Genomic DNA, 144179 nt, shown 5'->3' with positions numbered 1-144179 from the left:
ACAGGAGGGGAACAGGACAAGTGTCCCACAGGAGGGGAACAGGACAAGTGTCCCACAGGAGGGGAACAGGACAAGTGTCCCACAGGAGGGGAACAGGACAAGTGTCCCACAGGAGGGGAACAGGACAAGTGTCCCACAGGAGGGGAACAGGACAAGTGTCCCACAGGAGGGGAACAGGACAAGTGTCCCACAGGAGGGGAACAGGACAAGTGTCCCACAGGAGGGGAACAGGACAAGTGTCCCACAGGAGGGGAACAGGACAAGTGTCCCACAGGAGGGGAACAGGACAAGTGTCCCACAGGAGGGGAACAGGACAAGTGTCCCACAGGAGGGGGACAGGACAAGTGTCCCACAGGAGGGGAACAGGACAAGTGTGCCACAGGAGGGGAACAGGACAAGTGTCCCACAGGAGGGGAACAGGACAAGTGTCCCACAGGAGGGGAACAGGACAAGTGTCCCACAGGAGGGGAACAGGACAAGTGTCCCACAGGAGGGGAACAGGACAAGTGTCCCACAGGAGGGGAACAGGACAAGTGTCCCACAGGAGGGGAACAGGACAAGTGTCCCACAGGAGGGGAACAGGACAAGTGTCCCACAGGAGGGGAACAGGACAAGTGTCCCACAGGAGGGGAACAGGACAAGTGTCCCACGGGAGGGGAACAGGACAATTGAAAAATGAAATGGTCTGAGAGGCTGTGTGGCACAAGGTTCCTCAAGCTTACAAACATTGGTAAAACAAGCTTATATTTTGGGTTCTGATTGGATTTGACAGTTGAACGAAGCTCATTTTTATGGTATATTCTTCAAGAAGGAAAAGGTATATAAATATATATAAATTCATAAGGTCAAAAATGGATGAAGCAACTGCAGATCTCCCCTTTTAAGAACTGAGTCTGGCACCTTTACTTTTGGTTTGGTTGTGAATATAAAGGAGATAAATGAATGGGTTGAGGTTCAGGATATGATATCTCACTGATTCATTTCACTGACAGCTCATGGAAATACATTACAAAAATATTAAATTGTCAAATAAAAGGAAACCAAACAGCTTAATATAACAACAGTGAGTATTATCACTTCGAAAGAACGGGCAGTAAAGTAAGCCAGATGAGAGAGAGATGGGTAAATGAGGAGATGGATGGGAAGAGAGGAGAGTGTGTGTCAGAAGGCTGGGCACAGAGAGAGAGATGGGTAGATGAGTAGATGGATGGGAGGAGAACGTGTCAGAAGGCTGGGCACAGAGAGAGAGAGATGGGTAGATGAGTAGGTGGATGGGAGGAGAACGTGTCAGAAGGCTGGGCACAGAGAGAGAGAGATGGGTAGATGAGTAGATGGATGGGAGGAGAACGTGTCAGAAGGCTGGACACAGAGAGAGAGAGATGGGTAGATGAGTAGATGGATGGGAGGAGAACGTGTCAGAAGGCTGGGCACAGAGAGAGAGATGGGTAGATGAGTAGATGGATGGGAGGAGAGCGTGTCAGAAGGCTGGGCACAGAGAGAGAGATGGGTAGATGAGTAGATGGATGGGAGGAGAGCGTGTCAGAAGGCTGGACACAGAGAGAGAGATGGGTAGATGAGTAGATGGATGGGAGGAGAGCGTGTCAGAAGGCTGGGTACAGAGAGAGAGAGATGGGTAGATGAGTAGGTGGATGGGAGGAGAGCGTGTCAGAAGGATGGGCACAGAGAGAGAGAGATGGGTAGATGAGTAGATGGATGGGAGGAGAGCGTGTCAGAAGGCTGGACACAGAGAGAGAGATGGGTAGATGAGTAGATGGATGGGAGGAGAACGTGTCAGAAGGCTGGGTACAGAGAGAGAGATGTGTAGATGAGTAGATGGATGGGAGGAGAGCGTGTCAGAAGGCTGGGCACAGAGAGAGAGAGATGGGTAGATGAGTAGATGGATGGGAGGAGAGCGTGTCAGAAGGCTGGGTACAGAGAGAGAGATGGGTAGATGAGTAGATGGATGGGAGGAGAGCGTGTCAGAAGGCTGGACACAGAGAGAGAGATGTGTAGATGAGTAGATGGATGGGAGGAGAGCGTGTCAGAAGGCTGGGTACAGAGAGAGAGATGGGTAGATGAGTAGATGGATGGGAGGAGAACGTGTCAGAAGGCTGGGTACAGAGAGAGAGAGATGGGTAGATGAGTAGATGGATGGGAGGAGAGCGTGTCAGAAGGCTGGGTACAGAGAGAGAGAGATGGGTAGATGAGTAGATGGATGGGAGAAGAGCGTGTCAGAAGGCTGGGTACAGAGAGAGAGAGATGGGTAGATGAGTAGATGGATGGGAGGAGAACGTGTCAGAAGGCTGGTAACAGAGAGAGAGATGGGTAGATGAGTAGATGGATGGGAGGAGAGCGTGTCAGAAGGCTGGACACAGAGAGAGAGATGGGTAGATGAGTAGGTGGATGGGAGGAGAACGTGTCAGAAGGCTGGACACAGAGAGAGAGATGGGTAGATGAGTAGATGGATGGGAGGAGAACGTGTCAGAAGGCTGGACACAGAGAGAGAGATGGGTAGATGAGTAGATGGATGGGAGGAGAGCGTGTCAGAAGGCTGGGTACAGAGAGAGAGAGATGGGTAGATGAGTAGGTGGATGGGAGGAGAACGTGTCAGAAGGCTGGACACAGAGAGAGAGATGGGTAGATGAGTAGATGGATGGGAGGAGAACGTGTCAGAAGGCTGGACACAGAGAGAGAGATGGGTAGATGAGTAGATGGATGGGAGGAGAACGTGTCAGAAGGCTGGACACAGAGAGAGAGATGGGTAGATGAGTAGATGGATGGGAGGAGAGCGTGTCAGAAGGCTGGACACAGAGAGAGAGATGGGTAGATGAGTAGATGGATGGGAGGAGAACGTGTCAGAAGGCTGGGTACAGAGAGAGAGATGTGTAGATGAGTAGATGGATGGGAGGAGAGCGTGTCAGAAGGCTGGGCACAGAGAGAGAGAGATGGGTAGATGAGTAGATGGATGGGAGGAGAGCGTGTCAGAAGGCTGGACACAGAGAGAGAGATGGGTAGATGAGTAGATGGATGGGAGGAGAACGTGTCAGAAGGCTGGGTACAGAGAGAGAGAGATGGGTAGATGAGTAGATGGATGGGAGGAGAGCGTGTCAGAAGGCTGGGCACAGAGAGAGAGATGGGTAGATGAGTAGATGGATGGGAGGAGAGCGTGTCAGAAGGCTGGGTACAGAGAGAGAGATGGGTAGATGAGTAGATGGATGGGAGGAGAGCGTGTCAGAAGGCTGGACACAGAGAGAGAGATGGGTAGATGAGTAGATGGATGGGAGGAGAGCGTGTCAGAAGGCTGGGTACAGAGAGAGAGAGATGGGTAGATGAGTAGATGGATGGGAGGAGAGCGTGTCAGAAGGCTGGACACAGAGAGAGAGATGGGTAGATGAGTAGATGGATGGGAGGAGAGCGTGTCAGAAGGCTGGGCACAGAGAGAGAGATGGGTAGATGAGTAGATGGATGGGAGGAGAGCGTGTCAGAAGGCTGGGTACAGAGAGAGAGAGATGGGTAGATGAGTAGATGGATGGGAGGAGAGCGTGTCAGAAGGCTGGGTACACAGAGAGAGAGATGGGTAGATGAGTAGATGGATGGGAGGAGAACGTGTCAGAAGGCTGGACACAGAGAGAGAGATGGGTAGATGAGTAGATGGATGGGAGGAGAGCGTGTCAGAAGGCTGGGTACAGAGAGAGAGAGATGGGTAGATGAGTAGATGGATGGGAGGAGAGCGTGTCAGAAGGCTGGGCACAGAGAGAGAGATGGGTAGATGAGTAGGTGGATGGGAGGAGAACGTGTCAGAAGGCTGGGTACACAGAGAGAGAGATGGGTAGATGAGTAGATGGATGGGAGGAGAACGTGTCAGAAGGCTGGACACAGAGAGAGAGATGGGTAGATGAGTAGATGGATGGGAGGAGAGCGTGTCAGAAGGCTGGGTACAGAGAGAGAGAGATGGGTAGATGAGTAGATGGATGGGAGGAGAGCGTGTCAGAAGGCTGGGCACAGAGAGAGAGATGGGTAGATGAGTAGGTGGATGGGAGGAGAACGTGTCAGAAGGCTGGGTACACAGAGAGAGAGATGGGTAGATGAGTAGGTGGATGGGAGGAGAACGTGTCAGAAGGCTGGGTACACAGAGAGAGAGATGGGTAGATGAGTAGGTGGATGGGAGGAGAGCGTGTCAGAAGGCTGGGCACAGAGAGAGAGATGGGTAGATGAGTAGATGGATGGGAGGAGAACGTGTCAGAAGGCTGGACACAGAGAGAGAGATGGGTAGATGAGTAGATGGATGGGAGGAGAACGTGTCAGAAGGCTGGGTACAGAGAGAGAGAGATGGGTAGATGAGTAGATGGATGGGAGGAGAACGTGTCAGAAGGCTGGACACAGAGAGAGAGAGATGGGTAGATGAGTAGATGGATGGGAGGAGAGCGTGTCAGAAGGCTGGACACAGAGAGAGAGATGGGTAGATGAGTAGATGGATGGGAGGAGAACGTGTCAGAAGGCTGGGCACAGAGAGAGAGATGGGTAGATGAGTAGATGGATGGGAGGAGAGCGTGTCAGAAGGCTGGACACAGAGAGAGAGAGATGGGTAGATGAGTAGATGGATGGGAGGAGAGCGTGTCAGAAGGCTGGGCACAGAGAGAGAGAGATGTGTAGATGAGTAGATGGATGGGAGAAGAACGTGTCAGAAGGCTGGGTACAGAGAGAGAGAGAGATGGGTAGATGAGTAGATGGATGGGAGGAGAGCGTGTCAGAAGGCTGGGCACAGAGAGAGTGATGGGTAGATGAGTAGATGGATGGGAGGAGAACGTGTCAGAAGGCTGGGCACAGAGAGAGAGAGATGGGTAGATGAGTAGATGGATGGGAGGAGAGCGTGTCAGAAGGCTGGGCACAGAGAGAGAGATGGGTAGATGAGGAGATGGATGGGAGGAGAGCGTGTCAGAAGGCTGGACACAGAGAGAGAGAGATGGGTAGATGAGTAGATGGATGGGAGGAGAACGTGTCAGAAGGCTGGGTACAGAGAGAGAGAGATGGGTAGATGAGTAGGTGGATGGGAGGAGAGCGTGTCAGAAGGCTGGGCACAGAGAGAGAGATGGGTAGATGAGTAGATGGATGGGAGGAGAACGTGTCAGAAGGCTGGGTACAGAGAGAGAGATGGGTAGATGAGTAGATGGATGGGAGGAGAGCGTGTCAGAAGGCTGGGCACAGAGAGAGAGATGGGTAGATGAGTAGATGGATGGGAGGAGAGCGTGTCAGAAGGCTGGACACAGAGAGAGAGATGGGTAGATGAGTAGATGGATGGGAGGAGAACGTGTCAGAAGGCTGGACACAGAGAGAGAGATGGGTAGATGAGTAGATGGATGGGAGGAGAGCGTGTCAGAAGGCTGGGTACAGAGAGAGAGAGATGGGTAGATGAGTAGATGGATGGGAGGAGAGCGTGTCAGAAGGCTGGACACAGAGAGAGAGATGGGTAGATGAGTAGATGGATGGGAGGAGAGCGTGTCAGAAGGCTGGGTACAGAGAGAGAGAGATGGGTAGATGAGTAGATGGATGGGAGGAGAGCGTGTCAGAAGGCTGGGTACAGAGAGAGAGAGATGGGTAGATGAGTAGATGGATGGGAGGAGAGCGTGTCAGAAGGCTGGACACAGAGAGAGAGATGGGTAGATGAGTAGATGGATGGGAGGAGAGCGTGTCAGAAGGCTGGGCACAGAGAGAGAGATGGGTAGATGAGTAGATGGATGGGAGGAGAGCGTGTCAGAAGGCTGGGTACAGAGAGAGAGAGATGGGTAGATGAGTAGATGGATGGGAGGAGAGCGTGTCAGAAGGCTGGGTACAGAGAGAGAGAGATGGGTAGATGAGTAGATGGATGGGAGGAGAGCGTGTCAGAAGGCTGGACACAGAGAGAGAGAGATGGGTAGATGAGTAGATGGATGGGAGGAGAACGTGTCAGAAGGCTGGACACAGAGAGAGAGATGGGTAGATGAGTAGATGGATGGGAGGAGAGCGTGTCAGAAGGCTGGACACAGAGAGAGAGAGATGGGTAGATGAGTAGGTGGATGGGAGGAGAACGTGTCAGAAGGCTGGACACAGAGAGAGAGAGATGGGTAGATGAGTAGATGGATGGGAGGAGAGCGTGTCAGAAGGCTGGGTACAGAGAGAGAGAGATGGGTAGATGAGTAGATGGATGGGAGGAGAGCGTGTCAGAAGGCTGGGTACAGAGAGAGAGAGATGGGTAGATGAGTAGATGGATGGGAGGAGAGCGTGTCAGAAGGCTGGACACAGAGAGAGAGATGGGTAGATGAGTAGGTGGATGGGAGGAGAGCGTGTCAGAAGGCTGGGTACAGAGAGAGAGATGGGTAGATGAGTAGGTGGATGGGAGGAGAACGTGTCAGAAGGCTGGGTACAGAGAGAGAGAGATGGGTAGATGAGTAGATGGATGGGAGGAGAGCGTGTCAGAAGGCTGGACACAGAGAGAGAGATGGGTAGATGAGTAGGTGGATGGGAGGAGAACGTGTCAGAAGGCTGGGTACAGAGAGAGAGAGATGGGTAGATGAGTAGATGGATGGGAGGAGAGCGTGTCAGAAGGCTGGACACAGAGAGAGAGATGGGTAGATGAGTAGATGGATGGGAGGAGAGCGTGTCAGAAGGCTGGGTACAGAGAGAGAGATGGGTAGATGAGTAGATGGATGGGAGGAGAACGTGTCAGAAGGCTGGACACAGAGAGAGAGAGATGGGTAGATGAGTAGGTGGATGGGAGGAGAACGTGTCAGAAGGCTGGGTACAGAGAGAGAGAGATGGGTAGATGAGTAGATGGATGGGAGGAGAGCGTGTCAGAAGGCTGGGTACAGAGAGAGAGAGATGGGTAGATGAGTAGATGGATGGGAGGAGAACGTGTCAGAAGGCTGGACACAGAGAGAGAGATGGGTAGATGAGTAGGTGGATGGGAGGAGAACGTGTCAGAAGGCTGGGTACAGAGAGAGAGAGATGGGTAGATGAGTAGATGGATGGGAGGAGAGCGTGTCAGAAGGCTGGACACAGAGAGAGAGAGATGGGTAGATGAGTAGATGGATGGGAGAAGAACGTGTCAGAAGGCTGGGCACAGAGAGAGAGATGGGTAGATGAGTAGATGGATGGGAGGAGAGCGTGTCAGAAGGCTGGACACAGAGAGAGAGAGATGGGTAGATGAGTAGATGGATGGGAGGAGAACGTGTCAGAAGGCTGGACACAGAGAGAGAGATGGGTAGATGAGTAGATGGATGGGAGGAGAACGTGTCAGAAGGCTGGGTACAGAGAGAGAGAGATGGGTAGATGAGTAGATGGATGGGAGGAGAACGTGTCAGAAGGCTGGGTACAGAGAGAGAGATGTGTAGATGAGTAGATGGATGGGAGGAGAGCGTGTCAGAAGGCTGGACACAGAGAGAGAGAGATGGGTAGATGAGTAGATGGATGGGAGGAGAACGTGTCAGAAGGCTGGACACAGAGAGAGAGAGATGGGTAGATGAGTAGATGGATGGGAGGAGAACGTGTCAGAAGGCTGGGTACAGAGAGAGAGAGATGGGTAGATGAGTAGATGGATGGGAGGAGAACGTGTCAGAAGGCTGGGTACAGAGAGAGAGATGTGTAGATGAGTAGATGGATGGGAGGAGAGCGTGTCAGAAGGCTGGACACAGAGAGAGAGATGGGTAGATGAGTAGATGGATGGGAGGAGAGCGTGTCAGAAGGCTGGACACAGAGAGAGAGAGATGGGTAGATGAGTAGATGGATGGGAGAAGAACGTGTCAGAAGGCTGGGTACAGAGAGAGAGAGATGGGTAGATGAGTAGATGGATGGGAGGAGAGCGTGTCAGAAGGCTGGGCACAGAGAGAGAGATGGGTAGATGAGTAGATGGATGGGAGGAGAGCGTGTCAGAAGGCTGGGCACAGAGAGAGAGAGATGGGTAGATGAGTAGATGGATGGGAGGAGAACGTGTCAGAAGGCTGGACACAGAGAGAGAGATGGGTAGATGAGTAGATGGATGGGAGAAGAACGTGTCAGAAGGCTGGGTACAGAGAGAGAGAGATGGGTAGATGAGTAGATGGATGGGAGGAGAGCGTGTCAGAAGGCTGGACACAGAGAGAGAGAGATGGGTAGATGAGTAGATGGATGGGAGGAGAACGTGTCAGAAGGCTGGACACAGAGAGAGAGATGGGTAGATGAGTAGATGGATGGGAGGAGAACGTGTCAGAAGGCTGGGCACAGAGAGAGAGATGGGTAGATGAGTAGATGGATGGGAGGAGAGCGTGTCAGAAGGCTGGACACAGAGAGAGAGATGGGTAGATGAGTAGATGGATGGGAGGAGAGCGTGTCAGAAGGCTGGGTACAGAGAGAGAGAGATGGGTAGATGAGTAGGTGGATGGGAGGAGAGCGTGTCAGAAGGCTGGGCACAGAGAGAGAGATGGGTAGATGAGTAGATGGATGGGAGAAGAGCGTGTCAGAAGGCTGGGCACAGAGAGAGAGATGGGTAGATGAGTAGATGGATGGGAGAAGAGCGTGTCAGAAGGCTGGGCACAGAGAGAGAGAGATGGGTAGATGAGTAGATGGATGGGAGAAGAGCGTGTCAGAAGGCTGGGCACAGAGAGAGAGAGATGGGTAGATGAGTAGATGGATGGGAGGAGAGCGTGTCAGAAGGCTGGGCACAGAGAGAGAGATGGGTAGATGAGTAGATGGATGGGAGGAGAACTTGTCAGAAGGCTGGACACAGAGAGAGAGATGGGTAGATGAGTAGATGGATGGGAGGAGAACGTGTCAGAAGGCTGGGCACAGAGAGAGAGAAAGAGAGAAATGACCTCTGGCTAGAAACGTATTGTTGCTCACCATTATTATTGTTGTTCATATCACGCCCAGTTGCTATTTATAACACCTGGATGCCCCAGTTACACTACTACTCAGAAGCAGCTCTCTAATAATATATTTCTTTCTTTCCCTCTTGTTCTCCATGCCTTTCGGCTCGGGTGATTCTCAGCTACTGAACTGTGGTGGTGTGGGTGTGTGGGGTTTTATGGGCGTGTGCCTGTCAAGGGGGTGGCTCTGCTGTAGAAATGGGTGTGCCAATGTGTGCCATGGGGAACCGGAATGGTGATGGCATACTTTGTTGAGGGGACCTTTTAAGTGGAGCACAGAACATGAAGGGTTGGGACATGTCTTTGGAGTGGGAAGTTGCTCTGTATTTAGACTTTGTCCTCAAACTCTGAAAAAGTGTCCAGGGCAGCAGCTGTACTCAGCATTACAGGAGCTGTGTACTGTAGGAGTCAGTGCCAATCCAGTGGCAGATGATCTGGACAGTGGACAGATTTACAGCAGTACAGTAAGGTACAGGCCATGGGACCGTCCAGGGTGGTGTGTTACAGTATGCCCTACAGGCCATGGGACCGTCCAGGGTGGTGATGGTATAGTATGTCCTACAGGCCATGGGACCGTCCAGGGTGGTGATGGTATAGTATGCCCTACAGGCCATTGGACTGTCCAGGGTGGTGATGGTATAGTATGTCCTACAGGCCATGGGACCGTCCAGGGTGGTGATGGTATAGTATGCCCTACAGGCCATGGGACCGTCCAGGGTGGTGATGGTATAGTATGTCCTACAGGCCATGGGACCGTCCAAGGTGGTGATGGTATAGTATGCCCTACAGGCCATGGGACCGTCCAAGGTGGTGATGGTATAGTATGCCCTACAGGCCATGGGACCGTCCAGGGTGGTGATGGTATAGTATGCCCTACAGGCCATGGGACCGTCCAGGGTGGTGTGTTACAGTATGCCCTACAGGCCATGGGACCGTCCAGGGTGGTGATGGTATAGTATGTCCTACAGGCCATGGGACCGTCCAGGGTGGTGTGTTACAGTATGCCCTACAGGCCATGGGACCGTCCAGGGTGGTGATGGTATAGTATGTCCTACAGGCCATGGGACCGTCCAAGGTGGTGATGGTATAGTATGCCCTACAGGCCATGGGACCGTCCAGGGTGGTGTGTTACAGTATGCCCTACAGGCCATGGGACCGTCCAGGGTGGTGATGGTATAGTATGCACTACAGGCCATGGGACCGTCCAAGGTGGTGATGGTATAGTATGCCCTACAGGCCATGGGACCGTCCAGGGTGGTGTGTTACAGTATGCCCTACAGGCCATGGGACCGTCCAGGGTGGTGATGGTATAGTATGCCCTACAGGCCATGGGACCGTCCAGGGTGGCGATGGTATAGTATGTCCTACAGGCCATTGGACCGTCCAAGGTGGTGATGGTATAGTATGTCCTACAGGCCATGGGACCGTCCAGGGTGGTGATGGTATAGTATGCCCTACAGGCCATGGGACCGTGCAGGGTGGTGATGGTATAGTATGTCCTACAGGCCATGGGACCGTCCAAGGTGGTGATGGTATAGTATGCCCTACAGGCCATGGGACCGTCCAGGGTGGTGATGGTATAGTATGTCCTACAGGCCATGGGACCGTCCAGGGTGGTGATGGTATAGTATGCCCTACAGGCCATGGGACTGTCCAGGGTGGTGATGGTATAGTATGCCCTACAGGCCATGGGACCATCCAGGGTGGTGTGTTATAGTATGCCCTACAGGCCATGGGACCGTCCAGGGTGTTGATGGTACAGAACAACCTACAGCTGAAGATGAATAACATTATTTTATTCTCCAAATGGACAGACGGTCCAACGGACTTCCATGTTATCCTCACCCCTCTGACCTTGGCTGCCTGTACCCTATGAACAGTTAATTCATGTCTTGTGTTTGTGTTTGTCCAGGACTGGATTTCCACGTGGACCTTCACAGGATTGGGGCGAAGGAGGGCCTGAAAGGCCGGAAGCTACATAAAGCCATGGAGAGCTACGCCTGGAACATCACCGTCCTCAAGGTATGAGTACAGTACATCCATCCATCCATCCTAAAACACAGGAAACTCTTTGACAAGATACTGTACTATTAAAGACTAATGGATAGTGTACTGTATCATGTACATCCAGACACTTTGTCAAGATAACAACTAGCAATGTATGGCTAGTGCATCATGCCTTAGAAATACTGCTTCGGTCTGCATAAGTTCACAAGGTTATTGATTTGAAACAACTTCCAGTAATTTATAGAAGTGATGTTGCTGCTCTACTCTCCCAAGAGATTACATCTTAAGACAGCAATTTGGCTAATGGGCACCTCCCTTCTTTGTAATCCTTAAATCTCTTAATTAAATGGTGCAGCTCCAGCCTACAGCTGTATCAGTGGGCTCAGCAGTAACTAACATGATAACACATCCCACATGAAAGAATACCTTAGTGTACTATTTACATTTTAGGGGTGTGAGGGGTCTTAGCAGAGTAGGAGGGTTATTTAAGATACTGTTTGAAGAAGGAGGGTTTCAGATGTTTTCGGAAGTTGGGCAGGGACTCTGCTGCTTCAGGGGGAAGCTGGTTCCACCATTGCAGTGCCAGGACAGAGAAGAGCTTGGACTGGGCTGAGCGGGAGCTGCCCTCCTAGGGGTGGGAGGGACAAGAGACCAGAAGTGGCAGAATGAAGTACTCCGGTTGGGGTGTAGAGTTTGGGCATAGACTGAAGGTAGGTTGTGGCAGTTCCTCTTGCTGTTCTGTAGTTAAGCACCATGGTCTTGTAGCGGAAGTGAGCTTCAACTGGAAGCCAGTGGAGTGTCAGAGAAGCGGGGTGACATGAGAGAACTTGGGAAGTTTTGAAAACCAGGTGGGCTGCAGTGTTCTGGTTAAGTTGCAGGGGTTTGATGGCACAAGCGGGGAGCCCAACAAACAGTGAGTTGCAGTAAACCAGAAGGCAGAGGACAAGTGCCTGGATTAGGACCTGCGCCGCTTCCTGTGTGAGGTAGGGTCATACTCTACGGATGTTGTAGAGCATGAACCTGCAGGAGCGGGTCACTGCTTTGATGTTTGCAGAGAACAACAGGTTGTTGTCCAGTGTCACTCCAAGGTTCTTTGCACTCTGGGAGTGTGACACTGTGGAGTTGTCAACCGTGATGGAGAGGTCTTTGAGCGGGCAGGCCTTCCCCAGGAGGAAGAGTCGAAGTTGAGCTTGAGGTGGTGGGCCGACATCCAAGTTGAGATATCTGCCAAGCACGCAGAGATGCGTGTCGCCACCTGGGTGTCAGAAGGGGGGATGGAGAAAGGGGGTTGAGTGTCATCCGCATAGCAATGATAGGAGAGACCTTGTGAGGATATGACGGAGCTGAGCGATTTGGGGAATAGAGAGAAGAGGAGAGTGCCTAGAACCGAGCCCTGGGGGACAGCAGTAGTGAGAATACGTTGGGCAGACACAGATCCTCTCCATGTCACCTGGTAGGAGCGGCCTGCTAGGTAGGATTCAATCCAAAAGTGGGCATTGCCTGAGACGTCCAGCCCTGAGACGGTGGAGAGGAGGATCTGATGGTTCACAGTGTCGAAGGCAACGGATAGATCGAGGAGGATGAGAACAGAAGAGAGAGAGTCAGCTTTGGAAGAGCGAAAATCCTCCGTGACACAGAAGAGCAGTCTAGGTTGAGTGACCCATCTTGAAGCCTTGACTGGTTAGGGTCAAGAAGGTCGTTCTGAGAGAGATAACGAGAAAGTTGATCAGAGACAACACGCTCAAGTGTTTTGGAAAGAAAAGAAAGAAGGGATACAGGTCTGTAGGTTTTGATGCCAGATGAGTAGTGTGTTGGTTTCTTGAGGAGGGTAGCGACTTGGGCCATTTTGAAGTCAGAGGGGACGCAGCCAGTGGTCAGGGATGAGTTGATGAGGATGGAACACAGCCAGGGGTCAGGGATGAGTTGATGAGGATGGAACACAGCCAGGGGTCAGGGATGAGTTGATGAGGATGGAACACAGCCAGTGGTGAGGGATGAGTTGATGAGGATGGAACACAGCCAGTGGTCAGGGATGAGTTGATGAGGATGGAACACAGTGCCCTTGACGTGCCCTTAGGTGGGCCATTGGTGTCACACTCTCCCCCTTCTCTCTCCCCTCTTCATCTCACTCTCCTTTCCCCTCTATGTCCCCTCTCTCTCCTCTATATTCCCTCTCTCTCCTCTCTCCCTTCTCTGCCCTCTCTCCCGTCTCCTCGTCTGTAAACACAGGCCCACAATCATATAAAGCCGGGGCCCAACGCCCTCGTTTCACAGCCTCAATGAATCATTACCCGTGGTAATAGCAACACTGATAAAGCACGAAGCCTCGCCACCATCTCGCCAAGACACAAATAAGGACATAGAGGGAATGTGGGATGTGTGTTTTCGATCTCATCTGGATGTAATTCTTCAGGATTGAGTGAAGTGTTGAGCCTGGTTCGGGGCTCTGCCGGGCTGGCAGCCAGAGAGAGAGGGATGATGTGACCAGGGATACATTTGATTCCCCAGGACCTGTTTATCAGAGAGACGTCTGGGCTGCATCAAACAGGACCAGAAACAAAGGAAAAAATGGGAAAGGATAGAAGACAGGATGGAAATAGATATAATATATCAAATATAATATAGCTCAAAGGTAGAGCCATGAGACAATGTTAACAGTAGCTCGAGATGCACCTTCAAAAACGTGTGTTGCTCAGCCTATTTTGTTTGGACTCATTGTTCGTTGGCAGCCGGTGTGGCTGGCAGTCTTATCTAAGTTAAGCTTTAATTCACTCTATAGAACTGAAGGACTTAAGCACTTAAGAAGCCTCACGTGGACACACAAAACCTAAGACCTTACCCCCTCCATCCATCCACCCCTCGTCCTTCTCCCTCCTTCCTCCTTCCTCGTGTCTGTACGGGGAGTTGTGGGTACAGGCTGCATGTCCGTATCTACATAGCACAGCAGACACGGGCACATTATCAGCCAAAATACCTCTCTTTATGGTGGTGAACATTTGGTATGAGGCAGGTGTGGGCTGTGTGTGCCAGCCAGGCTTGGCAGCCCAAGTCCAGGCAGTCACCTCTCCATTCAGCCCAACTCACTGGTTCCACAGCCCACAGACTCCATGAGGGTACCCAGCCTGCCAGCTGTGGTAGGGGCTAGAGAGTAAGAGAATCAGAGAGAGAGAGTAAGAGAGTGAGTGTGTGAGAGAGAGAGAGAGAGAGAGAGAGAGAGGATAAAAGAAGGTGCTAAGAGAAAATCGTGGATTCCTTTTATAGAAACTTAAGAAGCTCCAAAGACTCTATGGGATTGTAGAGACCCGCCCAGCAACACCAGCTAGTCTGATTCTCTAGATACAGTATTGTTCTTGAAGCATAGTAACTTAGAAGTCAGTGATTAAAGGACTGTCCATGTTGAAGCTCCTCCTGTCACCAGTCTGTCTCTATGCCCAGTGCTCTCTCCACAGCTAATCTATAGTCTCACTGAGTCCTCTGACCCATATATTCCGATCTGGAGGCAAATTGGAGGTTGAGATAAACCTTCTCATAAAAATAAATAATCATAGAAACAGGTGAATGGACTGTGTTAAGGACGAGGAAGGAACAACTGTGACTGGTTAGGAGTTGTACAGATGGAGATGTGTGATTGGTGGTTCTGTGGAGCCTCAGCCGTGGCGAACACCCAATGGAACGCTGTGCTGCAGGCCAGGCCAGCTGCGGGGGTGAGTGGACCCGTAACCATGGTTGAGCTCAACCCATGGTGATTAGGTTCCGGTACCACCAGCCAAGACCCTGACTGGCACAGCAGCACCAGCTTTGTGACTCCCACGGGAACATTACATAATTTCTCAAACATCTGATTTATTCATGTTGTTGGAGTGGATTGTGTTCTGAGGCCCTTCAATGTAGAAGACTTGTCGCTAAGCATTACCCTCATGTGAGAGGGGAACATGAGGCATTTTGTCCAGAGTTGTACCCTCAACCCTCCTATGCTACACGCCACTCTAACCTGTCTGCCCAGTGGCAATGGGGTAGTACAGCCCGACAGACAAACAGACAGGCAGGCAGACACCCCTAGTACAGGCAGGACATATTCCTTGGTCCCCGCCTCAAACAGCATCGTCCCACAGGGACGTCGCTCAGGCTCCCTTAGCCAGCTAACTGATGACGACGCCAGGGTGGTGATGAGACTCAAGAGAGCTTCAGAGACAACCAGAGTCAGAGAATAAGGGACGGTTGCTGTTGAGGTGGGATGTGAAGGGATGTGGTGGGTGGGATGTAGAGAGAAGACAAGGAAGAGAAGAGGGGAGTGTTAAGTGAGGGACACAAGTTCCGTAAGGGGGCTGGTTTTGTTTTGTTGTTGAGGATGCAGCCTCTACGTCTTTCCAGTCTGAGTGTCTACGGAGATGAATCCAGGCCCACAACACTACAGAATAGAGCCAGCAGGGCTGCAGTAGCCCATTCTCTCACTCAGAAACCAAGGCAGCCACAGAAACTGCCGTGATTGACTTTACTACACCATAAAGCGGGATGTCAGATAAAGCGGGATGCCTGCCATGACCACTTCCTCCCCATCTGGCACGGTTTAATCTCTGGGGTGTTCCTAAATAAAGAGGACGATAATGATGGTGTGGGATCACTTATCAACAGATTACTTTTGAAGGGGCTCTGAGGAACCGCAGAGAATTCCACCAACCACACTGCAGCATGGATGTAGGCTGCCATCTGCTGGCTAAAATAATGTAGTGCATTGCATTGTATTTGTCACATGCTTTGTTAACAACAGGTGTAAACGAACAGTGAAAAACTTACTTTTTCAACAATGCAGAGTTAAAGATAAAAAACAAAAATAGTGACACAGGGAATAACGCATAACAATGACGAGTTAAAATAACATGGTTATATACATGAAGTACCAATACTGAGTCGATGTGCAGGGGTACGAGATAATTGAAGTAGCTATATACATATAGGTAGGGTTAAAGAGACTAGGCAACAGGATAGATAATAGAAGCAGCAGTGTGTATCCATTTGATTAGCTATTTAGCAGTCTTATGGCTTGGGGGTAGAAGCTACTTAGGGTCTTGTTGGTTCCAGACTTGGTGCACTGATACCGCTTGCCGTGCGGTAGCAGAGGGAACTATCTATGGCTTGCGTGTGCTGGAGTCTGAAAAATGTTTGGGTCTTCCTCTGACAACGTCTGATATAGAGGGCATTACTGAAACACATGAGTGAATTCTCTCTGAGAATTCTTTTCTCTATCTTTCCTGTCTCTCTCTCTCTCTCTCTCTCTCTCTCTCGCTCTCTCTCAGGGTCAGGCGGACCTCCTGAAGCACGCTAAGAGTGAGGCTTTGGACACCCTGCGCCAGATCCACTGTGCCACCCAGTCCTGTGGCCTGAGCAAGAACGGAGCTACCTCACCTCAGCTCCAACACCATCCACTGCAAGCACAGGCCCCGTACCAGGCCCAGCCCCACCATCCACCCCAACCTCACCATCTCCAACCTCAGGCCCAGACCCAACCCCAGGCCCAGCCTCTGTCCCAACACCTGGCTGAACCCCAGGCCGAGGCCCAACCACAGCTCCAGGCCCAGCTCCATACTCAACCCCATCCCCTGTCTCAGCGTCCGCTCCTGCCTCCCCTCCCACCCCAGCCCCCACAGTATAGGGCAGCAGGCTCTCACGATGCCATCTCTGAGAACGAGACGGCCAGCGATGGTTCCTGCTGACCCGTTGCCTGTAGCCGCAGCGGAGTCCAGCAAAAGAGAGACAGGGAGAGGAGAATAGAAAGAGAGAGGGGGCTTGAGAAGCAGAGAGGAGAAGAGCAAAGAACATGGATGGTTCCTTTAACACCCCCGAAGATGGACAGAGAGGAGAGAATGAAGGAGAGGGAGAAGGAGAGGGTTAGAGATGGTGAGAAGGAAATAGCAGAAGAGAAACAGCAAATAGAGCGACGAGAGGGAGGGACGGGGAAGAAAATTCACCGTAAAAGACAAGAGACACAAGTTTGAAAATGTATTGTTTTAGAGACAAAGAAGAAATGTCTCTGTCAGCTCTCTCCCCTGTCCTATTTCTCTCTCTTGGATTCGAAAGAGCGAATAGCACCCATATTAGCGAGTTCAGTCAGTCTCTCAGTCAGTCAATTCGTTGAGTCAGTCAGTCTGTCAGGAGAGTCTCGCTGTCTTTCTCTGGGCAGTGCCCTGCGGGTACAGGCACCTTACATTGGCATTTCATACCGCACAAGTTCGCCTTTGGATTCCCCTAGGATACCCATAGCATGTCCAGGACCCTTTCTTTCTCTCCTCCTCTATCTTCTCCCTTATGTTTACTCCATATACCTGTAGATCTGCCCTTCCATGCGTCATCCCGAGCTTCAACCCTTTGCCCTTCTTGCCGAGGAGGAGGCTGCCGTTTAAATGCACAACATAGTACAGCTCACACGGACTCTGTAGGGATCCGAGCTAGAGGACCATTACTGCACAAACGAACGGCGCTGTCTGTGAGAGAGACGTTAAAGGACTGCAGCTCTGCAGCCTCTCTGTCTGTCACTACCTACCTGGCCTCTACAATGATGCACTGGCTCCCCCTGCTGGAGACTCCAACCTCCGCAGGACCCCATACACATGCACAGTGCCCTTAATTAAGATTTGTATTTTTGTTAACTGTCAATCACAACATGCCTGGACGCTTAGTAGGGGGTCTCCCTAGCGCCTCTCAAGGGGCTGTGTGCGTAACGTCCCGTATGTTGCTGTCGTCGTCCCATGGATGGAGGGAGCGTGGCCGTGCTCTGCGAGGTAGCTACTAGCTAGAGCTCATCAACCAGTTTTAACTGGAACAGTCTGTTGACCCCGTCTGCGCTGCGGAGACTAAAGGTCAAAGATCACAAGAGAAACATGGACCTGGAGCAGATTCCTGCTGTCAATCAAACACACACCTAACCTAAAAGAGAAACTATGACTCTATATAGATGTATACTGTATGTATGTACAAGTAATGAAGAGACACTTTACATTTATCTCTGATAATTCTCCCTGAAACAAAACATCCCGTTGATATTGTTATAATTGATGTTAGTTATATTCATATTACAATTATTTTCTATACAGTATATTGCTTCTACATATACAGTGACTTGATACCTGTTGCTCTGTGCTGCAGATCAAGACAGGTGGTGTGGAATGTTGGGTGTAGGGGTTAGAGGTCAGGGTGGGTTTGGGTTGGGGGTCATCATTCCAAAAATTGGATCAAACAATAACCTGACTTGTGTTTCACTGCAAAGTGGTGTGGTTCTGTATGAGCTCCTTAAAATGGCCCATTAAAACTGGCTTCATTGTTCATCCTGCCTCCTATTCTTCAATTCTTCCACTTTGTCAGTGTCTTCATGCTGGCAGCCTACCTGACATGAATATGTAGGATTCCTTCTGCAGGAAAAGAATGGGGAATATAATTGCATGAAGACATTCTGAGGCAACTCCAGAAGGTGGCGCCAAATAGCAGGGAACATGTTATGAGTGACAGTGTCTATGAGGGAATTCATGACGGATTCAGCCTTTTTGCCAAAGTCAGGTACGATAGGTTCAGGTCAAATAGGGGATGCTTATATCTGTCCTGTTTTACACCGTGTATTCAGAAAGTATTCAAACCCCTTGACTTTTTTCACATTTTCCTGCGTTACAGCCTGAATTTAAAATGGATTACATTGAGATTTTGTGTCCTTGGCCTACACACAATACCCTATAATGTCAAAGTGGAATTATGTTTCTATACATTTCTACAAATGTATTCTAAAAGAAAAGCTGAAATAAGTATTCGATCCCTTTGCCTAAATTAGTTCAGGACTCACTCTGTGTGCCATAATAGTGTTTAACATTCTTTTTTTATGACTACCTCATCGCTGTACTCAGTTGCCGGTGAGGAAGGAAACAGTTCAGGGATTTCACCTACAGGCCAATGGTGACGTTAAAACAGTTACAGAGTTTAATGGCTGTGGTAGGAGAAAACTGATGATGGATCGACATTGTAGTTACTCCACAATGCTAAGCTAATTGACAGAGGGAAAATAAGGAAGCCTGCAGTGCATCATCATACACAGGCAAAGTGCTCGGAGAAGGTGCAATTTGCAGTTCAAGATGAAGCAAACGTATAACTCTGGCTTACATTTACATTACATTTAAGTCATTTAGCAGACGCTCTTATCCAGAGCGACTTACAAATTGGTGAATTCACCTTCTGACATCCAGTGGAACAGCCACTTTACAATAGTGCATCTAAATCATTAAGGGGGGGTGGTGAGAAGGATTACTTATCCTATCCTAGGTATTCCTTGAAGAGGTGGGGTTTCAGGTGTCTCCGGAAGGTGGTGATTGACTCCGCTGTCCTGGCGTCGTGAGGGAGTTTGTTCCACCATTGGGGGCCAGAGCAGCGAACAGTTTTGACTGGGCTGAGCGGGAACTGTACTTCCTCAATGGTAGGGAGGCGAGCAGGCCAGAGGTGGATGAACGCAGTGCCCTTGCTTGGGTGTAGGGCCTGATCAGAGCCTGGAGGTACTGCGGTGCCGTTCCCCTCACAGCTCCGTAGGCAAGCACCATGGTCTTGTAGCGGATGCGAGCTTCAACTGGAAGCCAGTGGAGAGAGCGGAGGAGCGGGGTGACGTGAGAGAACTTGGGAAGGTTGAACACCAGACGGGCTGCGGCGTTCTGGATGAGTTGTAGGGGTTTAATGGCACAGGCAGGGAGCCCAGCCAACAGCGAGTTGCAGTAATCCAGACGGGAGATGACAAGTGCCTGGATTAGGACCTGCGCCGCTTCCTGTGTGAGGCAGGGTCGTACTCTGCGGATGTTGTAGAGCATGAACCTACAGGAACGGGCCACCGCCATGATGTTGGTTGAGAACGACAGGGTGTTGTCCAGGATCACGCCAAGGTTCTTAGCGCTCTGGGAGGAGGACACAATGGAGTTGTCAACCGTGATGGCGAGATCATGGAACGGGCAGTCCTTCCCCGGGAGGAAGAGCAGCTCCGTCTTGCCGAGGTTCAGCTTGAGGTGGTGATCCGTCATCCACACTGATATGTCTGCCAGACATGCAGAGATGCGATTCGCCACCTGGTCATCAGAAGGGGGAAAGGAGAAGATTAATTGTGTGTCGTCTGCATAGCAATGATAGGAGAGACCATGTGAGGTTATGACAGAGCCAAGTGACTTGGTGTATAGCGAGAATAGGAGAGGGCCTAGAACAGAGCCCTGGGAGACACCAGTGGTGAGAGCGCGTGGCGAGGAGACAGATTCTCGCCACGCCACCTGGTAGGAGCGACCTGTCAGGTAGGACGCAATCCAAGCGTGGGCCGCGCCGGAGATGCCCAACTCGGAGAGGGTGGAGAGGAGAATCTGATGGTTCACAGTATCGAAGGCAGCCGATAGGTCTAGAAGGATGAGAGCAGAGGAGAGAGAGTTAGCTTTAGCAGTGCGGAGCGCCTCCGTGATGCAGAGAAGAGCAGTCTCAGTTGAATGACTAGTCTTGAAACCTGACTGATTTGGATCAAGAAGGTCATTCTGAGAGAGATAGCGGGAGAGCTGGCCAAGGACGGCACGTTCAAGAGTTTTGGAGAGAAAATAAAGAAGGGATACTGGTCTGTAGTTGTTGACATCGGAGGGATCGAGTGTAGGTTTTTTCAGAAGGGGTGCAACTCTCGCTCTCTTGAAGACGGAAGGGACGTAGCCAGCGGTCAGGGATGAGTTGATGAGCGAGGTGAGGTAAGGGAGAAGGTCCCCGGAAATGGTCTGGAGAAGAGAGGAGGGGATAGGGTCGAGCGGGCAGGTTGTTGGGCGGCCGGCCGTCACAAGAAGCGAGATTTCATCTGGAGAGAGAGGGGAGAAAGAGGTCAGAGCACAGGGTAGGGCAGTGTGAGCAGAACCAGCGGTGTCGTTTGACTTAGCAAACGAGGATCGGATGTCGTCGACCTTCTTTTCAAAATGGTTGACGAAGTCATCTGCAGAGAGGGAGGAGGGGGGGGGGAGGGGGAGGAGGATTCAGGAGGGAGGAGAAGGTGGCAAAGAGCTTCCTAGGGTTAGAGGCAGATGCTTGGAATTTAGAGTGGTAGAAAGTGGCTTTAGCAGCAGAGACAGAGGAGGAAAATGTAGAGAGGAGGGAGTGAAAGGATGCCAGGTCCGCAGGGAGGCGAGTTTTCTCTGTGAGAGGTGAGCCGTCCTCAGGAAAGGAGCTTATCAAGGCATCAAGCTCATTGATGAACTCTCCGAGGGAACCTGGAGGGCGATAAATGATAAGGATGTTAAGCTTGAAAGGGCTGGTAACTGTGACAGCATGGAATTCAAAGGAGGCGATAGATAGATGGGTAAGGGGAGAGAGAGAGAATGACCACTTGGGAGAGATGAGGATCCCGGTGCCACCACCCCGCTGACCAGAAGCTCTCGGGGTGTGCGAGAACACGTGGGCGGACGAAGAGAGAGCAGTAGGAGTAGCAGTGTTATCTGTGGTGATCCATGTTTCCGTCAGTGCCAGGAAGTCGAGGGACTGGAGGGAGGCATAGGCTGAGATGAACTCTGCCTTGTTGGCCGCAGATCGGCAGTTCCAGAGGCTACCGGAGACCAGGAACTCCACGTGGGTCGTGCGCGCTGGGACCACCAGATTAGGGTGGCCGCGGCCACGCGGTGTGGAGCGTTTGTATGGTCTGTGCAGAGAGGAGAGAACAGGGATAGATAGACACATAGTTAACAGGGTACAGAAGAGGCTACGCTAATGCAAAGGAGATTGGAATGACAAGTGGACTACACGTCTCGAATGTTCAGAAAGTTAAGCTTACGTAGCAAGAATCTTATTGACTAAAATGATTGAAATGATACAGTACTGCTGGAGTAGGCTAGCTGGTAGTGGCTGCGATGTTGACACTACACTAATCAAGTCGTTCCGTCGAGTGTAATAGTTTCTACAGTGCTGCTATTCGGGGGCTAGCTGGCTAGCTAGCAGGTTAATTGCGTTGCGTTACTTTAAAAGAACGACAATAGCTGGCTAGCTAACCTAGAAAATCGCTCTAGGCTACACAATTGTCTTAGATACAAAGACGGCTATGTAGCTAGCTAGCTACGATCAAACAAAACAAACCGTTGTACTGTAATAGTTACTACAGTGCTGCTATTCGGGGGCTAGCTGGCTAGCTACGTTAAAGAACGACAATAGCTGGCCAGCTAACCTAGAAAATCGCTCTAGGCTACACAATTGTCTTAGATACAAAGACGGCTATGTAGCTAGCTAGCTACGATCAAACAAAACAAACCGTTGTACTGTAATAGTTACTACAGTGCTGCTATTCGGGGCTAGCTGGCTAGCTACGTTAGAAGAACGACAATAGCTGGCCAGCTAACCTAGAAAATCGCTCTAGACTACACAATTGTCTTAGATACAAAGACGGCTATGTAGCTGGCTAGCTACGATCAAACAAATCAAACCGTTGTACTGTAATGAAGTGAAATGAAAAATGTGATACTACCTGTGGAGCGACGCGGAATGTTGACCGGGTAGTTGGAGTTCAATTCGGTAGAGGTTGGCTAGCTGTTGGCTAGCTAGCTAGCAGCATTTCCTACGTTAAGGACAACAAATAGCTGGCTAGCTAACCTCGGTAAATTAAGATAATCACTCTAAGTCTACACACTCTAAACTGCACAATTATCTTGGATACGAAGACAGCGAAGACAACTATGTAGCTAGCTGACACTACGCTAATCGAGTCGTTCAGTTGAGTGTAATAGTTTCTACAGTGCTAGTGGACAGTGGATGTTAGCTAGCTGCTTAGCTAGCTGCTGGGCAGATACGTTAGGACGACGAAATACGATAATTATGCAATTGTCGTTGATACAAAGACGGCTATGTAGCTGGCTAAGAAGAAATTGCTAAGATTAGACAAATCAAACCGTTGTACTATAACGAAATGTAATGAAAAGTTATACTACCTGCGGACCGAAGTGTAGATGCGACCGTGTAGAAGCTTCCCACAAAATTCAAAGCTGGGCTGTTCAACATGTAAAAGGGCAGGTTGCCTGAGTCTAGAAACGACTGGAGTGATTCAACTAGCAAAAGAGTGGGTGGATTGGACATTAACATCCTCTGCCTCAGAATAACATCCTCTGCCTCAAAATAAACGGCCATAAAAAAGGGTTTTTGAACATGCCTGAACCAAGGGACATTTGGTGGCAGCAAGTCTCGTAGACAATTCTAAAGAAGACTCCCAGGTTATAGTTAACACTCAAAATAAATAAAAATAAACACTACAGCCAGAATACAGTGGGGCAAAAAAGTATTTAGTCAGCCACTAATTGTGCAAGTTCTTCCACTTAAAAAGATGAGAGACACCTGTAATTTTCATCATAGGTACACTTCAACTATGACAGACAAAATGAGGAAAGAAAATCCAGAAAATCACATTGTAGGATTTTTAATTAATTGATTTGCAAATTATGGTGGAAAATAAGTATTTGGTCAAATAACAAAAGTTTATCTCAATACTTTATTAAATACCCTTTGTTGGCAATGACAGAGGTCAAACGTTTTCTGTAAGTCTTCACAAGGTTTTCACACACTGTTGCTGGTATTTTGGCCCATTCCTCCATGCAGATCTCCTCTCGAGCAGTGATGTTTTGGGGCTGTTGCTAGGCAACACGGACTTTCAACTCCCTCCAAAGATTTTCTATGGGGTTGAGATCTGGAGACTCAACCCCGAAGCCACTCCTTCGTTGCCCGGGCGGTGTGTTTGGGATCATTGTCATGCTGAAAGACCCAGCCACATTTCATCTTCAATGCCCTTGCTGATGGAAGGAGGTTTTCACTCAAAATCTCACGATACATGGCCCCATTCATTCTTTCCTTTACACGGATCAGTCGTCCTGGTCCCTTTGCAGAAAAACATCCCCAAAGCATGATGTTTCCAGCACCATGCTTCACAGTAGGTACGGGGTTCTTTGGATGCAACTCAGCATTCTTTGCCCTCCAAACACGACGAGTTGAGTTTTTACCAAAAAGTTCTATTTTGGTTTCATCTGACCATATGACATTCTCCCAATCTTCTTCTGGGTCATCCAAATGCTCTCTAGCAAACTTCAGACGGGCCTGGACATGTTGTCACGCCCTGGTCTTAGTATTTTGTGTTTTCTTTATTATTTTGGTCAGGCCAGGGTGTGACATGGGTTTATTATGTGGTGTGTTTTGTCTTGGGTTTTTTGTAGGTATTGGGATTGTGAATTAGTAGGGTTATCTAGAAAAGTCAATGGTTGCCTGAAGTGGTTCTCAATCAGAGGCAGGTGTTTATCGTTGTCTCTGATTGGGAACCATATTTAGGCAGCCATATTCTTTGAGTGTTTCGTGGGTGATTGTTCCTGTTCCTGTGTTAGTTTGCACCAGTTTAGGCTGTTTCGGTTTTCACGTTACGTTTATTGTTTTTGTATTTATTCGTGTTTCCTTTGTTTTATTAAACATGAATCTAAATATCCACGCCGCATTTTGGTCCGACTCTCCTTCACATAAAGAAAGCCGTTACAGAATCACCCACCACAACAGGACCAAGCGGCGTGACAACAAGCAGCAGCAGCAGCAGCAGCAGTGGGAGAGGCTGCATTATTTGGAGGACTGGACATGGGAGGATGAGTTGGACGGTAAAGGACCCTGGGTACAGCCTGGAGAATATCGCCTCCCCAAAGAAGAGCTGAAGGCGGAGAGGCGCTGGTATGAGGAGGCAGCACTGCGGCGTGGATGGAACCCCGAGAGTCAGCCCCAAAAATGTATTGGGGGGAGGCTCACAGGAAGTATGGCGAAGCCAGGTAGGAGACCTGCGTCAACTTCCTGTGGTTACCGGGGGGCTAGAGAGACCGGGCAGGCACCGTGTTATGCTGTGAAGCGCACGGTGTCCCCAGTGCGGGTGCATAGCCCGGTGCGATACATTCCAGCTCTGCGTATCGGCCAGGCTAGAGTGGGCATCGAGCCAAGTGCCATGAAGCCGGCTCTACGCATCTGGTTTCCAGTGCGTCTCCTTGGGCCGGCTTACATGGCACCAGCCTTGCGCATGGTGTCCCCGGTTCGCCTGCATAGCCCAGTGCTGGCTATTCCACCTCGCAGCACTGGCAGGGCGACCTGGAGCATGCAACCAGGTAGGGTTGGGCAGGCTCGGTGCTCAAGAGCTCCAGTGCGCCTGCACGGTCCGGTCTATCCAGTACCACCTCCACGCATCAGCCCTCCGGTGGCAGCTCCCCGCACCAGGCTTCCTGTGTGTGTCCTCGGCCCAGTGCCAGCACCACGCACCAGGCCTTCAGTGCACTTCGCCTGTCCAACGCTGCCAGAGCCTTCCTCCTCTCCAGCGCTGCCGGAGTCTTCCGCCTGTTTAGCGCTGCCAGAGCCTTCCTCCTCTACAGCGCTGCTGGTGTCTCCTGCCTGTTCAGCGCAGCCAGAGCCGCCAGTCTGCATGGAGCCGCCAGTCTGCATGGAGCAGCCAGAGCCGCCAGTCAGCCAGGATCTTCCAGATCCGCCAGTCAGCCAGGATCTGCCGGAAGCGCCAGTCAGCCAGGATCTGCCGATACCGCCAGTCAGCCAGGATCTGCCGGAACCGCCAGTCAGCCAGGATCTGCCAGAGCCTCCTCTCAGTACCGAGCTGCCCCTCAGTACCGAGCTGCCCCTCAGTACCGAGCTGCCCCTCAGTACCGAGCTGCCCCTCAGTCCAGTGGGGTCCTTGGTGAGGGTTACTAGGCCAAGGTCGGCGGCGAGGGTCGCCAATCAAAGGACGCGATGCAGGTGGACTAAGACTTTGTTGGAGTGGGGTCCACGTCCCGCGGGGAAGGGGGGGGGGGGGTTCTGTCACACCCTGGTCTTAGTATTTTGTGTTTTGTCTAGAAAAGTCTATGGTTGCCTGAAGTGGTTCTCATTCAGAGGCAGGTGTTCATTGTGAAGAAGGCGCAGCAGTGCCTCTTCAACCTCAGGAGGCTGAAGAAATTTGGCTTGTCACCAAAAGCACTCACAAACTTCTACAGATGCACAATCGAGAGCATCCTGGCGGGCTGTATCACCGCCTGGTACGGCAACTGCTCCGCCCACAACCGTAAGGCTCTCCAGAGGGTTGTGAGGTCTGTACAACGCATCACCCGAGGCAAACTACCTGCCCTCCAGGACACCTACACCACCCGATGTTACAGGAAGGCCATAAAGATCATCAAGGATAACAACCACCCGAGCCACTGCCTGTTCACCCCGCAACCATCCAGAGGGCGAGGTCAGTACAGGTGCATCAAAGCTGGGACCGAGAGACTGAAAACAGCTTCTATCTCAAGGCCATCAGACTGTTAAACAGCAACCACTAACATTGAGTGGCTGCTGCCAACACACTGACTCAACTCCAGCCACTTTAATAATGGGAATTGATGGGAAATTATGTAAAATATATCACTAGCCACTTTAAACAATTCTACTTAATATAATGTTTACATACCCTACATTATTCATCTCATATGTATACGTATATACTGTACTCTATATCACCTACTGCATCTTTATGTAATACTTGTATCACTAGCCACTTTAACTATGCCACTTTGTTTACATACTCATCTCATATGTATATACTGTACTCGATACCATCTACTGTATCTTGCCTATGCTGCTCTGTACCATCACTCATTCATATATCTTTATGTACATATTATTTATCCCCTTACACTTGTGTGTATAAGACAGTAGTTTTGGAATTGTTAGTTAGATTACTTGTTGGTTATTACTGCATTGTCGGAACTAGAAGCACAAGCATTTCGCTACACTCGCATTAACATCTGCTAACCATGTGTATGTGACAAATAAAATTTGATTTGATCGTTGTCTCTGATTGGGAACCATATTTAGGCAGCCATATTCTTTGAGTGTTTCGTGGGTGATTGTTCTTGTGTTAGTTTGCACCAGTTTAGGCTGTTTCGGTTTTCACGTTACGTTTATTGTTTTTGTATTGATTCGTGTTTCCTTTGTTTTATTAAACAAGAATCTAAATAGCCACGCCGCATTTTGGTCCGACTCTCCTTCGCCTAAAGAAAACCGTTACACATGTACTGGCTTAAGCAGAGGGACACGTCTGGCACTGCAGGATTTGAGTCCCTGGCGGTGTAGTGTGTTACTGACGGTAGTTTGGTCCCAGCTCTCTGCAGGTCATTCACTAGGTCCCCCCGTGTGGTTCTGGGATTTTTGCTCACCGTTCTTGTGATCATTTTGACCCCACGGGGTGAGATCTTGCGTGGAGCCCCAGATCGATGGAGATAATCTGTGGTCTTGTATGTCTTCTATTTCCTAATAATTGCTCCCACAGTTGATTTCTTCAAACCAAGCTGCTTACCTATTGCAGATTCAGTCTTCCCAGCCTGGTGCAGGTCTACAATTTTGTTTCTGGTGTCCTTTGACAGCTCTTTGGTCTTGGCCATAGTGGAGTTTGGAGTGTGACTGTTTGAGGTTGTGGACAGGTGTCTTTTATACTGATAACAAGTTCAAACAGGTGCCATTAATACAGGTAATGAGTGGAGGACAGAGGAGCCTCTCAAAGAAGAAGTTACAGGTCTGTGAGAGCCAGAAATCCTGATTGTTTGTAGGTGACCAAATACTTATTTTCCACCATAATTTGCAAATAAATTCATTAAAAATCCTACAATGTGATTTTCTGGATTTGTTTTTCTCATTTTGACTGTCATAGTTGAAGTGTACCTATGATGACAATTACAGGCGTCTCTCATCTTTTTAAGTGGGAGAACTTGCACAATTGGTGGCTGACTAAATACTTTTTTGCCCCACTGTATGTGTCATAAGATCACATTGGCAAGAGGCCTATATATTCTCATACACTATATATACAAAAGCATGTGGACACCCCTTCAAATTGTGTTAGTGTTAACATTTTCTGTACTCGGTTGCAACACTCACTACCGAGTTCCAAATTGCCTCTGGAAGCAACGTCTGAACGAGCAGCCGCACACAAGCCTAAGATCACCATGCGCAATGCCCAGCGTCGGCTGGAGTAGTGTAAAGCTTGCCGCCATTGGACTCTGGAGCAGTGGAAACGCGTTCTCTGGAGATATGAATCAAGCTTCACAATCTGACAGTCCCACGGACAAATCTGGGATTGGCAGATGCCAGGAGAACGCTACTTGCCCCAATGCATAGTGCCAACTGTAAAGTTTGGTGGAGGAGGAATAATGGTCTGGGGCTCTTTTCCATGATTTTCAGCGTGACAATACCCCCGTTTACAAATAGAGGTCCATACAGAAATGATTTTGGGATGAATTGGAAGCCAACTGCGAGTCAGGCCTAATCGCACAACATCAGTGCCCGACCTCACAAATGCTCTTGTGGCTGAATGGAAGCAAGTCCCAGCAGCAATGTTGCAACATCTAGTGGAAAGCCTTCCCAGATGAGAGGCTGTTATAGTAGCAAAGGGGGGACCAACTCCATATTAATGCCCATGATTTTGAAATGAGATGTTCGACGAGCAGGTGTCCACATACTTTTGGTCATATAGTGCTGTGTGTTATCACATAGGCTGGAAGCCTATATATTCTTCTATGTGTGATCTGCTGTAGTCTACATTGATTTAATTTACTTGAAGTTATTTTCCAATATTGTGATATTTTTTCTACTGCTACATTGAAAATGATTTGAAATTCGGGTCTTGTAAGCCCCACAGCGGTGAATGTATGCATACGCTTATGTCCGGTGTTCTGCAGTGACGTTTAAAAATGTTGCTGTACATTGATGTCTAGAAAATTAGGCTACATAAAACGTGGACTTGTGCAAACCTCGCTGCTACACTCAAGTATGTGGGTGGGTCTACAGCGACGTGAATTGATCAGCACCTTGGAGAGTGCTGTCCGTTTCACCACCATAGATAGTAGGCTACTTGGCTGTTTACTCTGTCTGCTGTGCTGCTATGCTGCGTTTGACACTTTTTCTCTCTCAACGTGTTCCGGTAACTCAGAGCCCCCTGGATAACACCCCCTCACGCTCACTATGTGTTCCGGGACCTCCCGATTTACAAATTAAGCACTGCCCAACGCTCTAACCACTAGGCTACCTGCCGCCCTATAGGGAAAGGGAAAGGGGAACAAGGTGCCTCTACCACCAATGACCAATAGCTAGGGGGATAAAACAACAAACACACTGTTCTAGGTGTGTCAGTATTCCCGGAGCGACACATGTCATATTTACTACAATAGAGAGAATGATCATTAGCCCTCATTAGGACTGTTAGGTGACCCTCTAATTACAGACCATTCAGTCAGTCACTTTCTAAAGGTTATCAGGGATGGTTCTTTGTGTTCCCTCATACTTGTGATGAGACCATGTCTATTGCTGCAGCTAATTAACCATGTCTCCGTCACCACTAATCATAGCGCTATGTCCTAACGAAGCTCACCGCCACCCTGACATAATAGCATTCCACTACTTTATTCAAAACCCGGGAAATATCCTAGAGATGGTCTGTGGCAGGATCAGAGTCATTAATAAGGACTTCTGATAGACCCATCGAATGAGCAAACGAGTCAAACAGAAAATGAGCACTGATGGACGTTCTTTGTGTTGATGTCCCCGTCGACTGGACTAAAGATATCTTAGTGACGTCCATGGAGGGTGTAAATGAGACGACATAGGGCCTTACAAAAGGAGAGCGGCTTCAGAGAGAGGTGAGAGTAGAAGTGGACCCCACAGCCTTTGGCCAAAACATGTGTTTCAACAGAAAGCATCTTACGACAGCATCAGGGATGGACACAGCATGCTCAACCACCAAGGTAGGATCATCGATGTAACACAGCTTTTCTTACAGATGTTTTTACTGTGAAATCATTTAAGCTGCTATTATGGGCCTCAGACAAAGGTCATGTAAGGGGGTGTTCAGAAAAGTACATCAGGGATTGTTTTTGGATGCATTTAAATATGAATGGTAATGCTCGCTAATGCTCCCCAATTTGCATGGAGTGTTTTTAGAATAGAGATGGAACACCACTATTTGCACTTAGCGTGTCAGTCGCTGCCATGACATTTTCGGGGGTTTTAGTTCCTTTCAGTCTATTGAATAGGGTTTTTTGGTAATGGGTTTAAGGGTATTAAGCAATTACATTGTCTTTCAAAAATAGCAAGACCTTGTCTGAAGAAAATGTTCTAAAACTGATGGTTGTTGGCAGACATGGCTGAAAGCTTTCTGAGATTGTATCTCAATTAATATTCCTGAGTACGTTTTAGCTTTCATTTTTTCATATTAACCATAAAATGATATTAACATAGGCCTATGCATGTCTCTCTCTATCTCACTCTCTCCTTTGTTTGTTTGAGTTTGTAAGAAAGGCATTTCACTGTACTTTGCATGTGACATAAAAAAAATGTGAATCTCTCTCTCTCTCTTTCTGTCTCTCTCACTCTCTCTCTCTTTCTGTCTCTCTCTCTCTCTCTCTCTCTCTCTCTCTCTCTCATGAAGTTCTAACACTGAAATATTGTCTCTACTTTTACTGACAAAAGCTCAAGGTTCTCATCTTGTTGCTACTCGTCTCTCATCTGGCCTGTGACGCTCAGGAGGTTGCCAACTGTTGCAGACAGAAATCCCACTCCTGCCGTCTTTACGTCCTGCTCTGTCGCTCAGGTAATGGGACGGGGACAAGGGGACCCCTCACTGATGACGCAGCCGCTGGAATCCTCACACTCGGTAAACGGAAAGAAACTGATGAACGGCGCTTCCAGAGCCGGTTGAGTCAGCTACTCCATGGGTCACGGAACCAAGCGGCGGGAATCTTAACGATGGGGAAGAGGACCGAAGACACAGCAGAACCGCTCATGCGCTTGTTTCCCATTTTAGAGACGGCCCCCACTACCACGGCCCAGTTGGTTTTACAACTACCGTTCAAGTGACTCATCTGGAAAACATCGATGTTGATGCATCATTTTTGAGGGAATGCGTCAAACATGTAAATATGAAACCATGGGTTTTGGGTAAAATGTTCCTTTAAGATTGAATTTGTTTGTGGAGTAGGTGTGTTAGTAATGTTGTAAATATTGTATATGATCTCATTGGTGTAATAAATGTGATAATGTTCACGTAGCACAGTTGAACTTGCTTCCCTGGTGTCTCTGTATTTTAGGTGATGGGAAAGTAAATATGAAGAAAGTGACTGTCATGAGGGTTGAGTCATCTAGTTGTGTCATCACATCACTGGCATCACAGTCAGACAACCCCAATAGCCCCAAACCAGCCCCAATCATCAACCCCTCAATCAGCCATGAGCACATGTGTGTTTGTTCGAGTGTATGTTCCAGAAATGAACTTTTCCCAGAAATACCTTGGTTTCTGTGAAAGCTGGAGGTCTGCTGTATTTTCCATCTTTCTTTCATTCTAACCTGCCCTCCCTCTCCAAACTGACTCCATGATTCTTCCTCTTTCACAGCTTTTCTCATGGGGGCAGCATAGAGCTGCTTCAAGGCTCAAGTCTTTGTGGATCTCTGTGTTACTCAGAGGGCACATATTGTAGTCTGTTGTATAGCCAAACATCGAGGTCAAGACCCACTGTATTTCTCCATCGTTGCATTACATTCTCTTGACGCATTTTTTGTCCCTCTCTTCTCACCTTGTAGCTTCTTTCTAAATGTGTGTACTTTCTATATCGTTAATAACTGAAAAACAGCATTGTAACCATTGTAATGGAAGTAAAGTCTCAGGCTATTCTGCAGTCTTGTTTGTGTGTTCTTCGTGCGTACAGTACTTCCATCCACTCACCTGGTCACAAACACACCAACAATTCACCATGCCATATCGACAGAAATACACCAACAAGCGCTCACCGTGCTATGTTTTCTCTCGGTTATGTGTCAGACCACCTGGTAGCTGTAGAGAAGGTGCTAATTAGAGCAGATGCTTAAGAGAGAGAGGGAGTCTGTCTGGGATACATTTCTATATTCATCTACTCATGCAGTACCAAGCTACCCAGCAAGCACATTTGGTTCCTGTAACGGCGTTCTTCGTTTGTCGAAAGAGAGTCAGACCGAAATGCAGCGTGTTGGTTACTCATGTTTTTAATAGAACGAATGACGATACACAAAATAACAAAAACAACAAACGGAACGTGAAAAACCTATACAGCCTGTCTGGTGAACACTAACACAGAGACAGGAACAATCACCCACGAAATACAAAGTGAAACCCTGGCTACCTAAATACGGTTCCCAATCAGAGACAATGAGAATCACCTGACTCTGATTGAGAACCGCCTCAGGCAGCCAAGCCTATACAACACCCCTACTCAGCCGCAATCCCAAATACTACAAAAACCCCACTATGAAATACAACAACATAAACCCATGTCACACCCTGGCCTGACCAACTAATGAACGAAAACACAAAATACTAAGACCAAGGCTTGACAGTTCCTTCTATGTTGTGGGAATGTACATTTTAGGTTTCCCATTGGTTCTGAGAACATTTTACTATGGTTCCCTGAAAGTTTTCCTGGGAGGTTTCATTAACAATCTGATAATGAAATGTAAAGGTTTTTTTGTTGTAGTTTCCTCAAATTTCACTGACTGTTTCAATAAGACTTTTAATAACACTGCTAGCTTAGGTTAATTGTTTTGAAATCCAAGCACAGATAGGACATACGGAAATTAATTTGCTGAGCATTAATCATGAAAACACATTTCTTTTTTATTGTGGCACAGCATCAGCGGGATTTGAACCTTTGAGCTTCTATCTAAGGAATTAGTCCACTGGGCCACCAGGATGGAGCTTGCATGCCATGTTTTTTAATTCATACAAAGCTGTTCATTTTAGTCTATTCAAACAGACTCCATTTCAAAGAAAACAAGCGCTCATTAACATCAGGTGTGGCCAATTAGTGGACGCGGCCAACACACCTGAACACACTTAACAAGATACAGGATAGAGAGACCCCTTGTTGACCCTGAGAACAGAATGTATTTGTTTTAAAAATAATTCTTAACACATTCTTTGAACGTTACTAATGTTTTCTTGTGGTTTTTATTCAAAGTCTTCTTAATGTTCAGAGAACATGACTTTAAATTGAACCATGAGAAAACCTACAGAAAACGTTATGCTGAAGTACTGAAATTCCCACAGAATACCATTGTTTCTTAATATACTTGGAACAATTTGAGAACATTACTTTAAATAGAACCATGAGGAAACCTGTAGGAAATGTTATGCTGAAGTACTGAAATTCCCACAGAAGAACGTTGTTTCTCAATGTTCTCTGAACTATTTGAGAACATTCCCAATGCCAAACCAGTTGGAGAACGTTTCTAAAACATTACCAAAAGTTCAATTAAATATAGCCAGGTTTGAACTTTTAGGAAATGTTCTGTTAAAGAAATGAAATACCAAGAAAATAGATTTTGTCAAGCTCCTTAAATGTGCTGAGAGTGTTCCAAGGCTAAGCATCTATCCTGAACCATTCCCAGAACGTTGTGGGAAGGTTGTATGCAAAATAACCAGAGGACAACCATGCTCTCACCAAGCTCGAAGAAACATGGTTCTCAGAACATTATGTGCTCGCTGGGTAAGACGCTTATAAGACCTTAGAGGCTTTTGATGATGTACAGTATGTGTTTATGTATATACATGTGAATCTCGTTCCTTATATATTCTAAAGCTGTGTGTGTGTGTGTGCGTGTGTGCCTACATGCGTGCATGTACAATTTGCCTCCCTGTGCATGTCAACAGGTTTACATGGGTATTCTCATCCCTATTTCCTAGTAAGGATACAGGATCAGAAGTGGATGATGGCAGTGGTGTGCACAGCAGAAAAAGAGGGAGGGGAGGGGCAGAGCGAAAGAGAAAACCAGATGAGATTCACTGGTCTACTGACTGCCAGTGTTTCTGTTAGAGGGGGTGCAACAAGAGAGAGTGTCTATTAGTGTGTGAAGGAGAGAGATGACGAGAGGACAGAGTAAAATAAGGTATAGAGCGTGCGCAAGAAGGAGAATGAACAGAGTAATTGATTGTTAATAAACAGTGACAAGTGGAGAGAAGCAGGGGGCTCTCGCTTTCGGTGTAAGAGAGAGAGACAAAAGAGAAAGTGGAAAGGGAGGTAGAGAAAGAGAGAGTAGAGGGTGGGAGAGAGAGAGAGACACAGAAACAGAAACAGGGAGAGGGATGAGAGAGCGATAGAGAATGACAAAGACTGTGTGATAAAGAGAGAGAGAGAGAGAGAGTACAGACTCAGATAACGGAAGTGGCGTGCGCATCCTGCTCTCCTGCTGGGACTAGATGAGACTTCAGACTGATCTGTGAGGAGAGAAGAACAGAGAGATACACTACCTAACTTGATGACTCGAAGCTGACAGTGAGTTACAACACCTTAGCTTGATCCGCGGTGAGAAGAATAACTACCCACACTACAGAGAAGGAAGGAGCTAAAGAGAAAGATTAGCAGCCTTACTTGGGATAAAGAGGAAAGGTGGAAGAAGGAAGACTATAAACCTGAGACTGAGGTAAATGCCACTGATACCCAGCTGACCTGTAGCTGAGTGCTGAGGCAGGATCAAGGAGAAGCATCTGTTGAAGTGCAGACTGCAGAGTCACGTTGGTCTGACTCGCCCTCCTCTCAGCTCTGTCTGTTCGGGGATGGAGTGACTTGGTGTGCCCAGCTCTGTCTTCATCGTTGGACAACATGCCTGTGATGAAGGGCCTCCTGGCCCCCCAGAACACCTTCCTGGACACCATCGCCAACCACTTTGATGGCACCCGTAAGTATACCCTTTACTCAAGCCTTTCTGCCTTTGTGCCACCCTCCGTACCCACCTAATTGGGATGCCTGCAGTGTTACAATGTGTTTGATTGATTGTAATTTACTGGTGAGGTAATTTACAAGTTGTGAACAAGTTGTGTTTAATACATTGTGACTTTTCATTGTAAGATTTCAACTTTGATTTCGTGTCAGCGGGTCAATGAAAATATGACCACCTTTAACTTTTAGCTTTGATTTTGGGCAGGATTCAATTCATATCGCCAAAGTATTGAGGAAGATCAGCGTTATAGCTCGATTTAAAGGCAATGTCCCTGCGTTCGTGGAGACTGCAAATGCTGCGTATGTGGGCTCAATTGGCAGCTACCTTTACATTTTATTAACTCAGAACTACAGCGATACAGATTTTAATATATTTATGTCTATCTCATTCAAACCGCATGGTGTCAAGCATTAGAACCATCGAAAAGCAAAACCTTTTTTGGGGGGGGGGGGGGGGGGCTGCTGTGGGATTAACACAAATTCTCGAAGATGTTGGGGGGTGGGTTATGATCTGGCATATGGAATTGTTTTAAGATAGTCCTGCCATGGATCATTTAGCTATTTGATGTAACATTTTAGGACCCTTTAGGTATCCCAAAAATATATTTTAAAAGTATTTTATAAAATATTGAATTTGGCCTTCATTACCAAATACCACAGAAACACATTGAATAACACATCCATCAATGGCAAAAAAGACAGTAAAAAAAATGAAATCCTAAGGAATAAGGTTTTGAAGTGTCTGTCCTAAATCTAGGAGAAATAAGAAAGCTCCGTCATGGTTGAGCTTGAGGTCGTGGGCCAGGCACAATATCTACCAGGCACGCAGAGATGTGTGTCTCCACCTGGGTGTCAGAAGGGGCTGAAGAAGAAAAGGAGTTCAATGTCACCTGCATAGCAATGATAGTAGAGACCATGTGAGGATATGACGGAGCCCAGTGACTTGGTGTGTATGCAGGGTCGGGTAGATTACTTTCTAAATGTAATCCTTTACAGTTACTAGTTACCTGTCCAAAATTGTAATCAGTAACGTAACTTTTGGATTACCCAAACTCAGTAACGGAATCGGATTACATTCAGTTACTTTTAGATTACTTTTCCCTTAAGAGGCATTAGAAGACAAAAATGTATGTTACCAATTGAATGACATCCATTGCAGGATAAAGCAATGTTTACATAGCTGGCCATGTTTGGCTGTTAAATTTGACTTTTCGGGTTGTTTGTGTGGGCTTATTATAACCCATCGCTTTCTACTGCATATAATATTGTAAGAACCGAAGCTGGAGATGAGAAGCAAGTACAGGGAGTGAAGATTTAATGAACAGACAAGTGACAGAACAGGAACATCGTCAGAACAGGGGGAACAAAAAGACATGACGACAATAAAGCTGAAGCCGGGAACAACCTTGGAACAGACAAACATAGGGGAGGTAATGAAAACAGGTGATTGAGTCCAGGTGAGTCCAATGAATTACTGAAGAGTGTGACGAGGGAAAAAGGTGTGCGTAATGATGGTGGCAGGAGTGCGTAGTGCTGGGCAGCCTGGCGCCCTCTAGTGGGAGGGGGAGTGGGAGCAGGCGTGACATAATAATATGATTCAATTATGTCTTTCCATTACTATATATCATTTATATGTCCAAAAATGGATGTAGCAACTACAGATTGCCCTGTTAAGTCTATCAAAAGTGTACGAGTTTGAGCATGTGTCCATTAGGCCTATGGATTTTGTTTTTTTATCAGCATGAATTAGATTGAGCAATAAAAGACCCAATTTTATTCCATAGCCTGGGATCCACACTATGCAGCTGTTGTAAAAGAGCATTTTTCCCTGGCTGTCCACTGGTTTCAAAAACAAAAATTGATAGGCATCTTAAATTCAACCATTATTGGGTTCAAATACACATTTGGATTTCTGAATAGCCATCGACGACACCCACAAGCCGTAAGGCACAAATAGCTAAATGAGAGAGCAGCAGTGTGATTCACATCAATGCGCTACATAGGTACCAATAATAAGTGATATCCGTATCACCATAGACTACACCACTGCTCTCATCCTGACCTCTAAGCGTTTATGCAAGTTGCATAATCTTTGGATGATAGAACCATTGGAAGATATAGCTTGGACTGTAGCCTACCATTGGAAGATATAGCTTGGACTGTAGCCTACAAAAGCCTATTTCTGATATTTTTCCACGATCCATCAAGCACATTTGGTGTGTCATCATAGTGGACTCTGACTTGTGGTCAGAGGCGCTCAGGTGGAACAAACTTAAAGTTGCGCCTTTTTACAATGCTGATATGAATGTCATTAAGAAAACATTAAGAAAGTGTCACATTTTTCCCGACAAACATCCTTTCAGATTTTAAAAGTAATCATCTAGTTTTTCAAAGGTATGTGTAGTCTGATTACAATATTTTTGCTGGTAACGTAACGGATTACAGTTACCGTTTTTTGTAATCCCTTACATCCCCAACCCTGTGTATATGTAGCCTGGCGAAAGTAAACCCTCCACAGGACACAAACTAATTTTGGGTTGTTTATTCTGTCAAAGCTTACATTTCAAATAGGATAATGTAGGAGGGAAATCATCACAAGTTGAAGTCACCGTAAAGTAAAGTTCTGTTTAAATCACGATCAAGTGAAATAAATCTGTTAGTAAAGTGCATAAAAACAATGAGTACAATAAGTACAACGTGAAATGCATAAACGGCAGTGGTTCTGCTTTCTATAGAAACACAAGAAAATACCACAATGTTCAGTGAGAATGGACCTCTAACATTTCAGATACCTGGGTACAAGATGACCATAAACAAAATGACATTGTGCATGAAAAACAAAAATATATTTAGTCATAAAACAATAGGAATACTTACAAACACACTGTCCACGTGATGCCCTAACCCCTCATGGAAGAGTAGATCCTCATCTCACCCAGAATGGACTGGGGGAAATATCATATCAAGATTTAAATTATGATTCAAAAATCAAACAAAATACAACACCCTGAAGCTTTACATGAAATAGAATGTCATTCTGATATTTACTCACGCTTCAAATAATGTTATCAACTCCACCACGTGGTTTTGAGAGCACTGGTATTCAGCTGCCAAGAAGCTAACATCCTCAAGTCAATCTGAAAGTATCAACAAGCTAGCATGACCATCTTGCATAAATATTACAAAACAAACTCTTATACACTGCAGATGATGCAGAATATGATATATTCCGGTACAAGAGTAAGATAAAATGCAGTATTTACCCATCTAAAGTATCGTTGGACCCACGATGGATTTCAACAGCTCTCCGATGTAATTGCTTGCTCTCACTCTTACACACTGTCCATGCACAATCTTAAACAGTGCCTTGCGAAAGTATTCGGCCCCCTTGAACGGACCTCTGAGGCTATCACAGTGCAGGTGCATTTATACGGAGACTTGATTACACGCAGGTGGATTGTATTTATCATCATTAGTCATTTAGGTCAACATTGGATCACTCAGAGATCCTCACTGAACTTCTGGAGAGAGTTTGCTGCACTGAAAGTAAAGGGGCTGAATAATTTTGCACGCCCAATTTTTCAGTTTTTGATTTGTTAAAAAAAGTTTGAAATATCCAATAAATGTTGTTCCACTTCATGATTGTGTCCCACTTGTTGTTGATTCTTCACAAAATAATACAGTTTTATATCTTTATGTTTGAAGCCTGAAATGTGGCAAAAGGTCGCAAAGTTCAAGGGGGCCGAATACTTTCGCAAGGCACTGTAACCTCTCTCACACATTATTTAAGGATCTCTTAAAGGGACTGTGCCATCTCGTGGATATAAATTAATACAGCTACATGTTTTTACCACCTGGCTACATATAGAGAGAAGAGGTGAGGGCCTAGAACCAAGCCCTGGGGGACACCAGTAGTGAGAGTAAGTGGTGTGGACATAGATCCTCTATGGCATCCTACCCTACCAGGTAGGATGCCATCCAAGAATGTGCAGACCCTGAGACACCCAGCCCTGAGAGGGTGGAGAGGATGATCTGATGGTTCATGGTGTCGAAGGCAGCAGATAGATCGAGGAGGATGAGAACAGAGGAGAGAGAGTCAGCTTTGGAAGAGCGAAAAGCCTCCGTGACACAGGGGAGAGCAGTCTCAGTTGAGTGACCCGTCTTGAAGCCTTGACTGGCTTGACACTAATTGCTAATTGCCTAGCAGAGGTGAAGAGCACACCTCCCGGTACTAATTGCTGATTGCATAGGAGAGGAGAAACCACTCCCCCTCCAATACAGCCACTGATTACCAAAACAATAACAGTCACAAATTGCCCTGCCCTTTATTCCTGGTTGATGTGTCAACAATCAGCTGCAAGTCATTTTTTAAAGTTTAACCTTTGTTTAACTAGGCAAGTCAGTTAAGAACAAATTCTTATTTACAATGACAGCCTAGGAACACTGGGTTAACTACCTTGTTCAGGGGCAGAACAACAGATTTTTACCTTGGCAGCTCGGGAATTCAATATAGCAAACTTTTGGTTACTGGCCCAACGCTCTAACCACTAGGCTACCTGCCGCTCCAGGTATCCTAGTGGCTGCTGAGCAGTCAGCAGTTCATACACTAAGTAGGCTAAGTAGGCTACTGGAAAGACAGACAGCACTTAAAGTAAATGCTAGCAAAAATACAGAACTAAACAACACTAGATGAAGACAAAATTATACTTATTACTACTATCGATATTAGGAGTCAACTAGCTATAGATTGAAGCTACACCACTGCATGGCAAAGCAAATAATGAACCACTGAAAACACTACCAAGATTTGAGTTTAGTTCAACTACCACTTAGTCCAACTATCACTCCACTACTACTACAAAATGTAATTAAATTACTAGTAGAACTATATGTAGTTCACCACTCCCCAACACTGTGTGTAAGTGGTACTGGAGAGGGGCAGCCAGTCAACAGTGTGTGTATGTGGTACTGGAGAGGGGCAGCCAGTCAACACTGTGTGTACGTGGTACTGGAGAGGGGCAGCCAGTCAACACTGTGTGTACGTGGTACTGGAGAGGGGCAGCCAGTCAACAGTGTGTGTATGTGGTACTGGAGAGGGGCAGCCAGTCAACACTGTGTGTACGTGGTACTGGAGAGGGGCAGCCAGTCAACACTGTGTGTACGTGGTACTGGAGAGGGGCTGCGAGTCAACACTGTGTGTAAGTGGTACTGGAGAGGGGCAGCCAGTCAACACTGTGTGTAAGTGGTACTGGAAAGGGGCAGCCAGTCAACACTGTGTGTACGTGGTACTGGAGAGGGGCAGCCAGTCAACAGTGTGTGTACGTGGTACTGGAGAGGGGCAGCCAGTCAACACTGTGTGTACGTGGTACTGGAGAGGGGCAGCCAGTCAACACTGTGTGTACGTGGTACTGGAGAGGGGCTGCGAGTCAACACTGTGTGTAAGTGGTACTGGAGAGGGGCAGCCAGTCAACACTGTGTGTAAGTGGTACTGGAAAGGGGCAGCCAGTCAACACTGTGTGTACGTGGTACTGGAGAGGGGCAGCCAGTCAACACTGAGTGTAAGTGGTACTGGAGGGGGGCAGCCAGTCAACACTGTGTGTAAGTGGTACTGGAGAGGGGGTGCCAGTCAACACTGTGTGTACGTGGTACTGGAGAGGAGCAGCCAGTCAACACTGTGTGTACGTGGTACTGGAGAGGGGCAGCCAGTCAACACTGAGTGTAAGTGGTACTGGAGAGGGGCAGCCAGTCAACACTGTGTGTAAGTGGTACTGGAGAGGGGCAGCGAGTCAACACTGTGTGTAAGTGGTACTGGAAGGGGCAGCCAGTCAATGCTGTGTGTAAGTGGTACTGGAGAGGGGCAGCCAGTCAACACTCTGTGTATGTGGTACTGGAGAGGGGCAGCCAGTCAACACTGTGTGTACATGGTACTGGAGAGGGGCAGCCAGTCAACACTGTGTGTACGTGGTACTGGAGAGGGGCAGCCAGTCAACACTGTGTGTACGTGGTACTGGAGAGAGGCAGCCAGTCAATACTGTGTGTACGTGGTACTGGAGAGGGGCAGCCAGTCAACACTGTGTGTACGTGGTACTGGAGAGGGGCAGCCAGTCAACACTGTGTGTACGTGGTACTGGAGAGGGGCAGCGAGTCAACACTGTGTGTAAGTGGTACTGGAGAGAGGCAGCCAGTCAAAACTGTGTGTACGTGGTACTGGAGAGGGGCAGCCAGTCAATACTGTGTGTACGTGGTACTGGAGAGGGGCAGCCAGTCAACACTGTGTGTACGTGGTACTGGAGAGGGGCAACCAGTCAACACTGTGTGTACGTGGTACTGGAGAGGGGCAGCCAGTCAACACTGTGTGTATGTGGTACTGGAGAGGGGCAGCCAGTCAACACTGTGTGTATGTGGTACTGGAGAGGGGCAGCCAGTCAACACTGTGTGTACGTGGTACTGGAGAGGGGCAGCCAGTCAACACTGTGTGTACGTGGAACTGGAGAGGGGCAGCCAGTCAACACTGAGTGTAAGTGGTACTGGAGAGGGGCAGCCAGTCAAGACAGTAATTCAGGCTGTGACAGTGATGGAGAGAGTGGTGAGAGCTCAGCAGAGGAGGAGTGGGTGTGCTGTTGTTTTGGATTGAAGTGCCACTTGTTGGGCTGTTGTGTGTTTGCTGTCTCTGTTGCTCCTCATTAAAGTGATACTTCGGGATTTTGGCAATGAAGCGAGCCAATGTTAACTTGTGTCAGTGCAAAACCAGACACTTTCAGTCATTGCGCTAATGCTAGTTAGCAACTCTCTTCAAACTGCACGCAGAGGCATACAAATCTGGGGAAGTAGATAAAGGTCTTCATTTCCTCCTGAAGTATCCCTTTACAGTACCTGTATCCCTATTTCCCCTTTCTTTTAGCTCACAACCTAAAAGCTCTTTTATTATTAGTCATATGTGTTCACAGTTCATGCATTCTGTTTGTCCATCTATTAAGCACCTCTGCATTTGACCATAGGATATATACTGAGTGTACAAAACATTAGGAACACATGCTCTTTCCATGACATAGACTGACCAGGTGAATCCAGGTGAAAGCTAGGATGCCTTATTTATGTCACTTGTTAATTAAATCCACTTCAATCAGTGTAGATGAAGGGGAGGAGACGAAAGAACGATTTTTAAGCCTTGAGACAATTGAGACAGTGATTGTGTACAGTGGCAAGAACAAGTATGTGGAATTATCTGGATTTCTGCATAAATTGGTCATACATTAGATCTGATCTTATTCTAAGTCACAATAACAGACAAACACAGTTTGCTTAAACTAATAACACACAAATGATTATCATTTAAACACTTACAGTGTAGGTTGGAATATGTATGTGAACCCCAAAAGCTAATTGGAGTCAGGAGTCAGCTAACATGGAGTTCAATAATTGAGACGAGATTGGAGATGTTGGTTAGAGCTGCCCTGCACTATAAAAACACTTACAAAATTGTGAGTTTGCTATTCACAAGAAGCATTTTCCTATTTCCTGATGTGAACCATGCCTCAAACAAAAGAGATCTCAGAAGACCCAAGATTAAGAAATGTTGACTTGCATAAAGCTGGAAAGGGTTACAAAAATATCCCTAAAAGCCTTGATGTTCATCAGTCCATGGTAAGACAAATTGTCTATAAATGGAGAAAGTTCAGCACTGTTGCTACTCTCCCTTGGAGTGGCCGTCCTACAAAGATGACTGCAAGAGCACAGCGCAGAATAATCAATGAGGTTAAGAAGAATCTTAGAGTGTTAGCTAAAGACTGGAACATGCTAACATCTCTGTTGATGAGTCTATGATACGTTAAACACTAAATAAGATTGGTGTTCATGGTAGAACACCAAGGAAGAAGCCACTGATGTCAAAAAAAACATTGCTGCAAGTCTGAAGTTCGCAAAAGAGCATCTGGATGTTCCAATGCAACTGGCAAAAATATTCTGTGGACAGATGAAACTAAAGTTGAGTTGTTTGGAAGGAACACAACACTATGTGTGGAGAAAAAAAGGCACAGCACACCAACATCAAAACCTCGTCCCAACTATAAAGTATGGTGGAGGAGCATCATGGTTTGGGACTGCTTTGCTGTCTCAGGGCCTTGGACAGCTTGCTATCATCAACAGAAAAATGAATTCCCAAGTTTATCAAGACATTTTGCAGGAGAATGTAAGGCTATCTGTCCGACAATTGAACCTCAACAGAAGTTGGGCGATGCAACAGGACAACGACCCAAAACACAAAAGTAAATCAACAACAGAATGGCTTCAACAGAAGAAAATATGCCTTCTGGAGTGGCTCAGTTAGAGTCATGACCTCTACCCGATTGAGATGCTGTGGCATGACCTCAAAAGAGCGGTTCACACCAGACATCCCAAGAATGTTGCTGATCTGAAACAGTTTTGTAAAGAAGAATGGTCCAAAATTCCTCTTGACCGTTGTGCAGGTCTGATCAGCAACTACAGAAAACTTTGGTTGAGGTTATTGCTGCCAAAGGAGGGTCAACCAGTTATTAAATCCGAGGGTTCACATACTTTTTCCACCCTACACTGTGAATGTTTATACTGTGTGTTGAGTAAAGACATGACAACCTATAATTGTTTGTGTTATTAGTTTAAGCAAACTGTGTTTGTCTATTGTTGTGACTTTGATGAAGATCAGATCGAATTTTATGACCAATTTATGCAGCAATCCAGGTAATTGCAAAAGGGTTCAGATACTTTTCTTGCCGTTGTATGTGTGCCATTCAGAGGTTGAATGGACATGACAAAAGTTCCTTTGAACGGGGTATGGTTGTAGGTGCCAGGCGCACTGTTTTTAGTGTGTCAACAGTTTCCTGTGTGTATCAAAAATGGTCCACCACTCAAAGGACATCCAACCAACTTGACACAACTGTAGGAATCGTTGTAGTCAACATGGGCCAGCGTCGCTGCGGAATGCTTTCGACACCTTGTAGAGTCCATGCCCCGACCAACTGATGCTGTTCTGACGGAAAAAGCGGGGGCAACTCAATATTAGGAAGGTGTTCCTAACGGTTTGTATAATAAGTATATGTCACCAATGGACTACTGTCCAAGCTACATGATGCACTTTCCCATGGTCAGATCGGGTCACGATCTTCTCAGTGGGTTACAAGAAGTGGGACATGACATCATGCTAGCGTGTGGCCGCCGATCTGTGTCCTGGCTGAGTTAATGAATTCAGTGTGTCGACAAACACACTCACACTCTCTCTATTACACACACTGACACTCACACACACACACACACCAACCTGGACTCAGGAGTAGATGTAACATAGTAAATGTAAACCCAGGACACTCCAATTAGGATGATATGATATGTTATGTTTCATATGGTATGTATTCATTTGTGGATGCTCATCATCCCATTTCATATGATATGTTATGATTTACAATTTGTGTGATATGCAATGCATTGCAATTCGTACAATATGCTACAGATTTGTAAAATGTATGATATGTCATGAATTCCAATCTGTTGTGGCTAACGTTAGCTAGGTGGCTCGGTGGCTATGGCTAACGTTAGCAAGGTGACTAAGGTTAGCTAGGCTAGGGGTTAGGGTAAGGGGTTAAGGTTAGGGTTGGGCCTCCCAAGTGGCACAGTGGTCTAAGGGGGTGTAACTACAGACCTGGGTTCGATCCCAGGCTGTGTCGCAGCCAGCTGAGACTGGAAGTCCCATGAGGCGGTGCACAATTGGCCCAGCATCGTTCGTGTTAGGGAAGGGTTTGGCTGGCCGTGATGTCCTTGTACCATCACGCTCTAGCGGCGGGCTGGGCGCATGCACGCTGCACGCTGACTTCGGTAGCCAGTTATACGTTGTTTCCGCCGACACATGTGGCTGAGTTACGGGTTAAGCGAGCAGTGTATCAAGAAGCAATGCAGCTTGGCTGGATCGTGTTTCGGAGGACGCATGGCTCTCGAACTTCGCCTCTCCCGAGTCCATACGGGAGTAGCAGCGATGGGACAAGACTTAGACTACCAATTGTGGAGAAAAATGGGTAAAAAGCACAATAAACTAATAAATTAAGGTTATGGGAAGGGTTAGCTAACATGCTAAGTAGTTGCTAATTAGCTAAAATGCTAATGTTGTCCATAATGACATTCGAACATGTTACCTTTGGGTTGTTAGACTTTCGCGTTATACGCCTGCCTACCCATCCACCCCGACCAACCACCCTACTTTCGTTTTTCCCTTAATAAGTAGACTGCTGTCTCATGTAACCATACCAAATGTAATATATCATACTAATACGTCTAGTCTATGAGACCAGGCTGCACACACACACACCCACACAAATACAGAGTCAGAATAATGTTTTTCACAAGTTTGGTGGTTACAGGCCCTCCGTGTCATGGTGTGGGTGGAGGAGCTGGCCAAAAGCTTTAATGGACAAGACTGAACCGGTCTGGGGGAAGTGGGAGGTGCAGGGAGCCGTGATCCAAAGGGAAGAGATGTAGTCAGAGCTTGAAATGTCTGTAGGGAGCTGATAAAATAGTCCAAAACTTTGATATTCTTCTCTCCGAGTTTTGGGAAGCTTCCTTATTTTTTATTGAACCTTTATTTAACTATGCATATCAGTTAAGTATAAATTATTATTTACAATGATGGCCTACCTTGGCCAAACCCTAACCCTGACCACACTGGGCCAATTGTGCGCCTTAGACTGCTGCGCCACTCGGGAACCCACACAGTGTATAATAGATAATTGACTTTGACCTATGACACCAATATTCTAATATCATGCGCGACAACTAGTGGGTGGATTTGCAACATGAAATGAACAGTGGGGCAAAAAAGTATTTAGTCAGCCACCAATTGTGCAAGTTCTCCCACTTAAAAAGATGAGAGAGGCCTGTAATTTTCATCATAGGTACACTTCAACTATGACAGACAAAATGAGAAAAAAAAATCCAGAAAATCACATTGTAGGATTTTTTATGAATTTATTTGCAAATTATGGTGGAAAATAAGAATTTAGTCACCTACAAACAAGCAAGATTTCTGGCTCTCACAGACCTGTAACTTCTTCTTTAAGAGGCTCCTCTGTCCTCCACTCGTTACCTGTATTAATGGCACCTGTTTGAACTTGTTATCAGTATAAAAGACACCTGTCCACAACCTCAAACAGTCACACTCCAAACTCCGCTATGGCCAAGACCAAAGAGCTGTCAAAGGACACCAGAAACAAAATTGTAGACCTGCACCAGGCTGGGAAGACTGAATCTGCAATAAGTAAGCAGCTTGGTTTGAAGAAATCAACTGTGGGAGCAATTATTAGGAAATGGAAGACAAAATTATCACAAGAACCGTGAGCAAAAATCCCAGAACCACACGGGGGGACCTAGTGAATGACCTGCAGAGAGCTGGAACCAAAGTAACAAAGCCTACCATCAGTAGCACACTATGCCGCCAGGGACTCAAATCCTGCAGTGCCAGACGTGTCCCCTTGCTTATGCCAGTACATGTCCAGGCCCATCTGAAGTTTGCTAGAGAGCATTTGGATGATCCAGAAGAAGATTGGGAGAATGTCATATGGTCAGATGAAACCAAAATATAACTTTTTGGTAAAAACTCAACTCGTCGTGTTTGGCGGACAAAGAATGCTGAGTTGCATCCAAAGAACACCATACCTACTGTGAAGCATGGGGGTGGAAACATCATGCTTTGGGGCTGTTTTTCTGCAAAGGAACCAGGACGACTGAACCGTGTAAAGGAAAGAATGAATGGGGCCATGTAGCGTGAGATTTTGAGTGAGAACCTCCTTCCATCAACAAGGGCATTGAAGATGAAATGTGGCTGGGTCTTTCAGCATGACAATGATCCCAAACACACCGCCCGGGCAACGAAGGAGTGGCTTTGTAAGAAGCATTTCAAGGTCCTGGAGTGGCCTAGCCAGTCTCCAGATCTCAACCCCATAGAAAATATTTGGAGGGAGTTGAAAGTCCGTGTTGCCCAGCAACAGCCCCAAAACATCACTGCTCGAGAGGAGATCTGCATGGAGGAATGGGCCAAAATACCAGCAACGGTGTGTGAAAATCTTGTGAAGACTTACAGAAAACGTTTGACCTCTGTCATTGCTCTGTCAAAGGGTATATAACAAAGTATTGAGATAAACTTTTGTTATTGACCAAATATTTATTTTCCACCATAATTTGCAAATCAATTCTGCAATGTTCCCTCATTTTGTCTGTCATAGTTGAAGTTTACCTATGATGAAAATTACAGGCCTCTCTCATCTTTTGAAGTGGGAGAACTTGCACATTTGGTGGCTGACTAAATACGTTTTTTTTGCCCCACTGTATGTATGACTGCCTCCCTCAACTAAATGACCCTCTCCTTTGTGTAACGTGAATAGACCAAACGATTACAGAATGAATGAAAGTTATAGCCAAGTGATCCCAACACGTGAGCAGGAACATAAATGACAGTTAATTATGCATGGATTAAGCGCCAATCAAACAGCATCTGGGTATCGATATCAGTCATCCACTCTCTGTAAATGTAGGCTGATAAGTAACTCCATCAATCCCATCCCGATGTCTGGTGGACTATAACACGCTGTCATAAAGGAAAGTTCCCTCTATAACGATCCATTATATCATTTCTCATTTCACTCCTAATACATTATTTAGTCGTTGCCAGAATGCAAACAAACTACTATTATACAGTAGGAACGTACAGTACACATTGTACAGTTATTCCCATTTATATGTACATTTCAGGTTCTACTCTGTGGATTATGGTACCGAGCGGAGTTATCGATTGCAGCGTTTACACAGCAATAGTTGTATTTGTGTGCACAGCAGAAGGCTAAAGCTTTCATTGTTGTCTTGTTGTTGCGCCACAGAATGATTCAGTCTAATTATCTGTGTGGGCTGGGAGCTACACACAGCTTTCCCCTCCTCATTGAGGCATACAATTATTTAATAGCATTTCCCCTCCATTTCAATTCACAAATTGTGATTATTGTTGTTGTGATTGACGCAAAGGGCCTGGCTTTTTGCTTGTGCAATGTAAGTAGATTGGATTGGGTTTTGCTCTTCGTAACCTGATGTCAATTACCGAAGCTCGTGCATGAACAACGAGACAACAATGAAAGCTTTAGCCTTCTGCTGTGCACACAAGCATAAATATAATATAACTATAACCAAATCAAATCAAATTTTATTTGTCACATACACATGGTTAGCAGATGTTAATGCGAGTGTAGCGAAATGCTTGTGCTTCTCGTTCCGACAATGCAGTAATAACCAACAAGTATTCTAACTAACAATTCCTAAACTACTGTCTTATACACAGTGTAAGGGGATAAAGAATATGTACATAAGGATATATGAATGAGTGATGGTACAGAGCAGCATAGGCAAGATACAGTAGATGGTATCGAGTACAGTATATACATATGAGATGAGTATGTAAACAAAGTGGCATAGTTTAAAGTGGCTAGTGATACATGTATTACATAAGGATGCAGTTGATGATATAGAGTACAGTATATACGTATGCATATGAGAAGAATAATGTAGGGTAAGTAACATTATATAAGGTAGCAGGAGTTGAGTCAGTGTCAGTGTGTTGGCAGCAGCCACTCAATGTTAGTGGTGGCTGTTTAACAGTCTGATGGCCTTGAGATAGAAGCTGTTTTTCAGTCTCTCGGTCTCAGCTTTGATGCACCTGTACTGACTATACGCTGACTATACGCTGTACTAACTATACGCTGCAATCGATAACTCGATAACTCCGCTCTGACATCTCGTTAACATAATCCACAGAGTACAACCTGAAATGTACATATAAAAGTAATAGAAATGTAATAGAACTGGCCAGTTATTCACTACAATGGAGAAGTCCCTTTTGTCGTGTGGACGGTCATTTCAGAAATGATTCTGGGAGAAAATGAGAGAGGCAAAGAGAAATAGAAGCTCTTAGAGAGAGAGCTCTTAGAGAGAGAGAGAGAGAGAGAGAGACTGGTAGACTGGATGCATTTTATCAGAATAATAGAGTCATGTTGGAGAAAGAGCTTACCATCTGTTTGCTTTGGTTTAGAAAAACAACCTTGTTTCACTTGTCTGTATCAGTCTAAGCCAAGTAACAATGATGATCATGAAGCTACTGTAAAAAAAACAACTCTATTGGTCCAAATGCTGCTCCAGTTGTTTAATAATCAGTATGTTTTCCCGTAGGATTAACTTATTGCGAATCTATTTGTGTTCTTCCTGTATAAAAAAGGGACCGTATCCTGGTTACCTCCTCCCTGTGGAAATAACAGCTTTGCCATATGCTTTTTATTAAAACAATTACAAATTGCTATGGCAACACAATCCTGGGCACATAAAGCCTCATGTAGCTTCTGTACTAATTATCTCTACATCAGTCACTTAAGAGACTGACATTTCAGGAGTTTTTGCGGCAGCAGGTAGCCTAGTGATTAGAGCGTTGGGCCAGTAACCAATAGGTTGTTGGATTAAATCCCCGAGCTGACAAGCTAAAAATGCGTTGTTCTTCCCCTGAACAAGGCAATTAACTCACTGTTCCTTTCATTGTAAATAATCATTTGTTCTGAACTGACTTGCCTTGTGAAGTGTCTTGAAAAATGATGTCTTTCTCGAGAGGAAATTCTGTATACGGTAACAGTATACAACCTACCTCAATCTAAAGGTATCCTCCATCTATACACCTTTCAACAACAGCCGTGCATTGCTCAGTATGCGAGTGTAGGCTGGGGGTCGGACTGTGGCTCGCCTCAAATGACAGAGTTCACTTAACAAGAGATCTGGAGCACTTAGGTCCTCTTCACCACTCCGTGTGAACTAATGATCAATTCGACTTGTGTACTAAGTGTGTATGTAATACTTATCTGCCACAACATCTGCAGTATTGTCAATGCAAATGTCTATTTTGTCCTTGTGTCTCATGGAGGACTTATTCAGATAAGCTAATGATAATGGGCTGCTTATGTAAAGACTTCCAAGCTGTGACCTCGGTGTTTACGCACTGCGCATCTAATAATAAACGGAGATCATTAGTGCATTGATTGACAGGGTACGATCAGACCATCATCACATGTACAGCAAGAATAGGAAAGTCTGACCATGAAATTCTGTCTTCTCCAACTCAAACCACCCCTGTGTGGAAGAGCAGTGGATGAATAGATCAATTATGGAATTGAATTCAGTCAGTGGAATCACTTCCTATGAAACTCAATACATCAGTGACCCAATGGACTTGATAGTTGGGGACAGGTGACAACGGACAGGCATTGGATGGTGGGAGACATCTGTGATCGGCAATTGTCTCTGCACAATGAGGGGCTGTGCTACAATACGGTCTACTTGGCCCTTTAGAAAGGGTGGAACAGAGGGGCAGGAGAAGGTCCGTTTAACAGCTGCCTGCAAAACATTTATTTTATGGAGATGAGTTGTTCAACTCACCATGGCAGAATATATCATTCATACATGTTCACAGCTGTACCAAATACACAACGGTCTTCTCTCTCTGAACAGAGTAAGCCGGTAAATAGCAGATAAATAGAAGTACATTTAAATCAAGCAAATCAAATTTGAACAAAAAACTGAGTATGTTAAATAATCCCACAGCACCCTCCGTCCTCCCATAAAAATAAAGAGGTCTATAAAGAGCTATAACACCCGTGCCTTTTGTGAACTAACACTCGCGCTTGACTTTTTTTTGCTGATAGTGTCTGTGATGAAGACGAACACACTCATTCGCTCTGGATAAGAGTGTCTGCTAAATGACTCAAACGCAAATAGAACAACACAACACAAGTGATTCATAGCTGAAACGTGACTTGGGCATATCGCACCTGTATTCTTACTGCTGAAAGTACATGTGCCTGCACAGTTCAACAGATGGGAGCAGCTCTGAGAAGTGGTTGGTATTTCAGTAGAGTCTGAAAGAATCAAAAGGCAGCTACTGAATCAGAAGCTCCAGCCTGTCCTGTGATTGGTTGGCGCTCTCTTTGGTTACATGGGCAGGAGGATGTGAGGATACTACACATGATGCCCATTTCCTATCCCCATTAGTGTCCCCAGGCGCCTGCTGGGGGGCCCCCTGGGCTGTGGGCCCACATAGAGTGAACTGGGTCCCCTCTTCTCTCCTATCACATCCACCAGACTTCACAGGCCTAAACTTCAAAGCCTGCTCTGATGTCCCTGCAAGCTGCTGTGGGTGGGTTCTATGTGCTAGTTAGTTAGTTAGTTAGTTAGTTAGTTAGTTAGTTAGTTAGTTAGTTAGTTAGTTAGTTAGTTAGTTCGACTGAGACCGATACAGACAGAGCTCTTTTTCAGACAGCTAAAGGATGAAATAGACCCTGAGAAGAGAAAATGAGTGGGAGGAGAGAGAGATTCAGAGAGAAACCTGAAATCGACTGAATCCCTGACGCTATGTTCCACCTTCATAGATGGCTGTATTCAACACAAGCTTGATTGTTAATTACATAGCCTAATTCAGAATCCAGGGGCAAGGACATTCATCCATTTAATGTCTGAATCACACAGTGTACTCGAGGGACAGAAATAATTGCTTGACCACTTATACAGCAATCATTACGCAGACAGAGTTAGGGTACAGTACATCATGTCTCTAATTTTCTCTCCTTGCTTTCCACAGACAGCAACTTCCTTCTTGGGAATGCCCAGGGTCGCCAGGGCTACCCCATCGTGTACTGCTCGGACGGCTTCTGCGAGCTGACGGGGTTTGTGCGCACTGAGGTGATGCAGAAAACGTGCACGTGTCGCTTCCTGCACGGGGCGGAGACCAGTGAGAGGGTGAGGCAGCAGGTGGACAAGGCCCTGGAGGGACAGCAGGAGTACCAGGGGGAGGTGTGCTTCTATATGAAGAACGGTGAGCATTCAGTCAACACATGGTGTTCCTCAATACAACATCATCCAACCAGATCTGTCTTTTTTTAATGTATTTTTAGAACTATGGACAGAGGATGCAACATACACCAAGTTCACGTCTGCACAATATGAAGAGGGAGTCGAGTAAAATACAGTCCTCAACTCCACGTGTCATTATAATTGAACTCAGTGGTGTTCAAAGTAATTTAAATTAAGAGTGCAGATTATTTAAGGGGACAATATACAAGCATTTTGAGAAAGATCATTTAAAAAACACAATTTTATTGAGTCAATGTATTTTGGTTCATTTTCCTTTTGATAAGAGATTGAAGATAATTGAAGGTTATTTGTTGATTTGTTAATGTTGTAGGTTGTGTCATTAGATTTGGGTTGGGATGGGATTGGGTCATGAGAAATTATTGGGAAAAGAATGGGTTCTCCAGACGTTTTGGCGGGACAAAATTGGGTCCCCCGCTGAAAACATTTGAATACCACGAAATCTAACTTCTTCTGTAATGTTGCTTCCGCAGGAAAACCATTCTGGTGCCTACTTGACATTGTGCCAATTAAGAATGAGAAGGGCGAAGTGGTTCTATTCCTTTTCTCCTTCAAGGACGTCACTGAGTCGTATGGAAAAAGCCACCAGCACAGCAACAGGAGAGGGGGGAAGGCCACAGGTATCCTACTAACTCTGCAACACCGTGGCTTACACCTTTATTGAACCGTTTATACTTTTAGACTATGATAATTTCTACGATGATTGAAGGAAGGTAAAAGGAAAGCTTTAAAAAGTGTAAAGACCCATTCTCATTATTGTCCTTATGTCATCAGGCATCTCAGAGGACGCACATCAGAGCAGAAAACGCAGCAGTTCCCACTTTTCCCAAGCCAGGGAGAGAGGAAGGACTGTCCTGTACCACCTCACCAACCAGTTCTCCAAGAGGGGCAAGGGGAAACTGCCCAATGTGAGTTCCCTGGGATCTCACTGTACTGTACAGTAGAGTGTATTGACTCATTGACCAAAAAAAGGAAGTGTTTCTTGAGAGGAAAGGCATCATTTCCTTATATTACCAACTACTTTCGGAAACATGAGGTCATTTGTTTTCATACCACATGTAAAATCACATTCTTACCGCATTCAAATGAAAACGTATTTGAGCAGACGTGTTAGGGAGCATATAAGAGCAAGGTGACATTTACCTATTCATTTGAGGAAGGTTGAGCTTGGCCCAGATAGAGGAATTGATCAGGCTGCCTTTGAAGCTCCGGTCTGCTGTGTGTGGTCTTTGTAGTGCTGGTATATATAGAGCAACAGAGAGACACAGTGTGGCCTTTTGCAGATTGGGACATGGGAAAGCTGGGGTATCATCTCACTAATTAAAGGAAAGTACTGGAAGAGTGGTCACAGTATGACACAGCAGTGGACAGATAGAACCGAGGATGTTCAACCCTTTCCCTCTTCCTCTCTTAAACACTTCTTATATGAGGTAGTTGTTATTTAAAGATACGTCAATTGTACCGTTAAATGCTGAGAGATTTAAAACTTTAAAATATCAATGAAATGTATGACATTTCACTCTTTCCAAATACTACCTTTTCGATACTGGATGGGGATCAGTTTTTTAAGATTTTGTAAAAAATGAGGTTACCATTGACAACAGCATGGGCTATGTGGCATGGTTTGAAAAAGTTTCTAACATGCGCTTTTGCTGTGACAGTTCTGTACACATTCAGTTGTTGTTGTGCATCTAAATCCTCCATGTGCAATTCCCAAGTAATTATCTCCCATAATGTACCCAGCTATTATCCCACCAAGGGTTCCCACTTGGAGGTTCTGCTGACCTATTCAGCAGTCATGTTGAAGAAGGACAGAGGGAGTTTACTTTCAGATCGCATTACCTTAAGGGATCTCCATAGTACCTCATCCGTATCTCCCTCATACTGAGTCATTTCTGGAGGATAAAGTCAGTGGTTCTGCATATGTGTCGAACAGAACATGTTGATAATTGTCTCTACTCGTCTCTCATGTATTGTCAAATGAGCTTCCATTTGATCCCCAGGCCTGTTAGAGTACCTGCTACTGTTTCTGCAGTTACTACTTCTGTGAGCCTATGGCCACGAATTGCATGATGGTTATTTCTGTCTTGAAAAGATGCCATTGAACCCTTAAGATGTTTCTTGATTTTTGTTTATTTGGGTAATTGCTTGACATTTTACTTCACTGTTAGGCGCTAGTAACACAATCATTTTGCTGCCCCCAGCTTGACCATCTACTAAACTGTGTACGCTACCGATAAACTTTGATTTGACGTCCTTTATTCCTAAAAGGAACATTTACTTCTCCTCTCTTGTGCCACAGAGGAGTTTGGATTGGGGCCAAGGGAGTGCAGACACTGATTTTGATGTAGCTAGGGCAATTAGGTGTCATTGCATTCTTGAGATGTTCTCATAAGTACAAGTGCCACTGTGGTGTCTTGGGCTTTGTCTGTGACCTGGGACCTATGACCTGTGACCCTTGGCCCCTGTCTCCCTGCAGAGTGTATTCCAGAAGCCCTCTCTCCCAGAGTACAAGGTGGCAGCGGTGCAGAAGTCCCGCTTCATCCTGCTCCACTACAGCGTATCCAAGGCCCTGTGGGATTGGCTGATCCTCCTGGCTACCTTCTACGTGGCGGTCACCGTGCCCTTCAATGTCTGCTTCGTCAGTCACCAGGACGACACCGACTGGGACTCCCGTAGCACCATTGCCAGTGACATCGCAGTGGAAATGCTCTTCATTCTAGGTAACATACTGTTGTGTAACAGTACTTAGAGTGGCAACATAGTACTCCAATGGTAAATGTCAGATCACTCCGTTGGCTAAATGAATTGGCACCAGTATCTCGCTCCTCTGGTATATAGTTGATCAATAACAGTTCTTTCCTGCTGTGGCAGTGTGTGTTTCCTTGGAAATCGGTCACACTTGACTGTACTCGCTCACCCACCTGCATTACCAACTCATCATGGTGTCTGTGTCACCCCTGGTTACAGCTCCCATTTTGAGCCACAGTTAGAGACTTCCTGTCTCCGATGGATGTGTGATCCTAAAACAGCTGTGATGGGGCTCAGGCTTTTTTAAGTTGAGGAAATGGTAATTATGTGCAGTGACATTCATGTACAAAATTATCATCACCTCGTGTGTTATTCTAAACCGCTGGTGTCATGCCATAATTAGCATTTACAGCTCACCTGGAAAATGCTGGAACGTAGTAGCCTATCCACTCCCCTTACACACTTGTTGTGTAATTGAGTAAAGGACAAAATATTATTTTGCTCATGTCCTGCTGGGTTTGCTTTCTGTTCCTCCCCAGATATCATCCTGAACTTTAGGACCACCTTCGTGAGTCAGTCGGGTCAGGTGGTGTACGATGCCCGCTCAATCTACCTCCATTACTGTGGCACCTGGTTCTTTATAGACCTCATTGCTGCTCTGCCCTTTGACCTCCTCTACGCCTTCAACATCACAGTGGTGAGTTTGTATGGGTGTCATCGACTGTGCATGTATGGGTGTCATGGGCATTTGACTTTGCGTGTGTATGCAGTTCCTTATCCTATCTTGAACAGACAGTGCTTGTTTGATAGCCCTTCCCAGAATAATTGTTTTCCCTCTTAAACTATGTTGTTGGTCCTCTTTATTTCCCCTGAGCATTGAATTGTAACAGATTAGGTCTTGCCACCTCCATGCTTTATTGACTGCTCCTTCCTTCTCTCCAGTGTCCCTCCCCCTATCCAGTAGCTGCACTCCCTATTGCTCTCTCTCTCTCTGTCTCACTGTTAAAATCTCAGCCAATAGCCTTCTCACTTCATCTTACCTGGGCTTCTGAGATGTGATACTGTTCAACTGCCCCTTTTTCCACCAATCATTTGTTTCTCAAGCTTTCCAAGAGAAGTGCTGTTCTTTACGAATGAATGCATCTTTAGCCTCCTGGGGAAATGGGATATCGGTGTGGTAGGAAGAATGTTTGCTCACTGCATCTCAGCTAGACCGTGTCCCTGGAGATATCATTTCAGTACAGAGGATAGATTGTCGATACTGTATATAATGTCTGACGACTTTAACCGGACTATGACTCAAACCTCTAACGTCTTTTGGCCTTTACACTTGTCACAATGCAAATGGTCATCTCTACATGAATCGTTGCGTGTAAACATGTCCGTTACCTCCTGTCCAGACCTCGCTGGTCCACCTCCTGAAGACGGTGCGTTTGCTGCGGCTGCTGCGGTTGCTCCAGAAGCTGGACCGTTACTCCCAGTACAGTGCTGTGGTCCTGACCCTGCTCATGTCTGTGTTCGCCCTGCTGGCCCACTGGATGGCCTGCGTCTGGTACGTCATCGGCCGCAAGGAGACAGAGAGCAGCGACCCTGTCACCTGGGATATAGGTGAGCGCCTGCTTGTGAGTGTTTGCGTGTGAATGTTTGTATATTGTGTGTGGCTGTTGCACCACTCTCACACAGTAGACACATCAACAGAACGTTTCCTTTTGTCGAGCACCTCGGCTTGCTATAGGAAGTGTAGGTCACAGAGTAATGGACAGAGACTGTTTGGCTGGTCCCCCTTACAGTGACTATCTAATTTAACTCCCAGCAAGAATGACTCACACTCTGTAATATCACCTCTGGATGGAGAGTCAAGCAGACACAAAGGAAAAAACAACCCTTTCACGGGACTTCTATCAGATCCCTGTAATGCATTTTCCTTTTTCCCCTCCCTCCCTCCCTCCCTCCCTCCCTCCCTCCCTCCCTCCCTCCCTCCCTCCCTCCCTCCCTCCCTCCCTCCCTCCCTCCCTCCCTCCCTCCCTCCCTCCCTCCCTCCCTCCCTCCCTCCCTCCCTCCCTCTCTCTCTCTCTTCCTTTTCCCCCTTTCTCTTTCTCCCTCCCTCTCACCCTCTCTCTTCCTTTTCCCCCCTCTCTCTTTCTCCCTCCCTCTCCCACTCTCTGTCCACCATGTCATACTGTACTCTCCCAGGCTGGCTGCAGGAGCTTGGGAAGCGGTTGGAGACCCCATACATCAACAGTACGATGGGCGGCCCCTCCATGCCCAGTGCTTATATCGCCTCCCTCTACTTCACCCTGAGCAGCCTCACCAGTGTGGGCTTTGGCAATGTGTGTGCCAACACAGATGCTGAGAAGATCTTCTCCATCTGTATCATGCTCATGGGGGGTAAGTTCATCTGCACCATGCTCATGGGGGATAAGTCCATCTGCACCATGCTCATGGGGGGTAAGTTCATCTGCACCATGCTCATGGGGGATAAGTCCATCTGCACCATGCTCATGGGGATAAGTTCATCTGCATCATGCTCATGGGGATAAGTTCATCTGTATCATGCTCATGGGGGATAAGTTCATCTGCATCATGCTCATGGGGATAAGTTCATCTGCATCATGCTCATGGGGATAAGTCCATCTGCACCATGCTCATGGGGATAAGTTCATCTGCATCATGCTCATGGGGATAAGTCCATCTGCACCATGCTCATGGGGATAAGTTCATCTGTATCATGCTCATGGGGGATAAGTTCATCTGCATCATGCTCATGGGGATAAGTTCATCTGCATCATGCTCATGGGGATAAGTTCATCTGCACCATGCTCATGGGGGATAAGTTCATCTGCATCATGCTCATGGGGATAAGTCCATCTGCATCATGCTCATGGGGATAAGTCCATCTGCACCATGCTCATGGGGATAAGTTCATCTGTATCATGCTCATGGGGGATAAGTCCATCTGCACCATGCTCATGGGGATAAGTTCATCTGTATCATGCTCATGGGGATAAGTCCATCTGCATCATGCTCATGGGGATAAGTTCATCTGCACCATGCTCATGGGGGATAAGTTCATCTGCATCATGCTCATGGGGGATAAGTCCATCTGCACCATGCTCATGGGGATAAGTTCATCTGCATCATGCTCATGGGGATAAGTTCATCTGTATCATGCTCATGGGGGATAAGTTCATCTGCATCATGCTCATGGGGATAAGTTCATCTGCATCATGCTCATGGGGGATAAGTTCATCTGCATCATGCTCATGGGGGATAAGTTCATCTGCATCATGCTCATGGGGGATAAGTTCATCTGCATCATGCTCATGGGGATAAGTTCATCTGCACCATGCTCATGGGGATAAGTTCATCTGCACCATGCTCATGGGGATAAGTTCATCTGCATCATGCTCATGGGGATAAGTTCATCTGCACCATGCTCATGGGGATAAGTTCATCTGCACCATGCTCATGGGGATAAGTTCATCTGCATCATGCTCATGGGGGATAAATCCATCTGCACCATGCTCATGGGGGATATGTCCATCTGCATCATGCTCATGGGGGGTAAGTTCATTGGAAGCGAGGCAGTGTTATTAGACATCTTGAGACACAAGCTGTCTTATTACTACTTCTTGAAAACACTTATTAAGATGTCTTCTCAAATCTCTTAAAAAAATTCTTAAGGCATGGCGATGGCTGGGTATGACTCTCTTCTGCATATGTGTGTGCTTTGAGCTCAAAAGAGTAATCTTGTAATACTCCTTGACCCCCATGTTTCCTGTTCCTCGTCCGACCTTCAGCCCTGATGCATGCAGTGGTCTTCGGTAACGTGACGGCCATCATCCAGCGCATGTACTCTCGGCGCTCGCTCTACCACACGCGTATGAAGGACATCAAGGACTTTATCCGTGTGCACCGTCTGCCCCAGCTGCTGAAACAGAGGATGTTGGAGTACTTCCAGACCACCTGGTCTGTCAACAACGGCATCAACGCCAACGAGGTGGGTCACATGACACATATGTATTTAACAATGGTGGTAACAAACTCCGGCCAATGATTACAACAATCCAATGCTTTCAAATCCCTGATGGGGAGTGGGCAAGTGCACACTTTAGGATAACGATGGACCATTGGGATGCAGCCATTAGGGTAGACAAACATACTGTACTGACAGACTGGTCTTTATATATTTTCAGATGTAAATAAAAAGCCCTTCAGAAAGAGTACACCTTATGTTGGGAGTAGTTTTCAAAAGAAATCTTTTCGAAAGAAACCTTTTGTATCACTGCCAAGGTCTTTCGATCAGATGGTGTTGACAGTGTGGGTGTGTATTGTCACAGTCAGACATGAATGGCCTCGTGGTCTAGTCGTGTCTCCGTGTGGGATGGCGGATTCTAAATCAGACATGTCGTTTTACATCTAGGTCATCCCCACCTTTATTTCCCAATCTTCTCTGTCTCTGCCCAATGAGGTTAGATTGGTTCTTTTAGAAAGTCTTCTTTTGTTCACAGTGATGGGCTTAGATCTAGTATTGGCTAAAAGTGCTCCCTATTGTAGGAACGACCTACAAAATTCCTTTCACCTTGATTCGGCTGTTTGGGATTGCAGTTGTTTCGATTGATTCTAGAGTATTATTTGTTGATATTGTGGTGTTGAGGTGTGGTTATTTTTTATTTTATTTGCAATGCACATTTTTCTTCCTGTTTGTGAGAAGGTGTTTGTACTTAGGTGCACCATTGTGATTGAGGCCATGGTCTCATTTGGGCTACCCTGAATAAATACAAGTTCATAAAACATTTTATACTCCGGCGATAGGATTAAACATGTTGGTACTCATTTACACCCTCTCGACATCAGCTTCATAATTTATTCTCCGCTGAAGGCTCGACAACAGACGCTACGAAGGATCCTGAGAACTTATTAAATTTATTACACCTCTTAGCTGGTGCTACTGCCAGGCTAGCGTTAGTGAAACAGACCTACAGTGCACATTATACGTAGAGATTTGAGTCATCTAAGAAGGCTTCCATGAAAACAACTACTGTACATTGAAGTGTGTAGCCACTCGCCAAAATGTTGCTAGAGTCCAACACAAAATACAAGATATTGTATACTCACTGAGAATTGTGTGTGTTTCAACAATACATAGAATACATGTTTGTGAATAACTGTTGATTGGCTGTCCACACAGTGTTCATAGGCTTGAACATGGTTTATACTGTCTCGCATCTCATATGACAAGAGCATTCCTTTAGCCTTGACACCACTGTCCCTCTCTGGTACCTCTAATCCGATACAATCTGATCTGTAATCTGATACTAAACCATTGCATTGTGGGTGCTGAAGTCCTCCTTCTCTCCTCCTGTCAGCTGCTGCATGACTTCCCAGACGAACTGCGTGCGGACATCGCCATGCACCTGAACAAGGACATCCTGCAGCTGCCAGTGTTTGAGCGGGCCAGTAGGGGGTGTCTGCGCTCCCTCTCCTTGCACATCAAGACCTCGTTCTGTGCCCCGGGAGAGTACCTCATCCGCCAGGGGGACGCGCTGCAGGCCAACTACTTTGTCTGCTCTGGGTCTCTAGAGGTGCTGAAGGACGAAATGGTCCTTGCTATCCTGGGTACGTCTTAGACAACTCACTTCCCTGTTCTGGAGTACACTTTCTTTTTATAATTTCCTTTTTCTGTCTCTCATGTCGGCGTTCCGTCTCTGTTATCAACTCTTTGGCCGCGTCTGAAGTGGAATCTTAATCCCGTTATAGTGGAATACTTTTGACCAGTAAAGCAGTGCACTATACGGGGAATAGGGAGCTAGTTTTCTTTATCCCTCAATTGTTATCCCAGTAATATGGATGTTGTCATTATAGTGTATGAGAGAAGCATCAAGTCAACTCAGACTATTAATTGGGTAATCTGTCTCTAGGCAAAGGTGATCTGATTGGGGCAGACCTGACAGCGCAAGACAAGGTGATCAAGACCAATGCGGACGTGAAGGCTCTGACCTACTGTGACCTGCAGCACATCAGTGTCCGTGCCCTGAGGGAGGTCCTGGGCCTCTACCCAGAGTATGGCAGTCGCTTCAGCTCTGATATCCACCACAACCTCACCTACAACCTAAGAGAGGGCAGCGAGGCAGAGGTGAGAACCACACATGCTCACTCAATCACTCACTCACTCAAACTTTACTCTGTGTGGCCTGTGTAAACTGTAATGGAATTGTGACTCATTCTGACTCACTGTCCAGGGACTGACAAGGTTCTCACGGTCCCCTCGGATCTCTCAGGTAAATGTGTGCCTTTTTATTACTGTACTACAGATGGGGATTACTATGACCTATTAGTCTGCTACTGACAGATAACTCAGGGATGCTCCTACAGCCACAGCCAACATAATATTGTCAATTCAGAGCTCAGAACAATTCAGAGCTCAGAACATTTGTAGTCATAGCCAGAATATTTTAAGCTAAATGTCCAAGTAAAATATTTACACATTGAAATGTGAATAGGCTTTGTGACTCATCATTCCATTTTTCAAAGTGTTTGAATATTTGGTCTGGGACAGAGACATTTAAATGATTGAAGTTGATATGAGGGTTCTGGGCACTGACCTGTTGCCCTTCCTTCTTAGGTGAAAATATAACTTGATAAAAGGCTGAATGCAATGTTCTGATCCAGCCCATTCCCAGATAGAACTTCACTCTGAAATAAGCATGATTGCAACTCTCACAGCCCCATTTTTCCACCTTTGTTGAGAGTTTAACAAAGGGCTGTCATTAGTCTCTCGGTATCTCTGTGAGGCGGATTTTGTACTCTTGTTTTTTTGTATTTGAGTGGGTGTTGGACTTGGCATATGCCTTTGTGTGTGTGAGCTTGTGTGTGCACATGCATGTGTGTTCCTATGACATGCGAGTGTCCACGTGTTAATGTTTCTACGTTGTGCGTGGGAGTTAACTGATTCTCTCAAAATTAATTTACCAGAATGTGAAACTTTTCTGGTAGCAATAAACATAAAAAAAATAATAATAACCTGACAGACAAAATGTCACTCTGAGGAATAACAATTATACACCACGATGAGGTCATAACAGCTAAATAATCTGACTCCTACAGAAAATGGCAAGAAGGCAGTTCACCTCAGTGCACCGCATTTCCTATGTTTGCCACTAAGAGAAAGGAACAGCACTGACTCACAGCAGAACAGCTATTAGAAGGAAATTACACACCATCTCTTGTTACCGAAGTAGGTGAGGATGGAGCGGGAGTGGTCCGGAGGGGGGTGGACCCTGACAATTTAGCATTTTCTAAACACCTGAAACAAATGTTCCTTCAAACTAGAGCCATAATCATTATACCTAATTCTATTCTACACAAATCTCAATATACTGCACTAACATGCCTAGGATATCACATCCTAGTATTTTTCTATATCTAAGCGTACCTCTTGGTGGTTATTTTTTTAAAGAAATGAAATATGCTTCTCTGCATCTCTGCTAAAATCTGGGTAAACGACTAAGATTATTCAGTACATTTAGTAATTGCTTGGTTTTCTAAAGTCTAGCAAACTTTGACAGCATGAAATGGCTTGGTAGCTAGTTATGAGGTTGGGAGATTGGGAAAGTATCTAGCTGGCTAGCTAAAGCCAACTTCATAGAAAATGCTATGGCTCTAGAATGCAGGAGAAAGCTGTTTCAGGTGTTTAAAAATATAACCATTCTCCAACAAGCTCCCCTCCGGACAACCCCCCCAGCCATCCTCATGTACTCTGTGCCCCTCAGATTTTTAGGGTGCATGACGCCCCTGCTACCCATTACCAGCAGCTAAAATCAAATTAAACTCTGTGTGTTTCACTCCACACTCTCTCTCCTCCTCCACTAGCAATAGGCTACTGGAAGACATGCATGATTGTTTGTGAGAACTACAGAGAACCTGTTACTCATGCCTCTCCTCTCCCACCCTCTGCCCCTCAGGAGCGAGCTGATAAGGCCCACAAGCTTCCCTTCATTGCGGAGGCAGAAGATGTGAAGTCTGGTGAGGACATGAGCCACTGTCCCACTGGTGCATCCCACCAAGGGCGGCTGCTACTGATGCATGGCCTGAGCAGCCCTGTCTGCCACCCTGGCTTCAGCAGCCTGCTGGGGGAGGAGCTTCGACGTGTCAATACACTCCGTCTCTGCCGCTCCCCAGCCCAGGGCTGCAGAGGCCGTAGCCCCTCCCCTCAGCTGCTGTCCAATGAGGAGGTTACTCTAGCCCCGGTGCCCACCATGGTCACAGATCACAGCTCATCCCATAGGCCAGCCAAGCTGCTCATACCCTCCCTACATTGTGTCAGCCCTCTGGACCTCAGCCCCAGGTGAGTAATGAGACATAACTGTCAATCAAAATGACTAGCGTTTGTATTTCATTAGCCCAGTACCTAAGCCTAAGGTTTGTAGGATTATAAGACTATAACCATTAACCAAAAAGTAAATCACATTTTCCAATCGATTTACCTGGTAATAACAGCAAAGACAGATTACAGTTACATTTATTTAACTGAAAATCAGTTCATATTTAATCATAACCCACTTAAGTGTGAACCTCTCTTTCCTATCTCCTCTAGGGTTGTGGATGGAATTGAGGATAATGGGCAGTCTTTTCACTTCAATGTGGATCAAGGCGAGGCAAAGACCAATAGCAAAGGTAATGTGCTCAGGTTAAACAATGGTTTAACTACAAAAAAACATGTTTTTCTATCAGTGGTTTTCTAACAGTAAATAGAAACGTGTTTTAGGCAAGGATACTGAATTGATTGGTCAGAAAATAGCTTTTTTAGAATGATCCGAAGCAGTACATGTAGGCTACTCATACAAATGAAATTGTATGAGCAAAGTACTTTATGTTGGCGTGGGGTGTGAAAGCACTGATCTCATCCATCCTTGTCCATCCCATCCCCCCCCCCATAGACCCATTCCAGGTTAGCGCCAACTTACTTCTGGAAACAGAGGAGGTGAGACAGAACATCAGCCAGCTAAACAAAGAGGTAGGAACATACAATCACATTGACGGAGTAAACGGACACATAAACCAACATAATGATGTATCAATGAGCTGATAAATGAATGATATGCTCCATCTAGGTAGAGAGACCTCAAGAGACACAAACTTTTTGGTTCTCCCAGTTCATTTTCCGTACTCCACTTTCGCTGTACCCTAAAGAGTGTCTAAAAACAGGTCATCCCTGACACACTTTCAGCATTAAATACACCACTCAGGCTATGTAGGCAAGAGAACATTGAAATACATTTTTCCTCAAATAAAATGTAGGATTGTTAAATTGGAGATGCTCCAGATTTGAAAGCTCACGTAACAACGACTGATAATTTATGGCTGTGCTTGTTTTTGGTTTCCACCATTTCTGACCTAGAAAGAGACAATAGAATGCTTATGCTTATGTCTCCTACCTTGGAATAATTACTATTCAACCAAGCAACAGATTGTAGCTTTCATTATTTTGCGTGCCATCTATTTTCCAGATGAATACCCTTAACCAGGAGGTGTCCAACCTGACCAAGGAGCTCCATGAGATGATGCATTTCCTGCAGGCCCATGTGACCATGTTACATTACCCCTCTGCCATCTCCACCTATCCTTATGGCCTGCAGATGGCCCCTAACCCAAACCCCAGCAGCAACATGATTGCTGCCAATGACTGGCAGACACGGGTGCCTTTCAGTATGCCTGCTGGACCTCACCCATCTCACCTCCAACATGATCCCCTCAGCCACCCTGCCAGGAACATGTGGGCCTACGGTGGGGTGCCCCCCCAGGGCAGAGGTCAGAAGGTAGAGGTTGAACACCATCACCAGACGTCCAATCCTAGGTCATCCTGTTTACATCCGTGCTGCTCAGACAGAGGCATAACCACTGGTCAGGGACTTGAAGCCCAGTACAGGCATTTCCCGACCTCCAGAACTACACCCAACTCTCCTTACATGGGCCACTCCCAATGCCGGACTGGGCCATCTCTTCTGAACCTCAACTCTGCCTTCCCAGTACTCCCAGGTGCGGGTCCTGGTCAGGTTGAGTACAAAGCCTCCATCCCCACCATCAGTACCTTTCGTCCCCTATGTTCCCCAGGCAGCCTCAGCCAGTCCCACCCCTCCCTGAGTGTCCAGGTCAACTCTGACCGCAGCCATTCACCGTCCATCTCCCCAACGCCTATCCACGTCTCACTGACCCCTACCGGCCAACCACAGCTCCACACCGCCTTCAGCTCTCAGTCTGGGGTCTACACGTCTGTCAGCCCAACATATAATCAGACGCACAACCAGACCACCCAGGGTCAGGGCTCTCTCAACAGAGCTAGGAAGAATGACCGGGTGGGCTCCAGCCCTGTCCACACACTGGACTCATCCCTACATCTGGCACGGCAGCCAGCAGGGCAAGGGCAAGACTGTGGAGGGCCTAAGACTGAATACCCACAGGGCAGGGAGAGACCAGAGAGGATGCAGACTGATGCTGAGCGGGCAGAGTCCCAGACCCAGGGGACCAACATCAGCACACAGCAGGCCCTGGAAGTCGAGCCTCTCTGGGGCTTGGAGGTGACACATTAGCAGCTGTCTGGAGCCCCACAGAGACCAGATAAATAAACGGGTCATTACTGCTGCAAAGTAACGCTGAGCCCATCAACTCAACTCTCCCTTTTTGATTGCACCTCTTATACTACTCGAGTTTACATCAGAGAAATGAATGATTGCTTGACAGTCTGAAAAGTTCTCTACACAGCAATCACGCTACATAATATCGACACTGATTGTACTTGATGTACTGTTTATTTAATTTGACTGTAAATACAGCATTGATATGGACCAGAGATTATGAAGACAAGCTGACTCAGCTTACAAATATATTCAGCTTTGTGTTTATTATGTATTTCTTGTGAACTGAAAGTTAGATATTACTAACCGGAGGGTATCTCTAGACATATCACATTGAGACCTGGCAGCCATGGAAACAGCAAACCCCACCCCTTTCCTTCATTATATTGTGTTTACATGGAAAGTATCATCACCTCATGAGCATTTTGACATGTGGTTTTAGGTGATTGTCTGTGAACACACTGTGGAGCTCATTCTACAAGCTGTCTGGACATTACAGCATACGACCAATGTTTGTGCTCATTATTTTAAGAAATTGTCTCTTGGCTAGCCTGCCAGAGGATTGCTGGCCAAAGAGGACCTATGGTTATTTGTGTGTTTCCCTCTTCTGCAATATGGCTATTCATAGCTCTGCATCTCTTTTTGCTCTAGTGTCTGGATCATTTTCTGACTTTTTCTATGCTGTATATTTGACTGTTTCTTTGGTAACAGAGACTGAAATAAGACGTGCAATGAGTTGAACAACGTGTGCTGTCTGAAAGAGTTGTAGTATATCATTTTGTTTGTTTGTAACTGATATTAGTTGTAAAATAAAACTATTTAAGATGCAAACAGAATATTAACATATATATATATATATTTTTTTTTTTTAAACAGGGACTCTGAGAAATACAATTACATCTGAAGTGAAAAATGAAATAACTTGAAAGGTTAAACTGAGCAGGTCACAGTCGTGGTACACAATTACATAAATATTGTTATTCAATCACTCAACATCCAACAATATCTCTTTAGATAGACCAATGCCTTTAGATAAACCTGCCCTAAAATACGGGGGCTTCTGCATTTGATGCCCACAACATGCCCAAACACACGTTTGGGCCAATGAGTTTACTTTTATGAACAAAATGTAGATCTGAACTGATATCAGGTGATGGCAAATATCATGGTCTTTAGCGCCACCAGATGGTTATACATTTAAAGCAAACTTCTGTAAATATTTTATTAAATACATTTGAAAAATTATGGGACCGAATCTGAGTAGTTGATTGCCAGGGGTGTTTCTTTTGACCAAAAAGATCAGCTCTGAAAAAGATCTGATGTTAAAATATCTGATGTGATTGGTTAAAATACAAATTAGTGTACAAAATATCAGAACTGGGCTGCTTGTGTAAACGCCAGTTGGATGTTTTTTTAAATATATCTTTAAACAAATCTCGGATATGGTTTTTATATTGCGCTGGGGAATGCTACTGCTTGCCACTCCTAAATTAGTCTCGTAAACCCGATCATAAGCCAAATCAGTAGCATTGATACATTGTGGGAGCCAACAAGTCTGTCTACGGAGACGACTCCTAAATAATCAGCCCTGACCAAATTTGTGTTCATTGATTTAGTAGACTACAGTTCCCAGGTTCCCAACGACACAATCAGATGGAAGCCACACCTTCAGGAAGTGGGAGGATCCCGGAAAAAATGCTCTAAGCAGAAGTGAAGGCCGGGGCCTATATGTTGAGCAGTCGTAGTGAGCTGTGATAGAGAGAAAAGTCGTCAAAGTCGAAATTGTGGAAAGTGAGAGTATACGAAGAAAAGGGAACGCATGTTTGACCTTTGCCTTTAACGGTAAGCTGTAAACTATACTATTTTGGTTCATATTTCCACTGTCAAATTTTGCTCAAGCAACCAGCCAGTAAACTAACGTTAGCTAGCTACCTAGCCAGAGATACGTCGCGAGCTAACGACTGTTAGATTGATATGTTAAATGGGACTGATTACTTGTCCAGATAGCTAATGAGGTAACTAGTTAGCAAACAATAAAAAGCTTTGATCATAATTTGACCAAATAGTTATTAATCTTTAGCTGTTTAGTTTACCCCGTCTTTTCTTTGTGATGTCATCATAAACTTAGCCAAGTTAGCGTTCGCTAGCTTTCGTCAGTGTCGTCCTATTTTGTTTTTACTGGCAGTAACGTTAATTTACAGCAGACATATTTTTGTCGTTGTCTGCTCAGCTAACTAACTACTCAACTTCAGCTCTTATTGACATTATATAAAAATAAATAAAAAATGTTGGCTTTAAAAAGCTAGCTAGTTACTGCAACTTGGTGGGCTAGCTAGCTAAATTACAGAAATGTCGTGTTAGATTTGTATTTGTATTTCATACCGAGTTAGCCTTTAACTGACAGCTAACTACCTATATAGCGATTAGATTTTCCTTTTGGTCCAATCAATTTGATAAACCTTTCATATGTTGATTTCAAGCTTTCAACAGAGTATCTTAGCTCATTGCCATTGGTGTCAGCGGTGATGATCGATATTATGAGGAAGTTTGAAACCCACCAACTTAATAGCTATTTATGGTTTCTGCCTGGTAATGAAAACGAATTACATTCCATCTTGCAGAAACTCACATGTCACCAGGTATTTTACGTTAATTGTTATCTTGCCACTGATTATAATCGTTTACTTGGCTAGGTCTCAAAGCATATTTTGCATAATTGGAGTTCAAAGTCCATGGCTGTCTCTAATTATGCTCATCATTTTGAATGCCATCAATGTTGAGTTACAGTTTTGGTCTGTACTTGGTGTGTCAATGGTGGTACAGGTAGGTCAGTTGTCTGATGTAGCCCTCATTGTGAGTCTCTGTCATGTTACTTTTGTATGAATGCATGCCTCCTTTTCTCTGGTGGAATGTGGTGTCCTTCATACCTTACTGTGTCTCATCAGTCCTGTACCCTTGTTCACTCCTTCACCTTTACTGCAGGGGGGTGGGCACGGGAGTCCCCCAGAACTCAGTTTGGCTTTCTACTTATTCCTGAAAGTTGTCCTAGTAGAATGTACAAGGTGCAACTATGGAATTGGGTAGTGCGTTGTCCGGTTTCCTCGTAATGTCAGTCATTGCATATCTTAGTGCAGAGTTTCCCAAACCCTGGGTGCACGTTTTTGCCTTTGCACTATACAGCTGATTTCAAATAACCAACTTGTCTTGAGATGTACCTTTTGTTACGTAAGTCATTTGTTAAATGGGGTGAGAAGGAGACTGAAGTGCCACATTATTGTAAGCTCTAGTGTAATTGAGTTTCTATCAGGCGTGAGACACTAAGACTTTGGGCAAGCAGAGTCACTCTGCATCATTCAAGACCGTTTCTTTGTGAAAAGCTGTTAAAGTTCACATTTTAAACATTGTTATGTAAATGCATGCTGAAAAGTGGACTGGGCTTGTCTTTTGTGTAAACACCAGGGTAAATCCTCATTGGTGTGTTATGGCTTAATAACAGGACTAGAGAATGGATTTTTAATAACTTGCCTAAGCTGCTGCCATGTTATGGTGTAGACCTTGTCCTTAGAGTGTTGACACATTTTGACACATGCAAACATTATATAAAAGGCAATATTACTAGGTGGCATAAAATGGTTTTGAATTGGTGTTGTATGGCTAGTTAAGAAAGTTTCTCTGATATTTCCAAATATTCCTGACAGAATGGCGAGTAAAATAACACATCTGCGTGAGACCCAACCCTTTTCAATGTTTAATCCGAAGTAAGCCTAATTGGTATGCGTTGGTGTAGTCAGAAAGGTTGTAATGCATTGGAGTCAATGAATGAAGGAATGATTGAATCGGGTGTGTAGGAGGAGAAGCATGCCCATTCACAACAGGTCATTCAGATTACTCCTCAAAAGACTGAAGATATCCTGGAGGTGAGACTTTTTTTTTCTATTACCCGAGCTGAAGAGTTCTATGTGCAGAGTGGGTCAGTTTGCTACCAGACTTGTTTGAGACTTACAAGATCAATGTATGCCCCCTATTGATAAAACCACAACCATTTAGGCCTAAACAAATGGGAAATTGTTTGAGTCATTAATCATTAAGTGTGTGCTTCCTTGCAGCCAGATGAGACACCCAGTAACCCCACCCTGACCCTTTATCTCTGCAGCTGAGCCCCTGTCTGGGGTTCTTATCTCTCTCACTAGCCCCATGCTCAAACTGAATGGGGGTTTGGGGTTTAGTCTAGTAGGCTTATGCAAAAACAGATGCTTTTTATCTCACTTAGGGTTGCAAAGCTACCGGTAATTTAAAACCGTCACCTGAATCTTTGGTCATTTTTGGTCATAGATTACCTGGTAAGTTTGGTAATTTATACTTTAATTATACATATTAGTATTCATAAAAAAAATATATTTAAAAAAATCTGTGTCCATATTGTCCACGGGATTCTAGTAGTTGGACCATATGGTTCAATAGACACTTTTTTTGAGGAATTTTCTCATCTTAATCAACAATGGCTTTATTTTCAATTAACTCAAACGGTTGTCTTTTTCCACAACTTGTTGGCTATATTCCCCTTTAACGTGGTAGCCCAAAAGTATCGGAGTGGAGTAGAATTGTATTGCACAGGCTTTTGCTTGGCTGTCATGTTTCACACACAGAGGGAGCCAGAAAGGGAAGGAAATGATTTCCCCCTTGCCTGCCCCCATTTGCTAGTGATGTGTATCCTGTTTGCATTCCCAGAGATTTAGACTGTGTTTAGACAGGCAGCCCAATTCTGATATTTTTTTCACCCATTGGTCTTTTGACCAATCACATCAGATCTTTTCACATCAGATCATTTTTAGAGCTGATCTGATTGGTCAAAATACCAATGAGTGGAAAAAAAATAAAGGAATTTGGACTGCCTGTCTATACTCAGCCTTAGTCACCATTCCTTTCCTCTTCCAATTGACCCATCCCTTAGTCATTAGGCTATAGATTCTCTTGCATACATATTGAAATTGTCCGCTGTGCTACTCGATTGGGGTGTCTCGCTTTCTCTTCTGTCGCTGGGTTTATCCTCCCTGACGGTTTCCCATGCAGGCCCAACCCTTTTATACTTAAGATGAAAGCCAAGCTAATACCGGGATGCAGACTGGTATGGCTGCTGCTCGCTCCACCCTCCCTCCCTGTTACATCTAATTCCTCTGGTCCCTCCGCCCTTGGAGTTCAGAGAACCTGTTGTCATGTCACCACTTATTCCTAGGTAACTGGTTAAATTAATTCTGCCTGTTGCACCACTAATTCCATGGCATTGATGACGAATGCACATTGACACGGTCACACGCTGACACATCTGTAGATAATGGCTGTGCCAGGAAATGGGCTAGCTGATGTTTCAACTGGAGTCTAGGAGTGGGAGTCTGTTTGCTTTAGAGGTCGACCGATTATGATTTTTCAACACCGATTTATTGGAGGACCAAAAAAGCCGATACCGATTAATAGGCCACTTTTTTTTACACGTTTTATTTATTTGTAATAATGACAAGTACAACAATACTGAATAAACACTTATTTGAACTTAATATAATACATCAATAAAAATTAATTTAACCTCAAATAAATAATGAAACATGTTCAATTTGGTTTAAATATTGCAAAAACAATGTGTTTGAGGTAAAAGTGCAATATGTGCCATGTAAAAAAGCTAACGTTTGAGTTCCTTTTTAAGAACATAGGAAAGTTGGTGGTTCCTTTTAACATGAGACTTCAATATTCCAAGGTAAGAGGTATTAGGTTGTAGTTAATATAGTATTTATAGGACTATTTCTCTCTACCATTTGTATTTCAGATACCTTTGACTATTGGATATTCTTATAGGCACTATAGTATTGCCAGTGTAACAGTATAGCTTCTGTCCCACTCCTCGCCCCTACCTTGGCTCAAACCAGGAACACATCGACAACAGCCACATTCGAAGCAGCGTTACCCATCGCTCCACGAAAGCCGCGGCCCTTGCAGAGCAAGGGGAATAACTATTCCGAGTCTCAGAGCGAGTGACGTTTGAAACACTTAGCGCACACCCAGCTAACTAGCTAGCCATTTCACATCGGTTACACCAGCCATTAGGCTGATAGGCTTGAAGTCATAAACAGCGCTGTGCTTGCGAGGAGCTGCTGGCAAAACGCACAAAAGTGCTGTTTGACTGAATGCTTACGAGCCTGCTGCTGCCTACCATCGCTCAGTCAGACTGCTCTATCAAATCATAGACTTAATTATGACATAATAACACAGAAATACGAGCCTTTGTTCATTAATATGGTCGAATCCGGAAACTATCATTTCAAACACAACTTTTATTTCAGTGAAATACAGAACTGTTCGGTATTTTGTCTAAAGGGTGGCATCCCTAAGTCTAAATATTCTTGTTACATTGCACAACCTTCAATGTTATGTCATAATTACGTAAAATTCTGGCAAATTAGTTCGCAATGAGCCAGGTTGCCCAAACTGTTGCATATACCCTGACTCTGCGTGCAGTGAACGTGACACAATTTCACCTGGATAATATTGCCTGTTAACCTGGATTTCTTTTAGCTAAATATGCAAAAATATATACTTCTGTGTATTGATTTTAAGAAAGGCATTGGTGTTTATGTTTAGGTACAGTCGTCCAACGATTGTGCTTTTTTTTTCTTCGCAAATGCACTTTTGTTAAATCATCCCCCAGCATTGCATCGATTATATGCAAAGCAGGACATGCTAGATAAACGAGTAATATCATCAACCATGTGTAGTTAACTAGTGATTATTTTTTTATAAGATAAGTTTAATGCTAGCCAGCAACTTACCTTGGCTTCTACTGCATTTGCGTAACAGGCAGTCTCCTTGTGGAGTGCAATGAGAGGCAGGTGGTTATAGCATTGGACTAGTCAACTAAGGCAAGATTGGATCCCCCGAGCTGACAAGGTGAAAATCTGTCGATCTGCCCCTGAGCAAGGCAGTTAACCCACCGTTCCTAGGCCGTCATTGAAAATAAGAATGTGTTCTTAACTGACTTGCCTAGTTAAATAAAGGTATAAAAATACATTTAACGAATCGGCGCCCAAAAATACCAATTTCCGATTGTTATGAAAACTTGAAATCGGCCCTAATTAATCGGCCATTCCGATTTAATCCGTCAACCTCTAGTTTGAATTGTCCTTTGGGAACACAGCTCATAGGCCTATGGTGGTGTGTATTGTTAGCAGTGCTTAGAATAGGTCGCCTAGTGGTTAGAGCGTTGGACGAGTAACCGAAAGGTTGCAAGTTCAAATCCCCGAGCTGACAAGGTAAAAATAAATTTGTCGCTCTGCCCCTGAACAAGGTAGTTAACCCACTGTTCCTAGGCCGTCATTGAAAATAAGAATGTGTTATTAACTGACTTGCCTAGTTAAATAAAGGTCAAATAAATAAATATTCTAATCGGTTGTTTCATTCTACCCAGTCCAGTAGCATCCATTACTCTTTCTGATCATCACCCATTTCACCCCTTGCTGATTACCATGGACAGCACTGGCCTAGGAGTTTTACGTAGCCTGATTCCAGATCTGTTTGTGTTTTTGCCTAATCCAATGTCATTGACAAGCCTTTCAGCAATGTTTGGTATGACAATTCCATAACGAGTTGACAAGAGAGCAGAAACTAACCGGCTCCCTGGCTAAGTTGTACCTGACAGCAGAGCACAGTGGGGCTGTGACTGCAGCATACCTTTAGGCTGGTTGTGGTCAATAATGGGGTTGGCTGTGAGGGCTCTGAGGTTTAGAGTAGGTCCGGGACGATACCAGGATATGTTTTCAATGTCAAAAATGAAAACATGAAGCAGATCTAACTCTTTGGTCCTTCAAAAACCTGCTGCATTTAAAATATTGTGTGCTATAGCTTGTAAAATAAATGTGACTCTCGATGACAACATAAAATGTTTGTTTCCAACATTATGGCTATTGTCCTCAAGTTAAATCCACTTTGTTTTGATACGTTGCCATGATACTAACGAGTATTACAATAGTGGTAGGGTCCCGGCCCTAGTTAAGAGTAGTGTGGGGAATAGCAGATGGGGTTCATGGCTAAATATGAGAGTGGGTACTTCAAATGTTAGCCAACTTAAGGCCAGTTGGGTAGACAGTCATCGTGTGTGTGGTGTGTGTGTGTGTGTAAAATGTTTGGGATGTCAAGTATAAGAGGAAACCCACAAGGTGATGGTAAATAGAAACTGAAGTTACTGAGAATTTCCCCCTCTCCCACACACTCTTTTCCAGACTTACTAACATTCTGACAAAACGGACCATGTTGAATAACATGAATGTGTACATTTTGTTATTCAATCATTTAATCCAAAGTGCTTGCGTTCGTAAAAGTGTGTCTGCGTAGCCAGGCGCGAATAGAACTTGGTTCTATTTTAGACTCTTGGCGCACCTCAAGTCCCGCCTCTCCCATCTACCTCCCATCTAAAGTTGATTGCCAACCGCCATGTGAAAGATCCAGCAAAACAAAAGGGCCATGTGTATTTCAGGTAAAATAACAACCCACCGTTTATCTTCCAGGACCAATTACCCAGCAGCAGCAAGCTTGCTAGTTAATGTCCATGTTTCATGTGTGTTTTTACCTGACCCCCAAATTAAAATGGTTGGTTTTGGTATTTGAACCTGCATGAAACGCGTCTGGTGGGGATAGACAAAACCAACGTGCACACGCGGCGTCGGTTTGTCCATCATGAACGTGGCTTCTTCATTTGCTATATCTGTGCATGCGCTGTCTTGTATAGCGTTAAAATCTACCCCATGCATCCGAGTGAGAGACTGTTGCATCATGAGGGCAATGCATGCAATATCTGTATGTAGTTAATTGTGTGTGTTGCTACCAGTTCTCAGTTGCTGTGTTTTACTAAGTGCTTGGATATCAAGCTAGCAGCAAAGCCCACGGGAGGCTGTATGAATATTTCACTGCCTCTCCCTACCTTTCTCTCTCCATCCCTCTCGCCTACTCTCTCTTTGACCCAGCCTCTCTCCCCTTCATCTCTCTGACCCACTTCAGTGTGTGGAGGTCTCCAGAGCCCATTAAAGATGCCAGCAGAGAGCTGCTTAGTAGCAGGATGCTGCTCTGAGTGACTCTCAGAACAGGAGTGTGTGAGTGTTGGGCCAGCCACTGCAGCCCTCTAGCAATCAGTCAATCATATTACCAAGGATAATTTGTATTTTTTTATTTAACTTGGCAAGTCAGTTAATGACGCTCTACCCTGGCCAAACCCGGACAACGCTGGGCCAATTGTGTGCCGTCCTGTTCACTATACTGTTCAATAACCATATCCTAAACTCTTAGGCCTAAATCCACTGTTTTGGTTTGATGGTGGATTGAACACGGGCTTTTGATGCTGCTCAGATTTTCAGTTATTTGTCCTCTGTGATTATTATATTGAGTGTTAACATCTGTGTTACTGACACTAATATACAATATGGCCTCATATATGACTAGCCTAGGTTAAATGTTCTTTCACTCTTATCCTGTTTGTTTCTGAAGCCCTTATCTCAGGCTGGGATTCACCCCAGCCTCCCTCCCCTCTTCTCCCAGTCCTTGGCTATGGAGCCTTGTCCTGGGGCAGTGAGGCATGCTGACCTCTTCATTTCCATAGTGTGTGTAGTAGACTATCAGGGTTGGAGAGCAGTCACACCTGTTGTTTTGCCTTAGAATGGTAGACATACTGGTAAGGGTAAACGTGTTGTGTAAAAAGTGCCTTAAAACGTTTGACAGAAGTGACCTGTTTAGGCTAGCTTTTGTATTTATTTTTTTGATAACTGACTTGCCTAGTTAAATAAAAGGTTAAGAACAAATTCTTATTTACAATGACGGCCTACTCCGGGCTAAACCCGGACGACACTGGACCAATTGTGCGCCACCTTATGGGACTACTAATAGCGGCCGGATGTGATGCAGCCTGGATTAGAACAAGGAACTGCAGTGATGCGTCTTTTGCACTGAGATGCAGTTCCTTAGACCGCTGCGCCACTTGGGAGCTTAATTAGAAGAAATACCAGGATGTTTCTACGTTCTTCTCAGAAACACAAGGACATTGGGCTCAGTTCCACAGTCTTGGTCTATGTTGGCTTTGTTACAACTTCCTCTCGTTTGCACCTCGGCTTCATCATATTAGCATGTACATGTTGACCCAGTGAACACGCAGCTGTTTCTCTCCACACTCACTGTGGTGTGTCTAGGAATCCCTCGGATGGTGTGTATGTGGCAGTAGTCTAGGCCTTTGGTGTGCTCCCTTGCTGTACTGTCCGCTCTGTGCTGGGCTGACCCTCTCAGGCCAGTGTGTGGTACCAACACAGTGTGATCTTCTGTCACATGCAGAAGATTAGGGCCTTGCCTGGCCTGGGAAAGACTGAGCGCCAACAGCAACCCTACTCTGGCTGGCCTACCCCTCTCTCGCTCCTTAACCAGGACCCTATAAAATCCATGCTGTGGACAGAATCCCGGAATCCAGAATTCAACAATATTCAAAAAAATGTATAGGAACTTATTAGAAAATGTATTAATTTGCCCAAGTCAATCATAAGACATGAACTAAATGCATCGGTGATTTTTGTATTTTCCTACAACTTTCTGAAACTGTGTGTGTGTGTGCGTGCATATGTCTCCACTTTGTATGGCTGTGTAGCGAAGATGCTATTTTTATTTTATTTTTTTATTTTACCTTTATTTAACCAGGCAGGAATGATTATATGATTATTTTATCAATCCAGTGTATACAAAACAAATGGCCAATCACATGAGCACTACAGAAACATTGCTAACCAAACAAGTCTCTTGCTGGTGCACACTTGCATTTAAAAAATGTCGGTCATTAAGCATTGATGTGCAATTTTAAAACGTCCAATTTTTGTTACATTTTTTTAATAGTAATAAAAAGAGACTGCAAAACGGAAACCTAATTTAAAAAAAACATTTATATATATTTTTTAAATTAAAAAGGAAGAAAATGAGAATTGTGGGGTAAAAAATCAACTGAATATGCCATTGGACCCTCATTGATTTAGGTTTGTTTGAGTCACTCAGATGGTGTAAGAACACGGCATAAGCGATGGCAAAATGTGTAGAACTGTAGAAAATCTGCTTTAAAATTGCAATTTATTATCACCCCCATGACTGTAGACTTCCAGAAAACTGTACAACCCCCCCCCCAGATATTACTCTCCCCCTCTAGTCAAGTGTGTTCTTTCAATATGCACTCACTGTTGAAAGACACGCCTATAGTATAAACCTATACACTGTAGTGTCATGTAGACTTATTTTGTGAAGTTATTGTGATGTTTCACACTTAATTTTGGATTTTAGCATTGTAGGCTAACCTAGGCTGGTTGTCCTAACAGTTAATGGTTTAGTGTAACAGGCCAACTGTCTGTCTGCTACTCTGTCCTTCTGCAATGTTCACTTCCTGCTTTGATATTCATTCCGTGTCCTGTCCCTTTCAGCAAGCAGAAGCTGACTGACCGTGTAAAGTAGCACTATGGAAGATGTTTTTAAGTTGTTCTTACTGTTGTCATATTCCACAGTCAATGTAAAGAACAACACTTGGACTCTGAGTACACTGGCCCAACCATAAGATGACAATCTGCACATCATCCTGTGACTAACGTGGACCTATCGACGTTAAGATGGATGTGTGCAGGCCCAAGTTGGATTGTACACAGAAACAGGAGTCCTTGGGGCAAGCAGCTCACAGACTATCAGTTCCTGTTCTGTATTTTCACTGTGGTCCTCAGCTCTGTGGTCTCTGAGAACACACACACACACACACAGGTTGGATGTGAACACAGTTGAACTCCGCTTTAGGCTAATGTGTCTAGATAGAGGTCTGGGGGTTGGACGCGTCCCCCCCCCCTCCCCTGATTTGGCGTTCAAGCGTCAAGATTGTGAATGTTCATGGTTAATTGTGGTCGTACTCACCATGACCCAATCTGCGTATCTAAATGTTGCTTTAGACAGGACCACAGGACATTTCCTTCACTGCTGTGTTTGACTGTTGAGTCTAAAGTAAATATAATTGAGAGAATAGGACAGGGCTTTTCTCCCTGTCCAGACCACAATATGGGTTTCCAGTAGGCCAATCAGAAAAGAACCTTCATTTAAACATTTGGACTGTTTTCTTGTCAAACCATGACGTTCAGAAGCACTGAGATGTTCCTCGACCAATAGTGTTTATCAGAACATTATTGATTTACAACACTGAACTGGAGAAATTAGTCTGCTAGACATTCGAGGCATTTCTGGGATTTAATGAGTAAGTGATGCACATAGGGTCCATTTTTTAAAGGTTTGTTTGAACCTGAATAATAAGCTCAGTCAAAGGTTAAGATACAAAGGACTCACAACACTGGAACATGAAAGTAGATTGGTTTATACCAGACACTTGCGGGAGTAGCGAACTTGGAAAGATTTATTTTTCAAAATAAATGAAAACGTATTTAACCTTTTTATTTAACTAGGCAAGTCAAATGATTACTTACAATGACTGCCTACCCCGGCCAAACCCTAACGACGCTTGGCCAATTGTGCACCGACCTATAGGACTCCCAATTATGGCCGGTTGTGATACAGCCTGGAATTTGAAAATGTCTTGAATCAATAAATATTCAAGCCTTTTGTTATGGCAAACCTAAATATGTTCTGGAGTAAACATTTGTTTAACAAGTCACAAGTTGCATGGATTCACTCTGGGTGCAATAATAGTGTTTAACATGTTTTTTGAATGACTACCTCATCTCTGTACCCCCCACACACAATTAACTGTAAGGTCCCTTTCCAATGCTTTGCAAAGAAGATTGGTAAAAAAAAGAAGAAAGTAATTGACTATCCCTTTGAGCATGGTGAAGTTATTAATTCCACTTTGAATGGTGTATCAATACACCCAGTCACTCGTAAAATACAGGCGACCTTTGTGGCAAAGCATTTTCACTTTTTATTCTGAATACAAAATGTTATGTTTGGGGCAAATCCAATACAAGACAGTACCACACTCCATATTTTCAAGCATAGTGGAGGCTACATCATGTTATGGGTATGCTTGTAATTGTCCAGTCCTTTCAGGATAAAAAATAAACAAAATGGAGCTAAGCACAGGTAAAATCCAAGACAAATACCTGGTTGTCTGCTGACCCGAGGAGATAAATTCATCTTTCAGCAGGACAATAACCTAAAACACAAGTCCAACTCTACACTGGAGTTGCTTACCAAGAAGACAGTGAATGTTAGTTTTGACTTAAGTCTACTTGAAAATGTATGGCAAGACACTTTAAAAATGGCTGTCTTGCAATGATCAACAACCAATTTGACAGAGCTTGAAGAATTTTGAAAAAGAATAATGGGCAAATGTTGCACAACCAGGTGTGGAAAACTCAGCGAGTAAGAGTCACTGCTTTAATCACTGCCAAAGGTGCTTCTACAAAGTATTGACTCAGGGGTGTGAATACTTATGTAAATGAGATTTCATTTAATTTTCAATAAATTAGCAACATTTCTAAGCATGTTTTCACTTTGTCATTATGGGGTATTGTGTGTAGATGGATGAAAACAAACTATTCAGGCTGTAATACAACAAAAAAGGGGTATAAATACTTTCTGAAGGCACTCTAGTTTACTAAAGGTTTCCTGTCACACTGGCTGCCTACTAGTGATATTATTACTCAGTCGGTTCTTTCTTCCAGCTCCCACAGGTGAAGTCCCCTCTTCCTCCGGCCCCCTCACTGCCTGGCCTAGACTCGCCTGACCCAGCTTAGCCCACCCTCACCTGGCCCTGTCTCGGCTCCAGTCCCTGATCAGCTTCAGAGCCCCAGTCCTCCGCCCAAGGCAGCCTCATCCTCCACCAAGAGCCTCTTACCCCGGTGAAGCTCTCTGCTCGGCAGCATGGCAGGTCGAGGAGGACCAGCACGGACCAACGGCGCGGCGGCCAGCAACAAGATCTGCCAGTTCAAGCTGGTGCTGCTGGGAGAGTCAGCGGTGGGCAAGTCCAGCTTGGTGCTGCGCTTCGTCAAGGGCCAGTTCCACGAGTACCAGGAGAGCACCATCGGAGGTGAGTAGGCACGCCGTTGGCATTGTCATTCTTCTTACTGTGTCTTAGTCATGCTGAGTGTTGTGTTGAGTCAGTATCATGTTATAAAGATCAAATAGAATGTGTAGTGGACTGAAGGAAGACCACTTTGAATGCCTTGGTAACCGGGGCTATGTTCCTGCTAGCTAGCAGCCCTTACCCTGGCTGTTGTCAAGGCCAGGTCAGGAGTATACCTTGAGCTACAGAACCAGATCTTTCTTGGCAGCTGATCACCTGACTCTTGCATGAGCAGCCAAGCCTCTGACTGACACTTTTAAATATGCCACAAGGAGTGGAAGGTCCTTACTCCCGGCCACAGAAAGCCTTATAGAGAATGTTCAAACCAAAACTGAAAATAGGTAAGTGTGAGAGAGGTACTTGTCATCTGCCTAATAAGGTATGTATTGGCTTGCTAGTCGGAGTGGAGCAGCGAGAAGGGGGTCTCTCCCTGTGGGCTCTTGAAACAGGAAGGAAGTCGGTCAACAATGGGATTTCCTGTCCTGGAACTGCTCTAATATCTACCCATCTGGAAGCCAATACTTGATGGCTCAAGTTTCTGGTTTAAACATTCAAAGAATTCCACTGCAAAAGTTAGATAATGACTAATGAGTAACTATTTATTTTCAGCTTCACCTTGAGTTTCAAACCTACACACGGGCGTTGGGAATTTCCATGATGTTTTAGTGGTTTACTAGCTAGATTGCTTTCTTCATGATTTATGCATTACCCTTCCTGTAAATAAATAAATTAGAGTCGCATCATGAAGCCACAGCAGGGTGAGACTGGAGAGGCAGGATGCTTTGTGCTTACACTAGCCAAAGCCTTAGGACGAGTCAGCATTTTAAAAACATTTTAAAACCTGTTGTCAGCTGTCTGGTCAAAGGTCACCGAGCTTTTAGTATGGAGCAGGCTTCCTCTGAGTGCTGCTGTACATTTCCCTCAGCCATGTGACACAACGGGCTGAATTAGCATTCTCTTTGTGTTCCATGGATTAGCCAATAGATAGCCACATGTTTTGTTCTCCGTCACTTTAAAAAAAATTTTTTTTTACTCTCACTACATTTCTCGCAGTAACCTTTTACCCGGTGCTTAGTGCCCTGCGATTCGATCTTGTTTATTTACATAATTGTCCCTTCCTCCTCTCTCTAATGTTGGAAGGCTCCCAATTCTCCTCAGCGCTGGCTTCGTAGCTTCACGGGTTCTCATTAAGCCACTGTTCACGTTTCCTCTTAACTGTCTCATGGCCTTGGCTGTTGGGGGTTATGTTTGCCTTGTGCTAGTTTAACTCGGCCCTGTCAAATGGGGACAACTATAACCCCTAGGACACTATCTAAGGAAGAAAACAGAATACCTGTCCTGCGCAGATACTGAGTATTACTCCACTGTGAGGAAATGTACAGGCAAAGTAAAATGTACACTTATTTTCTATGTGTAGGGCATTTTCAGACTTCAAAATAAAAATAGACCCTGAAACTAAGTCTATGATTTGTCTCTCCACCCATCCAGCTGCCTTCCTCACACAGACTGTCTGCTTGGATGACACAACAGTTAAGTTTGAGATCTGGGACACTGCAGGGCAGGAACGGTATCACAGCCTGGCCCCTATGTACTACAGAGGAGCGCAAGCTGCCATCGTGGTCTATGACATCACCAACACAGTGAGTGACAGCTCTCGTAACTCCCACTTCTGTAGATGTATAAATAGAGCTCTTGTGTGAAAAACAAACATCCATTGTGTAATCTGCCTTTGTCATGTATTTCATCAAATCACAAATGTTTTTATGATAAGAATGTATTATTATTTTTCTTCCTGTGCAGGATACATTCACACGTGCAAAGAACTGGGTGAAGGAGCTCCAACGACAAGCTAGCCCTAATATCGTTATTGCACTGGCAGGGAACAAAGCTGACCTGGCCAACAAAAGAGCTGTGGACTTCCAGGTACTGAGGAACTCCTAACAATTAGATGCTGCTCCCACTGGACTATTAGTGGAACTTGTCAATGATAAGTTTGTTTAAACAGGAGAATGTCCTAGAAATGTCATTTTTATAGTTTCTGTTGATATTCATGAATGCTCACTAACTCTCAAAGCGTATGGGTTATTACTGATTGTATCGACGTTTGTGATGGAGCTCTAAAGATCTCTGTCCTCCCTTTGTTTTGTGTGTAGGAAGCACAAGCGTACGCAGATGACAACAGTTTGCTCTTCATGGAGACTTCAGCCAAGACGGCCATGAACGTCAATGAGATCTTTATGGCCATAGGTACGTGTACCACAATTATTATATGTGCATTTATAAAACTGGGTGATTCGAGCCCTGAATCCTGATTGGCTGACAGCTGTGGTATATCAGACAGTATACCACAGGTATGACGAAACATGTATTTTTACTGCTCTGATTACGTTGGTAACCAGTTTATAATAGCAATAAGGCGCCTTAGGGGTTTGTGGTATATGGCCAATATACACGGCTGAGCACTGTATCCAGGGCATAGTGCCTAAGAAAAGCACTTAGCTGTGGTATATTGGCCATATACCACAACCCATGGTGCCTTATTGCTTAATTAGAAACACTTTCCTCATTTTTAGTTGCACCCGTCCTTTTGCCCTCAGAACAGCCTCAATTCATTGGGGGCATTGACTCTACAAGGTGTCGAAAGCATTTCACTGGGATGCTGGCCCATATTGACTCCAATGCTTTCCACAGTTGTGTCAAGCTGGCTGGATGTCCTTTGGTTGGTGGACCATTGTTGATCACACGGGAAACTGTTGAGAGTGAGAAACCCAGCAGCGTTGCAGTTCTTTACACAAAACGGTGCGCCTGGCACCTACTACCATACTCCATTCAAAGGAACTTAAATCTTTTGTCTTGTCCATTCACCCTCTGAATGGCACATACACAATCCATGTCTCAACTGTCTCAGGGCTTAAAGATCTTTCTTTAACCTGTCTCTCCTTCATCTACACTGATTTGAAGAGGATTTAACAATTGACATCAATAAGGGATCCTAGTTTTCACCTGGATTCACCTGGTCAGTCTGTCATGGAAAGAGCAGGTGTTCAAATTGTTTTGAATACTCGGTGTACATTTCTTTCCAGAACAAATTAAATATGTAGAAACCATAAAGGCTTCCTACTCACTTTTTTTCTTTCTGTCCTTCTCCTGTAGCCAAGAAGCTTCCTAAGAACGAGCCAGCGGGTGGAGCCGGTGGCCGGGCCGGTGGTCGGGCAGGAGTGGACCTGCAGGAAGCCGCCCCACAGGCTGGTGGAAGCAAGTGCTGTGGTGGGAACTAACCAACTGGACCGACACACCAACCAACCTGCAGTATCAACCAACTGATTAGACCAGCTGACAAACACATCCCACGGTCAAACCAACTGACCACCATGCACCGATCAACTGATAAGCAAACCAGCTCACAGGCCAATCAGCTGTCAACACACAACTCCAAGGTTCCAATGATCAGACAAATGACACAATTATGACCAACATGACGACCTACAACTGTTTTAACTTGCCCGAGGACATAACAACCCATTATCTCCAACCAACCAAACGATGGACATCTGACATCACCCAGGCAAAAAACATCAACCCACTTAGGGAGGGGGGAAAAAGATCCATCCTTACCAATCGCACTTAACAGAGCACTGTTCTTTTTTTGTTTCACTGTATTTCTGTAAGAAGATCACACGCAACTGGGAGGAATAATGAACAGGCTCTTTGGCCCTCTCCTTTCTCGCTCTCATCATCTTTCTTTACCATAATGCTACAGTATTTCAACGTATGTCTTCTGTCACTTCTAACCCTATTTTATTTTGGGGGTGGGTGAATGTAGCAATTCTCATGATTTCATTTTTCCTTGTTCCCGATCGTCACCCTTGGGCAAGAGAAGGAAGAGGTGTTCAACCCCAAAAAAGGAGTTAGGATAACAGTTGTTTCCTTCCAGATATAGCAGTTGTATAGATGAACTGAACTATTACATTGTTATTATTATTGTTGACTTATTTTTGGCACACGTTAAACAGTATGATTTCAAAGACTAGACCGCCTAAGGTTTTTCAATCATTAATCTATGATATCCAACCATATGCATAGTGCATTAACATCAGTCACCAATAAGTCATTTTTTAGCATTAATGTAATGTTTTTGAATCATTCATATACAATGACGAAAAGGATAAAGCAAGATTTGTTTACCTGACCAAAATCACAATTGTGTATTGAAAAGATGTTGCTATTATTTGTATAATTATTTTCTTCAAACATGTAACCAATCAGTAGTTACTGTCAATACAATACCTTCCCAATCTCAACATGGTGCTTTGTCATCCTCCAATTATTTTTTGTCATGTAAAGATGTATTTTTTATTTTGTGTACAACTCTTTTGTTTTCTGAAGAGTCTCTGGTATTGGATGCACTGCTTCTTTCACCTCTTGTTATTTCAGACGTTCTCTTCAGTTTCTTTCACTTTTGATTTTCTTTCTTTTTTTGTTACTTTTTCCTATCGGGGCGGGATTCCTCTGACCAGTCCGCGTCTGTTATGACATCAACGACTAGCACAACAGTACCTGCAGCTGTCACTGCTGTGAGATGGGGGGCCAGGGGGAAAACAAAGCAAAACAACATTGTCATTTTACCAATAAATAAGGGGGAAGGTATCTCATGGTCTGCCTGTCTTCTCATTTGTTGTATGACAATGGGTATTTGAGTAGATTTTTTTTTTTCCACTGTTAGATTTCACCTAACAGCTATTCTTATCTCCACCAACATGTTGAGCGTATAGTAGTTTCCAGTCATTCCAACCGTTCCCTAATTCTCGATCTTGCTTAAGATCTGCTCAATAGATCAAGATCTGCTCAATAGATCAAGATCTGCTCAAAAGAAGCCAGCTGAGCTCAGTGAGTCTAACACTGGTCTGACTGAATTCCTCACATTCCTGCTTCCCCCCTCCCATCCCAGTGGATTTATTTGGCCAAAACCCCTTTGCTCTCTCTGACTTAACAGTAATAGTTGAGGCAGATTCTATTTTCCCATACTAATTGTAAACAGCTGTTGAAACCTTTAATTTCAAATAGCAAAGGGATAAGTACACATTAAGTTATTTCTTTTATTTATCCTACATGTTACATAAGAACCTCTCACAACAGTCCTCTACTGACCTCTACTGGATCGTTCAAGTTGGATTTATACTCAATGTTGCTCAATAAATAGTGTACTTAATTCAACAGTGTTATAACGTATTTTTCTATGTAAATGATTTTCTATGTATTTATTGCAAACTTTGACTACTCCGGCTACTTTCAATACATTAGACAAACTGCAGGTGCCACAGACTACAGTACCCATACTGCCTTTCTTCAGATCCAGGGCGAGGGGAGAGGTGAGCGACCCAAGCAGGGGTGGAGTGGAACCAATGATGTGTATACGCACCATTGAGTGGAACAAGCAGCGGTGAAGCGTGCGTTTTGATATGTCGGACCCGGTGGCACAGGCCTTGCAACCCCGGCTACATCAAGCTCAGTCTGGTGGGACTGCTGGGTCTAACGCTGCTGCGGTGGGATCTGGATCGGGGAACAGTGACCCAGTCAGACCAGGTCTTAGTCAACAACAGCGGGCGAGTCAGAAAAAAGCCCAAGTCAGAGCTTTTCCACGGGCGAAAAAGCTCGAGAAACTCGGCGTCTTCTCCGCTTGCAAGGTAGCTAGCTAACGTTAGCTATATGGCTAGGCTAGCTAGCATAGCCAACTTCACCAAAACAATGACTAGCTAACTAGCCATTTCCCCTACTGGTATAACAAACAGAAACAGAACACCATTTTGTATTTGGTTTCTAACATGCAACAATAGCCTTCATACATGTATATGGCGTAGCGAACGTTACTGTCAATAATATAGTTAGCAACAGCAAGGTTAACCAACTTTGCTAACTAGACAGCCAACGAGCATGAATCTGCTTTATGGTGCTAGTGTGGGGATTCTGATTTACTTTCCTCTTTTTTTTAGGCTAGTGACACATGCAAGTGCAATGGCTGGAAGAACCCACAACCGCCGACTGCCACCCGAAGTATGGATTTACAGCAACAAGCGGCCAGCCTTAGCGAGTCCTGCCGCAGCTGCGGGCATGCCCTGGGTAGGCTGCCTTATGACTCAACACATGGAATTAACAAACATACAGTCAACACAATAGAACACGTCTATGTACAGTGTGTGCAAATGAGGTAATATCAGGGAGGTAAGGCAATAAATAGGCCACGGTGGTGAAGAAATGCCAATTTTGCAATTAAACACTGGAGTGATAGATGTGCAGAAGATGACTGTGCAAGTGGAGATACTGGGGTGCAAAGGAGCAAAAAATATTTTATAAAAATAAATAAATAACCGGGGATAAAGTAGTTGGATGGACTATTTACAGATGGGCTATGTGCAGGTGCAGTGATCTGTGAGCTACTCTTGACAGCTGGTGCTTAAAGTTAGTGAGGGAAGCTATGAGTCTCCAGCTTCAGTGATTTTTGCCATTCGTTCCAGTCATTGGCAGCAGAGAACTGGAAGGAAAGGCGGCCAAAGGAGGAATTGGCTTTGGGGGTCATCAGTGAAATATACCTGCTGGAGCGCGTGCTATGGGTGGATACTGCTATGGTGACCAGTAAGCTGAGATAAGACAGGGCTTTAACTAGCAAAGATGACCTGGAGCCAGTGGGTTTGGTGACGAATATGAAGCGAGGGCCAGCCAACGAGAACATACATGTTGCGGTGGTGGGTAGTATATGGGGCTTTGGTGACAAAACGGATGGCACTGTGATAGACTGCTTCCAATTGGTTGAGTAGAGTGTTGGAGGCTATTTTGTAAATGACATGGTTGAAGTCAAGGATCGGTAGGATAGTCAGTTTTACGAGGGTATGTTTGGCAGCATGAGTGAAGGATGCTTTGTTTAGAAATATGAAGCCGATTCTAGATTTAATTTTGGATTGGAGATGCTTAATGTGACAGGAAGGAGAGTTTACGGTCTAACCAGACACCTAGGTATTTGTAATTGTCCACATATTCTAAGTCAGAACCGTCTAGAGTAGTGATGCTGGACGGGCGGGCAGGTACGGGCAGCGATCGATTGTTTTTTTCGAGTTGTTTTACTTACATTTAAGAGCAGTTGGAGGCCACTGAAGGAGAGTTCTATGGCATTGAAGCTCGTCTGGAGGTTAGTTAACACAGTGTCCAAAGAAGGGCCAGAAGTGTACAGATTGGTGTCGTCTGCGTAGCGGTGGATTAGATTAATTAATCTAATCCATTAATCACCAGCAGCAAGAGTGACATCATTGATGTATACAGAGAAAAGAGTCGGGCCAAGATTTGAACCCTGTGTCACACCCATGAGACTGCCAGAGGTCCGGACAACAGGCCCTCCAATTTGACACACTGAACTCTGTCTGAGTCGTAGTTGGTGAACCAGGCGAGGCAGTCATTTGAAAAACCAAGGCTGTTGAGACTGGGGTGATTGACAGAGTCGAAAGCCTTGGCCAGGTCGATGAATACAGCTGCACAGTATTGTCTCATATCGATGGCAGTTATGATATTGTTTAGGACCTTGAGCGTGGCTGAGGTGCACCAGTGACCAGCTCAGAAACCAGATTGCATTGGAGAAGGTACGGTGGGATTCGAAACGGTCTGTGATCTGTTTGTTAACTTGGCTTTCGAAGACCTTGAAGACCTATTGATTCTTTTTTTTTTTTTTTACCCCTTTTTCTCCCCAATTTCGTGGTATCCAATTGTTGTAGTAGCTACTATCTTGTCTCATCGCTACAACTCCCGTACAGGCTCGGGAGAGACGAAGGTTGAAAGTCATGCGTCCTCCGAAACACAACCCAACCAGCCGCACTGCTTCTTAACACAGCGCACATCCAACCCGGAAGCCAGCCGCACCAATGTGCCGGAGGAAACACTGTGTACCTGGCAACCTTGGTTAGCGCGCACTGCGCCTGTCCCGCCACAGGAGTCGCTGGTGCGCGATGAGACAAGGACATCCCTTCCAACCAAGCCCTCCCTAACCCGGACGACGCTAGGCCAATTGTGCGTACCCCATCAGAACCCAAAATATAAGCCTGTTTGTATTTTATGTTTATTTATTTAACCTTTATTTCACTAGGCAAGTAATTTAAGAACAAATTCTTATTTATGGTGATGGCCTCCTCCAAAAGGCCTCCTGCTGGGATGGGGATTAAAAATACATGAAATAAAAAACAAAGGACAAAACACACATTACAACAAGAGAGACAACACAACACTACGTAAAGAGAGACCTAAGACGACGACAACAGCATGGCAGCAACACAACATGACAACAGCACAACATGGTAGCAGCACAAAACAGGGTACAAACATTATTGGACACAGACAACAGCACAAAGGGCAAGAAGGTAGAGACAACAATACATCACTCGAAGCAGACACATCTGTCAGTAAGTGTCCATGATTGAGTCTTTTGAATGAAGAGATTGAGATAAAACTGTCCAGTTTGCGTGTTTGTTGCAGCTCGTTCCAGTCACTGCTAGCTGCAGCGAACTGAAAAGAGCAGCGACCCAGGAATGTGTGTGCTTTGGGGACCTTTAACAGAATGTGACTGGCAGAACGGTTGTTGTATGTGGAGGATGACGGATGCAGTAGATATCTCAGATAGGAGAGAGTGAGGCCTAAGAGGGTTTTATAAATAAGCATCAACCAGTGGGTCTTGCGACGGGTATACACAGATGACCAGTTTACAGAGGAGTATAGAGTGCAGTGATGTGTCCTATAAGGAGCATTGGTGGCAAATCTGATGGCCGAAAGGTAAAGAACATCTAGCTGCTCGAGAGCAACTTTACCTGCCGATCTATAAATTACATCTTGCTTGGTTAGGATGGTACACCGAATCAGGGTTAGTTGAGCAGCTGGGGTGAAAGAGGAGCGATTACGATAGAGGACTTCTAGAACTTCAGCCTGCAGCTCTGATAAATGCTGAGAGAAGGACAGTGTACTGTCTAGCCTTACTTCCAAGTACTTGTATGAGGTGAAACAATGTAGAGCCTAAAAACATGGGTAAAACTATCATTGTAATACCACGGATGGTCAGTCCTTGCGTCTGTAGCTCTGTCTATGAATTTGAGAGTAGTTATATTTCTCCGGCCCCATTCCTCAACTTTTTGAGGGTGTCCTTTGTCATTGTTTCAACTGCTGATTGACGCTTTAAGAGGCTGATCTGTTATTGAACCCCTCCTGTGCAGCGGCCCATGTGTCCCACCTGGAGAACGTGTCAGAGGAGGAGATCAACCGGCTGCTGGGCATGGTGGTGGATGTGGAGAACCTCTTTATGTCTGTGCACAAGGAGGAGGACACGGACACCAAGCAGGTCTACTTCTACCTCTTCAAGGTAGGAAATCACTCCCCCTCTCCTTTCCAACCAGACAGACAAGTGTAGATGGCCAGAACCTCTACTTTTCTGGATTAGCACATCTTGACCCTCTCTCTCTGTTGGTCTCTATCCCCCCCCAGCTGCTGAGAAAATGCATCTTGCAGATGAGTCAGCCGATAGTGGAGGGATCATTGGGGAGTCCCCCCTTTCAGAAACCCAACATTGAGCAGGTAGTAACAGTCTCCTTCCTACCTGTTTCTCAAGCTGTTCTTTCCTTCTTCCCCAACGGTAAAGTACTTTTTGTACACGTTTGGTTTATTTTGTTCCTCAGGGAGTGTTGAACTTCGTTCAGTACAAATTCAGCCACCTGGCACCCAGAGAGAGGCAGACGATGTTTGAGCTCTCCAAGATGTTCCTCCTGTGTCTCAACTACTGGAAGCTGGAGACTCCCACGCAGTTCCGCCAGCGGTCCCAGAAGGATGATGGCACAGCCTACAAAGTGGACTACACCAGGTGTGTGTGTGTGAGCCATGTGTTGTGGAAAATATATATTTTTTAATTTGCAGCGTATTGCATCTTGCTTTTTTGATATTGTTGTATTGCATCTGGTTTATTTTCTGTTAATGTAAAGGTCTCACTGCATTCTGCTCTTTTTGTTCCCATCATTAGGGACTCACAACTACTGTAATCTAATCTGTGTCTTGTTTCCCAGGTGGCTATGCTACTGCCATGTCCCCCAGAGTAACGACAGCCTGCCGCGCTATGAGACCACCCAGGTGTTTGGCCGCAGTCTGCTCAAGTCAATCTTCACCGTGACGCGCCGCCAGCTCCTGGAGAAGTTCCGAGTTGAGAAGGACAAGCTCCTCCCAGAGAAACGCACACTCATCCTCACACACTTTCCCAAGTACGTGGTGTGCATCCAATCCGTAGTAATCCGCTCGGAATCAAAGTTGATACTTATTGTAGTTTCTCCCTCGAGTTACAATCAAACCAAGATTCTGAAGTGAGTGAGATGGACGCCGTGTATCTGTGGCTTGTAACAAAGGGTTTGTGTCCCAGGTTTCTGTCTATGCTAGAGGAGGAGATCTATGGGGAAAACTCTCCCATCTGGGAGGCTGACTTCACCATGCCTGCCTCCGAGGGGGGCCAGCTGGGTCACCAGTTAGGTGAGGGGCACCTAACAACTAAATAAGTGGTTCTCATAAGATCTAAAAAGGCACTTATAGGTTGTACAACATGTAATGTATGATTTCCCGCTCTCCATTTTCAATTATTCTGTCTGGTTTCGGCCATTGTGCTGTGTTTCTGATCATGGCAGTGATCAGCCCAGCTGCAGTGTCGGGCTCGCCCTCCTTCTCTAAAGGCAACAGTGGCCCTTCGCTAGGCAGTCTGGGGCTGGACTCTGGCGTGGCCGAGCCCATAACAGGTCAGTAACTCTAGCAACCCCGCCAAGCTAACTTTATGCTTTGCACCAGGTGTGAAGTAATAGCTGACGTTTTTTTTTTTTAATGTCTTATCTGTCCCACGTGGGAGATTTTATTTCCCATGCCTCTGTGGGATATAGCCTCACACATAAACAGCGTCTAAATGAATGGTGGTTGTACTGTCTCTCCTCAGGAGAGAAGAGGAAGCTTCCAGAAGTTCTGACCCTGGAGGATGCTAAGAGGATCAGAGTGATGGGAGACATCCCGATGGAGTTGGTCAACGAGGTGATGATGACCATCACTGACCCGGCTGCCATGTTGGGCCCAGAGGTGAGTTCTTCCCAAGACTGAGGCGCATCATTTAATGTCCTTTCGCCAGTGCAACATGGACATTTACGTTGACTGAGGATATGTTTTATCTAGTCTTAACATCTAAGTATGGAAACGGGATGTTTGTTAGAATGAATATAATTAATTGACTGTGTTTATCATCACTGTCACTCTCTGCTAGACGAGTCTGCTGTCTGCCAATGCTGCTCGTGATGAGACAGCCCGGTTAGAGGAGAGGCGGGGCATCATAGAGTTCCATGTCATAGGGAACTCCCTTTCCCAGAAGTCCAACAAGAAGATTCTGATGTGGCTGGTGGGCTTGCAGAACGTCTTCTCCCACCAGCTGCCTCGTATGCCCAAAGAGTACATCACACGCCTAGTGTTTGACCCGTACGTAAACATGTGAACGGTGTCTCTCACCTGTACCCCGTCTTCAGTGAAGCCTCTTGAAGTGACCTTTTTGTGACCCTTTCTCCCCGCTGCCTTGGACCGTTCTCTGTCCAGGAAGCACAAGACGCTGGCCCTAATCAAAGATGGCCGTGTCATCGGGGGAATCTGTTTCAGGATGTTCCCCACCCAGGGCTTCACTGAGATCGTCTTCTGTGCCGTCACATCCAACGAGCAAGTCAAGGTACGGACGCGCCTCTCCTTTACATACAACAGCAAAAATACTGGAATCAATTACCTGGGTAAGTTGGATATAATGGCTTGTTTTTGGACTTACGGTATCTGTCAGAGTTCAAATGTATGTTGGACTAAGAGCCCAACATTTCTCCCTGATTGTTTGCCATTGTGGTTTCAGGGCTACGGTACTCACCTGATGAACCACCTAAAGGAGTACCACATCAAGCACAGCATCCTGTACTTCCTCACCTACGCTGATGAGTACGCCATTGGCTACTTCAAGAAGCAGGTATGGTATAGGATGATAACATGTACCTCCCCTCTCTTCCTCACCTCTCCTTTGACCTCTCTTCTCTGGCTCTTTTTGCCATTGCAGGGTTTTTCCAAAGACATCAAAGTGACTAAGAGTCGTTACCTTGGTTACATCAAGGACTACGAGGGGGCTACCCTCATGGAGTGTGAGCTGAATCCCAGAATCCCCTACACGGAGCTCTCTCATATCATCAAGAGGCAGAAAGAGGTGAGAGGACTCTCTGTAGGAAGTCCTAATGTTGTGAGGCACACAGATTGAGGTGAATGTCATTGGACGGTTATGCATCTCTGTACCTTTCTCCATCTGTTGATGAAAGGACAGTGTTAATGTCCACGTTGGTGTGTTTTTAGTCAACATGTCCCTGTGTTTCCATGACTGGTCAGATCATTAAGAAGCTGATTGAGAGGAAGCAGAGCCAGATCAGGAAGGTATACCCAGGACTCACCTGCTTCAAAGAGGGGGTACGGCAGATCCCTGTGGAGAGCATCCCTGGCATCAGTAAGTGGGTGTGGGACCTTCTAATACCTTGTTCAGGGTATAGACTATTAATGCCTTGTCTGATGTCATGTTTTAATGATTTTTGTCCTCCCTAGGGGAGACAGGCTGGAAGCCCAGTGCAAAGGAGAAAGTGTAAGCTGAATGTTTGGTCTATCAGGAAATAAAAATAATGATGTGCAGTGTTTTCATAAAACAACTGGCAGCCTTTCCAATCACACTCATGTCATTGAATTGATATATTATTGCCTATCCTGTCTTGTAGGAAAGAGTTGAAAGACCCTGATGTTTTGTACAACATGCTGAAGAATCTCCTGGCACAGGTCAAGGTAAAACACTGACACGCACCGATACAACCCAGTGTTCAACCTCGGGAGTGGTCAGACAGGGGCTGTGTCCCAAATGGCAACCTATTCCCTATATAATCCCTGATCAAAGGCCTCCTGAGTGGTGCAGCGGTCTAAGGCATTGCATCACAGTGTCCCAAATGGCAACCTATTCCCTATATAATCCCTGATCAAAGGCCTCCTGAGTGGTGCAGCGGTCTAAGGCATTGCATCACTGTGTCCCAAATGGCAACCTATTCCCTATATAATCCCTGATCAAAGGCCTCCTGAGTGGTGCAGCGGTCTAAGGCATTGCATCACAGTGTCCCAAATGGCAACCTATTCCCTATATAATCCCTGATCAAAGGCCTCCTGAGTGGTGCAGCGGTCTAAGGCATTGCATCACTGTGTCCCAAATGGCAACCTATTCCCTATATAATCCCTGATCAAAGGCCTCCTGAGTGGTGCAGCGGTCTAAGGCATTGCATCACAGTGTCCCAAATGGCAACCTATTCCCTATATAATCCCTGATCAAAGGCCTCCTGAGTGGTGCAGCGGTCTAAGGCATTGCATCACAGTGTCCCAAATGGCAACCTATTCCCTATATAATCCCTGATCAAAGGCCTCCTGAGTGGTGCAGCGGTCTAAGGCATTGCATCACAGTGTCCCAAATGGCAACCTATTCCCTATATAATCCCTGATCAAAGGCCTCCTGAGTGGTGCAGCGGTCTAAGGCATTGCATCACTGTGTCCCAAATGGCAACCTATTCCCTACATAATCCCTGATCAAAGGCCTCCTGAGTGGTGCAGCGGTCTAAGGCATTGCATCACAGTGTCCCAAATGGCAACCTATTCCCTATATAATCCCTGATCAAAGGCCTCCTGAGTGGTGCAGCGGTCTAAGGCATTGCATCACAGTGCTAGCTGTGTCACTACAGATCCTGGTTCGATTCCAAGCTGTGTCGCAGCCGGGCCGCGAACGGGGAGACCCATGAGGCGGCGCACAATTGGCCCAGCGTCGTCCGGGTTAGGGGAGGGTTTGGCCGGCCCGGCATGTCCTTGTCTCATCGCGCTCTAGCAAGTCGTGTGGCGGGCCGGGCGCAGTGCACGCTGACACGGTCCCCATGTGTACGGTGTTTCCTCCGACACATTGGTGCGGCTGGCTTCCGGGTTAAGTGGGCGTTGTGTCAAAAAAGCAATGTGGCTTGGTGGGGTTGTGTTTCGGGGGACGCACAGCTCTCGACCTTCGCCTCTCCCGAGTCCGTACGGAAGTTGTAGCGATGGGACAAGACTGTAAATACCAATTGGATACCATAAAATTGGGGAGTAAAAGGGGGTAAAAAACCCATCCCTGATCGAAAGTAGTACACTCAGTAGGGAATAGGGGACCATTTGGGATTCAGACTGAAAGTCATAACAAGGTGTGGTTGTGTTCCTATCCCAGACTCACCCTGATGCCTGGCCCTTCATGGAGCCTGTGAAAAAGACTGAGGCTCCAGACTACTACGAGATCATACGCTTCCCCATTGGTGAGTATATCCATCCGCTCATTATTCCCTGGCTTGTTTATATGTCCCAGCCATGACAATTATCCAGCTCTTTGAATTCATTTTGATATTAAAATAGGGGAAAAAGCATTCCATGTTTCACCAACTCGATGCGCTTTTAATTGTAAGTCCGTCTGGATATGCCGTTAAACCCCCCGAAGGAATATTTCAAATATATCCTACGTGTCCCCCTCTCCTCTCTCCCTCCTTCCTGTAGATCTGAAGACCATGACGGAGAGGCTGAAGAACAGATACTATGTGACCAAGAAGCTGTTCATAGCAGACCTGCAGCGCGTCATTACCAACTGCCGTGAATACAACCCCCCGGACAGCGAGTACTGCAAGTGTGCCAACACCCTGGAGAAGTTCTTCTACTTTAAGCTGAAGGAAGGGGGCTTGATCGAGAAGTGAAGCTATGGTCACAGGGTCACCATGCACGACGGCCCCACTGCGGAAGAGCAGGAAGGAGCGCTCGTGGGACACTCACTCATGCACGCACACCCACACACACTGTCTTGTGATGACATAGTCAGGGGGTAATTGCTAGCCATATTCCAACCCTTTTTCCCCTCGTCTTTTCTTTTAGGGAGCCTTTATTAATGGCAGTGTGTGTTTATGCATGTTTATATTACTGGTGGTTGAAGGGAACAGTGGAGTATAACAGCACAATCGTGGAGGTAATTGGAAAGGCTCTATGGGCGAGGTTATGTTTGTTAATGTGTCGAGATGACTCTCCATCAATCTCTCACTCTCTGTTTGTTTGTCTGTCTCCCTCTATCGCCGTCTCACTACCCTCTGTAGTATAGAATCTCTGTGTGTTGCCGTCTCATTCTGGTTTCATTCTTGCTCTAAGTGACACAAAGAAGGAGCTGTGACGTATTCCTGTGCCTAAACGACTGGTCCCACAGCAGATCATGTCACACTTTCCACATAGGTTACATTCAAATTATAGGATGGCATTTTCACGGGATTGTTTCTCAATCGGATGAAATAATGCCCGCTTAGACATTCACACTCGCAGCTCCTCCAGATGGGAGCTGTATTTTTGGTACTGTCGTGGAAACGTGAGTAGAGGGGGGGGGGGACCTACGCCGTTGTTGCCTTCCTGTACTGACATACACTTGAAAAGAGGCCAGTAGACTTGGAGGGTAGAAACACAATGTGCCCTTGAGTTAGAAGACGAGAAATGTTCCGACTCGCATTGTCAAAGTCCGGTCGCAGTCACAGATAATGTCCGCGTTGCAGGCTGACTGTGTCTCAGACGCCTGCCACACCTCACAAGCCCCGGATAGGTATTTAACCATCATTTAACCACATCATGTAACAGGACACGCTAACCATCGGTTGATACAATGCAACAACTGAAAGGTAGTCAGCCTGAAGCGTGACCATAGATATCCCTGTCTGACATCGCGTTATGTTGGATTTGCCATCATGTGATTGGTCAGTAGCAAAACTTCCAATTTTCCTATACGTTTCATCTTCATGGTTGCCCTCGAATAATTTCCCGACAACTACTGTATGTTGAACTTTGTATTTATTTATTATTTCACCTGAACAGTATAATGAAAAACCTACCGCTACATTTGAAGATACTTAGGCCTAATGTTAGTGTAGTCGTCAATACTGTTCTTTTCCCATTCTCTTCTGGGCCAGTATGGCCATGTCACTGATCTCAAACATGGTTGTTTTTCTTGGGGAAACATCAGAGATGGCGTAGTAATGTGTCATTGTTGTTTTAATGGTGTTGCCTGATCTGAGGGTAGTCTCTGGTATCCTCGACCAAGGACAACATCAGGAGATGGAGTAGTAATGTGTCATTGTTGTTTTAATGGTGTTGCCTGATCTGAGGGTAGTCTCTGGTATCCTAGACCAAGGGCAACATCAGGAGTTGTTAATGTGGGAGCCAACCCGTCTGCCGAGAGAGACAACTCTGACGGTTACTGGCCCCCCTTTTGTTTAGGTTTCTGTTCGTCCTAGAAATAACCTGTTTCTGATGGAAGCACAGGATCCAACCACAGTGGTAAACATGACCGTTCGTTTTGTCAGTATTTCGCTGAAAGGCCATAGAGCCCTGTCAATACAGTATATGCGTGATGCACAGCACATCCCCTCCCTGCTGGTTCTGTCTCTTCTATGGTGGATATGCATTGTGTTAATGTGATAATGGCTGACAAACACACAAAAAACAAGTGTCCGGTTTGGTGTTCACTCCATACTCACAAGCAGTACTGCACAGTGGAGAACTTTAATCTGCATCCATTTCTGTTCTGTTGTTACTGAGATGGCCACACCCACTTCTTGTTCATGGTCGGTGTCTGATTGTCTGCCTCTTGAGATGCCTTTGGTTCTCTGCTATTTTGTAAATCGTTTTGCGGGGAAATGACTGGTCTGTGCTGGGGTGGTTGAGTATTCCACTGAACTGTTGTGTGTGTGTGTTTGTACTTGAATCATGACTAGCTATGAGCAACTAAAGTGATGTCAATGTTTCTTTATTCAGGGTTGTCAGTTATGTATCTCTCAATCTACCTATGTATGCTGCATTACGATTCTGAAAATACTGTGTGAGTGAAATGTAAAAATATTAGCACTGCTACAGTTTCTTTTAGTTATATGGTTTGAAGAGCTCTTTACTGTAATACTGTTCATGAAAATAAAGTTTTTATAGTCAAATATTTCTGTGCTTATTATCTTAGATGGCAACTAGTTACAGTATACACATGTTTGTTTTATGTTCCAGTAACCACGCAGTGTTGTTTAGTAGGTTTGACCATAAGATTTATTCAGGCTGTTTAAATGTCATTCAGACATGCTCTACTTGTGTTTCTCATGGTGTCTTGCAGTTTTGTTCTCCTGATGTCACAACTGGTAAGAATGGGGCCCATTAAGGGCTCTGAGTGCTTTGTCGGGTTGACATAAATCTGCAACAGATTTCTCCTGGACTGCAGATAGTTACAGACATACCAGTCACTCTCTGTACAATGCCACTAGATTAACACATCTGCAGTTTGGTAGATTTCATATCTGATACGGCTCCTTACGTGCATTGATATCCCTACAACTCTTCTACTCTTAACTATAATTCACATCCTTGTGTCACTTCTTTTACTTAGACATACTTTGTTGGCCCTCAAGAACTCCCTTGAATGGGACACCCTCTTCACATGAGACAAGTGCTTTTGGTTTTGTTTTTCTGTTTGGTTGTCAGTGGGGTGGAAATGTGTCCGTGAAAACCCCTCTGTCACCACAATGGACCATGGACATTGTCTGCTGCTGATCCAAAACATAGAGCTGCTTCAGAACCACTTGGTGAGCTGAGTTTGAAATTGGCTTGACTTCATCTGTAGCTGACTGCCACAAATGGTAGTCGTACTGTAGGGACATTTGCGGTGTGTATTGCATTTCAGTTTAAAAATAGCCTTGTGGTGCACTGCCTTTAGTGTGAGTGTTTTTATTTCTAAGGACAAGGAGTTGTGTGTGGACCAATAGACCAGTAGGATGGCAGATTTTGGGCTGTATGAGTACCAGGAGGAAGTGGTTCAACGGGCTCTACGGGGGGAGAACATCATCATCTGGCTGCCCACCGGAGGAGGAAAGACACGGGCTGCTGTGTATGTGGCCAAAAAACATCTGGAGAATAACCCTGGAGCTAAGGTGGCTGTGCTGGTCAACATGGTAGGTAGGGAGGGGTTACTAGAGGTTTGGGCCGATTTAGCAGATGTTTCAGAGTAACTGGCCAGGTAACTGACCCATCTGTGTAATTGTATCTGGGTAGTATTTTTAGTATAGGTGTGTTAATTCTATACAACCAGGAAATAAAGGTTCCACTACTCCCGGGGAAACCATAACTGTTGTTGGCATTATGTTTTCCAGGTTCATTTGGTTGAACAACACTACAACAAAGAGTTCAAACCCTACCTGGGTCGGGACTATTGCCTGGTGTCTATCAGTGGGGACTGTGACCAGAAGGACTTCTTTGGCTGCGAGGTCAAGAACTCTGACCTGGTCATCTGTACAGCACAGATACTGGAGAATGCCCTGACCAACCAGGAGGAGGGAAAACATGTCGAGCTCTCACGTGAGTGGCTGCTCTGCCTCCTTCCACATATTGCTGTGAGGTATGTGTGTGTGTGTGTGTAGCACACACTACTTGTTACTGATTATTTAGAAGTGAGGTTGTTGGCTCCCAGGCTTTGTTCAACTGTGCACCAGTAGCCCTTGGTATCAATCCCAATTGACATCCACTTCATGATAAGGAGTACCCATACCTGACACAGTAAAGCCCTGGAACCTAAGCTAACACACCTTAAAGACGGGTCCATATCTTAGGTTTAACCCATATGTTGAAATATTATACAGTAAAACCATTGGATTCCATTGAGTTCACAATACCATTGTGTTCCTTTCTCCCAACCATAGAGTTCACTCTGCTGATCATTGACGAGTGCCACCATACTCATAAGGAGGGTGTCTACAATAAGATCATGGGGCGCTACGTGGCACAGAAGCTGAAGGGGGAGAGGCGGCTGCCGCAGATCCTGGGTCTCACTGCCTCTCCTGGGACAGGGGGAGCCAAGAGCATCAAAGGAGCTGTGGAGCATGTGCTGCAGGTCAGTCTCTCTCTCTCTCTCTCTCTCTCTCTCTCTCTCTCTCTCTCTCTCTCTCTCTCTCTCTCTCTCTCTCTCTCTCTCTCTCTCTCTCTCTCTCTCTCTCTCTCTCTCTCTCTCTCTCTCTCTCTCTCTCTCTCTCTCTCTCTCTCTCTCTCTCTCTCTCTCTCTCTCTCTCTCTCTCTCTCTCTCTCTCTCTCTCTCTCTCTCTCTCTCTCTCTCTCTCTCTCTCTCTCTCTCTCTCTCTCTCTCTCTCTCTCTCTCTCTCTCTCTCTCTCTCTCTCTCTCTCTCTCTCTCTCTCTCTCTCTCTCTCTCTCTCTCTCTCTCTCTCTCTCTCTCTCTCTCTCTCTCTCTCTCTCTCTCTCTCTCTCTCTCTCTCTCTCTCTCTCTCTCTCTCTCTCTCTCTCTCTCTCTCTCTCTCTCTCTCTCTCTCTCTCTCTCTCTCTCTCTCTCTCTCTCTCTCTCTCTCTCTCTCTCTCTCTCTCTCTCTCTCTCTCTCTCTCTCTCTCTCTCTCTCTCTCTCTCTCTCTCTCTCTCTCTCTCTCTCTCTCTCTCTCTCTCTCTCTCTCTCTCTCTCTCTCTCTCTCTCTCTCTCTCTCAAATTCAAACTGCTTTATTGGCATGAAAAACATTGTGTCAATATTGCCAAAGCACCAATGTATACAATATACATTGTAACAAAATTCTAAATGATAGCAAATATAAAAGTGTAGTAAATAATAATACAAAATTAAATACAAAAATAATAATAATTACAGTAATAACAATAATAGCAATAACAATTAAGTCTCTCTCTCTCTCTCAAATTCAAACTGCTTTATTGGCATGAAAAACATTGTGTCAATATTGCCAAAGCACCAATGTATACAATATACATTGTAACAAAATTCTAAATGATAGCAAATATAAAATATAAAAGTGTAGTAAATAATAATACAAAATTAAATACAAAAATAATAATAATTACAGTAATAACAATAATAGCAATAACAATTAAGTCTCACTCTCTCTCTCTCTCTCTCTCTCTCTCTCTCTCTCTCTCTCTCTCTCTCTCTCTCTCTCTCTCTCCGGTGGTCTTTACATGCTATTTCTTCAGCCCAAACTTTCATCCTGAGTTAAAAAAGGAACAATGTCCCTCATCGAACCCTTTACATTCGCCCTTTACATTTAGCTCATTTCGTTATTTATGGCCTTCAGATTTGTGCCAACCTGGACTCAGTGATTGTGTCGTCCAAAGTGTACGCCCCTGAGCTGAAGAAAAAGGTCCCCAGACCCAGGAAAAGGTTTGACATCGTTGACGGAAGACCTCAGGTGAGTTCAATTCTGTTCTGTAAACATAGAGCCTTTGAACTTGAGAGCTGTATTCATTTGAATTCAACAAACTCCTGTTGTTTTGTCTCAGGACCCATTTGGGGATCACCTGAAGTTCATGATGCAGTTTATCCATGACTTCATGGCCTTCGGGTCTGACTTTCCTGTCAGGGAGTTTGGCACGCAGGAGTACGAGGCAGAAGTGGTGATTCTGGAGAAGAAGGGTAAATCATCCTCTCAGTATGAATCAATACCACATTATAGAACCTAAGCATAGGAACTATTTTCATGCACCAAATCACACAGGGAACCTTCCTCAGTCAATGTCATAGTTTTGAATACTGTATTAAAACCTATTTTGGATGTGTGTTTCCTGGTGTAGGTGTGACAGACAGGAACAGACTGCTGGCCCAGTGTGCTCTCCACCTGCGTCAGTACAACGACGCCCTGCTCATCAACGACACTGTGCGCATGATGGATGCCTTTAGGGTCCTGGAGTCCTACTATAGTACCAAGACCTCCACCGCCACGGATGGAACCGACGACTTCCTGCTTGGCCTCTACCAGGGTGAGAACCTGCACTTCCCTTGGAACAATCTTCTCTGACCTTCTCACATACTGTATGCGTGTGATTCTCTGGAATGTTAAGGGTATAGGAAGTTCAACTTCTGAACATTGATAGTCAGTGTTCTGTTCCTCAACAGAGAACGAGGTGGAGCTGAGGAAACTGGCAGGCGATGCCCGGTTTGAAAACCCTAAGATGGGGAAGCTTCAGAACACCCTGCTGGAGCAGTTTGTCCAGGGTGAACATTCCAGAGGCATCCTGTTCTCCAAGACCCGTAAAAGCACCCACTGCTTGTATGACTGGGTGTCCAACAACCCAGCACTGCAGCGTGCTGGTATCAGGGCAGCCATTCTGACTGGCGCTGGCAATGGCACCAATTACATGACCCAGGTAACTTGACATTAAACACAGTCAGAACTTTTGGAGTTATAGCAAGGTGGGTTGGAAAGTGCCAAGACTTGTGTTATACCAACAACTGACCTCTGTTTGTGTGTTTCTGTGGGTGCGCTTATAGAATGAGCAGAAGGACACAATCCGCAACTTCCGCCAGGGCTCCCTCAACCTCCTGATCTCCACCAGCGTAGCAGAGGAGGGCCTGGACATCCCAGAATGCAACCTGGTGGTGCGCTACGGGCTGCTGACCAATGAGATCGCACAACAGCAGGCCAGTGGCCGGGCTCGGGCGAGTGACAGCGTTTACTCTGTGGTGGCCCAGGCGGGGGGGCGGGAGGTGCGTCGGGAACTCCTCAATGAATGTCTGGAGGACTTGACTGGCAGGGCCATCGGCGAAGTGCAGAGGATGGAGCCCAGGGAGTTCCAGATGAAGGTAAGGCGATTCCTCATGGTGGTGAGGCTGGTATCTTTCTCTATGTTCTACCCCCGCATGTCTCTAGTCTCTTTGGGAAAAAGGACAGACCTACACTCACTCACTTTGCTTTTTTCATGTATATGCCTTTTGAACTCGGCACCAAAATGATTTTTGTTACCACAAACTTTTGAGTTGAGCACCACCGTTCCTCATTATCTAATCTTGTTTTCACTTGATTTCTTCTCTCTGCCTCCACTATTAGATCACTGATCTCCAGACAGAAGCCATGTTGACCAGACAGTTGGCAGAACAGTTGAAGAACAAGAAGAGGAGTCGTTTCAGTGCTGCTTCGGTTCAGCTCTCGTGTCGAGGCTGTTTTGTGCCCGTGGCCTTCGGCAATGACATTAAAGTCATTGAAAACGCACACCATGTCAACATCAACCCGGACTTTGAGTAAGTTGTGTTTCTCTCATGTCTGTCCTGATACTGTCACGAGACTTATTGGTCCACATTGAAAGGCTAAAAGAGCACATGTTTGAAGTGGTTTTGCATCAGTGTGTGTGAGGAGGTAACCTGTGCATGTGTGTTTGTTTTCAGGAAGTACTATAAGACTGGTGGGCAGATCCCGCTGAAGACTTTTGAGGACTGGGAGCCAGGCCGTGTGATCAGCTGTGCTGCCTGTGGCAAGGTGAGTTTGACTTTTAATCTATAGCTTTTTATTTTAGGCCGAGACTGCGGATCCGTAGGCATATATTTTGCCTAGTGGCGTGCGTTGTTGAGGTTGTGGACACATGAGAGAAAAATGCAGCCATTCACACAATCATCCTAAAACCTGAGGTGTTGTTTTTTGTCTTACAGTAATGTTATGCTATTACACTGAGTGTCCAAAACATTATGAACACCTGCTCCTTCCATGACATCGACTGACCAGGGGAATTCAGGTGAAAGTTACGACCCCTTATTGATGTCACTCATTAAATCCACTTCAATCAGTGTCGGCGAAAGGGAGGAGACATGTTAAATAATGATTTTTAAGCCTTGAATGTGTGCCATTCAGAGGTGAATGGGAAAAACAAAATATTTCAGTGCCTTTGAAGGGGGTATGGTACTAGTTGCCAGGTGCACCGGTTTGTGTGTGTAAAGAACTGCAACGCTGCTGGGGTTTTCACACTCAACAGGTTCCTGTGTGTATCAAGAATGGTGCACCACCCAAAGGACATCCAGCCAGCTTTACATAACTGTGGGAAGCGTTGGAGTCAACATGGGCCAGCGTCCCTGTGGAACCCATTCGACTCCTTGTAGAGTCCCTGCCCCGACGAATTGAGGCTGTTCTGAGGACAAAAAGGGGGCGCAACACAATATTAGGAAGGTGTTCCTAATGTTTTGTACACCGTGTATATTCAGTTCTGTTATGTACAATACTATCATTATGTGATCTGGCCGACATTGATTCAGCTTTGATCTCCCTTCATTAAACGAGCACCATTCGCCAGAGTAGCCTGTTCTATACGATTAGAACAGAGACTGTACGTAAGTACAGAATCCTGCACATGCGCAGAAACTTCGGAAACCTTTAGCCCCCGGGAAGAAAGGTCCAGTTAAAGTTGGACCAGCGGCCATTCCGTTTATCTTATGGTGTTAGGATTATTCTATTGTCTTTTAATATGCTTAATATGTAAATCTTCATCAGTTTATTTGTTTATGTATTTAAATCTGAACAGCAATGGGGAAGGGAAATGGTATATAAGGAGATTGCCCTGCTGCCCATTCTGGCCATCGGGAACTTTGCCATGGAGACTTCGGAGGGAAGAAAATTAGCCAACAAGTGGAAGAAAGTTGAGTTTACAGTGGAGGAGTTTAACTTCAGCACGTACTGTCAAAACAAATTCCCTAACATGTTGGATTGATACGCTATTACACTGGAGGAAGGACTGTAACTGGGGTTTTCATGGTGTTTCCACCTCGTACTGTTTTCACCTTTCCACTAACCTTCTCTTCCTTTCTCTCTCTGTCTGTCAGTCTGTGTTGCTTAGTCTAGACTACCATTGTGTTACTTATGCATGATCCTGAAGTGTGTCATTGTCCTATTTTTTTTAAATTTTATTTCACCTTTATTTAACCAGGTAGATCAGTTGAGAACAAGTTCTCATTTACAACTGCGACCTGGCCAAGATAAAGCAAAGCAGTGCGTCACAAGCAACAACACAGAGTTACACATGGAATTAACAAACGGATGGCACTGTGATAGACTGCATCCAATTTGATGAGTAGAGTGTTGGAGGCTATTTTGTAAATGACATTGCCCGAAGTCAAGGATCGGTAGGATAGTCAGTTTTACGAGAGTATGTTTGGCAGCATGAGTGAAGGATGCTTTGTTGTGAAATAGGATGCCAATTCTAGATTTAATTTAGGATTGGAGAGGTTTAATGTGAGTCTGGAAGGAGAGTTTACAGTCTAACCAGACACCTAGGTATTTGTAGTTGTCCACATATTCTAAGTCAGATCCGTCCAGTGTAGTGATGCTGGACGGGCGGGCAGGTGCGGGCAGCAATCGGTTGAAGAGCATGCATTTAGTTTTACAGGGGGAGAGATGCAGTGCAGTGCCTTGGGTATGGTTGGCCCTGTTAAATCATGTCTTGCCAGGCCCTCCACACTGCTATAGGCAGTGTGACGCTGCAGTGTGCTAAAGCATGTTACACAATGGTCAGGGTTAGAATTAGTGCGTCAGCTTTGTTTATGCCCAAGGTCCTCTCTCCTCTCTTTCCCTCCCCCTCCCTCTCTCTCTCCTGGGTTTCTTCTGCTCCAGCGCAGCCAAGCACGCAGAAACATGTGAACTTAGCACCCCTGTTCTAACATGAACTCGAGTGATCTTTTTTTCTATTTTTGGCAAAGTAGTATCAGCATGGTCCATATTTTGTCATGAATGTTATTTACTGTGAATCGGTGCTGTCTTTGTTTTAGATTTAACCTGAAACTTATTCCCCTCGCCTGATACTCTTTGATATTTGATGCTACTTGATCATGTATGAAAAATTTTAAAATTGGGAATTCAATATATTCCACATGTGTACCATTTTATTGTGTGTTGACAAGGGTGTACATTTCCTTGCCTAAATGAATGAAATGATCTACTGTAATATTTTTTATTTATTCTTGATAAATGATTTGGTATTATTTGTCTGAACATGTCTATATTGAATGTTATAAATGAAAAATAAAATAACTAATAGATAATAGAAGTATATAGATCTTGCCTTCATTGCTGTCTTCATACACTCTTCCACTAGATGGTGGTCGTAGCCTTCCAATGTCTACTTCCATACCTGCAGTAGAGGGAGCTCATGGTTTTAGATTCCCTCCTTCCCTAATCCGTGCCCTTTAGTTTAGTATGGGGAGAGATATTTAGTTTAGTATGGGAAGAGAGATTTAGTTTAGTATGGGGAGAGATATTTAGTTTAGTATGGGGAGAGATATTTAGTTTAGTGTGGGGAGAGATATTTAGTTTAGTATGGGAAGAGATATTTAGTTTAGTATGGGAAGAGATAAATAGTTTAGTGTGGGGAGAGATATTTAGTTTAGTGTGGGGAGAGATATTTAGTTTAGTATGGGGAGAGATATTTAGTTTAGTATGGGGAGAGATATTTAGTTTAGTATGGGGAGAGATATTTAGTTTAGTATGGTGAGAGATAAATAGTTTAGTATGGGGAGAGATATTTAGTTTAGTATGGGGAGAGATATTTAGTTTAGTAAGGGGAGAGATATTTAGTTTAGTATGGGGAGAGATATTTAGTTTAGTGTGGGGAGAGATATTTAGTTTAGTATGGGAAGAGATAAATAGTTTAGTGTGGGGAGAGATATTTAGTTTAGTATGGGAAGAGATATTTAGTTTAGTATGGGAAGAGATAAATAGTTTAGTGTGGGGAGAGATATTTAGTTTAGTATGGGGAGAGATATTTAGTTTAGTGTGGGGAGAGATATTTAGTTTAGTGTGGGGAGAGATATTTAGTTTAGTATGGGGAGAGATATTTAGTTTAGTATGGGGAGAGATATTTAGTTTAGTATGGGGAGAGATATTTAGTTTAGTATGGGGAGAGATATTTAGTTTAGTATGGGGAGAGATATTTAGTTTAGTATGGGGAGAGATATTTAGTTTAGTATGGGGAGAGATATTTAGTCTAGTATGGGGAGAGATATTTAGTTTAGTATGGGGAGAGATATGTAGTCCAGTATGGGGAGAGATATTTAGTTTAGTATGGGGAGAGATATTTAGTCTAGTATGGGGAGAGATATTTATTCTAGTATGGGGAGAGATATTTAGTTTAGTATGGGGAGAGATATTTAGTCTAGTATGGGGAGAGATATTTAGTCTAGTATGGGGAGAGATATTTATTCTAGTATGGGGAGAGATATTTAGTTTAGTATGGGGAGAGATATTTAGTTTAGTATGGGGAGAGATGTGTAGTCTAGTATGGGGAGAGATATTTATTCTAGTATGGGGAGAGATATTTAGTTTAGTATGGGGAGAGATATTTAGTCTAGTATGGGGAGAGATATTTAGTCTAGTATGGGGAGAGATATTTATTCTAGTATGGGGAGAGATATTTAGTTTAGTATGGGGAGAGATATTTAGTTTAGTGTGGGGAGAGATATTTAGTTTAGTATGGGGAGAGATATTTAGTCTAGTATGGGGAGAGATATTTAGTTTAGTATGGGGAGAGATATTTAGTTTAGTATGGGGAGAGATATTTAGTTTAGTATGGGGAGAGATATGTAGTCTAGTATGGGGAGAGATATTTAGTTTAGTATGGGGAGAGATATTTAGTCTAGTATGGGGAGAGATATTTATTCTAGTATGGGGAGAGATATTTAGTTTAGTATGGGGAGAGTTATTTAGTCTAGTATGGGGAGAGATATTTAGTTTAGTATGGGGAGAGATATTTAGTCTAGTATGGGGAGAGATATTTAGTTTAGTATGGGGAGAGATATTTAGTTTAGTATGGGGAGAGATATGTAGTCTAGTATGGGGAGAGATATTTAGTCTAGTATGGGGAGAGATATTTAGTTTAGTGTGGGGAGAGATATTTAGTTTAGTGTGGGGAGAGATATGTAGTCTAGTATGGGGAGAGATATTTAGTTTAGTGTGGGGAGAGATATTTAGTTTAGTATGGGGAGAGATATGTAGTCTAGTATGGGGAGAGATATTTAGTCTAGTATGGGGAGAGATATTTAGTCTAGTATGGGGAGAGATATTTAGTTTAGTATGGGGAGAGATATTTAGTCTAGTATGGGGAGAGATATTTAGTTTAGTATGGGGAGAGATATTTATTCTAGTATGGGGAGAGATATTTAGTTTAGTGTGGGGAGAGATATTTAGTTTAGTGTGGGGAGAGATATGTAGTCTAGTATGGGGAGAGATATTTAGTTTAGTATGGGGAGAGATATTTAGTCTAGTATGGGGAGAGATATTTAGTTTAGTGTGAGGAGAGATATTTAGTTTAGTATGGGGAGAGATATGTAGTCTAGTATGGGGAGAGATATTTAGTTTAGTGTGGGGAGAGATATTTAGTCTAGTATGGGGAGAGATATTTAGTTTAGTGTGAGGAGAGATATTTAGTTTAGTGTGAGGAGAGATATTTAGTCTAGTATGGGGAGAGATATTTAGTTTAGTGTGAGGAGAGATATTTAGTCTAGTATGGGGAGAGATATTTAGTTTAGTGTGGGGAGAGATATTTAGTTTAGTATGGGGAGAGATATTTAGTTTAGTGTGGGGAGAGATATTTAGTCTAGTATGGGGAGAGATATTTAGTTTAGTGTGAGGAGAGATATTTAGTTTAGTATGGGGAGAGATATGTAGTCTAGTATGGGGAGAGATATTTAGTCTAGTATGGGGAGAGATATTTAGTTTAGTGTGAGGAGAGATATTTAGTTTAGTGTGGGGAGAGATATTTAGTTTAGTATGGGAAGAGATAATTAGTTTAGTATGGGGAGAGATTTAGTTTAGTATGGGAAGAGATTTAGTTTAGTATGGGGAGAGATATTTAGTTTAGTATGGGGAGAGATATTTAGTTTAGTGTGGGGAGAGATATTTAGTTTAGTATGGGGAGAGATATTTAGTTTAGTGTGAGGAGAGATATTTAGTTTAGTGTGAGGAGAGATATTTAGTTTAGTATGGGGAGAGATATTTAGTTTAGTGTGAGGAGAGATATTTAGTCTAGTATGGGGAGAGATATTTAGTTTAGTGTGGGGAGAGATATTTAGTTTAGTATGGGGAGAGATATTTAGTTTAGTGTGGGGAGAGATATTTAGTTTAGTATGGGGAGAGATATTTAGTTTAGTGTGGGGAGAGATATTTAGTCTAGTATGGGGAGAGATATTTAGTTTAGTGTGAGGAGAGATATTTAGTTTAGTATGGGGAGAGATATGTAGTTTAGTATGGGGAGAGATATTTAGTTTAGTATGGGGAGAGATATTTAGTCTAGTATGGGGAGAGATATTTAGTCTAGTATGGGGAGAGATATTTAGTTTAGTGTGAGGAGAGATTTAGTTTAGTATGGGGAGAGATATTTAGTTTAGTGTGAGGAGAGATATTTAGTCTAGTATGGGGAGAGATATTTAGTTTAGTGTGGGGAGAGATATTTAGTTTAGTATGGGGAGAGATATTTAGTTTAGTGTGGGGAGAGATATTTAGTCTAGTATGGGGAGAGATATTTAGTTTAGTGTGAGGAGAGATATTTAGTTTAGTATGGGGAGAGATATGTAGTCTAGTATGGGGAGAGATATTTAGTTTAGTGTGGGGAGAGATATTTAGTCTAGTATGGGGAGAGATATTTAGTTTAGTGTGAGGAGAGATATTTAGTTTAGTGTGGGGAGAGATATTTAGTATAGTATGGGAAGAGATAATTAGTTTAGTATGGGGAGAGATTTAGTTTAGTATGGGAAGAGATTTAGTTTAGTATGGGGAGAGATATTTAGTTTAGTATGGGGAGAGATATTTAGTTTAGTATGGGGAGAGATATTTAGTTTAGTATGGGAAGAGATATTTAGTTTAGTATGGGAAGATATATTTAGTTTAGTGTGGGGAGAGATATTTAGTTTAGTATGGGGAGAGATATTTAGCTTAGTATGGGGAGAGATATTTAGTTTAGTATGGGAAGAGATATTTAGTTTAGTATGGGGAGAGATATTTAGTTTAGTATGGGGAGAGATATTTAGTTTAGTATTGGGAGAGAAATTTAGTTTAGTGTGGGGAGAGATATTTAGTTTAGTATGGGGAGAGATATTTAGTTTAGTGTGGGGAGAGATATTTAGTTTAGTATGGGGAGAGATATTTAGTCTAGTATGGGAAGAGATATTTACTTTAGTATGGGAAGAGATATTTAGTTTAGTGTGGGGAGAGATATTTAGTTTAGTATGGGGAGAGATATTTAGTTTAGTATGGGAAGAGATATTTAGTTTAGTATGGGAAGAGATATTTAGTTTAGTGTGGGGAGAGATATTTAGTTTAGTATGGGAAGAGATAAATAGTTTAGTATGGGGAGAGATATTTAGTTTAGTATGGGGAGAGATATTTAGTTTAGTATGGGGAGTAATATTTAGTTTAGTATGGGAAGAGATATTTAGTTTAGTATGGGAAGAGATATTTAGTTTAGTGTGGGGAGAGATATTTAGTTTAGTATGGGAAGAGATAAATAGTTTAGTATGGGGAGAGATATTTAGTTTAGTAAGGGGAGAGATATTTAGTTTAGTAAGGGGAGAGATATTTAGTCTAGTATGGGGAGAGATATTTAGTTTAGTATGGGGAGAGATATTTAGTTTAATATGGGGAGAGATATTTAGTTTAGTAAGGGGAGAGATATTTAGTTTAGTAAGGGGAGAGATATTTAGTTTAGTAAGGGGAGAGATATTTAGTTTAGTATGGGGAGAGATATTTAGTTTAGTATGGGGAGAGATATTTAGTCTAGTATGCGGAGAGATATTTAGTTTAGTAAGGGGAGAGATATTTAGTTTAGTAAGGGGAGAGATATTTAGTTTAGTAAGGGGAGAGATATTTAGTTTAGTATGGGGAGAGATATTTAGTTTAGTATGGGGAGAGATATTTAGTTTAGTAAGGGGAGAGATATTTAGTTTAGTAAGGGGAGAGATATTTAGTTTAGTATGGGGAGAGATATTTAGTTTAGTAAGGGGAGAGATATTTAGTTTAGTAAGGGGAGAGATATTTAGTTTAGTAAGGGGAGAGATATTTAGTTTAGTATGGGGAGAGATATTTAGTTTAGTATGGGGAGAGATATTTAGTCTAGTATGCGGAGAGATATTTAGTTTAGTAAGGGGAGAGATATTTAGTTTAGTAAGGGGAGAGATATTTAGTTTAGTAAGGGGAGAGATATTTAGTTTAGTATGGGGAGAGATATTTAGTTTAGTATGGGGAGAGATATTTAGTTTAGTAAGGGGAGAGATATTTAGTTTAGTAAGGGGAGAGATATTTAGTTTAGTAAGGGGAGAGATATTTAGTTTAGTATGGGGAGAGATATTTAGTTTAGTATGGGGAGAGATATTTAGTCTAGTATGCGGAGAGATATTTAGTTTAGTAAGGGGAGAGATATTTAGTTTAGTAAGGGGAGAGATATTTAGTCTAGTATGGGGAGAGATATTTAGTCTAGTATGGGGAGAGATATTTAGTTTAGTGTGGGGAGAGATATTTAGTCTAGTATGGGGAGAGATATTTAGTTTAGTAAGGGGAGAGATATTTAGTTTAGTGTGGGGAGAGATATTTAGTCTAGTATGGGGAGAGATATTTAGTTTAGTAAGGGGAGAGATATTTAGTTTAGTGTGGGGAGAGATATTTAGTCTAGTATGGGGAGAGATATTTAGTCTAGTATGGGGAGAGATATTTAGTTTAGTAAGGGGAGAGATATTTAGTCTAGTATGGGGAGAGATATTTAGTTTAGTAAGGGGAGAGATATTTAGTTTAGTGTGGGGAGAGATATTTAGTCTAGTATGGGGAGAGATATTTAGTTTAGTAAGGGGAGAGATATTTAGTTTAGTGTGGGGAGAGATATTTAGTCTAGTATGGGGAGAGATATTTAGTCTAGTATGGGGAGAGATATTTAGTTTAGTAAGGGGAGAGATATTTAGTCTAGTATGGGGAGAGATATTTAGTTTAGTATGGGGAGAGATATTTAGTTTAGTAAGGGGAGAGATATTTAGTCTAGTATGGGGAGAGATTGTCAATCATGAAAGGCAAGATGTATTTCCAGTGCAAAGCTTTCTTTGCTCCTCATCTCCAGTCTTGAAAACACTTGTTAGGGTTTAGCAACTTCTAAATGACAGATTTAGCCACGTAATTACAAGATTAAAGCTGTCTTTTGAATTGCCTTTTTTTGTTCAGTTATTTGTTTCTTGAAACAATTTACTGTTCAAAGAAAAAAAAGACTTCATTGGGGTTAGCTGGGTTTCTCAACTCCACAATATGTACATCTCACTGGAGTTGGGCTGCATGTTGAGGAGCACCTTCACCCTGACACATGATTACTCATCCCTTCAAAAACCACTGTCTCTCTAGGACATGTTTTATAACAACTCTGAATTATAGGAGATGATTTAGCCAGAAAAGCCTGCAAAACAGGGCCTATTTTGTTTTCATGGTGGGTTATCCACTATATTCAGACAGACAGACAGATGCACAGACACAATCAGAGACAAGAAGACCGACAGGGAGCAGAATAGCTGATGTGCAGAATAGCTGATGTGATTTGGCTTAATCAGGCCTGGGCTCTGTAATCATAGCTGACTACTTGGCTGATGCTAATTCTGTTCACGTTAATTGCAATCAGCTCCTTGTCTGACATGAAAGCAAGGTTGTTGAGCAACTATTTATGATGCCAAGGCCACCTGATGGCAGTCTGTGATTGTGTGAAGGAGTTGATCAGATAAGTGCAGACATTGACTTGAGTGACAGCGGCACACCACTTCCACATAGTTTATACTTATGATAACTGCCTGACACTTCCAATGTCAAATCCACTCCAATGTGAGAGATGACCTGGAAGTGAATTTAGAATAGCTGCATGCAGAAAGAATGATACGGACAGGCCTTGAACATACCTTTGTCTATGATGGAATATTCCCTTCTCTCTCTCTCTCTCTCTCTCTCTCTCTCTCTCTCTCTGAGTGAAGGTTTGGCCAAGGCAGCTCACTTTGTTTATTTTCAGGGTCTGGAGGAGTAAGAACAATGCTTGCCGCCAAAGAAACATGTTCCCTCCTAACACATGGTGAATGTAATGGTACGTTATTTGTCCGAACTGGGTGGGCAGGTGGTTTAGAGCTTGGACTGTAGTATGTTGAATGATCAATAGAGGTTGCAGTATGACAGGTTAGAGGAAGAAGCAGGGAGAGGATGTCTGGTAGAGAGGTGGGGAAATGAGCACAGCGGGGATTACTGGAAAAGAAACAGCACTTTGTGTCAACATTTAAATGGTTCCTATTATACTTTAGTTTGTCTTTTTATAACATCCGCTTGGCTCTCTCTAAGACGTCTCCCCTGTTACGTATGTGTTGTTTGTGAATTACCTCTACATGCTGTTTTGTTTTTAAGCACAGTGAAAGGCCTGCTGGGTCTGGCCTCTCCTCTGTCTCACACATCCACACACAAATACTCTCACATGCTGTACAGACACATACACACTTGGCACACTCAATATTTTCACACACGGACACTGACAGACAGGCTCTTAGAGACACATACACACATACACTTTAACACACACATACTGCCAGTCACCAGGACATGGTCTCCCCTGAGATATGTTGTGTTGCAGCCAGCTGCCCAGCCAGGCTGAGTGTTTGTGCTCTGCTGCCTGCCAATGAGTCAACCGGTGCTGCTGTACCCTCTGCTCAGTCCCCCTCCCAGCAGAGAACCAGGTGACGGGCATCATTAGCCTTATTCTCCTGCCACTGCAGTGGATCCAGTTACAATTTGTTTTAACGCCACCACATGATTCTACACTAAGGCAGGCGATGACATGGGCAGTATGGTGTGTGTGTGTGTGTGTGTGTGTGTGTGTGCTTTGGAGGCACTTTTAGCTCTAAAACACCATTTGACCATCAGAGCAGTCTAGCAGATCAGTATAGCACGCCATCACACTCAGAATGACAAAACACGGCCTGTTGTCTTGTGAAGTCACTCAAAGCTCAGAGTTGAGTGCTCAGTGGATATTTCAAAGGTCATAATCATGTCTCTCATCGTCTGTATGAGGAGAAAGCATATTTGAAGACACAGTAACTCAGTTTATTAGGAGTGCTTCTTTTTGTGGAGGGAACATGAAAATGATTATAAACCAGTACATCAAGAAGAACAGCTTTGTTGACTTCTGCTTCCTTTGAACCAAACAGAGCTCTCTAAAATGCAGTGTGGGCTGGAGTCAGTGGTCTGCTAGCCGTGACCTCACTTCACAGCCAGGAGTTAACTCATTTAAAAGGCTACTTCATGCTGTATTATGGCCCTGATAAAAGGGAAGCTTGTCTTCTCTCAGCGCCACTCTGAGAGTGGCTGTGCTTTTTTGTCTCCTACTCACTTCTTTTTTTTCTCCCTCCGTTTCTCCCCCGGAGACTGGATGGACTGCCTGTGAGATTAGGAACTTTAATCGGCGCGTAGCCTCCATCACACCCCATTGTGTTCCTGTCACTGTTTGATTGAGAGCAGAATGAGGATAGGAATATAGCATGACTTGAATGCAATGACTAATTCATAAACAACATATTAACTGATAATCAACTGTTTATAAACCCTTTACAAGTTACCCCAAGGGCAGACTGGGACCAAAAATCAGTCCTAGCATTTCTAACAGAAAGGCCCATTTATTTGCTTGAGGCTCCCACACAGGACCATTATTTGCAGTAAAAAATGACAGGCCCACTAGGCTAAAAAGGTACCAGCCCATCTGGCTGCCCCTGAGTTACTCCCTTAAAGAAACGTATTGTAAAGTATTGCCTATAGAACCAGATAAATATGTATTTTTTTAATGATGCAGGAGACTGATATTGATACTCTTTTTGTAAGGAAACCCAGTCATCGTTCAGTGGGCACTGATACATGTATATCTGTGTAGGAAGTGATTTGTGTTGAATGTTATATGTGTGATCGTGTTGGCACGGACGGAAATGATTTGATCTTACTCTTCCTTTCCCCTCCGGAAACAGATCCTTTAGTTTGAATCTCTCCCTTTAATCTGTCCAGGCAATCACTCATACGGGCATGAGGAGGATTACTGGAGAAAGCCATTAGTCTATAGTCCAGAAATAATAAGCTCCAGCAGCGCGCCGACACCGGCCTCGAGGATGACTCGGAGGGCTAGGCGCAGAGCGATCCGGACGGAGACGGTGGAACTCCCGCAGCATTGAAGGGTCCAACACGTCCTCCTCCGCAACCCAGCATCTCTCCTCTGGACCATACCCCTCCCAGTCCACGAGGTACTGAAGGCCTCTCGCCCGACGCTTCGAATCCAGTATGGATCGAACGGAGTATGCCGGGGCCCCCTCGATGACCAGAGGGGACGGAGGAACCTCCCGCACCTCAGACTCCTGGAGTGGGCCAGCCACCACCGGCCTGAGGAGAGACACATGGAACGAGGGGTTAATACGTCAATCGCGGGGAATCTGTAACCTGTAGCTCACCTCGTTCAGTCTCCTCAAGACTTTAAATGGCCCCACAAAAACCGCGGACCCAGCTTCCGGCAGGGCAGGTGGAGGGGCAGGTTTCACTGTGAACACCGGGGCCCCACTGCGGTGACGGTCTGCGCTGGCTTTCTGGCGCAGCACGGCGCGCTGAAGGTGAACATGAGCGGCGTCCCATGTCTTCTCCGTGCGCTGGAACCAGTCGTCCACCGCAGGAGCCTCGATCTGACTCTGATGCCAAGGAGCTAGAACCGGCTGATACCCCAGTACGCACTGGAAGGGGTGGAGGAGTGGCGGAGCGAGTTCTGGGCCCTCTCTGCCAAGGGCACAAACGCCGTCCACTCCCCCAGTCAGTCATGGCAATAAGACCTCAGAAACCTACCCACATCCTGGTTAACTCTCTCCACCTGCCCGTTACTCTCAGGGTGAAAATCCGAGGTAAGGCGGATCGAGACCCCAGACATTCCATGAACGCCCTCCAGACCCTCGAAGTGAACTGGGGACCCCGATCAGACACTATATCATCAGGCACCCCGTAGTGCCGGAAGACGTGAGTAAACAAGACCTCCACCGTCTTAAGGGCCGAAGGGAGACTGGGCAGAGGAAGGAGATGGCAGAACTTAGAGAAATGATCCACAAAAACCAGGATAGTGGTGTTTCCCTGTGATGGGGGAAGATCGGTCAGGAAATCGATCGACAGGTGCGACCATGGCCGTTGTGGAACGGGTAAGGGGTGCAGCTTACCTCTGGGCACATGCCTAGGAGCCTTACACTGAGCACACACCGAGCAAGAGGAAACATAAACCCTCACGTCCTTGGCCAAGGTGGGCCACCAGTACTTCCCACTCAGACCGTGCACCGTCCGTCCAATGCCTGGATGACCAGAGGAAGGTGACGTGTGGGCCCAATAGATCAGCCGGTCAGCAGACGGAACGTACAGACGCCCAGCGGGACACTGGAGGGGAGCGGGCTCTGCACGTAACGCCTGCTCAATGTCCACGTCCAGCTCCCATACTACCGGTGCCACCAGGCAGGAGGCCGGGAGTATGGGGGTGTGATCCATGGGCCGCTCCTCTGTGTCATACAGCCGGGACTGTGCGTCTGCCTTCACGTTCTGGGAACCTGGTCTATAAGAAAGTGAGAAAACAAAACGGGTGAAAAACGTGGCCCACCTTGCCTGGTGAGGGTTCAGTCTCCTCGCTGCCCGGATGTACTCCAGATTGTGGTGGTCAGTCCAGATGAGAAACGGGTGTTTAGCTCCCTCAAGCCAATGTCTCCACGCCTTCAGCGCCTTGACGACCCAGGTCCCCCACGTCATAGTTTCGCTCCGCCGGGCTGAGCTTCCTCGAGAAAAAGCCACAGGAGCGGAGCTTCGGTGGCGTACCCGAGCGCTGAGAGAGCACGGCTACTATCCCAGCCTCGGACGCGTCCACCTCCACTATGAACGCCAAAGAGGGATCTGGATGGGCCAGCACGGGAGCCGAGGTAAACCAAAAGCCCTCTCTGCCTCAGCCGACCACTGCAAACATACCGGTCCCCCCTTCAGCAGTGAGGTAATGGGAGCCGCTACCTGACCAAAACCCTGGATAAACCTCTGGTAGTAATTGGCAAACCCTAGAAACCGCTGCACCTCCTTTACCGTGGTGGGAGTCGGCCAATTACGCACGGCTGAAATGCGGTTACTCTCCATCTCCACCCCTGAGGTGGAACTGCGGTACCCTAGGAAGGAGAAGGACTGTTTAAAGAACAGGCATTTCTCATCCTTGACGTACAGGTCATGCTCCAACAGTCGACCAAGCACCCTGTGCACCAGGGACACATGCTCGGCGAGTGTAGTGGAGAATATCAGAATGCCATCAATATACACCACTACACCCTGCCCATGCAGGTCCCTGAAAATCTCATCTACAAAGGCTTGGAAGACTGATGGAGCATTCATCAACCCGTACGGCATGACGAGGTACTCATAATGCCCTGAGGTCGTACTGAACGCCGTCTCCCACTCATCTCCCTCCCAGGTGCATGCTCACCTGGGTCTATGCCAGAGTGCCCTGCCTGCTGCCACGACCCAGAGAGGAACCAACCCGGCTCCGAACAGCATTGTGACCTCTGCTGCCACAGATTGTAAACGTGAAAGCCGCTCCTCTGGCCTCCCTGAGCGCAACACCTCCCAGCTCCATAGGCACCGGAGCGGTGGAGCTGGGAGAGGGAATCGACAGAGCCCTCTCTGGACGTCCGCGGGTGACCAGCAGGTTATCCAACCGAATGGACAGTTCCACCAGCTGGTCGAAGGGGAAAGTGGTATCCCTGCAGGCCAACTCCCAACGGACATCCTCGCGCAGGCTGCAACGGTAGTGGTTGATAAGGGCCCAGTCGTTCCATCCCGCTCCTGTGGCTAGGGTCCTAAATTCCAGGGCAAACTCCTGGGTGCTCCTCGTCCCCTGCCGCAGGTGGAAAAGTCGTTCGGGTGAATTCCGTGAAGTCATCCAACGCTGCATCTCCTTCTCCCCACACGGCGTTAGCCCACTCCAGAGCTCTCCCTGAGAGGCACGAGACGAGGGAGGACACCCTCTCCGTTCCCGAGGGAGACGGGTACATGGTGCCCAGTTATAGGTCCAGCTGTAGCAGGAACCCCTGGCACCGTGCCGCCGTCCCATCATACTCCCCGGGAAGGGTGAGACGCATCCCATTGGGACGGGTACAGGAGGGGCGAGTAGTGGGAACCCATGGTCTGGACGACGCGGTCCATCGCAACCCCCGAGATGTTGTAGCATCGCCGCGTGTTCTCTGACACACTCCTCGACTCCTGCAACCGGGGTACCCGATCCTGCTGACTACATGGTGAGGTGTGGAATTCTGTAATGTGTGTAACTGGTGGGAGGGAAGTCAGACGCAGGAGAGCAGAACTAGATAATAGCGGTTTAATTTCAAAACCAATGGAATAAAGAATAAACCAGTATGGGCACAAAACCCGATGCGCACCAGTAAACATGTGCACCTACAACCAAAAATTCCACACATAGACATTGGAGGAATAGAGGGTTAAATACACCACACTTAATGAGGGAAATGAGAACCAGGTGTGTAGAAAAACAAGACAAAACCAATGGAAAATAAAAAGTGTTTCGAAGATGGCTAGAACGCCATCTAGAACGCCGCCCGAACAAGGAGAGGAACCGATTTCGGTGGGAGTCGTGACAACTATCTATTACGCTCACCAGCAAATGAGGTTGATGTGAAGAATAAATGTATAGTTTCGCTTATTTTTTCATAGCTTTGTACTGTTTGCATGTGCTAGTGTGTGAGTGTGAAAAAATGTGGGTTGAAGTCATAAAACTCAATGAGGGTATTTTTTAACTCTGCTACATGTGCGTGCTTGTGTGTCGATGTTGTTCAGGACAAGGTGGTGGAGGGGGGAATATGTGAAAATGGTTGATGAACCACTGAGCACTGCCTGGGTTTAGAGCTAGGAAAGGAGGCCAGGCCTGAGGTTAGCACTGAGGGTAGTTGGGCTTACACAAATATGTCCCTCCCTCCCACTCATGGACCAGCAAACTAAAGAGACGAGGGTACACGGATATCGCCTACTAAGTCTATTTTAATGCTGAGCTCCAAAATAACATAGAACTAGAGCATGGCTAGACCACGGCTGTCCTGACAAATGTCTTAGAAATTACACTGTTGGAGAGTAGTAGCTTTATCAACACTGTGAAACTCTTCTAGAATCTGTTAGACAGACGGAACACATGGAGGGAGAGAGAGGAGAGGCACGAAACCAAGGTCATGCAGACTGCAGAGTGAGAAATTATTCAGCAACTTTTGGTAGGAGGGTGAGAAAATAATATCAAATCAAAATGTAAATAAAGTTTAGTGGTTGTGTACACAGTTTAGCAGATGGTATAACGGGGGCAGTGAAATGCATGTATTTCTATCACCTCACAGTGCAGTAAAATGACAAACAAGTCAACAAATAACAAAAAACTAGAAGCAAGAAATCAAGAATGTCTGAACGAATCCAATTAACTACCCAAATAACGCTGTACCAGTAATCTAAATGCAATCTACGCGTATATACACCAAAAATATATACTAAGAATGATATGTACAGCAGTAGATGTATTACAGTGAGCTATGTCAAGAATCCAGAATAAATAAATAAAATATGTGGTGTGTATAAGCAGTATGACAAAAATACAATGTACAGTAGTAGAAATATTAGAATGAGCTATGTGAAGAATACGGTATAGGAATACACAGTGTGAAAAACAGTATAAAAGAAATGGGAAGCGTCCAGTGATTAATGTCTCTATGTACAGTGTATTCGGAAAGTATTCAGACCACTTGACTTTTTCCACATTTTGTTACGTTACAGCCCTATTCTAAAAATGTATTCAATTGTTTTTTCCCCTCATCAATCTACACACTATACCCCATAATGACAAAGCAAAAACAGGTTTTATATATACATGTGTATATATGTATATATATATATATATATATATATATATATATATATATATATATATATATATATATATATATATATATATATATATATATATATATATATATAAAAACTGAAATACCACATTTACATGTGTATTCAGACCCTTTACTCAGTACTTTGTTGAAGCACTTTTGGCAGCGATTACAGTCTTAGTCTTCTTTGGTATGATGCTACAAGTTTGGCACACCTATATTCTCAGAGTTTCTCAGAGTTTCTCCCATTCTTCTCTGCAGATCCTCTCAAGCTCTGTCAGGATGGATGGGGAGCATCGCTGCACAGCTATTTTCAGGTCTCTCCAGAGATGTTCAATGGGGTTAAAGTCCGGGCTCCGGCTGGGCCACTTCTGCGTTGTCTTAGCTTTGTGCTTAGGGTCATTGTCGCCCCAGTCTGAGTTCCTGAGTGCTCTGGAGCAGGTTTTCATAAAGGATCTCTCTATACTTTTGTGCCGTTCATATTTCCCTCGATCCTGAGTAGTCTCCCAGTTCCTGCCGCTGAAAAACATCCCCACAGCATGATGCTGCCACTCCCATGCTTTACCGTAGGGATGGTGCCATGTTTCCTACAGACGTGACGCTTGGCATTCAGGCCAAATAGTTCAATCTTGGTTTCATCAGACCGGAGAATCTTGTTCTTCTCATAGTCTGAGAGTCCTTTTGGCAAAGTCCAAGCGGGCTGTCATGAGCCTTTTACTGAGGAGTGGCTTCCGTCTGGCCACTCTACAATTAAAGGCCGGATTGGTGAAGTGCTGCAGAGATGGTTGTCCTTCTGGAAGGTTCTCCTATCTCCACAGAGGAACTTTGGAGCTCTGTCAGAGTGACCATCGGGCTTTTGGTTACCTCCCTAACCAAGGCCCTTCTCCTCCGATTGCTCAGTTTGGCTGGGCGGCCAGCTCTAGGAAGAGTCTTGGTGGTTCCAAACTTCTTCCTTTTAAGAATGATGGAGGCCACTGGGTTCTTGGGGGCTTTCAATTGTGTAAAAAAATGTTGGTACCCTTGCTCTGCCATGCACTGTCAACTGTGGGACCTTATATAGACAGGTGTGTGCCTTTCCAAATCATGTCCAAGCCATTGAATCAACCACAATCATATTGTAGAAATATCTCAAGGATAATCAATGGAAACCGGATGCACCTGAGCTCAATTTCAAGTCTCCGAGCAAAGGTTCTGAATACTTACTGTATAAGGTATTTCTGTTTTTTATTTGTAATACATTTTCAAATTTTTCTAAAAACCTGTTTTCAATTCAAATCAAATGTATTTATATAGCCCTTTGTACATCAGCTGATATCTCAAAGTGCTGTACAGAAACCCGGTCTAAAACCCCAAACAGCAAGCAATGCAGCACGTCATTATGGGGTATTGTGTGTGGATTGATGAGGATTTTTTTAATTTAATCCATTTTAGAACAAGGCTGTAAACAAAAAGTGGGAAAAGTCAACAGCTCTGAATACTTTCTGAATGCACTGTACATGGGGCAGCAGAGTTGGCTGTATGTGTGTGCATGTAAGTACAGGAGTCTGCGCGTGTGTGAACTTTTGTGTGTTTTGTGTGAGTGAGTGTATCTTTGTCTGTTACTACAGGATATTGTGTAATGGCTGTTCAACAGTCTGATGGCTAGAAAATCAAATCTGTTTTTCAGTCTTTCGGCCCAGGATTTCATGTACTTGTACCATCTCTGTGTGCTAGATGGTAGCAAAGTGAACAGACCATGACTGGTGGATGAGGTCCTTGATGATCTTCTTGCCCTTCCTTTGATACAGAGTGCTGTAAATGTCCTGGAGGGCAGGCAGCGCGCCCCCGGTGATGCATTGGACTGACTGCACCATCCTCTGAAGAGCCATTCGGTTGAGGGCAGTGCAGTTGCTGTACCAGGCAGTGATGCAGCCCGACAGAATGCTCTCAATGGTGCATCTGTAGAGGTTTCTGAGGGTCATGCCGAATTCTTCAGCCTTCTTCACCAAGGTGTCAGTGTGGTGGGACCATTTCAGGTCATCAGTGATGTGCACGGCAAGGAACTTGAAACTTTTGACACTCTCCACTGCGGTCCAGTTGATGATTGGGGCTCACTGTCTCCTGCTCCACGATTAGCTCCTTTGTTTTTTTCTTGTTGACGGAGAGGTTATTTTCCTGGCATCACTCGACAGGGCTCCAACCTCCTCCCTGTAGGCTGTCTCCTTGTTGTTGGTAATCAGACCTACCACTGTCATATCGTCAGCAAACTTTATGATTGAATTTGAGCAGTGCATAGCCGAACAGTCATGGGTGAACAGGGAGTACTGGAGGGAACTGAGCACACATCCCTGGGGGGCCCCAGTGTTGAGGATCAGCATAGCGGAGGTGTTGTTGCCAACCCTCACCACCTGGGGCCAGTCCGTCAGGAATTCTAGGACCCAGTTGCACAGGGAGGGGTTCCGACCCAGGGCCCTGAGCTTAGTGACACGCTTGGAGGGCACTATGGTGTTGAAAGCAGAGCTGTAATCGATGAAGCATTCTCACATAGGTATTCCTTTTGTCCAGGTGGAAGGGTGGTGTGCAGTTCAACAGTGATTGCGTTGTCCGTGGATTGTTTTGGGCAGTATACAAATTGTAATGAGTCTAGGCTGTTAGAAAAGGTGGAGGTGAATTGGTCCTTGACTAGCCTCTCAATGCACTTCATGTTGACAGAGGTGAGTGCTACAGGGCGATAGAAATTTACCTTAGCTTTCTTGGATTCAAGAACAATGGTAGCATCTTGAAACAATGGTGGAAATCTTGAAGGAAGTGGGACAACAAACTGGGATAGGGAGTGGTGAATATGTTTGTAAACACTCCAGCCAGCTGGTCTGTCTGGGCCGGCAACCTTGCGAGGGTTAACACTCTTGAAAGTTCTACTCATGTCAGCTACAGAGATCGGGAGCCCGCCGTCCTCATGATCACCAAGGGCCCATGACAGCGACTCTGTTGTTATCTTCGAAGCGGACAAAGAATATGTTAAGTTTGTCTGGGAGTGGGGCGTCAGTGTCCTCAACTTGGCTTGTTTTCCCTTTATAATCTGTGACTGTCTGAAGTTTGAGTTTATTTGTATTTTTACAGGGACAGTGCACATTAATCAACGTTTCAGTAAAAGTGCCGGTTTTAGCCAGCCGGCTAATTTTAAACCACAGTCCCTGGGCAGGTTATTAAAAACAATTACAATAACAATACAGACAAACAAAGAGCAGTGAGCACAATCAGAGCAACATAGGACAAGCAACACTTATCACGCAGACAGAGCAATATCACAAAAAGCAACAAAACTACATTTTTAAAAGCGACAGTGTTTCTACACCTCACAAGCTACAGATAACATGGAAAGTGGCAATACACAGCTAGGGATTATGTTCACAAGTCTCCTTGGCCTTTAGCCTTGTCTTCATGTTTTTTGTGAAGGTGTGATAGGTGGTGCAGTTGTGTGTGTCTGATGGCAGTGTGTTCCAGACATGGGAAGCTCTCAGTGAGAAAACAGATTGACTAACGATGCTTTTCCTTAGGGGAACTATAGTCTCCTCTCATGGCAGACCTTGTGGATCTGCTGCCATGGGGTTGGGTTTTCTGTTCAACAAAAGTACTAAGTGGAGGGTGAGCCAAACCATTTAGGATTTGGTACAATATTTTCCCAACTCAGGAACTCATGCTTTCTGAGAATGTAACAGTGAGGATGGCTATTGGGCTTTCTATCAAGCACTTTGAGAGCCTGTTTGTAGACAGACTGAATGGGTTTTAATGTTGTACAGCAAGCTTGGGCCCAACTAGTCAAGCAGTATGCTAACTGGGGGAGTATCATAGAATTTAAGTACAGTTTTGCTACCTCTGTAGTAAAAAATGTTGTATGAATCGGTAATTAGCTAGGTTGAATTTGATTATTTTAGCTACCTTTTTCACCTGCTTTTTAAAAGAGATTGGAATCAAGTATGATGCCAAGGTACATAAAATCGGATACCACCCGGAGCTTCTTCCCTGACACATAGACATCTGGCTCAGTTGCCATCTTTGTGAAGAACATGCAGACTGTTTTTTTCACATTGAGATGCAAACATGAGTCACTGAGCCTTTTTGTAACCTGGACCATTACAATAGTGAGTTGTTGTGCAGCTTGTTGTTTCCTCTTTGCATGCACATATATCACTGTACCATCTGCATACATTTGAACTTCAGACCCAGTAAAGACAGAAGGCAGACAATTAATGTACAGGCTGAACAGGAGGGGCCCCAGTATTGACCCTTGGGGCACGCCCACATCATAGCTGAGAGTGGGAGACAGCTCATTGCTCACTGACACACTGGGTTCTTCCTTCAAGGTATGACTTCATCCATCTGTCGTGACTTGACTACAAAATAATCTGAAGACGCTTATTTATCTAATTAACTAACTATGTTTAATTGTTACTCGATTAAATTAATCATGTAACAATTAACTCATTAGGATCTGGGGCACCACGAGAGTGGTTCTTTAAAGAGTTATCATCTCCCGTTATCATCTCGCAAATTCAACTCTTAAAGGTCTTTACCTATCACATCTATAAACAGTCAACTTATTAAACATAAACCTCGTATCATATCATCATTCTGAACAGTCATAACCTCCTTGCATCTGCAAAAACCCAAGCCTTACTTATGATTCAGTCCTACACATTGGTTTAATTATGTATTTACTAGCTAATTAAATAGGAACACAGGACTGGAGACATAATACTCTGAAAACAGGTCCCTAGCAGAATGACAACAACTTTGATGCCTGTTAAAGAAGAGATGGAGAAGGACCGAGACACTTAACATTGGTACATTCAGAAACTACTCTCACTTACAGTAACCATGTACTTTGCACACGAACCGCACACAAATTTACGTGAAATTCCTGGGTTCGCCGGGGGTCTCTCGGTGAACAGGGCAGCCTTGGAAAGGGGGTTGGGCCTTTTCGCAGAATGCTTGTAAGGCTCTGATTGTCTGAAATGGTTCTTCTGTTGTTCTCTTTCTTTGTAGTTGTCTGGTATCCGGTGACTTGTCGTGTAGTCCTGAACAAAACTACAGAGTTGACTTTCCTTCCATTCACTCTTGATGGGGCTTCTTTGAAAATAGGCTAGCCTGCCATATCGATGGTTTGAGCAGAGTAACAGGATGGTCCTACTTAAATTCACTTTCGAAGATACTTTACTTAGGACAGTTAATCAGCCGTACAAGTGATTGTCCGGGAGTTGAGTTTATCGTCTCCATCTCGTGTTGAGATTCAAAGTTCAAACCACTTTAAACGTGCAGCTGCAGCTTCACGTCTTTCTGGTATTAAATGTTTTTTTCTTAAAACATAATTTATACAGTTCACTCAACAGGGGCAGTTTCGACAGGCTGGCATGCTCCCTGACCTCACTCCGGGCGGTAACTACTCACTGTCCAAAGTTAGGTAAAACAATGATCTTTTATAGCTTCTCAAATCACATCCCTGTCTTAACAAAAGCACATTCATCAATTTTCACATTACATGCACAATGCAGAATATGGAAACTTCATATATGTAGTGGGTATTATTTCCAAGTTACAGTATTTCCTTTATAACATTTTTAATGACATCACATAATAACATTAGTGTTCTATAGATTGCCTCTGACCATTCCCCACGTTCTATTTTAGAAATATTGTTCCAGTATTCACTTTTGAATGTGACAAGAATGCCAACTCTCCATCCTCTATTTTGGTGGCATCTTTTTGGTAGAGCACCTCGGATGAATGGAGCTGCTTCGTATAGTCAAAACAAAGGATCCAGGTCTGGGAAGTTGAAATTGTGATGAGTGATCTCCAATCTAATGTCTAGAAGTTCTTGTCGGTTACAGGACATTATTTCATAAACGTTCTGAGCAAATAAAGAAAGAATATAAAGGGAGCAAAATAAAGAAAGATGATCTCACATTGTGTGAGAAAGAGAAGAGAACTAGGGTTGGAGTAGCAGCAGAAGCTACAGTTGAAGTCGGAAGTTTACATACACCTTAGCCAAATACATTTAACTCTGTTTTTCACAATTCCTGACATTTAATCCTACTACACAAATTCCCTGTCTTAGGTCAGTTAGGATCACCACTTTATTTTAAGAATGTGAAATGTCAGAATAATAGTAGAGAGAATGATTTATTTCAGCTTTTATTTCTTTCATCACATTCCCAGTGGGTCAGAAGTTTACATACTCTCAATTAGTATTTGGAAGCATTGCAGTTAAATTCTTTAACTTGGGTCAAACGTTTCGGGTAGCCTTCCACAAGCTTCCCACAATAAGTTGGGTGAAATTTGGCCCATTCCTCTTGACAGAGCTGGTGTAACTGAGTCAGGTTTGTAGGCCTCCTTGCTCGCACATGCTTTTTCAGTTCTTCCCACAAATTTGCTGTAGGATTGATATCAAGGCTTTGTGATGGCCACTCCAATACCTTGACTTTGTTGTCCTTAAGCCATTTTGCTACAACTTTGGAAGTATGCTTGGGGTTATTGTCCATTTGGAAGACCCATTTGTGACCAATCTTTAACTTTCTGGCTGATGTTTTAATATGTTGCTTCAATATATCCACATAATTTCCTTTTCTCATGATGCCATCTATTTTGTGAAGTGCCCCAGTCCCTCCTGCATCAAAGCACCCCCAATACATGATGATGCCACCCCAGTGATTCACAGTTGGGATGGTGTTCTTCAGCTTGCAAGCCTCCCCCTTTTTCCTCCAAAAATAACGATGGTAAATATGGCCAAATAGTTATTTTTTTGTTTCATCAGACCAGAGGACATTTCTCCAAAAAGTACGATCTTTGTCCCCATGTGCGGTCGCAAACCATAGTCTGGATTTTTTATAGAGGTTTATGAGCAGTGGCTTCTTTCTTGCTGAGCGGCCTTTCAGGTTATGTCGATATAGGTCTTGTTCTACTGTGGATATAGATAATTTTGTACCTGTTTCCTCCAGCATCTTCGCAAGGTCCTTTGCTGCTGTTCTGGGATTGATTTGCACTTTTCGCATCAAAGTGTGTTCATCTCTAGGAGGCAGAACGCACCTCCTTCGTGAGTGGTATGACGGCTGCGTAGTCCCATGGTGTTTATACTTGCGTACTATTGTATGTACAGATGAATGTGGTATCTTCAGACGTTTGGAAATTGCTCCCAAGGATGAATCAGACTTCTGGAGGTCAACATTTTCTTCTGAGGTCTTGGATGATTTCTTTTGATTTTCCCATGATGTCAAGCAAAGAGGCACTGAGTTTGAAGGTAGGCCTTGAAATACATCCACAGGTTCACCTCCAATTGATTTAAATGATGTCAATTAGCCTATCAGAAGCTTCTAAAGCCATGACATCATTTTCTGGAATTTTCCAACCTGTTTAAAGGCACAGACAACTTAGTGTATGTAAACTTCTGACCCACTGGAATTGTGATACAGTGAATTAGAAGTGAAATAATCTGTCTGTAAACAATTGTTGGGAAACTTACTTGTGTCATGCACAAAGTAGATGTCCTAACTGACTTGCCAAAACTATAGTTTGTTAACAAGAAATTTGTGGAGTGGTTGTAAAACAAGTTTTAATGACTCCAACCTAATTGTACTTCCGGCGCCGACAGAGATAGCCGCCTCGCTTCGCGTTCCTAGGAAACTATGCAGTTTTTTGTTTTTTTACGTGTTATTTCTTACATTAGTACCCCAGGTCATCTTAGGTTTCATTACATACAGTTGAGAAGAACTACTGAATATAAGAGCAGCGTCAACTCACCATCAGTACGACCAAGAATATGACTTTCGCGAAGCGGATCCTGTGTTCTGCCTTTCACCCAGGACAACGGAATGGATCCCAGCCGGCAACCAGGGCTGGCAAAACCTTGGATCATTGCTATTCTAACTTCCGCGACGCATATAAGGCCCTGCCCCGCCCCGCCCTCCTTTCGGAAAAGCTGACCACGACTCCATTTTGTTGATCCCTGCCTACAGACAGAAACTAAAACAAGAAGCTCCCACGCTGAGGTCTGTCCAACGCTGGTCCGACCAAGCTGATTCCACACTCCAAGACTGCTTCCATCACGTGGACTGGGATATGTTTCGTATTGCGTCAGACAACAACATTGACGAATACGCTGATTCGGTGTGCGAGTTCATTAGAACGTGCGTTGAAGATGTCGTTCCCATAGCAGCGATTAAAACATTCCCAAACCAGAAACTGTGGATTGATGGCAGCATTTGCGTGAAACTGAAAGCACAAACCACTGGTTTTAATCAGGGCAAGGTGACTGGAAACATGACCGAATACAAACAGTGCAGCTATTCCCTCCGCAAGGCAATCAAACAAGCTAAGCGTCAGTATAGAGACAAAGTAGAATCTCAATTCAACGGCTCAGACACAAGAGGTATGTGGCAGGGTCTACAATCAATCACGGATTACAAAAAGAAAACCAGCCCAGTCACGGACCAGGATGTCTTGCTCCCAGGCAGACTGAATAACTTTTTTGCCCGCTTTGAGGACAATACAGTGCCACTGACACGGCCTGCAACGAAAACATGCGGGCTCTCCTTCACTGCAGCCGAGGTGAGTAAAACATTTAAACGTGTTAACCCTCGCAAGGCTGCAGGCCCAGACGGCATCCCCAGCCGCGCCCTCAGAGCATGCGCAGACCAGCTGGCTGGTGTGTTTACGGACATATTCAATCAATCCCTATCTCAGTCTGCTGTTCCCACATGCTTCAAGAGGGCCACCATTGTTCCTGTTCCCAAGAAAGCTAAGGTAACTGAGCTAAACGACTACCGCCCCGTAGCACTCACCTCCGTCATCATGAAGTGCTTTGAGAGACTAGTCAAGGACCATCTCCACCCCATCTCCGTCAAGGTCCATCTCCACCTCCACCCTACCTGACACCCTAGACCCACTCCAATTTGCTTACCGCCCAAATAGGTCCACAGACGATGCAATCTCAACCACACTGCACACTGCCCTAACCCATCTGGACAAGAGGAATACCTATGTGAGAATGCTGTTCATGGACTACAGCTCGGCATTTAACACCATAGTACCCTCCAAGCTCGTCATCAAGCTCGAGACCCTGGGTCTCGACCCCGCCCTGTGCAACTGGGTACTGGACTTCCTGACGGGCCGCCCCCAGGTGGTAAGGGTAGGCAACAACATCTCCACCCCGCTGATCCTCAACACTGGGGCCCCATAAGGGTGCGTTCTGAGCCCTCTCCTGTACTCCCTGTTCACCCACGACTGCGTGGCCATGCACGCCTCCAACTCAATCATTAAGTTTGCGGACGACACAACAGTGGTAGGCTTGATTACCAACAACGACGAGACGGCCGACAGGGAGGAGGTGAGGGCCCTCGGAGTGTGGTGTCAGGAAAATAACCTCACACTCAACGTCAACAAAACTAAGGAGATGATTGTGGACTTCAGGAAACAGCAGAGGGAACACCCCCCTATCCACATCGATGGAACAGTAGTGGAGAGGGTAGTAAGTTTTAAGTTCCTCGTCATACACATCACAGACAAACTGAATTGGTCCACCCACACAGTCAGCATCGTGAAGCAGGCGCAGCAGCGCCTCTTCAACCTCAGGAGGCTGAAGAAATTCGGCTTGTCACCAAAAGCACTCACAAACTTCTACAGATGCACAATCGAGAGCATCCTGGCGGGCTGTATCACCGCCTGGTACGGCAACTGCTCCGCCCACAACCGTAAGGCTCTCCAGAGGGTAGTGAGGTCTGCACAACGCATCACCGGGGGCAAACTACCTGCCCTCCAGGACACCTACACCACCCGATGTTACAGGAAGGCCATAAAGATCATCAAGGACAACACCCACCCGAGCCACTGCCTGTTCACCCCGCTATCATTCAGAAGGCGAGGTCAGTACAGGTGCATCAAAGCTGGGACCGAGAGACTGAAAAACAGCTTCTATCTCAAGGCCATCAGACTGTTAATTAAACAGCAACCACTAACATTGAGTGGCTGCTGTCAACACACTGACTCAACTCCAGCCACTTTAATAATGGAAATTGATGGGAAATGATGTAAAATATATCACTGGCCACTTTAAACAATGCTACCTAATATAATGTTTACATACCCTACATTATTCATCTCATATGTATACGTATATACTGTACTCTATCATCTACTGCATCTTTATGTAATACATGTATCACTAGCCACTTTAACTATGCCACTTTGTTTACATACTCATCTCATATGTATATACTGTACTCGATACCATCTACTGTATCTTGCCTATGCTGCTCTGTACCATCACTCATTCATATATCTTTATGTACATATTCTTTATCCCCTTACACTTGTGTGTATAAGACAGTAGTTTTGGAATTGTTAGTTAGATTACTTGTTGGTTATTACTGCATTGTCGGAACTAGAAGCACAAGCATTTCGCTACACTCGCATAAACATCTGCTAACCATGTGTATGTGACAAATAAAATTTGATTTGATTTGTATGTAAACTTCTGACTTCAACTGTATGAACACATTTCTTTATAGAAATACGTACGTTATAGAAGTATAAATGACCATATTTACGATAGATTGACAGATTTTCTGTTCATTACCAAAATGACTAAAGGTTCCGGTAAATTACTGGTAGCTTTGCAACCCTATTTGAGACCCCCGCTTTCAAAGTCACTGAGATATCTTCTTCTAGCCATGGCTGCCAAAATAATGGGCAACTTGGGCCTTTTTATACAGTACATGACCCTAAGCATGATGGGATGTTAATTATTTAATCCACTCAGGAACCACACCTGTGTGGAAGCACCTGCTTTCAATATACTTTGTATCCCTCATTTACTTAAGTGTTTCTTTTTTTGGGCAGTTACCTTGTTTTTCACTCTATACCTTTTGTCTTTGTCCAATACACAGTCTTTATTTAAAATGATACTGCTACACAAACTGTTGGCCCGCGGGCCAAATGATTGTTTTTTTTTATATATTTTTGGACCTAAAAGACTGTAAACACACCAGGAAATCAGCTCCAAGTGATTTTAATTTTGGAAATGTATTCCCACACATAATAGAGAGTCACGTGATTGTATAAGGTTTGAAATTATCATGTTTTAATATTATATCTGTTTGGGATTCTTGTGGTCAAATTGTAGTCTACAAATGATTTGTAATTATATTCCGGCCCCCCGACCATCCACTCAAGAAAGAAATCAGCCAGCGGTTGAATCTAGTTGATGATTGCCTCTGTATTATATGCGTTGTGACAGGATTACGCGTACGGTTGTTAGTGGCAGCTGTGTTCATTTGATGTTAGCTTTTAGAGTTGAAAGGAGAGATTGATATTAGAGTTACGTAGGGTTTTAGGATGGAGAGAGACAGAGGGATATAGGATGGAGAGAGGGACACTTCTCTGGACTGAGCTTTCTGACAGAATGTGACACGGATCCCCTTCTCCAGCTGAACTGGACAGAAGAGGAGAGACCAGGCTACTGTAATCTCCAAGTACACTCTAATTGGATAGGAGGCCATGATGCAGAGTCCTTCAGACAAACAACAACAGACAAACAGAGCCATCAATCATGCAGAGAGAGGTGCCTGCTGGGGGCCAGGCAGGCGATAAGCCTGAGGTCTGGTTGACGGCCACGTCAGCCGGCGGCTGCACATTAACCGTGGGTAGAGTTTTGACAGATCCAATTATAGAGAACGCTCCATCACTCTGCCATGCCATGGCAGTGCCCCCCGGCCCCAACCAACCTACCTACCAACCCCCCGCAGCCCACCAGCGCTCACCTGCCTACCTGCTTCAGACACACACCCAGAATAGTAGCCAGCCATCCAAATCTCCCCATGCCCCCTCCTGCTGCCTGGTCTCTCCTAAAGCCTATGATGCTATATAGCACTCAGGACTTTGATATCGCCCTCAAACTAGTGGTTTAAATAAAACCATGTTCTCTCCCTTGTTTGTGTTGGAGTAAATGCAAAAATATGCCGATGAGATATTTCTTGGTTAAAGTACAGAAATAGTTGAGGACAATTGTTCCTTGAAGTCCTGCCTCAGACCAAGAATACTTTTATCCATGCCCCTCAGCCCCTCCACACCCCTCACCATCTATTTGTGTCTCTGTAAGTCAGCTGCTCTCTGTTCTGTCCATATTAAAAAGTCAAAATGATAGGTTCTGTGTCGGAGAAAAGGAGTGAGTCACTTCACAACAAAGAGAGAGAGAGAGAGAGAGAGAGAGAGAGAGAGCACAGCACAGCACACATCTGGCGAGAGAGAGAGAATTCTTTTCACCCTCCCTCTCAATTATTTCAGAGAAAGACAGCGAACAGCATACTTGTCAATCTTTTCCCTTTTCAATAGCTAATGTTCTATCTATTCCCATGCTACTCAAAGTCAGCCAATTAATTCTATCAAGCTGTAGAAGTCATTTGGAATCGCAGCGGGAGTATTGGAAAAGGAGAGTGTGGACTCTGCTGTGTATTGTTGGGAAATGGTCATCACCCAGTAAAAAAAAGAGGCAAATTAGCCTGAATGTACCGGGGGTAATTTCCCATCTGGCTTTCAATTTGGCCTTTGTATGTTACATCTCATAGGAGAGAGGACAGGTGGGTGGGCATGACATTTATGAGACACTTCAGGAGAAGAGGCAGAAAAGAGGCAGAGAGAAAGAATGGAATTCGTTTTTTAAAAGCTTTTTTTTTTTACTATAAGACAGGAAGTCATAATTTGTCTCTATTCAAGCCATAGCAGTAATGTTTGCATTCGGTGTTTTTATGTCGTGTGGTTTGCATGTATTCTGTTTGGAACGGTATATAATTTAAACAACATACTGTATATCATGTCTTTGTGGACATCCGTCCGGTTTACTCTGTGTGCGTGCCTGCGTGCATGTTTTGGGTACCTGTATGCATGAGTATGATAATGTTCGTGCCAGATTGTGGTATGACAGTGTGTGATACATGTGTATGTCCCTTGAGAAAATAGATCTCCCAAGAGCCACCTCTTTCCATTTCCTAGTCTCCTTACTCCCGGCACTCCTTAGGCTCTCCTCTATAGAGTAAAACATGTGTCTCTCTGGTCTATACTATATAGTTAAACCTATGTCTATCTGGTCTATACTATAGAGTTAAACCTGTGTCTATCTGATCTATACTATAGAGTTAAACCTGTGTCTATCTGATCTATACTATAGAGTTAAACCTGTGTCTATCTGATCTATACTATAGAGTTAAACCTGTGTCTATCTGATCTATACTATAGAGTTAAACCTGTGTCTATCTGATCTATACTATAGAGTTAAACCTGTGTCTATCTGGTCTGTACTATAGACTTAAACCTGTGTCTATCTGATCTATACTGTAGAGTTAAACCTGTGTCTATCTGATCTATACTATAGAGTTAAACCTGTGTCTATCTGATCTATACTATAGAGTTAAACCTGTGTCTATCTGATCTATACTATAGAGTTAAACCTGTGTCTGCTGAGAGAGATGAGCCACCTCCTCCTGAATCTCTCTAAAGGCTTTTCACTATTCATCACAACACCAGCCCAGGCAGCTGGCTAGCGGCTGATTCCAGAACAGCTATCAATGTCTGCTCCACAACAGAACACCAAACGAAGACACTGTGCTGCAAATGTAATGGAAAATTATATTTTGCACAACCTCAAGCGTGAAGCTGGAATTGTCTCTTCCTGGTGTGACTTTGAGCTACCAATGTCTTCCTACAGTCTTTGACGTCTCCTCTCATTGTCTTGGGGAGCTGCAGCCAGGAAATTGAAAGGGAAGATTAGGGGAGGATGTTCCTGGAGGAAACCAAACATGGATGACAATATTGACGCGTGACGGCGACATGTCAGGTTCTTTCTGGGACAGAGAGAGCACCCAGAAATAAACCAGTCTGGTGTGGTGGACTGGAGAGACCTGGCTAGGTGACGGAGGGAGAGGAAGTATCAAGAGGTGAATAATACTCTGGATTTAGGCTCATTATTAAGGCATAAAACAGGTGCTTCTAATTCTAGCTTGAATAAAACTGTGGTAAATTCACAGGGATGGTAAAGTTCTATGTATGACATTGATCCTCTATATCTCCACTATAACACATCTTTCTATAACACTTCTCCTGTCATACCTGACAGTGACAGGCCTCATAACCCTGCATCAATGCCAGCACTCTTCGTAGAAAGCATTTTATACTCTGGGGAATCACAGAGAAACATACACACACACATAGCGAAAGAGCATTCCTCCCTGTTGTGTTTGGACTCAGGACTTTTTGTGTCCCACATTTGAAACTCATATATTGAAAAGGGAAGAGAGGCGTCCTTTCACTAACTGTCACTCTCCCAGAGACTGTAAGTGCTCAGCCTTTGTTTGCCAATGAGCAACGGTTCCCTATATTTTCTCCTGTGCTGATAAATCATAATTACAATATGAATTGGCCATTTCAGTTTGGAGAATAATGGCTGCTTTGAGACGAGGGTGAAACAGTATATTTCAAGCCTTTGTTCGGGTCACTTTAAAAGTGAATTGAGCATTTTCTTTCACTGTCGTTCTTCTTGAAGTTGCAGTCTAAAGATATTCATAAATTATCGTTTTATGTTAGGTTATGTAATGTTTTGGTACAGTCTCAATACAATGAAAAAGGTACTAAATCAGAATTTTCAAAGAGGTAAGAAAGTACATGGTCATCTCTTATAATATTTGGAAATCTGAGAGAAAAAAAATGTATGCAGAGAAGCATTGGGACTGGGGAGGTATATAGAAATGGAGGGAGGGTGAAAGAGAGATATTTCATGTACATTTCTCCCAGCAGCAGCAGCAGCAGGCTTGGTGGCGGAGTGGAACGGGAGGTGGGAAGTGGAGCTGTTGGGTCAGTGTTGAAAGTGGGTTTGCTCTGGCGGGAAATAGCTATTTATGTAGCTGAAAATGGAGTGGGCCTTTCTGACATTTTCATACCCCTGCAGGCACGACTAACCTTCAGGAGAAAACGGAGAGATTAAAGAAAAAAGAGAGCGAGGGAGGGAGCGAGAGAGCAGGAAGAGGTTGAGGCAGGGAGAGGTAGAGGGAGGTATAGCAAGAGAGAGGGAGGGACAAGGGAGAGGGAGATGGATGGAGAGAAGTAAAGGGAGGAGGCATGTTTACATACAGTAGGTACAGTACACAGGAAGTTGCTGAGGGAAGGATGGCTCATAATAATGTCTGGAAGATAGCAAATGGAATCCCATCAAACACATGGAAACCATATTTGATACCATTCCATTTGATGCCATTCCACGTATTCTGCTCCAGCCTTCACCACAAGTCCGTCCTCCCCAACTCAGGTGCCACCGACATCCTGTGGTGAAGTAAGAGCTGTGGGCTACTAAAACAGACAGAGGTGGAGGTGGAGATGGTGAGGAATGGAGGGAGAGAGAATGAAGGCACTGTTGTGTTACTGACAGCATGATTCGGGCCGTAGCCTACTTGTGGTTTCTGTGAAAGGTTCAAACAAATGAACATGTTGTACCCAAAAAACCTCACCCAGACTCTCAGTACAGAGCACTACTTAAATGCCATTATCAAACCATTTCAACCCACTCAACCTTGAATATCATGCAATGATGCATGTAAAGATAACGGCAACAGACTTCAAATGGATAAAGACTCTGTTTTACAATTGTAACATTTTTCTTTCCCCCCCCCCCTCAATAAACTTGACAGGCAAATGTAGCACAGCATGAAGGGCCTCTCCCGCCTCTGTCTTTGTATGATTGCACAAGTGTTTCAGAGCAAACTATCACTTATGTCAATAAATCGTTTGTGCCACGCAGCTATGGCTTCGTTTTCAATCATAGTGAGGGATTACAGCTTTCTTTTTTTTGCGGGGGGGGGGGGGGTCCAAATTGAAAATAGAAAACGGTCAAATGAAGGATTAGTGGAACGAATTGGGTTTGGTTTGCTAGTGTCTGGAACTATCAATGTTGTTATTGCAACGCTTGGCTTGGAACACTGCATTATTTCACAATGAGTCCAATGATCACGTGGAATCACGTTATTCCTCTAGAGTGTGGAATCTGAGAGCACCTCTGGGCTTGCATGATGAAAAGGACAGTGAAGAAGATTCCACCATCAACAGCAATGTACACAGGGATTTCTGTGATGCATTATGGGCATGTGTGTTGTTAATTACAACAGAATTCTAGATGTTCTGAATGAAGAGGGTGGGTTTCGTCCAAAATCTACAGCGAGATTTTAGCCAAAGATTGTGAACAAATCCCTCTTGAGATGAGTCACTCTTTGAGCATGAGGTATGTTTCGTTGAACAAATGCTTGCGCACTTTCCAGGTGAAGTTAAGGGCAATTTCTAAGTCCATTGTAAAGTTGTTTTTTGTTGTTGTAAGAAGTCTCACATTTCTTCCTGTGTTCTCATTTCTCAGTCTCTTCAACGCTCTTCAGCTGTTACAGAAATATTGTTACTTTTCCTCTTGAAATCCACAAGAAAGAAACTCAACAAGCCTCCAATTCAACACCCACCTTGTCTCGGTTTCACCACTGGGACTCGACTTCACGCAACTTCAGAAGTCAAGGTACTTCAAACGTGTGTCTCAAATCAACAGGAAAGATACATTGAGACACTGAACATCAGTCCCTGGCTCGCAGGTAAGATGTGACGACCAGGGTGTCTGTGATGACCCAGAGGAGGATTGGGCCACTCAACCCCTATTAAATAGTTCGCCTCCAGAGTGCCTCTCTGCGGCCACTCAGTGCCACAGAGTGCAGTGGAGAAGGTACGTGACATTTCAGAGCCACCTTGCCCCTCTCCCTTGTGTCAAATAAAAACTGAACAAAACTGAACTACTAAAAAGCACCCTAAGAAAAAATATGTCCACAACTTTCCCCCCTCAGGTTCCCTGGCAGGCTATTCCAGAGGCTGGGGGCATAATAACTAAAGGCTGCCTCTCCATGCCTCTTGGTCCTTGTCTTTGGGATAGTTAAAAGGCCAGGGCCAAAGGACCTGAGGGACCTACTGGGTACATAACTTAAAAGCATGTCTGAAATGTATCTTGGATGTATTTAAAAACCAATAGAATAGTCATACAATTCATTCTAAAACTCTCACGCAGCCAGTGTAGAGACCTGGTTTAATGTTTGCTCTCTGGCTGGTCTTGGTCAGTACCCGTGCTGCAGCATTTCTTTCTGTATGTTTTGCAGTTGACCAATGGATTTCTTGGGTAGACCTGACAGGAGAGCATTACAGTAGTCAAGCCTGCTTGTAATAAAAACATGGATGTGTCTCTCTGTATCAGCCTTAGAGAGAAACGGCCTCATCTTGGCAATGTTCCTCAAGTGATAAAAAGCTATTTTGGTCACATTCCTAATGTGGCATTCAAAATGTTGTTCAAGATCTAAAATAACACCTCTGTTTTTTTTTACCTGGTGTTTTATCTTTATTGCCTGTGAATTAAAATGTGCGGCTAGACTCTCTCTGTGCTTTGGCTCCAACAATAAGTACCTTAGTATTGTCTTGATTTAGCGTGAGGAAGTTGTGAGCCATCCAAGTATTTAAATCACTAATACAGTCTAACATTTGTCTGTGGAGATAAAATCCTCTGGTGAAACAGAAATGCAATGTTGTGTATCGTCTGTGTAGCAGTGAAAATCAATATAGTATAATATGATAACGCTGCCAAGAGGTAACATATATAAACTGAACAGTACCGGATCCAAAATTGAACCTTGTGGAACGCCACATGATAGGTATTGTTCACCAAGGGTGATAAAAAACTATTGACCAGTTAAATAGGGGGAGCAGGTAGCCCAGTGGTTAGAGCGTTGGGTCAGTAACCAAAAGGTTGCTAGATTGAATCCCCGAGCTGAACAAGGCAGTTACCCCACTGTTCCTAGGCTGTCATTGTAAATAAGAATTTGTTCTTAGCTGACTACTTGCCTAGTTAAAAAAATAGAAGAAAAAAGGTCCCAAACCAATTTAGAACTGGACCGGAGAGGCTAACCTACGTATCCAGTCTGTCCAGAAGGATATCATGGTCAACAGTGTCAAATGCAGCACTTAAATCTAAGAGTACAAGGACAGAGAGCTGTTTGGCATCTGTGTTGGCTCTAAGATCATTTACCACTTTAATTAATGATGTCTCTGTGCTGTAGTTGGCACGAAAACCAAATTAGAATTTTTCAAAAATAGAGTTGGCACTAAAACAACTATTTTGTTCTTTGAAAACCAATTTCTCTTGAGTTTTGCTTCAGAATGGAAGGTTGGAGATTGCCCAAAAATTGCTCAGAGCTGAAGAATCTAGATTACATTTCTTCCAAAGGGGTTTCATGATAGCAGTTTTTAGTGCCGTGGGGAAAGTGCCTGTGAACAGGAAGTGATTAACAATAGCTTGCACTCCTTCAGATATGCCATTAAAAACTCAGACCGTTGAGCCTATAAAGCACAACACTCCCCGTTACTTAGCCTGCATTTAAACAGGCCTTTATCCAAATGGCTTGAGAGAGCATACATAAGATTTTCTTACTGTGGAATAATAAAACGCATCTCCATATTTTGAGGACACTTGGTTTCTCCATCCCATGTGTCATAACCGTTTGGCTTTGTTTAGTGGATGAGATCAAACTGATAATCATCACCGAGATGATTTATATTTTCGTAGAATCTATAATGTTATTCAACAGGCCATTTTGTAAAGCCACTGTGAGGTATTCTTTCATAGTATTATCAAGAGGTTTGCACACAGACACTTTACATGCCAGGGGGTGACTGTTCTCTAGGCCACTTCATAGACTGTAGTGCAGCTCTGAGCCCAAGGCCTTATTTTCAGGTGTGGGAGTGTGCATTCCTGCTGCTTATTCATATGTATGTCGTTTTGGGAGTGTTCCTCTCCTGGCGGAATGAAAAGCTGTTAATGTTTAACATTGGGAGCACAGCGGCTCTGTACTGTACCATACCGTACCTCCAGCTGGCTCTCTGACAGACAGACACATGGCTGAGAAGACTATGTCCCAAATGGCACCCTGGTACCTACATAGTGCACTACTTTTCACCAAAACCCTATGGACCCGTGTCAAAATTAGTGCACTACAAAGGAAATAGGGTGCCATTTAGTTCAGAGATAGTGTGTAGCTGTGAAAGTCATATGGAGTCTGCGGGGAGAATGCAGCTCTGCGCTATTTGGTTAGGATACTAATGGCCTGTCATACATCACAGTCTATGTGGTCATTGTTAGTGGACAGCTTCAGTACTTTAGTTTAGGGCCCTTTTAGCCGCCACAGCTTGGCTCTCTCTTGATCAGTCACCTTTAGGAAGCTGAAGGATCCGGCACAGTGAGTCTTTCTGTCTAATCGATGATGTTTTATTACACAGTTTAATAGAAAGGCTCTGAGCCGGGGAGTAGCGGAGCTGCTGAGTCAAGTTTCAAGTTTTAATGTCACATGCACAAGTACAGTGAAATGCCTTTCTCGCAAACCCCAAAACGCAATAATCAATAACAATGTAATACTAGAAAAAAAACATAAGAAATAAAAAGAAATATGAAGAACACAATAAGTAAGTAAGTAAGTAAGCATACAGGGTCAGTTCCAATACCATATTTACAATGTGCAGGGATACTGGAGTGATGGAGGTAGATATGTATAGGGGTAAGGTGACTTGGCAACAGGATATAAGATTAACAGAGTAGCAGCAGTGTGTGTGTGTGTGTGTGTGTGTGTGTGTGTGTGTGTGTGTGTGTGTGTGTGTGTGTGTGTGTGTGCGTGTGCGTGCGTGCGTCGTAGCCAGTATAAATGTATGTGCGAGTGAGCAGAGTGGGAGTGATGGAGTGAGAGTGTAGGGCCCTGTGAGTGTGCATAGAGACCGTACAAAAACAAAAAGGTCACTAAGGATACAAGGTTAACTCAGAAAGTCCGTGTAGCTCTTTTGTTAGCTATTTATCAGTCTTACTGCTTGAGGATAGAAGCTGTTCAAGACTTGATGCCAGACTTGATGTACTGAGTCTGTCCAGTCCTCCTGAGATATAGGTCAGGTGTTTGATTCACACACGCCAGGTGTATGCATCCATTGCCTACTAGCAGGACAAGGTCAGGCCATGTGTGGGTGCAGATGATGATGATGTGTTCTGTGAGGGAGAATGTTACAGTACTTTGTTCCAGCTTCAGCCATACTGACTGGCCTGCCAGGCATAATTCTGTGTGTTTATGTGCTTTCTCGTCCTACACAGTTGCAAAAATGACAACAGCTCCATTCAGAATATAAAGTAGGAGCCTACCTGTTGGCTCTTGGTCCTTCTCCTCTAACTTTTCATTCCATCATTTTAATTCCGTCTTCCTCCCTTGTTTAGATATCTCCTAACCTTTGCCCCACACGGGGGCTCTGTAACTGTAGCCTATTGCCGCTTTGATGACTTGTGATTGGCTAACAATAAGCTACACACCCCACTCTCGGGAAAAGCAAAGAGCAGTAATATCATGTCCTTCTGGACAAGTCAATTAAAATTACACATACCCGAGACCGTGATAATCAGATCCGACCCAGACACGTGACATTATTTTGAATTCTGGATCCGGACCCGCTCGGATCGCAGATCGGGTCTCGAGTATTTGGGTACAGGTGGATCCGTGAAGACCTCTAGTTCATATCCAGAGTTTTATTGGCTTTTGGTCAGCACCCCACATTAACATACTCACACAGACCAGAAGTGATCTTCATGGATATTGCAGATGCACACACAACACTTCTAGATTAAAACACACTGGTTGGCAGCCAAACGTCTTCATCTGTCGACAACGATAGCCACTCTGACCTGGAGTAGGAGCGGTCAGAGTCCAAATGTGCATTCGGGCATTCTGATTGGTGGAAACCAGAATGCTGTGATAGATAGCTGAGAAGGGGAGAAAACACCCTAACAGGACTGTGGGTAATGTCATGTGCACAGGCATGGCCTTTTTTGCAATGATTGTGTGTGTGTATAAGAGAGAGATATGTAGGTGGTTGGGTTCCATGTTAGATATACCAAGGGTATCCACATTTCCTCCTGCTCCATCTCCAACAATGATCTTGCATTAGGTACCTGTCAGTAGCAGATGAATCAGTCGCTGTGAGCTGGTGCTCTGTTGCAACTGTGTAAATTGATTGAACCAGAATGGGGCGCCTTGAGAGCGATACAGAGACACAAGGATGGTGTGAGACACGCGGGAGTAAATGAGTAGCGACGGGGTGACTTAGAGAGTGATAGAAAGAGCAGGCTTTCCTTTCTCCGTAATGTGGTTTGTGCTTGTTGTGTTTCTCCTCTGCCTGGGTCAGTGACTCCTGCTCCGTGTGTCCTCGGACCAGGCTGGTCGGCCATTAGTGGTTCCATTGGCAGCTGGTGTAATTAGCTGCATAGTGAACCCACCGGACTCTGCTAATTATAACTATTGCCTAGCCTACTCACCTAAACACCACCACTCCTGTACTGTAGTGCAGTCCCGGCCTCTACTGATGAGAGACAGCACTAGGTCTGATGTCGTCATCTCACTGAGTTTGGGGGGCATCCTGACCTGGAAGGCAGGACAGGACTGTTTCCTTTGTCTGAGTCAACAAATGGTATTTTAGTGGGGAATCTTCTACACGCAGTTATATTAGAAGCTCTTGCTTGATTTCACCAAGCATGAGCAGTAGGTTCTTAAAAACTATAGTTGAACAACTATACTGATTATTGGACAACTCTGTAGAAAGATGTCAAACTGCATAAAATCATTCGAAGGTCAAAGGACGGACACATTTGGGCTAAATGGAGAGAGAGCAGAATCATCCGTTCTCTCTCCAGCCAGCAGTTTAACATAACATTTTCATATTCCAGTTTATATATTCCATTTTCCCTGTATTCACACTGGAGTTAATCAGCTGCCTGAAGTGCCATTGCCTTTTTCTGTTCCTCTCTGCATCCCTTAAAGGCTCCATTTAGAGAAGAATGTTATGCTGGATGGACCCTGTGCTGTTTCGGAGATTGTTACTGTGGGAACCAGGTCAATCCTAATCAGGGATGGGTGTGGGCAAGTGGCGGGAGAGTTTGAAAGGCAAGGGATATTTTTCATTTCTACTGTAGTGAGTAATTATGGAAATCCAAAACTTACATTCTGAAAAATAGATGCTGTTTGTACAGTATCATTTATTTTGATTGAGAACAAGAGCACTGAACACAATCAGCTTCATTGAGACTTGCTTAATTACTCTCCATTTAGTCCTAATGGAACAGACAGATGCAATATTCTGAGAGTAAGACAAGGGAAAATGTATTCAACCTCTGATAAGAATAAGATTGATGTTTGAACCCAGTACAGAAACTAGTACAGTATAGCAACTACTGCCTTCTGAAAGACACACAGTATGGGTAATGACTGAAGAAGAGGCGTGTTTTGGCACGAGTAGCCAATCTGGTACCTTTAAGGTCTTTTCCTTGGCTTTCATCCTGCTCTCCATGCTCCTAGGAGCTCTGATTGGAGGGCAACCACACAAACTTCTGAGGAACCTGAACAATGTAAACGCCCTGACCATAGAGAGCCCTCAGGGTTCTCTATGGTGGTTTAGATCAGGGCATGACTCGGGGGTGTTCTAGTCGTTTTATTTCTATGTGGGTGTTTTGGTGTGGTTCCCAATTAGAGGCAGCTGATTATTTGTTGTCTCTATTTGGGGATCATACTTAAGGTTTCTCTATTCCCACCTGCATTGTGGGTTATTGTTTTGTGTATGTGCCTGCCGCACCATGTAGTTCACGGTTTTGGTTAAGTTTCATCGCAAATAAATATGTGGAACCCAACTCACACTGCGCCTTGGTCCGTCCATTCTAACAACCATGACAGAATATCCCACCATTCAAGGACCAAGCAGCGTGCTCGGAAGGAAAAGGTGAGTTGGAACTGGGAGGAGATCATGGGAGAATGTTAGACCCTTCCTTGGAGAGAATCGCAGAGGAATCTGGAGGGACAGCAACGACGCCGGGGTCCGCGGCCACAGAAACCCCAAGATTTTTTTGGGGGGGGGGGGGGGGAACAAAGGGGCGGTCGGATGAGCAGCAGAGAGTGTCAGAGCCCGTCTGGGAGTCGGTGGAGGAATTCAATGAGGGATACCGGAGAGAGGTGTTAGCGGTGTTAGCGAGGAGTATGCTGCAGCGCAGGCGTGCCGGCTCCACGCACCAGGCCTCTAGAGCGCCTTCCCAGCCTGGTATATCCTGTGCCGGATCCCCGCACTCGCCCTGAAGAGCCAGAGACCGTCAGGGAGGCGATGGAGCAGTTGGGGGAGAGGGATCGGAGAGATTTGTTAGTGAGGTGTATTCTGCAGCTCATTCGCCCTGAAGACCTGAAGAGCGCCTTCCCAGCACGGTATGTCCTGTGCCGGTTCCTCGCACTCGTCCTGAAAAGCGTGTCACCAGTCCGGTGCCACCTGTGCCGGCTCCATGCAACAGGCCTTCAGTGCGCCTGCACAGCCCGGTACGTCCTGTGCCGGCTCCCCGCACTCGCCCTGAAGTGTGTGTCATCAGTCCGGTGAAACCTGCACCGGCTCCACGCACTAAGCCTACAGTGCACCTCCCCAGCCTGGAGCGTCCTGTGCCGACTCCACGCACTCGACCTGAGGAGTGTGTCATCAGTCCAGTGCAACCTGCGCCTATTCCCAAATCCAAGCACGGTGTTCAGTCCCGCTCCATGGCAGGAGCCTTCCTCTGCGCCGATGCCCAGTCCAGACACGGTGTCCAGTCTCCTAGGTCAGAGCCTTCCTCTGCGCTGGTGCCCAGTCCAGACACGGTGTCCAGTCCCGCTCCATGGCAGGAGCCTTCCTCTGCGCTGGTGCCCAGTCCAGACACGGTGTCCAGTCCCGCTCCATGGCAGGAGCCTTCCTCTGCGCCGATGCCCAGTCCAGACACGGTGTCCAGTCTCCAAGGTCAGAGCCTTCCTCAGCGCCGGTGCCCAGTCCAGACACGGTGTCCAGTCCCGCTCCATGGCAGGAGCCTTCCTCTGCGCCGATGCCCAGTCCAGACACGGTGTCCAGTCTCCAAGGTCAGAGCCTTCCTCAGCGCCGGTGCCCAGTCCAGACACGGTGTCCAGTCCCGCTCCATGGCAGGAGCCTTCCTCTGCGCCGGTGCCCAGTCCAGACACGGTGTCCAGTCCAGCTCCAGGGCAGGAGCCTTCCTCTGTGCCGATGCCCAGTCCAGACACGGTGTCCAGTCTCCAAGGTCAGAGCCTTCCTCAGCGCCGGTGCCCAGTCCAGACACGGTGTCCAGTCCCGCTCCATGGCAGGAGCCTTCCTCTGCGCCGATGCCCAGTCCAGACACGGTGTCCAGTCTCCAAGGTCAGAGCCTTCCTCAGCGCCGGTGCCCAGTCCAGACACGGTGTCCAGTCCCGCTCCATGGCAGGAGCCTTCCTCTGCGCCGATGCCCAGTCCAGACACGGTGTCCAGTCTCCAAGGTCAGAGCCTTCCTCAGCGCCGGTGCCCAGTCCAGACACGGTGTCCAGTCCCGCTCCATGGCAGGAGCCTTCCTCTGCGCCGGTGCCCAGTCCAGACACGGTGTCCAGTCCAGCTCCAGGGCAGGAGCCTTCCTCTGTGCCGATGCCCAGTTCAGGCACGGTGTACAGTTCCGCTCCAGGGCAGGAGCCTTCCTCTGCGCCGGTGCCCAGTCCAGGCACGGTGTCCAGTCCAGCTCCATGGCAGGAGCCTTCCTCTGCGCCGGTGCCCAGTCCAGGCACGGTGTCCAGTCCAGCTCCATGGCAGGAGCCTTCCTCTGCGCCGATGCCCAGTCCAGACACGGTGTCCAGTCCAGACACGGTGTCCAGTCCAGGCACGGTGTCCAGTCCAGCTCCATGGCAGGAGCCTTCCTCTGCGCCGATGCCCAGTCCAGACACGGTGCCCAGTCCAGACACGGTGCCCAGTCCAGACACGGTGCCCAGTCCAGATACGGTGTCCAGTCCCGCTCCATGGCAGGAGCCTTCCTCTGCGCCAGTGCCCAGTCCAGACACGGTGCCCAGTCCAGACACGGTGTCCAGTCCCGCTCCATGGCAGGAGCCTTCCTCTGCGCCGGTGCCCAGTCCAGGCACGGTGTCCAGTCTCCAAGGTCAGAGCCTTCCTCTGCGCCGGTGCCCAGTCCAGGCACGGTGTCCAACCCAGCTCCATGGCAGGAGCCTTCCTCTGCGCCGGTGCCCAGTCCAGGCACGGTGTCCAGTCCAGCTCCAAGGTCAGAGCCTTCCTCTGCACTGATGCCCAGCATGGCTTTCAGGCCGGCTCCATGGTCTGGGCGGGGGCTATGACCCGCACCTGAGCCGCCACCGAGAGCCCTCGGGGTTCTCTATGGTGGTTTAGATCAGGGCGTGACTCGGGGGTGTTCTAGTCGTTTTATTTCTATGTGGGTGTTTTGGTGTGGTTCCCAATTAGAGGCAGCTGATTATTTGTTGTCTCTAATTGGGGATCATACTTAAGGTGTCCCTGTTCCCACCTGCATTGTGGGATATTGTTTTGTGTATGTGCCTGTTGCACTACGTAGTTCACGTCGTTGTGTGTTTATTGTTTTTGGTTAAGTTTCACTGCAAATAAATATGTGGAACCCAACTCACGCTGCGCCTTGATCCGTCCATTCTAACAACCGTGACAATGGATGGAGGCCTATAGGCTTAACAGTGAATTTTATTTTGTCATATTATATCATCAGTGGTGTAAAGTACTTAAGTAAAACTACTTTAAAGTACTACTTAAGTAAAACTACTTTAAAGTACTACTTAAGTAAAACTACTTTAAAGTACTACTTAAGTAAAACATGTGTGTGTATCTGTACTTTACTATTTATAATTTTGACAACTTTTACTTTTACTTCACTACAATCCTAAAAGAAATAATGTACTTTTTACTCCATACATTTTCCCTGACACCCAAAAGGAATCTTTACATTTTGAATGCTTAGCAGGACAGGAAAATGGTCCAATTCACACAGTTATCAAGAGAAGGTCCCTGGTCATCCCTATTGTCTCTGATCCGATGGACTCACTAAACACACATGCTTTGTTTGTTCTCAGTGTTGGCTGCCCCTTGCTATATATACATTTAATAAACAAGAAAATGGTGCTGTCTGGTTTAATATAAGGAATTTTAAATGATTTATACTTTTACTTTTGCTACTTAAGTATATTTGAGCAATTACATTTATTTTTGATACTGAAGTATATTTAAAACCAAATA

At 45.2% G+C, this 144179-nt stretch overlaps 5 protein-coding genes across 6 annotated transcripts in view; all 5 read left to right on the top strand.

The window, feature by feature from the left end:
- The window catches only part of LOC135554038 (inactive phospholipase C-like protein 2), a 116209-nt gene extending 98007 nt beyond the window's left edge, over positions 1-18202 (top strand). Inside the window, exons 5-6 of the mRNA XM_064986039.1 lie at positions 10789-10898; positions 16178-18202. Coding sequence (XP_064842111.1) covers positions 10789-10898; positions 16178-16594 — 527 coding nt within the window. The 3' untranslated portion in view covers positions 16595-18202. The remainder of the gene's footprint in view (positions 1-10788; positions 10899-16177) is intronic.
- A 16347-nt stretch (positions 18203-34549) lies between these two features.
- LOC135553685 (potassium voltage-gated channel subfamily H member 4-like) lies at positions 34550-65835 on the top strand. Its single transcript, XM_064985637.1, has 16 exons — positions 34550-34625; positions 51339-51572; positions 52102-52248; positions 52403-52536; positions 54108-54351; positions 54919-55076; positions 55780-55987; positions 56573-56767; positions 58180-58379; positions 59749-59998; positions 60301-60515; positions 60622-60660; positions 62344-62726; positions 62976-63055; positions 63319-63395; positions 63889-65835. Exons 1-16 carry the CDS (start codon positions 34550-34552, stop codon positions 64966-64968), a joined length of 3720 nt encoding a protein of 1239 aa, XP_064841709.1. The 3' UTR covers positions 64969-65835.
- An 862-nt stretch (positions 65836-66697) lies between these two features.
- Positions 66698-84337, top strand: LOC135554037 (ras-related protein Rab-5C-like). Its single transcript, XM_064986038.1, has 6 exons — positions 66698-66855; positions 78723-79087; positions 80612-80763; positions 80924-81046; positions 81277-81370; positions 82277-84337. The coding sequence occupies exons 2-6, from the start codon at positions 78922-78924 to the stop codon at positions 82399-82401; spliced, it is 660 nt and encodes a 219-aa protein (XP_064842110.1). The 5' UTR covers positions 66698-66855; positions 78723-78921; the 3' UTR covers positions 82402-84337.
- A 146-nt stretch (positions 84338-84483) lies between these two features.
- On the top strand, positions 84484-96222 carry LOC135554035 (histone acetyltransferase KAT2A). Its single transcript, XM_064986034.1, has 18 exons — positions 84484-84807; positions 85114-85240; positions 88363-88508; positions 88631-88720; positions 88822-89003; positions 89203-89394; positions 89550-89656; positions 89809-89916; positions 90108-90244; positions 90426-90634; positions 90749-90875; positions 91047-91157; positions 91245-91388; positions 91565-91679; positions 91775-91811; positions 91942-92005; positions 93447-93531; positions 93767-96222. The coding sequence occupies exons 1-18, from the start codon at positions 84583-84585 to the stop codon at positions 93958-93960; spliced, it is 2400 nt and encodes a 799-aa protein (XP_064842106.1). The 5' UTR covers positions 84484-84582; the 3' UTR covers positions 93961-96222.
- A 498-nt stretch (positions 96223-96720) lies between these two features.
- Positions 96721-104077, top strand: LOC135554036 (ATP-dependent RNA helicase DHX58-like). 2 transcript variants are annotated; one of them, XM_064986036.1, is made up of 12 exons: positions 96721-96858; positions 97012-97224; positions 97423-97627; positions 97969-98159; positions 99355-99468; positions 99560-99692; positions 99851-100036; positions 100173-100423; positions 100548-100859; positions 101104-101294; positions 101439-101529; positions 102563-104077. In XM_064986036.1, exons 2-12 carry the CDS (start codon positions 97048-97050, stop codon positions 102746-102748), a joined length of 2037 nt encoding a protein of 678 aa, XP_064842108.1. In that variant the 5' UTR covers positions 96721-96858; positions 97012-97047; the 3' UTR covers positions 102749-104077. The 2 variants fall into 2 exon arrangements, with proteins under 2 accessions (XP_064842108.1, XP_064842109.1); XM_064986037.1 differs by having other exon boundaries at positions 101700-102656.
- Positions 104078-144179: the final 40102 nt, after the last annotated feature.

Source organism: Oncorhynchus masou, chromosome 14 (assembly GCF_036934945.1).
Source record: "Oncorhynchus masou masou isolate Uvic2021 chromosome 14, UVic_Omas_1.1, whole genome shotgun sequence".
In the NCBI taxonomy this organism is placed as follows: Eukaryota; Metazoa; Chordata; class Actinopteri; order Salmoniformes; family Salmonidae; genus Oncorhynchus; species Oncorhynchus masou.
Note: the sequence above shows the minus strand (reverse complement) of the source record. Positions and strands in the feature narration are given on the sequence as shown.

Bases quoted from the DNA above. Each gene is read 5' to 3' on its own strand.
- LOC135554036 (XM_064986036.1), top strand. From the start codon at position 97,048: ATGGCAGATTTTGGGCTGTATGAGTACCAGGAGGAAGTGGTTCAACGG. The intron at 99,693-99,850 runs GTAAATCATCCT...TTCCTGGTGTAG, and splicing joins GGTGATTCTGGAGAAGAAGG to GTGTGACAGACAGGAACAGA. The intron at 101,295-101,438 runs GTAAGTTGTGTT...GTTTGTTTTCAG, and splicing joins AACATCAACCCGGACTTTGA to GAAGTACTATAAGACTGGTG.
- LOC135553685 (XM_064985637.1), top strand. From the start codon at position 34,550: ATGCCTGTGATGAAGGGCCTCCTGGCCCCCCAGAACACCTTCCTGGAC. The intron at 54,352-54,918 runs GTAACATACTGT...GTTCCTCCCCAG, and splicing joins GGAAATGCTCTTCATTCTAG to ATATCATCCTGAACTTTAGG. The intron at 55,077-55,779 runs GTGAGTTTGTAT...CCTCCTGTCCAG, and splicing joins ACGCCTTCAACATCACAGTG to ACCTCGCTGGTCCACCTCCT.
- LOC135554037 (XM_064986038.1), top strand. From the start codon at position 78,922: ATGGCAGGTCGAGGAGGACCAGCACGGACCAACGGCGCGGCGGCCAGC. The intron at 79,088-80,611 runs GTGAGTAGGCAC...CCACCCATCCAG, and splicing joins CCAGGAGAGCACCATCGGAG to CTGCCTTCCTCACACAGACT. The intron at 80,764-80,923 runs GTGAGTGACAGC...CTTCCTGTGCAG, and splicing joins TCTATGACATCACCAACACA to GATACATTCACACGTGCAAA.
- LOC135554035 (XM_064986034.1), top strand. From the start codon at position 84,583: ATGTCGGACCCGGTGGCACAGGCCTTGCAACCCCGGCTACATCAAGCT. The intron at 89,004-89,202 runs GTGTGTGTGTGT...CTTGTTTCCCAG, and splicing joins TACAAAGTGGACTACACCAG to GTGGCTATGCTACTGCCATG. The intron at 89,395-89,549 runs GTACGTGGTGTG...TTTGTGTCCCAG, and splicing joins ATCCTCACACACTTTCCCAA to GTTTCTGTCTATGCTAGAGG.